Source organism: Papilio machaon, chromosome 3 (genome assembly GCF_912999745.1).
Source record: "Papilio machaon chromosome 3, ilPapMach1.1, whole genome shotgun sequence".
Classification (NCBI taxonomy): Eukaryota; Metazoa; Arthropoda; class Insecta; order Lepidoptera; family Papilionidae; genus Papilio; species Papilio machaon.
The window spans coordinates 2496836-2606483 of NC_059988.1; the positions used below are offsets into that span (position 1 = coordinate 2496836).

At 33.1% G+C, this 109648-nt stretch overlaps 15 protein-coding genes across 15 annotated transcripts; 7 read left to right on the forward strand and 8 right to left on the reverse strand.

Annotated features, from left to right (window-relative positions):
* Nucleotides 1-431: 431 nt before the first annotated feature.
* On the reverse strand, nt 432-8650 carry LOC106707787 (MFS-type transporter SLC18B1). The gene is made up of 10 exons (XM_045686374.1): nt 8395-8650; nt 4622-4791; nt 3754-3901; nt 2874-3060; nt 2570-2685; nt 2078-2271; nt 1707-1802; nt 1257-1425; nt 861-1015; nt 432-638 (listed from the first exon to the last, which is right to left on the reverse strand). Exons 1-10 carry the CDS (start codon nt 8503-8505, stop codon nt 467-469), a joined length of 1518 nt encoding a protein of 505 aa, XP_045542330.1. The 5' UTR covers nt 8506-8650; the 3' UTR covers nt 432-466.
* A 1321-nt stretch (nt 8651-9971) lies between these two features.
* On the forward strand, nt 9972-17515 carry LOC106707861. The gene is made up of 5 exons (XM_014499305.2): nt 9972-10462; nt 15870-16110; nt 16288-16421; nt 16741-16890; nt 17147-17515. The coding sequence occupies exons 1-5, from the start codon at nt 10363-10365 to the stop codon at nt 17296-17298; spliced, it is 777 nt and encodes a 258-aa protein (XP_014354791.1). The 5' UTR covers nt 9972-10362; the 3' UTR covers nt 17299-17515.
* Nucleotides 17516-17936: 421 nt separating this feature from the next.
* On the reverse strand, nt 17937-19053 carry LOC106707786 (protein takeout). The gene is made up of 4 exons (XM_014499222.2): nt 19034-19053; nt 18744-18877; nt 18441-18593; nt 17937-18088 (listed from the first exon to the last, which is right to left on the reverse strand). The coding sequence occupies exons 1-4, from the start codon at nt 19051-19053 to the stop codon at nt 17937-17939; spliced, it is 459 nt and encodes a 152-aa protein (XP_014354708.2).
* Nucleotides 19054-21170: 2117 nt separating this feature from the next.
* Nucleotides 21171-23406, reverse strand: LOC106716336. Its single transcript, XM_045686534.1, has 5 exons — nt 23268-23406; nt 22755-23001; nt 22022-22155; nt 21458-21598; nt 21171-21322 (listed from the first exon to the last, which is right to left on the reverse strand). Exons 1-5 carry the CDS (start codon nt 23371-23373, stop codon nt 21171-21173), a joined length of 780 nt encoding a protein of 259 aa, XP_045542490.1. The 5' UTR covers nt 23374-23406.
* An 808-nt stretch (nt 23407-24214) lies between these two features.
* Nucleotides 24215-29783, reverse strand: LOC106707611. Its single transcript, XM_045686535.1, has 5 exons — nt 29670-29783; nt 27554-27794; nt 25626-25765; nt 25141-25284; nt 24215-24616 (listed from the first exon to the last, which is right to left on the reverse strand). The coding sequence occupies exons 1-5, from the start codon at nt 29722-29724 to the stop codon at nt 24450-24452; spliced, it is 747 nt and encodes a 248-aa protein (XP_045542491.1). The 5' UTR covers nt 29725-29783; the 3' UTR covers nt 24215-24449.
* A 3454-nt stretch (nt 29784-33237) lies between these two features.
* LOC106707864 (protein takeout) lies at nt 33238-43752 on the reverse strand. The gene is made up of 5 exons (XM_014499307.2): nt 43592-43752; nt 40217-40308; nt 37021-37169; nt 35103-35236; nt 33238-33624 (listed from the first exon to the last, which is right to left on the reverse strand). The coding sequence occupies exons 1-5, from the start codon at nt 43641-43643 to the stop codon at nt 33326-33328; spliced, it is 726 nt and encodes a 241-aa protein (XP_014354793.1). The 5' UTR covers nt 43644-43752; the 3' UTR covers nt 33238-33325.
* LOC106707860 lies at nt 38844-40166 on the forward strand. Its single transcript, XM_014499304.2, has 2 exons — nt 38844-39000; nt 39203-40166. Exons 1-2 carry the CDS (start codon nt 38929-38931, stop codon nt 40043-40045), a joined length of 915 nt encoding a protein of 304 aa, XP_014354790.2. The 5' UTR covers nt 38844-38928; the 3' UTR covers nt 40046-40166.
* A 3509-nt stretch (nt 43753-47261) lies between the features above and the next one.
* LOC106707863 (putative beta-carotene-binding protein) lies at nt 47262-52027 on the reverse strand. The gene is made up of 6 exons (XM_014499306.2): nt 51884-52027; nt 50016-50158; nt 48937-49034; nt 48221-48354; nt 47742-47891; nt 47262-47479 (listed from the first exon to the last, which is right to left on the reverse strand). The coding sequence occupies exons 1-6, from the start codon at nt 51957-51959 to the stop codon at nt 47325-47327; spliced, it is 756 nt and encodes a 251-aa protein (XP_014354792.2). The 5' UTR covers nt 51960-52027; the 3' UTR covers nt 47262-47324.
* A 5413-nt stretch (nt 52028-57440) lies between these two features.
* On the forward strand, nt 57441-59670 carry LOC106707859. Its single transcript, XM_014499303.2, has 3 exons — nt 57441-57569; nt 58081-58340; nt 58593-59670. The coding sequence occupies exons 1-3, from the start codon at nt 57515-57517 to the stop codon at nt 59646-59648; spliced, it is 1371 nt and encodes a 456-aa protein (XP_014354789.2). The 5' UTR covers nt 57441-57514; the 3' UTR covers nt 59649-59670.
* A 792-nt stretch (nt 59671-60462) lies between these two features.
* Nucleotides 60463-68695, forward strand: LOC106707782. Its single transcript, XM_045686536.1, has 6 exons — nt 60463-60641; nt 64726-64844; nt 64930-65051; nt 67126-67259; nt 68013-68162; nt 68426-68695. The coding sequence occupies exons 1-6, from the start codon at nt 60578-60580 to the stop codon at nt 68575-68577; spliced, it is 741 nt and encodes a 246-aa protein (XP_045542492.1). The 5' UTR covers nt 60463-60577; the 3' UTR covers nt 68578-68695.
* Nucleotides 68696-70860: 2165 nt separating this feature from the next.
* LOC106707847 lies at nt 70861-76192 on the forward strand. Its single transcript, XM_045686476.1, has 6 exons — nt 70861-71442; nt 74271-74363; nt 74538-74685; nt 74799-74877; nt 75442-75622; nt 75874-76192. The coding sequence occupies exons 1-6, from the start codon at nt 71352-71354 to the stop codon at nt 76023-76025; spliced, it is 744 nt and encodes a 247-aa protein (XP_045542432.1). The 5' UTR covers nt 70861-71351; the 3' UTR covers nt 76026-76192.
* Nucleotides 76193-81527: 5335 nt separating this feature from the next.
* Nucleotides 81528-95916, reverse strand: LOC106707875 (transcription factor E2F4). Its single transcript, XM_014499322.2, has 10 exons — nt 95484-95916; nt 94921-95126; nt 89206-89369; nt 88737-88933; nt 87496-87737; nt 86034-86139; nt 85712-85820; nt 85315-85574; nt 84650-84760; nt 81528-82000 (listed from the first exon to the last, which is right to left on the reverse strand). Exons 2-10 carry the CDS (start codon nt 95122-95124, stop codon nt 81891-81893), a joined length of 1503 nt encoding a protein of 500 aa, XP_014354808.1. The 5' UTR covers nt 95125-95126; nt 95484-95916; the 3' UTR covers nt 81528-81890.
* A 3501-nt stretch (nt 95917-99417) lies between these two features.
* LOC106707781 (protein archease-like) lies at nt 99418-100476 on the reverse strand. The gene is made up of 3 exons (XM_045686479.1): nt 100359-100476; nt 100250-100274; nt 99418-99828 (listed from the first exon to the last, which is right to left on the reverse strand). The coding sequence occupies exons 1-3, from the start codon at nt 100420-100422 to the stop codon at nt 99438-99440; spliced, it is 480 nt and encodes a 159-aa protein (XP_045542435.1). The 5' UTR covers nt 100423-100476; the 3' UTR covers nt 99418-99437.
* Nucleotides 100477-101481: 1005 nt separating this feature from the next.
* Nucleotides 101482-102907, forward strand: LOC106707876. Its single transcript, XM_014499323.2, has 4 exons — nt 101482-101835; nt 101908-101997; nt 102113-102220; nt 102678-102907. Exons 1-4 carry the CDS (start codon nt 101608-101610, stop codon nt 102816-102818), a joined length of 567 nt encoding a protein of 188 aa, XP_014354809.1. The 5' UTR covers nt 101482-101607; the 3' UTR covers nt 102819-102907.
* An 887-nt stretch (nt 102908-103794) lies between these two features.
* LOC106707780 (pre-mRNA 3'-end-processing factor FIP1) lies at nt 103795-108083 on the forward strand. The gene is made up of 9 exons (XM_045686419.1): nt 103795-103991; nt 104355-104573; nt 105053-105236; nt 105496-105639; nt 106092-106165; nt 106280-106421; nt 107063-107301; nt 107600-107673; nt 107824-108083. Exons 1-9 carry the CDS (start codon nt 103842-103844, stop codon nt 108005-108007), a joined length of 1410 nt encoding a protein of 469 aa, XP_045542375.1. The 5' UTR covers nt 103795-103841; the 3' UTR covers nt 108008-108083.
* The last annotated feature ends 1565 nt before the right edge of the window (nt 108084-109648 follow it).

Sequence of the window (109648 nt, forward strand, 5' to 3'; positions counted from 1 at the left end):
TATTCTTTAATGTACTGTGAGATATACCAAAATAGGACATCATATAAGAAGTGTTCATTCAATTTGATTGAATATTTTAACCATTATTTTGACATATCAATGTAGTTTTCAATATTAACCGTGTATTTCTTAGACTAAAATCTCTGTATAAAACATATCGTCCCTGTCAATATCTTTGACAACACAGAGATAACAATACTATGTTTTGAACGGAGATTTTGGTCTCAGAACCCTACGGTTAATTGAACATACATAAGTATAGTATTAAACCTTAAACAAATTATTATTAGGAACTGAAAAACTTATTATTAATGATAGAAAATAGTCAAGTATATTCACAATTATAATTAATAAAGTAAAATTTATGATACATAATATTTAAACCCCGTAGGCAGGAACTGGTTAAAACTTAAAAATAAGTAATGAATGTTAATGTTACAAAATTATTTATAACAATAATATTTGTTTACGTGACAGAGAGGGCGCCACGGAAGCGGTGGTCGAGGCTGCCGTAGGAAGGCCGGTAGACGGGCGTGCGCTGGCTCCAAGGACTGCGCCGGTTCTTGCAGCTGGTACACGCTATAAGACTGTTCATAGCGGGCGGCCGGGAACGTTCCACGCTGATGCCACAGCGACGACTGAAATCATTATTAGTGATGTAATGAATCATAGAATACTTGTTTTTTCCTTTCCCAAAAGTAATTGAAATTAAACTTAGAACAATTATATAGATTTTATATTATAAATCGAAGGTGACTTCAGTAAGCAAAGCAAATTTGATGGTAGTTTTCTCTTCCTTCTAACTGTTCTACTACAATGTCCGAACGTATTAATTTTAATGTTGTTTTCCCGAATTTTACCTCTTAACCCTCGGCGGTGGCATAATGTATTTGTCGCCGATGAGTACACTCTCGTCTAGAGTTCCGTCCAGCTGCAGTAAGTCGCCGGCCGACACTGACACGTCCATCTTGGTGCTGCGGTCACACACCCACAGGTACAGCATTACTACCACCATCTGCAAAATAACGTACACATAAACTCCCTTGTCTTTGAAGCAACTTCTTACGTTTTCTTGCCTAAGCCAATCTCTTGACTTCTTGATATACCCTAAGTCTGCTTTCTATTTCACTTGTTTCACAAGTACCTAAATAAGATGTTATACATTATTTAAGGTTTAACAGAAAATAAAACCCCTTTTTTCAAATTTTAATCTCGGTTATCAACATTAATTTAATTTAATTGATGAATAAACTTACAACAATGAGATGCAGAATGAAAACGAACATGGTAGAGTTTCTGAAACCGACGGAATCGAAGAGTAACCCTGACACAGTGGGGCCCACGAATGCCCCCAGCGCGAACACCGACGTCCACATGCCCGAGACCAGACCGTAAGTCTCTATTGAGTTAGGTAAACCGTTTGCACTGTAAACAATACATAAGCTTAGATGTAGGTCATTTAGACCTAGAAATCAAATTGACAACCTATTTTATTGTTAAAATTATTTTAATTGTGAGACCGAACAGCAAAACCTTTCTTGAGTAAAATTAGTAGATTAAAAATGTGTCAGGCACTTAAAAGTTTGTAAAAATTGATTTACAATGTCGATAATAATGGTATACTTGAAAAAAAAATCTTATATGTTCAATTGTTCAAGTTCTATGATGAAAGTGTTTAAAATTAGTTTTGCAAATATATGACATACATTGCAGTGCCGAGAGCGTCCGAGAAAGATGCAACCAGCTGGCTTCCCATACCCAATCCATGGAGCACCAAGCCCATAATCGTAACCCACATTAACCTGAAAGTGATGAAAAATAAGACTTAAAATACCTAATTGATTTTGTATTAAATGTTTGTTTTAATTTTGAAAAAATTATAACCTTAAGTTTTTAAACTAAAAAAGTATTATTACGTATTATCCATTAATAAAGTTGAAGATGCACTGACCGTTACTAGTATAGTAGCCGGAAGACGATTATAAAATTCTTTAAACATCTGTTGGCAATCTAGACAATACAAAAATACTTAGTCTGCAAAGTATATACTAAAAGAAATAATTTAAAGTATACTTACGTAGGCATATCAATAAAAGGCGCAGGTCCGATAAGGAGGAAGCCACTCGCGACGAACATGCAGCCGATGACAGTGACGTATTTGGGCTTGATGGAAGGATGGTCGCACATCCAGCCCCACAGCGGCGCAGACACCGCGTACACCCCGCCGTTGATCACGAACATCAGACCCAGGATCACCGGAGAGAATTTGAACTGGAAAAAACCGGTTACATGATTACGTCATTTCTTTTATTTTCATATAGCATTCCTATATTTGAGACAGCCTCAAGCCAGGTGCCACATTGAATACAAGAGTATGTCAACAAGAACTTTAGATTCTTATTAAAAGGATTCATATTTTCTTACAATGTTTTCAGTTGTTATAGTTCGTAGATAAGCGAAAGTAGAAAATACTGGTTGCTACGATAAACAGGATTACTTTCACTCTCAAATGGCTACTACAGCTGCAGAATACTTTATTTAATGTTGATAATTAATTGATGTAGCTTACTTGTCTTAGGTGAGGCTCAAGCGTCGCCTGCAGAAAACCAATGCTCAAACTCGTCGACATTATGCTGATTGCCGAGAGCAAAACGCCAGGAATTTTGAGCAGTGTGAACATTGTCGCTGAAAACCATAATTAATTGTCTCTAGCTATGAAATTATGGTGTGATGACAAGTCTGTGAGGTTCCAATATATTAAACTTCGTATATTATTTTGCTTCAAAAAATCAAATAAGTGTGAAGAAATAACAGTTTTATGGAAACTATTTCGACCGCGTTGAATCATTTAGCAAGACTTTACATTAACTTACGTCCAGTTGGCTTTAAGTCTTCATCGTCATTGCATTTGGGCAGCACTGCGTAGCTCATGACAGCCGTGCAGAAAAGCGTGGCGCCGAGCACGGCGAAGGGAAGGTAGTAGCCGCCGAATCCATACAGAGCGCCTCCAAGAGTAGGACCGACTATTAGACCAAGCCCAAAGAAAGTCTCAAGGGAAGCCTGAAAAAGAAAAATAGGTAAAAAAATTCTATATAGATTGAAATTTCGTATCTTGAATTTTTTTGTAGCCAAAATGTCACCTTTAAAAACTGCGGCTTAAACATTGTAGGCGTTCGCAAACAAAGTTGTATTTAAAATTTCAACAAATACGGTAGTGAAATACAGTATTATTTTTTTGTGTTAATATTCATTTATTTACATATAATATTTTCTATATAATATTTTTTATAAAAAATAATAACGAAATATGTGTTATAAATAGTACTGGCCAGGGCTTTAGAGACGGGAACCTCTTCACTACGCGCAGGGTTTCTAAAATAACTGCCTTTTGTATCAAGTCCAACTACTTAGCGAGTGCTTCTTAAGATGTTGGTTGAAACTCTTTGCTTCAGTCCATTCACCGATATGACTATCGGAATAATGGTAGTCGATTTCATACGCCTCGCCTCGCCGCGTCGATAAGTAATATTATTGTTATCATTATTAGTACTACACAGCCTTTCAGGGTATTGCTTTGAAAACAGCGTCGAGGCCGTAGAATTAGTTAATTTGATATTAATTTATAACCATTGAGAAATCTCCCTAAGAACTTAGACTTCCTTACTACACGGGATTTTAAATAGAAGAAAACCAAACAGCAATATTTCAATTAGAAATTTTTGCGACAGGATAATCAATAGGCAGTATACTCACGAACATTGTTGCGACATTATTGGGGAACTCTTTGGCGATAATGGCGAAGGATGCGGTGAGAAATGCTGCATTGCCCATCGCCTCTACGATGCGGATGATGAAGCTCAGCGTTATAAACGGTATGTGACCCTCCACGTTGTCAAGTAACCTACCACATTACAACAATAAAGTATATAGAAAAATTTGAAACTATGTGAATGGGGCCCATCCAGTATCTGAAAATTTCCCAAGCACAAGTCTTGAAAACCATGTCGTACAAAATAGGAATCACAAACCGTACTTAAGGCTATGAGTATACTCAAGTTATATAGTTATATAGTAAACAGGGGTAAATAACTTTATTTAAAGAAGTTCAACATTCCTTTTGTTGTAGTTTTTTTTTTATATATCGTACGTTGGCAAACGAGCAAGCGGTCACCTGAATCCGCCTAAATAGCGAAGCGACCGCTGCCCATAGACATCCGCAATTGCAGATGCGTTGCCTACCTTTAATCGACAGAGGAGGGGATACACAGGAAGAGGATATATCCTCTTCCTGTGCGTCCACTCCTCCGTCAAAATTACTTCCACTTCCCATCCTTTCCAAGTTGTCGTAATCGCCTTGCATAGTACTTTCTTAAACAATAGTTAAAATTATACTTAAGTTAACTGTAAATACCTATTTTTAAGTAAGAATTAGTTTTAGGACTATCACTTTTGTCATTGAGTTATTTAAGTGCGGAAGTCAGTGCGGCCTCGCTAAATAGTTTATATAAAAATATATATTATTACAGCTACTTGTATATTCTGTAATTAATTTTTATTTAATATTGAACTGAGCAATTAATGCCACAGTTATATAAAGAATAGTAAAGTAAAGATTTTATACCCAAACAATATGGCGCAGGTGCCGGTAGTCTGAATGCCGGCGTTGAAGAGCAGTTTGGGTCCGATGCGGTTGAGGTGTGCGCCGTAAAGAGGGCTCACCAGAAACACCACCAGCTCGAACACGCCGAACACCAGCCCATACTCCGTCGCTGAACATCCTTTCTTCTCTGCCTGCGTGAATACAGATTACAATAAGCTGTAGCTGCATTGAAATTTCATTCCTAAACATATTATTTTATTTAATTATTCACTCTTAATAAATATGAGTTATCTCTTTTAATATTGATAAATATTGGAATAAAATTAAAGCATTTTAATTGCTTTTTTGTATGTTTTATTTACTTAAATTGATATGTTTTACCGGTGAAAGGTTATCACAATTAGCCGCGACAAAGATGTAACGCGTAGACTAAATTACGCACTAAGATGCGAGAGATGCGATGCAGTAATACAACAAGTGTACCAAAACATGACAATCATGAGTAACGTGAGACTCCTTTCTTAGTTGAACTACGAGCACATATGTATGTCGATGATGAGAATAAGTAGCTCTGAAGAAATTTTATCCTTTAGAGCAGAATTTTGTAATCTGTGGCAAATATTTCGGCACCCGCCCCAATCATTTCGCATAACAAAAAATTTAGTACTAAGTGCTCAAATAACATCAAAACATTGTAACAAATACTGCATCCTAGTTCTAATTATTAATAAATGAAACGTATAAATATAAAACGACAGCTTATCAAATTATATCTGATCTTTGAACTGAACAAACCGAATTCATATCAGTAGTTAGTTAGTTTTTTATACCGCATTAATTTGTAAGTTCAAGTGTCTCGTATGATTAAGTAATTTTACGACTGCGTATGTTTAAACATTGGAAAAAAAATTGATAACTCTCAAGTAAATGTTAATGACCTTGTTCATGCCAGTCTGATCACTTTGTCAGTATGTTACGCACTTATCGGGGATAGTCACATGCAAAATAGTAAGTTACTCGTCCCATTATGAGAGTACTTACTGATTTTATTAATTAACTAGCTGTTGCCCGCGATTCCATCCGCCCGGAATTTAAAAAAAACATAATAGATAGCATATGTATTCTTAGACTATGATCTACATCTTTACCAAATTTTATCGAGATCCGTTTAGCCGTTATGGAGATATCTTTAAACATCCATCCATTCATCCATCTAAACATTCGCATTCATGATATTAGTAAGATTACTAATTAGTACAAATTTTATGGAGACGCGCAATTTCGTAGGAAATGCTGCGCATAACGCAATCTTAATTATCGGCGATACGTGGAAACAACAACACAACTAACGCTCGTAACCAGCGTGGTAAGCAGAGACAACGGAAAACTGACTATGTAATGAAAAATCAAGATGTTTCATGTTCACATAAAGCAAGTGACATAATAATAATTAAATGTAATGATTAATACGAGTCGTTAAGAGCGCCTAGTAATTCTATTGTGAAGCTGTGATAAGAGGTGACTCTGTCGGCGGGTTATCACGTATTGTCGGCTGTTGTCGGCGCAGAGTGACTAAGGGCTAGGGCCCAATACATGTGTTACGACAGTTGAAATTCACAGTGTGACGGCTCTCTTACTTGTATAAGTAGTAACAAGTCAACCTCGGCTAACATCGAGTCCAAAGTAAAGACCCAAGGGAAAAGAGCCAATTCTATGCGTAATTACTTTGTTAAGTTTTAGTGCACTGCAATTACTTTAAGTTTTAGTGCATTTTTTAAAGATGGTTTTTTAAGTGTAGGGAAAGATGATATTAATCGCGTTAAAAATAGTCTTAAATTCTTTCTTTACGCAGTCTCAATATGTCTGAAATATCATATGTATATTATTATTCAATACAAAATGGATGTAATTCTTACAATAATCTTACTAATACTATAAATGAGAATGTTTAGATGTATGGATGGATGTTGGCACAAATGTAGAACATAGTCTGGAAGAACACATAGCCTACTTATTACGTTTTATTTAAATTCTGAGTGGTCAGAGTCGCGGGAAACAGCTAGTAAACATATATTTAATGTCACAAATGTATTTGTGGCTTAACTTGAGGTTAACAGATATAAATTTCAACATCGGCGTAGATATCTTGCGCGTTGCGTTTGCGCAGTCAAATAATATAATCACCATATCTTTTACAAGAAATAGTTTTAAAATATTTTACTTTTCGTTATTTACTTATAAATCTAATCTTATTTACTGTTTTTTTTTTTCACAATTGTTGTGTTAAAAAGTCCTATTAATATATTATATAGGGAATAACTTTATGTACAACTGTGAGCTGATCTTAAATTATAAAAAACTTGAAAAAAAAACTTTAAAACTTACTTGATAAATTGAAAACTAGGAAAAGATTTCTTTTGATCATTAAATAATTATAATAATTATTAATATTATTTATTATTCTAATACAATATAATTTTAAGGGATAAGTTTTTATATATTTAAAGTAATAATGAATATTAAAAAAATGAAATAATAATTTAATATGTATTTCATTAGATAATCGGTTAAGTAAAATTGTAAGCTGAATTGGTTAGTGAAATTGGAAAATTACGACTAGAGAAAACTGTTTGAAAACTATTCAGCAGAATTAAATGTCCCTATAGTATTCGGTTTCAGTTTTTAGTGGATGGCTAGATAAAGTAAGTATATAAATTACTACGCCGAATTGTTACATGATCACTTAAGCCGTTCCTTAGAGTTGATTTTTAAAATTAACTCTACAATAAAGGTCTCCTTTAAAGTATGTACCCATAAAAAGTCTAAGTACAGTAATAGATAAATATTATATTAATTGCAAGACGTGACAGACTCCGAGGCATCAGCACTTTATATATCTTATCTTATATGAGATACTTTCACTTTTAATATAATATATATATTTTATATTTTGTTTATATTAAATTAATTAAACAATTAGATAAGTTTTGATTTTAACCTTGGGCCACGTAGTTACTAGAATTCATAATTTTAAATATCGTTTTGTGTTCGCCCATTATTCGAAATTCGAACATAATTTGTAATCAAATATTTTTTTTATTTTAATTAACATAACTTTATGCACTTTTTCACCACATTATCCTAAAGTGTGTTATTCACGTTTATATGTTCGCGCAATTTATTTAAAAATATTTATTAGAATAAATTAAAAAAATATCTATTAAAAGCTAATTCCATACAATTTTTTAATTATACTAGTCTTCATACGGAGCGTGTCCTCGAATTAATTTTCAATATTCTGGTTATTCATTTCATTATGCCAATTTGGAACTATGAAATCGAATAAGTCATCGACAAAATATCAACATAATTTTAAGTTTAAATATTAAGTTATTTATTAAATGGATACGCTTATAGTAAAGAATCCCATAGAATTAAGTTGAAGTAATTCTGTATAAGTACGTATATATGTAGGTATAGTAGACGAGTAGACTAGACTAGACTAGATTATTGGCCTATCGATAAAAAGGTAAGAACTAAAATTCCTAAAGATTTTAGTCTCATTTCTAGTCACTTTATACTCATAACTGCGGAAGACTAAAATTCTGTAAATTTCTGACAAAATTCTATAACGTGTTCGCTCAAAAGTGTTACGATTTTTTAATTTTCATTTATGTTTATCGAGTTTTCATTTAAGTCATAAAATTTTACACGGAATTATTTTCACTTACAAGTTCTAGAATAGGATGTGATCAAATTATTAATAGTTGATATTTACATTTAATAATACATACCTCCTGTGGGTAAAATGGTGCCTGCAAAGCAACGCACAAAGCGTTACAGAAATCTGCTATTGAAATAACCACTATTATCAACCATTGCCTTCTAGAAAAATCGAAACCCATTCTTGTGAGTTGTCCACGACTCCAAAAGTATTTATAGATACAATTTAAAATGAGTAAATTAAAAGGAAACTCTCACACAATTATAATTGCGGATTCGTCATCGAAACTGGTGTTCTATTCCAGATGCGGGTGGGTATGTAACTGATGAGAAGCTTCGAGCAGAGGGTAAGTAATTACATTTTGTTTATAACAAACCTATTACACATAATTGTAAGAGATAAATACTGTTTTATCGAATAGCATGCAGTACATTAATGGTTGCTTACAATTTATATTTGTATAATGCGAATGTAGCCAGCAATGTAAATGAAAATGGAGTTCACTATTTCTGATTGACCTTTGTACCAGTCTCTCGTTAAATCAGTGACGTGTGAAGAAGTATTGACCGATTGAAAGATAAGGATGTTTTATAGTAAAACGACTTAAAAACGTACTCATTAAATTGCTAGTTTTTAATTGCTCGTATATGAAAACAATGAATGTTATTTATTAATATTATGATAGTTAATCATGTCCCTGATTGATGGAACGCTACGTATATGAAGATGTGTAATTTCACAATACTAGAAATTGTATTTAATTGTTACAATTTTGTATTGTACAGTTTATTTTAAGTGAACAGTTTGTTAAGATTTGAGAATCAGTTCTACAAACAGAAGTCTAGTTGCATTTGTAGACCAGTTTAAGACTAGGTATATTTTGATGTATACTATAAAAGAGAGCTGTCGGGTTCCACTGCAGAAATACATGTAGTCCTGCAGCATACATAACAATATTATTTTCCACGAGTCTTCCGACAGTGAGAGCCCACGAAAAGCTTTTAATTGCACTGCTGCTCTCGATTGAAAAACTTATGATAGAAATTTGTTAGCGAATCCAATAAAATAAACATGTGTTATTTACTTCAATAAAAAAAACATTTTTCAATATTTATAACATTTTTTCCCTAAACTAGATAAATTAGTTGACAGACAATTGCAAATAAAATACTATTATTAAATAATCCACACGTTTATAATTGTTAGATAAAAGAATGCAAGACACGGAAGTCGTGATGTGGATTCTATTGATATTGCATTTGTTTATGCCCCCATTGTTCAGAGAATCTTCATGGTATAAGGTGACATAAGGAAAATTAGTCGACGCGTAGAGCATGAAGCACTAACAACTACCCGCCTCTACGGACACGTGCTGTTTGTTTGTATGTCACCTGAAAATCATGAATACCGCTCCGTTGTATTTTGCCTAAGCAAATTTTAAAGACTTTGCAAATAGCATGTCGAATAAATACATTCAAAAATTAACGTGGAAAATTGGACGGATTATATAGGTGACATATCATTGGCTGTAATTGGTCTGCAGCCAGTCTTTACTCTTTAGTCGAGTGTTAGCGAGGTGATAGCATTGCAACTGCCAATGACATTCCCACCTTTACAAATTACTGGAACTTAACACGTAATTTTGTTAATTCGTTGGATATGCGAATAGCTGTTATTACAGTTTGTCTGGGCAAATTACAAACAGGCGGCGATCACAATTTTCCGGTGACAAATACACCGACTGCGAAGTGGGGTAACCGCACGGGGATGTCGAAAATCTCGCCCGAATATAACACATCGGTCACTTGCTTTCACTTCAAAGTACAGAGCGGGCCACGACGCCCAACGAACTGCGACGCGTCTATTCAAATCCGAGGTTGTACTACAACGGACGCGGGAATTTAAAAAAAATATATCGACTTTTAAAAGTATAAAAATTATATTATTCGATAACGAAAAATTGGTAAAAGTGACATTTGTGTTTGAAAATAATACACTATATATTGACATATATAATTAGCAATTTGTTTTAAAAAAAATGAAAATGGCTGACCGTTGCATTAAGTCACTTTTAATATTTTGTCTGGCGATTATTTGCCACAATGGAGAAGCTGCGGAAAATGAGAAGCCAAAGTTGCGTGAGTATCGCTTTCTTAAGTAAATAATACAACTAAGTTACTAAATTAGATTTATATTTTGGATACAATAAATGTAAAAATAATTCAAAATATTTTGTGAAAATAACTTCGCTAATTATTAAATGTAACTTCTCATTTCGTTTATTATAATACCACGAATAAATTACGATAAAGATATCAATCAATATTAAGAATTTTCATCTGACTGATGACATCTGGCTTATGATTTCTCGCAGAAGAAAATAAAAAAAATATCGGCTTCCGCATTAACAGAGGACACTAATTTTAATAATAATTGTAACCAGAAATATAAAGGTTTAAATTACTTAAATTTTTTACTCAAAATTCCGTAATTAAATTTAGGTCTAAAAAAGCTTACTAAAAACGGTTGTGCTGAACATTCACTAATGATATTTTATACTTTATTCTGATTGGTATCGATAACATTGATATTTGTTTACTGTCTCAGTTAGATACTATCTGTTGCCTACTGATGGCGAAACATTTCTCTCGGTTTAGCAACGCTTACAATAATGACGAAAATTCCTAACCTTTGGCTTATTACGCTGTAGCAAAATTAACATGTATTATATTTTAACATTACAATAGAAAGATTCTTGTTAAATTATTTGACATTTATAATTAGACAAAATATTCACAATTACAAGGTAACAGACATAATTTTATCTTCTCAATAGACGAGCTTTTTGTTACATTGTCAGTCAGTCTTTACATATTGTACGAAATGATTCAGTTTTTTTACATGATATATTGTGTTAATTCGTGTAAATCATCCAAGATTTTCCAAACGCTGCTTGATCTTTTTCCATCTTTATAGTTCCTTAGGGCAACAAAAAGTATTCGTAGTTTAAAAGTTTCTCAAGTCCGCCAAAATTGCAGCCCGAACCTATGATGTGATTAAAAAATTATTATGTCTGCATGTTTGTCTTATTTGTCTGCGTCAAGTCATTCATGCCAAGGCCGCTTTCAACTGTTACAAGTCTCTTCCGGCGTCGAAATCCCATAGCAAATAACTGAGAGAGTTTGAAAAACAAAATCATTATCTAGGCTTTTTATTTTATATTTATGTTAAAATATGTTAAAGTCTTAACATTCAAAGCTCGTTAGTATTTTACGAAGGTTATTATAGCTTGAATAAATAACTAAACTACGGTAGATATCCTTTTATTAACCAGTTAACATAAACTGATGCATCGGATCTACTTCGTATTATATTCACCTCATGTTTAGTGTACTTAAGTGATTTTGTTTCTCGTGGTCGTAAAGCCAGTCCACCTTCAGGTTTAACTTCACAGTAGGACTGTCCTATAAAAACGTACTTGTCTAGAAAAAACTAAGAATTGTACGGTTTAACTGACTATTTATAATGTTGCCTACGCATGTACTTTTAACTGAACAATCCGATTGTTGTTAAAACTGAAGATATGTTAGTCGGCATTAAATACGTAACTAATTTTTTGTCTACTGATCTTCTAAATTGAAAGACTACCAACACGATTGTGATGCCATTAAAATGTTGAATATTTATATAGATTTAACTCGACGTCTTTAAGACGTTATTTAAAAGCAGAACTAAAATTTTAAAGGTAATCAGCAAACAATATAATATTGATCTAAAGTTTTCCTTGTTTGGTGAAGAGGAAGGTTAAAAAGTTTTCAATGTCACGTTTTGTTTTAAGTGCATTCATGATTCCTAGTAAGCCTATTTATTTGGAATGTATTTGAATATTTTTTTTTAATAAAACATTATTTTTAATTTACATAAATTGTCCTATTTTTTATTCGTAGCCGACAAATCACTAGACAGTTTTTTCTGCATTAAAGTGTCTACAATAACTACAACTCTTTGTATTTTTTTTGCATAAGCAATATATGCTTATACAAATATACGAAGAATAATAAGCAAATATTATCTTATAAAATGTTTTTGGTTTTAAAATTGTCCACAATCAGGAAAACATTTTTAAACTGTGATGTAAAATTTTCATGTCAAACTATTTCTTGATGTATTATGATACTAAAAAAAAAACATTGATCTGCTTTAAAAGTAAGTTATAAATAAGTTATTAGTAGTTTTATTGCCGATCAACTTATCTTTTTTTTCTGTTTTTGTAACTGATTCACTAAAAGACAATAGTAACACATGTTCTGAGCCTATATTTTAAAATTGGCTTTCTTAAAATCCATCAGGAAAATATTACATTTTTAAACCGCAACTGTTGACTAACGTTTAACTTTAACAAAACAATCGCGTAGCAATAAGTCATCACTCAATTCACTTTAAATGAGCTTTTGTCTCTGACAAATCCTGGCTGGAAAACATTGAGGAAAACCGCCCAGTATGTTTCAGACCTAATGTCTCTTTGTCTTCTTATCTATACAGTTAAACAAAATTGCAGTTTCTATACGTAATCGAAACAGGTAAATACACACATAATGTATTTACGTTACTTACAACAAAAAACTGTTTTAGAAGTCTTGGTCTGTCTATCTGTATGTCTGTTTATCCACAAGTTCACATTTGTTCTGGATATTCACCAAAAGGGCTGGACCAATGTTGACAGAAGCGATAAGGCTCGAGCGGGTTCGACCGGCCGGCCGCCGCAGTTAACCGAGCTGCATAGTGCAAATTGTTTAAACGTGTGATTTATTTTCATTTTACGAACAACAATGGCATACAAAGTCTTCACGCCAATATTCAATTGAGTATTTTTTATCATAAAACCTCAGAAAGACACCGAAATTGATTAGATCACAAGCCTATCTCAACGAACTAAATTAAACACAATAACTAGATTAGTTTTCCATTATCCTCTTCAAGTATCCTTGTGGTTATTAAGGAATTAGTACGATAAAAACAATGGGTCGTGAATTTAATAGGCAAAGCTATGACTAGCTCCTCCTTGAAGTTCCGTAGCTGTTTAATTTACGAGCGGACTATGTTGCCTGTATTGAATAATATATTATGGGTGGGTGTTTGTTGACCGGTACAGCCTTAGCTGTCCTTATTCATAGCCTTATTGGCTTAATGGTCACCGAATACGTGACTTGAATGAAGTAGACCATAGACCTACGATTGGGACATCCAATGCCCAAACACAATCACGAAAACTCACAGTCGGCATTGACCCGTCAATTGGTCCAAGTGGGAAAACCGTTGTGTACAAAACAGCGCTGTTATGCTAGCATGCGTTATATAACGTTATTTAACACTGCAAATATTGATATAGTTCATAGTTACGATCATTTTAAATGCTAATAGCTTTTTAGTTATTGGTTATATTGTATTTAGTTATGAAACTTCAAAAGTAAAATGAATTCAAACTTAATGTAAAAACGAGTGTTCAGACACGTCAAAGCCAAACAAAGAAAATACAGTTAACAAAGTTTTATATTCGATGGCTTATCACCTATTAGATTAAAAGAAAGGGTGTAAGATAACTTGTACAAATAACAAAATCCTAGGATTTCGCTTTAGTTATTTTCAAAACAATCAAATTTTATTTGTTCGATAAAAACAAAGTAATTTTATGATATTTATATAAAAGATAAACAAATAACTATTATCATCCAAGCTATAATTAGGCGGTCTATCGCTATTTCCAAATCACCTTAAATTGTCAAAAGACTTGTCTGGCGAAGACGCAATCTCTTCCTCCGGAGCCTTGACATCGGCTCGCGTTGCGTCAGTGCTTTGCGAAATTGTTTTACGAAGTATCGTCACGCTTGCGATCCTACGCCCTTTTTTAGCGATAAATTCAAACGTTCATGTTGACATGATCTTATGGCGATTTTGACTTGCGGCCAAATTTAGTAACACCAGAGGAAGAAGGTTAACATTTTCTAAAAAATAAGTTATGACATAATAATCCAAATGAAACTCTTTATAATCTGTAGTCAGTCATAAAAGTGTTGGGTTGATGTTAACATTAGGTGAAATACTTTCACCAATCACTAACATAATGGTGAAAAATCACAAAGCGAAGACTAAATATTTTTATATCTGATATTTCAATTGGCGTCGCTTAATCTTAACATGTACCTCAATTACATAATTTTTATAATTTCTCCTCTAAAAATTTAGCACATAATAATTTCTTGAACTTGAACGAACATCGTAGCGAACGAGCGTTTCTCGTACAAGGTCATATCACATAACCAGCTTACATAATCCACAAAGTGGTCGCAACTTGTAGACCCACTTTAAAATTTGTTTTCTTATCAACGGAACAAAGTTTCGCGGTGACACTCGATTCTCGACCAAGATTTGAATTGTTAATCTAAAAACTACTATGTCGCAACATACAATTTTAATCTGTTATCTTTAACGTTCCTCATCTAAGTAATAAGACGATAAGCCCAACAACCAAAAAAATAAAACAATAAACCCAATATCCTAAGATACATAAGAAAAATACGTACATATCGGATACAACATTTTAATTGTAAAAATTGAACCATTAGAAGAGTACATAGTTACTTATAAACCTCAAAACTCATGAAGGCAGAAAAAAATACGAAAGCTTTTATAAAAGCTAAATAGTGTTGCAACTATTGTAATAATCCGACTTAACATTTCATATGTAATGTTTTGTTTTTGAAATGACCCTTTGCTTTTAAATTAAACAACAATAGATCACCCATGCAACATACATGTTTATTATGCAATGTAATGTTACATTAATCAATTTGACACGCAATGGACTTAAAGTGCGGTTACAAGATTATGTTAAGTTACATCAAGGAAAAATAGCTTTCAGAAGAAATTTCGCCATTCTAACTTGTTACAAAATTTTGTTATTCTATGAACAAATGAAAGGATTATTTATTTTAGAACATATTTTCTATTAGTTTTTAACAAATATCGTGAAATATGGTTTTTGTTATAGATAGATTTAAAGGTTAAATAATGTTAACAATCTTTACCATAATTTTATAAACACTATTTTGGCAATGATTAAAAAAAACGAAGGTAAAGATGAAGTACATATTCATATTTAAATGTTTGATATAATGACAATGACCTTAGAATAATGCAAACAAAGGTGAATTTAATTCAAACTATTTAACATATTGTGAGTATAGGTATAATAATTAAAATGCACAAATTTTTATTACACTCTTTTACCAAATACGAGCCATCACCTGTTCTTATCACACTCACGTAGGGACAGCACCAGCTCTTCGCCTTCCAGATCGATGTATTTTCCCTTATTTCAGTCTTAACCATTTAGTCTTTCACGCAATCCAACTATCTTTATTTTAAGTATACCAACAACATATTTGAAGTTTTCCTCGACACATAAAATTCTTCGAGTACATTGGTAAACGTATCAAGACTGAATTTAAATTATTCTGTGCTCAATATGTGCTTATCTTTTTACAGCGGACTATCTTCCATCGTGCAAACGAAGTGACCCCGAGCTGGACACGTGTATCAAAAACTCGTTCAATAGTCTACGACCGCACCTGGCCCGTGGTCTCACGGATCTTGGCGTGCCTCCTGTGGAGCCACTGCACATTGATCGTCTGGTTATGGAGAACTCCGCGGGACCCGTGAGGGTCACCGCTGCCTTCAGTAACATAACCGTCATCGGACCCAGTAACTACACAGTCACCAAGATCAGGTCGGTACAATTGTGTCTTCATATGTAATTCAGTTCTTCAGTATTCTAGTTTGTTAGGGGTCCTGTTTGTATCTAATTTCAATGAATACTTCACCGTGTTGTCAACGACAATGACGTTCACAATAAACATATCGCCTTTAAATACTTTTACATTAATCATTTTTTATTAAATTTCAGGTCTGATTTAAAAAAGATGCGAATCGACATGGGCTTGGCGTTGCCGCGCATTGAGGTGTCCGGCCACTACGAGGTGTCCGGTCAAGTTCTGCTGTTTCCAGTGCGATCACAAGGCAACTTCTGGGCTGCTTTCAGTTAGTCTTATATGTTTTTATTATACAATTAACAAATAAAGTCATTAATAATTAACAGGGTATAACTAAGAAGTAAATAACAAATTATTCGGCACTTCATAATTTTACGATTTTTAATTACTCTACGTGAGATGAGACAAGAGAAGGATTAAAAACTTTCGCCGATAAATTTGGAAATGTCTCGAAGACCGGATTTAAATTATGATGTTTTTTTAGTATGGCACATAAGCGTATGTCGATATCAAATGTGTTTAAAAAAAAAAACGATTAAAAAAATCATTTAAAATCCTTTTGCACTACAAATGCGTTTTTCTTTCAGTCGATGTAGCAGCGATTGCTAAAATATATGGAAAGGAAGTTGAACGCGACAACGAGAAATACATGTCTATCGAAAGATTACTAGTGGATTTCAAGCTTAAAAACTCTCGTTTCAAAGTAAGAGACACTGTCAACCATGGTAGTGTTATTGGTAAGTTTTGCTAAATTAATTTATTACAAAAGACATGGTAAATATTTGAAAAAAAGAAACTAGTAAAAAAAATTGATTCAATTTTCAAATTGACACAAAATTGTTAGATCAAAATTTTAATCAAAAATTTCAAATATGGAAAAACTGACAATAAAATCTTCCGTTTGCTAAATACAGTAAGCTGCGGAACTAAAGCAAGTAAAAACTAGACGTACAAAATAGTAAAGATTTTAAAAATGTAATGTTTAAATTTTAGGTGAGGCGATGAATCAATTCCTGAATAACAATGCGCCAGAAATTATAGAAGAAATGAGACCTGCCGCCTCTCTGGCAATCGCTAAACATTTTCAGACATTCCTCAATGCTGCTTTCAACAAGATCCCCATAAACCACTGGCTTAAGCCTTGAATAGTGTAATCATACGGATACATTTAATCAGTGATAGGTATTGTTAGAATAAGTAAGTTTTTTGGTGAAATGTTGCTAATCGTGGTTCAACCACTATTTAAGCTGTGATCGTTTACGTATTTCTCTTGTTTGTGTACTTTATTTCGTCAAACGATTTGTGTTCTCACTCCCGCATGCAGTTTTTATTTATTTTCAATTTTGTGCTTGTTTTTTTAGTTAATTATTATCCGTGTGGCATTTTAAATCTTTTGGTATGAAGTAATGTGAAATGTGTGTTAGTTGTAATTATTTATTTAAGTTCAAAGTGAATTTTTCACAAAGTAAATACTTTAATTTAGCTATTTAATATACTAATGAAAGGAAAAATGTGTTATTATTGTAAGTAAAAACAAAATTGATCTTAATAAAATAAAAAGTACAAAACTCATTTCGTTAATCTTAGTGTTAAGTGCAATAAAAGGAAAAGTACTACAATTATTAAAACACGAGGCAAGTAAATAAATATTTTAATTAATCTAAAAGCTAGAGAACTCTTATAACTTATTGTCATGCCTTACATTCTTAAAATAAAAAGGAAATAACAATATGTCTCTATACATGTGTATAGATACTTACTGTCAGAGAAAATCACATTTACACTATCTTAAGAATATATCATCTGCATTTAGTGTACCAAAAGCATGATCAGCTAACGGCTTCAAGAAATCTCGAAGTGCTTCCTCCATCGGCTCTTGAAATTCTTTCGCCAATTTTTGCCAGTTTTCATTGAGGAAAGTATTCATTGTATTACCTGAAACAAATGACTCCTAATGATTTAAAAATTCCGTATATCTCTATTTTAATTTAAAATACCTCGGTAAAGGACTGAAGAGAAAATGAACACATAAGCAGTATATATCGTATAGGTATGTCTAACATTAATGATGTTTAAAATTATGACGACACCTTGTTTGATCTGAGAATAGTGAAATCAATTCAGAGTATTACGTTTATCTTATTGAATTACCAAAAGCTTAATGGAAAAATATAAAAATACCGATCTGGCATTCGTTGATTCGATTTCAGCTATTCGACTATTGTCCTCGAAATCCTAGTACAATCTTCGTGCTTATTTTAATTAGTTACAAAAAACGGTTACTTACCCAATTCGTTATCACCATCGAATAGATTCTCCAAGTTTATAGAAGCGGATCCAACGTCAAATTTGACATCGAGTTTTTCACAGGCGAGTGCGTCAACATTGTTCTCACGATGTAACCTACCCAAAGCGATCGTCAGTACCGCATTGATGTCACCTGTGTATTATATTGAATAAGTTTATTTCGCGTGGTTCGTAACTAATTCATAAAGTACTCTGAGTGTCAAACTCAGCGTACACTAGACTAGAATGATTGGAACATATGAATAATAACTCAGAGATTGTTATTATGGGGAAATCATGTTACCATATTTAGCTGAAAATTTTCCATCTCCTTCAACAGGTAACAACAGAAGCTTGCCAGATAGATTATAATGTCCTTTCATTCTCAATTCGGGTATATACAGTTTGGCAATTACTTCGTGCTTTGATGAGTTGACCCTGTAAGTACAAATTAATAGTAGATATTTGTAACTACTGTAGATTAATTTAATGCATAATAAGATTTTACTGCAAATGTAAGTGATAATAAAACCTGGTCCTTGTTAACTCTTTAAAGAAAATGAATGATTATTATTTTGTTACAAAGATTCTTACTCGACTTTCGTGATTCGCATACTGGCTGGTCCTTTGACGGAAACATTGGTGTAAGTAGATGAAATAGAAATCGGCCCGGCTGCTTGCTGTATCGTTAATGTTGGAATCATCAACGGCTCGCATGGAGGAATACCATATTTTGGCAGACCTGGAAAATACAACTAAGTTACCTTTTTCATATATCACACATTCAAGGCGGCTTCAAGTACCTAGTATGGTCATTTCCGTGGATAGTGAAAGTCAATTGCTGATCAGTCCAAAGTCACCAAAAAGATATCCATTCTATCATTTTCAAAATGTGTTTTAATTTGTAATTTCAGCTTAGATTGTAGTAGCTTTGAAAACAATGTTTTTGGAATTTGATTATTGTCAATATTTTGTTTACTTGAAAGAAAATGCAATCAAACCTACCTGTAGCCAGTTCAGGTATGTAAACGTTTAGAGCGTCCTTTAAGCACTCTGATAATGCTTCTTCTTCTCGTGGACACATAAATCCGCCGACTACAAAATAAATTGTTAATATAAAGAAATTCAAAGATTGTGTAAAATAAACCAATCCGTACCGAGCAAGTATGGTTAGCTAAGGTCTAGTCACCCATTACTTAGGATAGACTCGTTTCCCTCGGAGTTTTTATCTAAATCTGATTGTATCTAAATACAAGGAAATTTAATCCTGTAAACGTCTATTATAAATTTTGAATGAATACTCACAATTAATATAAGATTCATCGCTACCAAAAGAAGTATTAAAAATAGCGAAAAAGCAAATAAACTTCCACATTATTTAAAACAACTGACTGTCATATATAAAAGTAAATCAAATGAAATATATAATAACATTTTTCTATTTAAATAGTGAATTCAAAACGTGCTAATGTTCATAAAGATATATTTATCTTGATCATTTATCTCACGTTCATTACACGCGATCAAAGTTAAAGATATTTAATTATGCAATACGAGATTATCAGAACGTTGCATTAGTTACTTTCTTCTTACTGTTACAGTTTGTTAAATAACATACCGCTTTGTAGCACTAAATGCAATCTCTGTATAAAAACTAACTACAAATTTTAGAGTAGGCCAGGAAATCTGTAAGGGTCCTACGAAAACTGTCTCTTAAGAGAAACTAGTAAGTATGCAGTGTATCATATTACGTGGCCAATGTCTCAAGAGGTATCGTATTTTTGGTCAATTGAAAACATTTCAGTAGAACTAATAAGTCTGACCGTAGTCCTAGGGCCTGTCCATAACTATTTGATTCAATTTACAGATTACTCCAGATTTAATCTGTACTTACTAAGGAAACAAAAGATTCTGTAAACTTTTGTTCCCTAAGTATGTACTCAGCTATCTAACTCTACCTAATAGAATCAATTTTACATCATCATCAATTTCGCGTTCATTGGGGATCAGAGCAAAGGCCCGTCATTTTACTAAAGATTGCAAAACCCAAGGGTTAATAAACTTATTGACAAACTAATGTTCAATATAAGCAAAGAAACTATAATGAAAGAAATAATGATATATTCTAACTATTGGTTAATCCAATATTTTCACACAATAATTTACATAATTAGATGGGTTCTTTTGTTAATAAAAAATGACTATGACAGTGCAATGTGCACCTTTTATAGTGTCGTCAGATATTCGACCTAGAAATGAATTATTTAAACGAAAATAAACTTTCTAGCAATGTGTTAAAGTTGTCAATTGATCGTGTGCATTAGTTGCAATGTTGTAAGTCGATGACGTAAGATAGGCCTGCAGGCATCGATGCGGGGCAGTCACCGCGGCACGTTGACATACTTTCGTGAAATGACAATCCATTGACATAGTCAGCTGTTGTGACAGTGTTTACATATTACGTTGGGCTTGATGATGTATGTCAACCTTTTTGGTGAAACGTCCTTGACCGTATATGACTGGGCTTTTGTAATTTACTTCTGTAGGAACCTATGAGAGCTTTTTTTTACTTTTATATTCGATATAGGAGAAGATTAAGAAGAGGCAATAGAAATTAATTATAGATCCTTTATTTTAAATATATCATACAACATATACAACATAATAAATTAATAAATAACATTAACTACATTTAAATAGTTGGATTAGATATTACGAATTAGATACTTTTTTAATTCGGGAAAACCATATTAGATGGGATATGTTTGAGGAATTTGTTGGCGATATCTTCTAGGACCATCGCGAGCGCTGTCTCAACAGCCGGCTGCACTTCTTTCGCTATTTCTGAAGAGTGCATTCCTATTAAATGATTGGTTATCATTTCTGAAAAATATAAAATAATTATCATTATAACTCCATGAGGTGACATCTGGCATTCATCCAGAATTTACAGGTTCGCTATAACCGACAGGTTAATATCAGATATCGTATCAGGCCGTGTCTATTGTATTTTCTTACCCATTTCATGTGTTGTGGAGTGTGCCTCCATGAGGTCAGCGCTCAGTTGTCCCCCACATTTTAGCTTAACGTTGGCGTCGCGGACCACTATTCTTTTGTGGACCTTAGCACCGACCGCTTCTAAAGCCGCTGTACACATACCTGCAAATTATACATAGTTATTACTATTATATTATACAGAAAATGTATTATTATATACTAGCTTTTACCCGCGACTCCGTCCGCGCGGAATAAAAAATAGAAAACGGGGTAAAAATTTTCCTATGTCCGTTTCCTGGTTCTAAGCTACCTGCCCACCAATTTTCAGTCAAATCGATTCAGCCGTTCTTGAGTTATAAATACTGTAACTAACACGACTTTCTTTTATATATATAGATTGCTAACACATATCTATAGTAGTAGGTAGGGAACTCATCTGCAACCTTTTAATTCATAGTAAATGTTAATGGGTAGTGGCCATTACTTTAATAGCGATATCAGTTAGCCACTTGTTCTATTATCACCTTAAACTAAAGAAAATAACTAACGTTAACTACTAATGTGAAGAAAAAACTATGATCTTACTGAAGTTAGCGGCCATTTTGCCCGTGGACTCAACGGGCAACATCTGGAACTGACCGATGACGACGTACTCCCCGCTCATGGCGAGGTGCGGCAGACTTATGTTCGTATTAACTTTCAATTCTTGTGGATAAACACTGAAATTATAATGTTTAATTCGAATTTCTTTATGATTTCGCACTTCAATATCTATTTGACACATTGAATACCACTAAGTCACTTAACAAGTGCACTTTTATGCAAAAAAAATCGTAGCGACATGCCTGTAAATTTCATATAACAGACATTTTTACACTGTTTATATTATGACTAGCTTTTTCCCGCGACTCCATCCGCGCGGAATTAAAAAAAAAATAAAAAGTAGCCTATGTGTTCTACATTTGTGCCAAATTTCATCAAGATCCGTTCAGTCGTTGCGGAGATACCTTCTAACAAACATCCTTTTATCCATCCATCTAAACATTCGCATTTATAATATTAGTAAGATTATTCTGAAGTATACTTCTGATTTGTTTCGTAAAATGTAATCTACCAATACTGTTACGTAAATTAAATATGCCATAATCTAAAGATGGTTGTTTGAAAGGAAGCTGTTAACTAAATCACTATCAAAATGCATTGCAACATAACTACATGAATTTTGATTAAAGGTTAATTTATTTAACGAAACTAAAATTTTCAAGCATTTATTTAGCTTGTACTACTAACTAGCTACTAATAGTAAAAAAATACTTACTCCAACTTATTGAATGTGTAATTAGTAAGACCCCGGAGTTCAACATCAGAAAACCACGCATCATATTTGAAGCTTGATTTAGGAGCATTGTGTTGCCTCAGTCTTATGTTGGGTATTTTGAGAGGCTCGAGGGGCTGTATGTTGAGAGAGGGTATGCCGTGGGCCAGCACTTGCCGCGCTTGCTCAGCCATACGCTTTATACAGTTCGCGATGTCCGGATCACTGTAGTGGCACATCTGTGTTTCATCTGTAATCAACAAAAATATATTTCGTCGTCATCTCATACATGATGTCCTCACTATAGACCCTCCCTTAGTTAGGGACGGGAATCGAACCCAGAATCACTATTGGAGTAACCGTGCTTAACCTTGACGCCACATACGCTACAAAATAAAATTTTATATCGAACAAAATATATACATTTCATTGCAAGATACTTAATTTTATGTCCATATCAAAACTAGTGTCAATAATAGTAATGTTCTTAATAATAAATTATGACCTAAAACTTACTGGTTTTTTTATGATCTGCATTGTGTACGTCCGTTGTGTTTGTTATCCTTCTTCCCGCAACAGTATATGCACAAAAAATGAAAGCACAAATTGCTAAGTATTTCATATTGGAACGAGGCGTCCGATTCGTTTGAATTAACGCTAAGATTACTTCCAATGATGTTAAACGCTTTTATAATAGATGAGAACTGGTCGAGTGTTTATACCATATGTGATATATGCGGCCTCGTGTCTAAGGTCTGCAGGACATTGCAGGTACCGCACGCAACTGGATATGTGATTAATTAGCCCGATCTGCGTACTTGTGTCATTTTCAAAGTCATTTCTTTTTCCGGAAACAAACACATATTTGCATTAATAATCTGGCTGTATTAATTAATGGCGTTTGCCTCTACTCATATTGAGTCTACAACTGGACTTTGGCAATGAACCCTCATATTTATATCTACTACTACTACTCTATAACGGTGACTATCCATAGTATAAAGGATTGATAGAAAACTGTAAACATTTCCAAGAAAATCATAAACCAGCATCATTGCTGCTATGCAAAAAGCTAAACAAAATATCGCGTTAAAGCTGCTCACTTAAGACTTAGTTGTAAGGACATAAACAAGAATAAATGTTTCTTTTATTCATCGTTTTTTTAACTATTAATAGATAGCCATGTATTTAAAACATTAACATGTAGCGGAAAAACTAAGATCACTATACAGTGATCTAAGTTTTTGTCATACGGCAATCATAACTACGTAGGTACTCGTAGGTACGTTTAAAATAAAACAACAAATTCAATAAATATCTTTTTACATTTTAATTTTATACTTAATTTAACAATAAATCACAAACGAAATACTTAAAACGTAATTGTATAAAATCATTTTATTTTAACTTAATAATAAACATAACTAAGATTAAACTTATATCAGGACACGAAACTGCAAAATTAGATTTTTATTTATCGGTTTTGTCCAATATGTTCATATTACATACACATTTTTAGGTCTTTTTAAGAGACGTATTGCTTGGTAACTACTATACTTATAAATAACTTAAATTATATTATTCGAAGTTATTTTCGTAATCTGATCTACACTTAACAGATCCATTGTAACCGACTCGCTCTAAGTCACTTAGCACGTGAAAATCGACGTAGCATTAAACGTGTTAAAGTTGAAAAAATTACGAGGCATTTGTTTCGTCAGTTAATATGTCCTTAACAGGTATGCTGCCCAGTATTTTGTTGAGGAATGCCTTCAGCACGGCGGCCGTTGTCTCCTCTATAAGGGGCGTCAGTATATCCAAAACGACACCCGGACTGGCGTTGAAGAAAGTCGCTGCAGATGTTGCTGAAAGAGTATTCATATTAAGTTAGTTATTATATTTTAAGAACACCTATACAAAAATATTGTTATACATTCTTGCAAACAAAAGCTTGACGTATTCATTAAAGAATAAAAATCTTATCTTACTATCTTACTAATATTATAAATGCGAATGTTTAGATCGATTCATGGATGGATGTTTGTTAGAAGGTATCTCCAGAACGGCTCAACGGATCTCGATGAAATTTGGTATAGATACAGAAAATAGTCTAGAAGAACACATAGGCTACACATTAAGTTTTTTTTTTATTTCGCGCGAATGAAGTCGTGGGCAAAAGCTAGTAATTCATAAAATAAATATCGAAAAATCTTCGTAAAGTGAAGAAAAGAAAAGTAAGCCAGTTGTTCCATAATTTTAGTCTAGATACATCAAATAATATAACAATTACTTGTGATTTGGAATTATTAAGAATTGCGATAGTTACAAACATTTTAATCAAAGTATATGCATTTTATTTAATTAACAGCAATGATTGTAGGTCACTCACCCGCAGCGGGACTATCAGAATCCTCTAGTGCTATTTGACCGTGACCAATCTTTACTTTTGTGATAATTTTATCAGCTTGGAGATACTCGACGTTGTCTTTTACAATTGGTTTCGCAAGTCCCTTTGCGACTACGTATATTCGACCTAAAATAACAAATATATTTTTATCAAAACAGATATTACCAGATTTTCGTTCTGCATTTTAGGGCAGTATGTATAGGAATTGCAGGAAATAATTACTCCATCCCCATTCTACTGCCGCGAACGTTTAGACATATGTCTCTATACTTTTGTACCGTATACATTAGAAGGAAAGTAAGGTGTTACAAGTTGCCGGCGTAAATGTTTTCTTCTAATGACCTTGAAGAGTTGGGTGAATTACTTTGTAAACTAGTGCGTATCACATTTCAACTACTGAACGTAGTCAAGCACAATTTAATTAATTAATAAAATTTATAAAAATCAAATATTAAAAATATCTTTACTGAAGTTGCCCCTGATCTTGCCCTTGCCGTTGATATCAACAGTCAGAATGCGGGAGCCGCGTACATCGTAGTCACCCGCCACGACGAGCTTAGGGATCGACAGCCGTACCTCGGCCAAGTACTTGTTGTTCAGATTTAACCTGGAAATAAAAGAAAAATAAAAATTAAATAGTGTATGCATCTATCGGAAGATGGCGCTATACTTAATTGTATTTTTTTTACTTAATTCTACCAATATAACTAATGGTGTGATTTTTTCGCAGTTTAGGCAATATACAATTCATATAACAAAACATTATATTTTTTGACAGCATGATGAAAAGAATGAACCTTAAGAAAAATAGAGAAAATATGACACTAATATTTATTATTTCGGTTAAAATCCAAATTTAAACCCTACAAAAAGATTCTTTTAAACTAATTAAACCTACTAAGGTATTTGGTAAATAAACGTGGATTGAATAGTTAATAACTTAAGTATGTATGAATGCCCTTAACTTTATTTGTGCCTAGTACGAGATTTCACGACTAAAAACGATGTCAAGGCGCAAATTTTCCACTTAACCTCTTGTTATAATATAAACTTTGGTTTTGTGTATTTAACGGATTTAAAATAGGCTTTCAAATATTTTACAAAACATGTTTTTTTTTATCGGATCAAATTTTCTTATTAATTGCTGAAATGGAACTAGTTTTTACAAAAAAGTTAATCGTTGATGCAAGAATGGAAAGTGAACTTGCCTAAATATCTTTGTTACAAAAGTTAAATGATATTTTAGTTAAGTTAAAGCAAGGATCAAAAAGACTTAGTCACATTATACCAAATGTTATATAGTTTAATATTCTGTACACCAAATGTACTCAGTCTTGGTGGTCCAAATGGAACACGACGCTCATACAAATGAGGTTAATTTAATTTTTATACCAGACGATACTTCATACAATAACAAGGAAGTGATATATTTTTAAAATTAGCGAACAATATTGTCGTTGGTAAATAAATAAGGCTCTGTTTAATTTTGTAATCGGAGTAGGTATTTTTAAAAGTCACAGTTAACCGTCAATGGATTGAATTATCGATAAAACTTCAGGTATAATAGCCAATGTTCTATATTTACTTAGACATATTGTACAACTTTTTTTTTATATAAGAGAAGGGGGCAAACGAGCAGCGGGAACACCAAGGTGTTCATCGACGCCCATGGACATCTGCAATACCAGAGGAATCGCAGATGCGTATGTTATCCAATTTAGTAAACTTAACCTATAATATAGACCAAAACCCTTTGCTTAATACCATATATTATGTTATTTAAACAACTCTGGACACCTTAAAGTTGTAATTTAAGCTTAAAATTAACTGACTCTAGCCTATATTGAAAAAGGCATTGAGTGATGTAACTGAATGAAATGCTAATAAGCATAATGTTGTTGTAACTTCTTTAACCAACGAGTTATTGACGCATAACCAAATGTATGTTAGGAAACTGTGAAAGTAAAACAAAAGATGACAGAATGCAGTAGACTTAATAAGAAATGCTAACAAGAACCTTCTCCTTTTTAAATTTGATTTAAAACAAATTTAGATTATAAAAATTTGAAAAAAAAAACTCCTTATTTTTCGTTCTTACGTGCTCTGCGTAGTTATACAAAAAAGCTAAAATTCTGGTCTCGCCAGGATAGACGAATTTATACCTTTTACGTTGTCGCTTTTAGCTAAAGGTGCTTAATTTCAAATCACGAGAACATATCAACATATTACAAAAATCATAAATTAATTAATTAAGAAACGGCTTAACTCACGTTTTGATCGTCCGGTGCCGCCACCGGACGATCAAAACGTGAGTTAAGCCGTTTCTTAATTAATTAATTATGATGTCTCACGAAAGTTTAAACAATTTAAAAATCATAAACTTATAAAAACTTACTTGAATTTTTCAATCTTGAAATTAGAACCACCGAAAGCCTTCATATTCCTGAGATTTGCTTTCAGTCGCAGGTTTGACGCGGTCCTATCTAACTTCAAAGTAGGGACTGTGAAGGGATCTAGGGCAGGAATGTTGACCTCTGGGATCCCGCCCTTTAGTTTCGGCCTCATAGTCTCCACGGCGTCCAGAAAACATTTCTCTATTTGTGGGTCACTCTTCTTGCAATGCGGGAAATAATCCGCTGTGGAACATAAACGTTAATTTTAAACTTTTCATAAATATTCTTATTAAAATTGAAACGTCCCTTCTAAAAGGAAGCCCTTTTTATCAGAGAATGAGATGGCTAAAAAAGGTAACTTTACAAAACGTGGAAAGGCCTTGGCTGTCAATTGACAGACATGCACGATCCTCGATGACTTGGTTGTTACAATATTAATCAGACATGCATAATAATTATTATTATTTAATATTTAACAGAAGAATAAAGTGATATTACTTGTTTCGACAATTATGTATGCAATGTTGACAAAATTATGTCGACTCACATTAAGTTTGAATAAAAAAATACACCCTATTCTTAGCTTGTCTTATACTTTAGTTCTGAACTTAAGACCTTAAACATTGTTGAAAATATACAGTAACTTTCTGTTATGAAACTGTACTCTAACAGTAGACTTAAAGCCGCTAAGGCACAATTTTTATAGTAAAGGTCATGCATTGAAATGTTTAGTCACAATCACAACTTAAAGTCAAACCTAATTATCATGTTTGGACAGGAAACATCAGATTAAACCTATTAATATTTAAATTTTCTCGAAACAAAAGTAATATGAAACAGTTATATTTTTTTATTAAACAAAAAGTATCAATTTACAATCACTTATTTTTAAGGCCAACTATATTTTTCCATTTTAATATTATGACCTTGAACTTAATTCTTTGTCATGTTTATTAATTTTAATGTTTAACTACACGGAAGCCAAGTAAAATATAATAAAGGGAATGACGTTGCATATATGTACGTATTTAATATATAAAATTCTCGTGTCACAGTTTACGTTGCCATACTCCTCCGAAACGGCTTGACCGATTCTCATGAAATTTTGTGAGCATATTCAGTAGATCTGAGAATCGGCCAACATCTATTTTTTATAACCTCCCCCCCCCATTTTTTAACTGCGCGCGGACGGAGTCACGGGCGACAGCTATACTATGTATAAGTAATACCATGTACTATCAGGGAATCTGGCGGTATTCCACCTTAAAAGCGACAGTCGTTTGATCGTTTACTATTAAGACGTAGTTTACACAATTCAATGCTACCTGGTTATTTTGTAAGGATAGGTTGAGTTTATGTCGTGGCAAGGAACATGGCAATTTTATTGTAAGTGGAACACCGCAAAATGCCATGACTGTATGTGAGTTTCGTCTACAGTGACACTTGTTTTAATACAAATTGTAGTCTGTTTTATTGAAAAGAGAAAGACACGACTGTGTTTTTTTATAAAATTGACTTGACAGTGAAAATCTACAATTAAGTTTACTTTTTTCCTACAGATTTCCTATAACCCTAGATTTTATTCTAAAGTTTAATACAAGGACGGATACTGTTATTTCTTTCTGATTTCTAGCGATTTCTATTACAACATTATGAAAGTACATTCAATCTATGTAACAGTTGTAACGAACGCATGAATATGATCAAAGCAGTCGGAGTCCTGAGAACTATTCGGTGCTCGTATTCACGTAATCTACAGGATGTTTTAACTGGTACAGAAGTTTCTTAGTATTAAATTTATCCATCTTTTAATGTTAATTCTATCTACGAATATTTTTCATTTAAAATTCAGCTGATCTACAAATTAATAATTAAACACAGGCAATGAAAATCTATTTCAAATCGCGTAATTTTCAGACAAAATTAAAGCTAACAACGAACTCTTCCAATTAGGCTGGCCTAGTTTGAGAAAACAATTATTTGTAACTAATTAAAGGTTGTAAAACAATAACTTCATACTAATGTAATAAGAAAAACTTTTAATAATAAGTTCTCGTAACAAGGTCAAATTTATTCCTTAAAATAATTCCACTCATAGAAACAAAAAAAGTAACTTACGGATCCCGTAAACATCGGACGCGATTACAACAAAAAGAAATATTAACACCTTCATTATTAAACAATTTTTAACTGAATTTAATCTGAAACAATTTTTTGAATAAATCGGAAAGTGAAACAAGCACGTATAGTTCGCGTACCGGTTGTCTGAAAGCGAATGTGCGCTCCCGCCCAAATAACCGATATTTGTAGTAAAAGAGACAGTGCGCTTGAACCGGGCCCAATATTACGCAATTACAGGAAAAAAAGGCTTATAAATTATGGGATTATACGAAAATTTACTTCCGTATTTAAGAATAATTAATAAGAATATTCCAAATGATGCGAACCTTGATTACTGCACTCTTTGTGATGTATGATAAAATATATACAATGCAAAAAATTGTCAAAATCAACCACGAAATATACCCACCTTCCTCAGTATAGTCGTAATTGTTGTCTTGTAAAACTTATTACTCCGCAAATCCAGCGATCCTTGCGTATTTTCAGATCAGACAATTTCTATTTTTAGCCGACTTCAAAAAGACGGAGGTTTCGCCTGTATTTTTTATGTGTGTTACCACGATGCTCCGCCCCTGATGGTCCGATTTTGATAAAAATGATTTTAATCGAAAGGAAGTGCTTGCAGATGGGTCCCATTTTTTTTTTTTTTTTAATATTCCTTCCTGGTTTAATTTGGGAACTTCTAGAAAATGTTTATATCATAAATTATTATTTTTTAACATACTTCGTAATGAATATTTTTTTTCCAAAATGACATGTTTTGATAATAGTATGTATGTACTTACATTTTAACTTTGTCTACTAATCTGCATATTAATAAAGTTGAACCCTAAAAGGATCATTATTGTTTATTCTAAAGCACAAGGTCATACAAAATTTATACGACCTTTACGGAACTTATAATAACAGAAAACAATTCTTAATAAAAAATAGTTTGGTTAATAAATGTAACACGTATAGAACATTGTTTTGTTTATTATATTTTAGCGCATTGTTATCGCAATATATTATGAATATTTATTTATATATGGAAAAACAAAATGAGGGTAATAAAAATTTGAAATCCATATATTTTCCAAAAGTTAAAAAAATCTTCCAACAAACTAGAGCTCAAGATTTTTGCTTAACAAACAAGCATTTTTAGTTATTAGATGATAATAAAGATACAATTCCGAGCAAACGCATCTGCGGTTCCTCTGGTCTCCTTGAGCTTCGGATCAATCAAAGTTAGGTGATCCGCTGTCCGTTTGCCCACTTATCCTACAAAAAATACGTAAACAGTAATTGAAAATCTTCCGAGGAACAAGATTATGAATGACCCAAGGTAATATAATTATACTTATAGTCTCGCTTAGCTAACTCAATTATCATGACTCCTTTATACCATTTTAACTCGTAAACTTACAAACTTAACCTTTGAAGTCAAAATAAAGCGTAATTGATGCCAGTGAGTAAATATTTTTCCATTGTTTTCATAGTAAACAAAATGCGACTTATAAGATCGAAAAAAACAGGTGACCGAAAAGATAAAAATAAAAAGGCAAGTAGTGCACCGAAGTGGACTTCCGTGACGTATTACATAAAAATGGAGGCGAACCTCGGCCGGGGCTGCGGCTCGATAGAGTTGCGTAAAATGCCGCACTATTATTTCACGGATAACAGAATTCGGAAGCGTTACGTCCATCGATGTGGACCAAATAATGATCGATTGTCGTTAACTCAATTTTCATAGTAAACAAGGTTATACTTACTTATTTCAGAATTTTTGACAGTTACTTCAATGTTCTTTCTAAATCAAAATGTTTTATTTTATTACTTCAAAGTAAATATTAAAGAGATATAGAAAGAATGAGGAATCTCAAACAAAAAACTGTCACTAACGCTCATGTTTCGTGAGGTCGTAATACTTTTCTCGTTAAAATCCAAACGAACCCAAAACAACAAATCGAACACATCGTAGATTAGCTTCGCTTGTTGTTTATGAATACTGTAAGGGTTTAAAGTAATCGAACAATAACTATTAGGTATTAACTATTTACTATATACTCAATCTAAATCACATATTAACTATCAGTATTAAATAATTATACCAACTTCTTTTGTATTAATAAATAATTATATTCCGTACATATCAGCCCTTTATGGCAAACATGGTAAACAAGATTTACCACTAAACAAACTTGACATTTAATTAAAGCACTAAAACTAAAAAGTATAAAGTTGGTATTATAAATACATATTGCTCAATTGGATAAAGTGTTTTTTTTTAATAGCCCGTTAATTGAAAAACAAGTTAACTACTTGCCCTTTAGTCGATATACATAAAAAACAATTACAATAAGCTTAATTTAAATGTTTTGGTTTAGGTTAGTATTTTACTCGGTTTATTTTTTACCTCTACAATAATCTGGGTTTTGCCCGTGACTTCGTTCGCGTTGAAATTTGCACTGTGTGCTGCTTGTTTAATTATTTTAATGTGAAGAATGACTATTAAAAAAATACCATTTGCTACTAAAATCTCATTTTTTTGGTAAATACTTTATCAGAGATACCTTATAGTTCGTCACTTAAAAGTAAATTTATAGTCAATCAGTATCACATGATAAAAATAAATCAGATTTTGATAAATTTTCAAAATATCTCTTTATTTAGTAAATCATTTAATACAATTTTTAAACCAAAAAAATTTTCTATAATGACAATATCAAACTGTTTTAAACGTAGCATTTTAAAAAAATAATAATTTGAAAAAGATAAAATAATTTTTTCCAAAAAAAAAGCAATTAACGAAAAATACAAAAAGTACAAAACCAATCGTGACATTTTTTTTTAATTTAAAATTAAAATAGAAAACATTCAAAACAATTACAGCTATAAAACACATCTATCTATATAGATGTGGTAGTCTATAATAAAACTATAAACAAAAAAATCAAACTAATTTGATATTAAATTAAACTTAATATTATTATTAAAGGGAATTTTTTTTAATCATAATTTACCATAACATGTTGATGGTCACTCTGTTCGTAACTATTACTATCACATTTAAAAATTAAAAATAAACTTATATTTATTTTCAAGACCAATATAAAAATAAATACAAAATAAAAGTATTATTACATAAAATGCTGGAATTGGAGTTCAGAGATGCTGTAATTTAATTAAAATTTTGTTAAAAAAACTAACAGAAGTTGTAAGAATGATTGATAAAAAATAACGGCAATATCAAATCTTTAATGTAACTATACTTTTCTCTTGGATACATTAAACTTTAATTATTTATAAAATATTGAATTGATTGCAATTGGGTCACCATTCCTAAACCTGATTAAACTGTAGGCACTTACCGTGGGTCTTATCTTAATCTTTGACAAAACAGAAATAGCATTATGTTTTAAACGCAGGTTTTGGTTTCACAAACCCACAGTTAAAGTCTCAAGGATTATAGATCAAACAAACATCTGTGACAATTGATTACAAATAAAAGAAATATGTAGTATATTACAACCAAAAATTAATCTTATAAAGCAGAGATAAAATGATGAAACTATGAAAGCAATATTTTACTTTTACAGTGTGTACTTCCAGCAATATACACGAAAAAAAGTATAATCACACATTATCTAAACTAAAAACATATCAAACTCGAATCAAGGAAACAGTTCTTTGTACGTGAACTTTGATGTTATTTTATTCGCCATTTCCGTGAAGAGTTCCCCAAGGCTGCGTTCTAAGACCGGACTTATTTCTTGTAGGAATACTTGAGAATTTTCGTTGATGACCCTGTTTGTGGCGGGTCCCAGGATCGGATCACCGTCGAAGAGATTCGTCAGGTATATTGAGGACTCTCCGACACGAAGCTTGACTTTGAAAGGATCAAATGTTAAATATTCGTCATCTCCGCGCTTTTCTTTGTGTCCTCTCATGGTCACATTGCAAGCGTAATCCTCTGGAATTAAAATAGATATACGGTTTTTAAAACTATTTACAAAAATAATTAATATTGTTGACGTTAATAAATACTTTTAGACAAAAACCAAGTTATTAAATAATTCCGACAATTTAAAGCATTTTTACATCAACGTTCAGTCAAGTTTCTATTCTGTTAGTTATCATACATTTTAATGTTTCTCTTAAAGACAATAACAGCGGCCTTTTCATCATTATAGAGGTCAAAAAAGGTACTGCCGATAATAATTTTATAATACACGCAGTAAACAAAAACAGAACGCTTATGTCGTAAAATACTAGAGTCGGTTACCTAGTGCGACGTAACAGCAGGCCGATTAACACACATTCCTTCACCTACTGAGCGCCAGTCGACTTCGACCCGACAACTTCGTAAATCATTCATATAATAATCAATTTTCAATTTAGTTATTTCTGTTTTGTATTATTATAACGTATTTTTTAATTATGCCTAGATAAAAATTAAAAGAGGTGTCATAGATTGTTGAGAAAAATATTTGTTTTTAATATTCAGCTAATTATATTAAGTTGATTCTTGATATGCGGAAATTTAGGGCGTTGTAAAGATTGGATACTGGCGCTGTTAACTGAAACTATAAAAACTATAGAGGTATTTAAAGTTTACTACTATACTGCCGACGGGGGAGCCGGACGGAAGACCCTTTTAGACTTCGCCCGTCATCCCTGCACGCTTCAGCTGCCGCGCTGAACTATATTATCATCTTTGCCTTATATTTTGTGCATCTTTTGCATTGTAAGTTTTCATTCAGCCAGAACACTCAACAGAGTTTTTTAATTGTACAATAAACTGAAGCTAACATTTCTAATATTTTTAAAGCAGAACTTATGTAATAATTTATCAATGCAAATGCAAATTATGCATGCAATCTATTGATACTTTGTAGTAATAGAAATAAGTTAAAGGCGAATCAGCGAGCGCAACAGAAGACAGGGAGATGCATGCGACCGGGATTACGAAACGGTGACGAAATAAAGCGCACGTCTCACTTCATAGCAAAACGTTGCACCATTCCTATTGAAATTGTTCACTAACAAATGTATTATATTTAATACCGATAGATAAATAAGACCGTAATACACAAACTTTTGTTAAATAATGATTATGGACGTAATATTTATCAGCTAGTAAGTAATTTCGATTCTTTCATACGCCTTATATTCCTAGACGAACTTACATTTGGTGGTATAAATCAAAGGGATATAAGAATTCATATCTAATAACCCAAAAAGCCCAAAACCAACCGACATGAAGGAATTTACTGGACCAGGCCCACCCGCGGCTGTAGTGCCTTTGATAATGATGGCGACTTTCGGACTATTGTCATGTTATGCACATGTTAAAGTTACAAGCCTAGAAATGATCAGAAATAACAAAAAGTATAGCAAATTAATCATTTATGGTTCATCATAATATGTTGTGTTAAACGTGGTACTTACTGAAGGAGCCAGTGATGTTGCCACGACCCTGTAGGCGGAGCAATAGCACTTGGATGTCCATCTTGTATTTGCCGTTGAAATCCAATCGCGGCAGTAGCAGCTTGAAATCGAACCGGTTGTTGTCAAGGTCTGACCTGGAATTATTATATCAAATACTGTTATTTTGCACTAAGCCAATTTTTTTAGCTTAAAGCTAAACACAAATTATACGAAATGGAAATTAAGGTTCATAACAAATGAAACAGCGTTACAATTTTTTTCTTAAATTACTATTGTTAATTAATAACTTGCTCTATATAAATTGTCTTCTAACTCTTTTCATCTTACACTTTCATATTTATTCCTCCCAAGTAGGGTTGGCGATAGGCAGGCGGCCGGCCGTAAAAAATTAAGCCAAAACATTAAGGTTTATAAAACCTTGAGCGCCGACCCCACGTGAGATAAAGCCAGGGAGGGGACGATGATGAGTTTTAAAAAATATTAAAATCTAAAGTATCGCATCGCATCGCATCGCATTGAAGTTTAAAATACAAACAACTTTAAATGCTGATCTGTTATAAAAGCACGCAACTAACATAATTCGTACAACTCTTGTTGAGTTGTTCTAACAATTGAAAATAAACTGATGACAATATTGTCTCAATCAGTATTCTCTTCATTACCAAAGTAACAATGACAGTTGCCTTTAAATGATCTTTTAATCTGTCGAGTACCATATAAATAATTTATCGTCAGCGAATTATACGCCTGCTAACACAACATACGTGTAACGAATCAGATAGAAGCAAGAAAAATGGAAGTTTTATAGATTTATTTCTTACTATAACAAAAAATCATGTAATATAACGTAACCCCAATCAAAGCCGGGATACTTTTTGCAGTCATCTTACTGATATTACTTCTTACTAATAAATATTATAAATGCAAATGTTTAGATGGATGAATGGATGGAAGTTAGTCGGAAACGGCTCAACAGATCTTGATGAAATTTGGCACAGATGTAGAACATAATCTGGAGGAACACATACGCTACTTATTATTATTTTTTTATTCCACCCGGACGGAGTCGCGACGACAGCTAATTGGTCTTTATAAACAGATATAGTACAAACCACAATTTGACTGTTTTGAATTATAAAATAAACTAAAATCAAAAATATGTTCTCTTTCATAATTTTTAGAGGTATATTCTAATCAAATAATAATTTCCTGCAAGTTTTTCAAAAATTTTTTGCAGCAGTAATTGTTTTTGTTTTACGTTAATTATGTTTTGGTGTTGTGTAATTGTAACAATTGACCAATACTCACGTAGCGCCCGCAAATTAGATATCGGAATTTGTCACACATATTTATAACACGTTTGTGCTTAATAAAAATAATACTCAGCGCACACCGAACAAAATATTTTTTTATCGGTAAAAAAATTATTTTCAAATTGCCATAAGTAACTGCATAATTAAGTAATTAAACCACGTGATAAATTTTATATCCCCCCACATTTTATTCTCCCAATTCCAAAATTCTTGTAAGATATACTATATACTACAATGACATGGTAATTAAGAAGTTTTTATTATGTTTCTATTTTCAATTTTTCACTTGTTACTGTTAACTATCAAATTGAATTTGATAGTTAACATTAACAAGTGAAAAATTTGACAAATTCATTATTTAAAACAATCTTACTTCTTACCACTCATACTCGTAATATTATAGATGCAAATTTTTAGATGGATGGATAGATGGATGTTTGTTTAAAGGTATCTCCGGAACGGCTCATCAGATCTTGATGAAATCTGGCACAGATGAAAAACGTAGCCTGGAAGTATACATAGGCTACTTATTAAGTTATTTTTAATTCCGCGCATACTCCGTATCCGCGGGCGACAGCTAGTGTTAAAATAAAAACCAAACTCACTTTAGCTCCTCAATGATGAAGTTACTAGGACCTCGCACTTTGACGTCATTAACGACCGCAGTGAGTTTGGCGCCCTGCGGCCCCCGCGCAAGAGCGATTTGTCCCAGGCTGAGCGGCTCTATACCTGGCACGTCCAATTCGGGTATACCCTGGAATTCATTAGAAATACGTGAAATCGGTGTATCAGCTCACGCTTCGTAGAATGGAGTTAATACTTTATATCCCAGGGTTTATATATTTAGGGATAATGAGGGCAAACGATCAGCGGGAACATCAATACAATTATCGCTTCTCAGGAACATCCGCAACACTAGAGGAACTGTTGATGCATTGCTGACCCTTGAGAAAAATTTACGCTTGCTAGAACTATACATATATAGAATACTTTAGAGAATTACTCTCAAAACCTATTCGCCGCAAAACCTTTCTCTGAAAACACAATTTCAAAAGTTATCTAGAACGTAAGCTCTTTGGTAACAAAACGGTCAGTGGGTCGATGAAGAAATTTTCATGCTTTAAGCTGCGTTTACAATATGCAGATCGTAAATACGAGACAAATGAGCGAAGGATATGTTTGACATACAGATTATTGTATACATATATGGATTGCAATGCATTAATACATATTTTATATCTGTTTTGTTAAAAAGAATAAAAGGCACGACTATATTATATCTATGTAATATACATATTAATAAAATTGTAGTGTCTGTAAATGATATCGAAAAAGAAATTCTAATTTCGCACACATTTTTTTTTTTATAAGAAAACTGGGCAAACTTGCAGCGGGAATACCGAGGTGAAATATGATCTAATTACGTTGCTTTTGCAATGCTGCTGCTTGCATGCTGCTTTTAATCTCCGGAAGGCGGGACCAATTTTGAGGGGACTTTGATGGGAAAGTAGCTGATACACACGGGAATATTAAAGATCCCTTTTTTAATTCTGCGCTGATGAATCTTGCCCACCGCTACATGCTTGTTTCTTTAATACTAGTGTCGGTGTAGTGGAGTTCTGGGTTTGTGAGATATCATCGCCTGTTGTTAACTTTTCTATCTTCAAGCAACTTGACATACAATGCCTCTCAGATCTTTACGAAACATCTTTGACACTGACATACATTTCTTACGATATGCCTACACAAAAAAAAATCGTACAAAATATGACTCGTCATTATTTACAGCTTTATAATGATAATTAATTATGTATTCATTATTTTAAACAATAATTCAAACAATGTCATAGCAAATAATTACATCAATGAATCAGAGACAGAAAACATAATTCAAACAGACCTTGGTTATAACCAAGCTTTAGAAATATTGGATATTATGTAAGGTCTAATAATACAAACTAATTATCTGTTTTTTGTAACAACGCCAATTGTAATTACAAATGAAAGGTATGAGGATATCCTATTATGGCAATATACGCGTAGAAACTAAACGCATGTTATATGAATTTAGTTTTGCAAGAACAGTATTATCCTCGGAAGTTTTGAAAGCACTGTAGCTTACAATAATTTTTTTTTTCAAATATTCTTTAGTTGAAAGGAATACAAAAGAATATTATTTAATATCAAACAGAGGGCAGGCGCAAAACATACATACAAATAGATAAGAAATGTGCGTCATTTGCCACACATCATATGTGACGACTTATTAAAAATAAATTTCTATCATCTGCCATGAAGATATTTATTCAACGGATTAACACCTTTATGTTATAGTACGTAACGCTTAAATTCTCTTGAACAACTTCAATGTTTTTATCTACAAGCTTTAAAATTAATAAAGCAATACGTGCCTTCACGGGTGTCGATAAAAAAATTAACAATGAATTGAAGAGCAATGACGAGGACCTGAGTACTTCAACTGCTTCGTATATAAGGAATGGAGTGCATTTTGTATGGGATTGTTAGCTCTAAATATGGGCCGGCATCAAGTGGCACTGTGTGTTACCTTGGCGCTTTTCTTGCAGGTAAGATTTACTTGTAGATTTTTTTTTATAAATTATTGATTTCTATTTCACGATAATTTTCTTTTTTGGAATACTATTTGAAAATAAAATAACAGTATTTTGAACTGTATTATTTTTCTACTTTATCCGCTGAAAAAACAGTCCATACCTAGTTGTAAGTCTACATATTACGTTACCATACTTAATTCTTGTACTTTTCCAGATTTTCGAGCTTCATGCGAGCGAATGTAATAAAAGAACAACTTTTATACAAATAAGAATACCACAGAAAACAAATGTAGCCGTAAAGTATCCAAAAGAAATAGATCCTGTACAATTCGTACCATTCCCTTATAATCCTTCGGGATCTGGATGTATGAAATGTCAGGGAACGACGTGCACGAAATGTGTTTACACCAAAAGCTCTCAAACAACTACAAATGTTCATGCACGAAAAACAAACATCATCATTGATATAAAGGGAACAAAGAGATTCAATGAAAGTATTGCTGAAGCAGACAGTTCGAATGTTGATAGTTCGTCTGCTAAAGTAGATGGAACAATTGTTGGGATATATGACAAAACATCGGCTGCTAGCGTGAGTGGTGCTACAGCAAAGTCAAGTGATAATGGTAATTCATCAGCTGCAGTTGCCTCCGGTACCGCACTATCACAAAGCGATATTCTAGCTGCTATTGATGAGGAAGAGATCAATAAAATTGATGGAAGTAAATCTCATGTGGAAGATGTATACGTTTTAAGCGAAGACATTTCTACAGCTAATGCGAATAGCACATCGGCGAGTGAAGGTGAGGTTAAAAACGAAAATGACACCTCATCAGCGCTTTCAAAAACAGATGAAACTCAATCGTCTACAACAATTATTGAAAAGGATTCAGGCAATACGGTAACAGTTCCTGCGGACACTGCAAGCGGTGTGACGACCAACGATTCGAGTCAACCAAGCTCTGGCAATGATAGTGCACCACCGGTACCTGATACAAGCGCTATTCCTGAAAGCGATGCCTCAGCCGTTGATAAAAAACCAGATAATACTGGCACATAAAACACAAACACACAAGTCTCTAAAACTTTCTAAACAGCTCTATGGAAATGTTTGTAAATAAGAAGATAACCAACAAAACCACGTAGGTATATTTCATAGCCTTGTAACTTAACGAACAAACTAAAATAAAATATTATTATAGTAATCTCCAATAATCGTAGTGTAATTTACCTTAATCATCTTTGGCCGCAACTCTTCCACGGAATTCATGATGCATTTATCAACATTAGGATCATTTCGCTGGCATACTTTGATGTAGGAAGCTGAAATAAGAAATTAATTCGTAAGTGTCATTACTGAATAACAATTTAGTATCGAAAACTGAAATAATTATTATTTAATTAAATTAATTAAGAACGACTTAACTACGATTGATGGTCCGGTGTCGGCACCGATTAGTTTCGGGCCCGTCGAGGGTCCATCTTCAGGGCGAGTGTTTGTTTTGAGAACTTCGCGGTCGCGTCGCGTCTCGCACAGTTAAGCCGTTCTTAATTTATTAATTATTGTCTCTCACGAAAGTTTAAATAATTATTTAATTATTAATGAAATTATGTTTTCAATGTTAATTAATAAACTATAAGTACCAGAAAGTTTAAATTTGCACAGGATAATATGCCTAATCATCAGTTCACAGTTCACATACATCAAAGTTTCACCGTGTACTGTAATCACCAGCTCATTGATAATGAATAGTTTTACTCTCTAATCAAACCACTTGCTTCAATATTATCTATTCATCACAACTTTAGTAACCTTCAAAGCAAGCCTTACCCAACAACAAATAAATTAAATTCGATCAACTTGTTATGTTTACATAATACTAGTAGAATACAAGCAAACCAGTCGTAGGGTTCCCACTTTCGCTGAATGAGAACAAGACCAGTCGGGTATTGATTATATCATAGATTTACATTAACGTAATCACGATTCACGTTGTAAATAGAAACAACAGCTGGAAGACACCTAAATAGAGTTGTTTTGGACTATTTGTAGCAATATGAAAACTGTTATGGTTGTTATAATAAAAGAAAAGGTTCAATCCCGACTGACATTAAATGTTTACGTGAATAAAAGAATGTTGAATTATCATATTTACTCAGATTTGGAAAATACACAACAAGCGAACAGAAACAGAATTGAATTGCTGAATTATTTCCAACCCTTTCTAGGATAAAGAACGATTCAAATCTTATAGGTCAAATGTGAGATATGTAAACAAAAAAAGATAGAAAATATCCGTTTAACCTTCTTGGATGAAAGATTGATTGGTATTTTTAACACATAATTGCTGAATCATGTGTCCATTTAAAATTGCGTTAAAAGGTTAAACATAAAAAGATAAACACAATTGACCTCAACTAAGCTAAGCTTACATTAAAAAATAATGACAAACATCTAGAAAATTTAGACCAAGGTTAAAGATTTAACACAGCTAACACAAACATATATTTATACATTTATTTTATTTTTTACTTAGCACTTACACTACTACGATTACGACTTTTTACTTGCGCTTGTCTTTATTAAATAATCTTACACTTTCGTTCTTTTCATACTTTTAATGTTCAAGAAATATTTGGAAAATTAGAAATTTTTCAAGTATTTCCAAAGCAGATTTATATTCAATGTCATAATTTGTGTCAATCGCCTTCTTATCGTCATCGTCATATAATCAAAATTAGCATGACATGTTTGGTGTACTTTACGCCAGATAGGGCTTTACTTTACGCTCAACAAGATTTTATACGAATTTTCTCGATGAGCTAAGATGAGATACGATGGCGATGATCACAAATATTCATGCGAAGCCCGCAGACCACAATACTGATATTTGTACATAAATTATTGTATAGTTTTAAACTACATTAATCTTAATTTAATAACCTTATCAAACTACAGTTAATTTACTATGCCGCACTTAGTGTCTTTTAATAGTTGGAATGCTCAACATCGGTACCAACAACAATCGTCAGTTCCAAAATGGCGTATTTCAAATATGCATAAAATACTACGGTTTAAAGCCTGTCCATATATATACAGATCAGTGTTATTTAGATAAAAATTGTCCATTAGCGACCAAATAATGAATGATTGCGGCAGTAAACGAAAATCCCAAAGTAAACTATTTAAACTTCCGGATAGAAAAAACGTTGCACGTGGAAGAGATGTTATCTATAGAGTTTCACGCACATATCGGGATTCATATCATTGGCTTCCGACATTAAGTCTCACGTAATTGGATCCTATTAACAAGATCTCCATGAATGTCGTCGAGAATAGAAATTTTAAATGAAATCGTATCTTATACCGAGTTATATACCAGCTATGTACAATCATATACATAAAAACAGACTAATAGGTCATCTGGACTGTAAAAGGGAGTGTTTTCATTATGGTATCGCAGGGTCGGAGAACAGCTATATTATAAAAATAAATTAATTAAGAAAGACTTAATTCAGGTGTGATCGTCCGGTGACGGCACCGACTAGTTTCGCCGACTAGTTAAGCCGTTCTTAATTAATTTATTATTATGTGTCACGAAAGTTTCAACAATTTAATTATGTTATAAAATATAATAAAATAAAACGATGAAATGCTCTAACTGATTGCTCCATGATTTTTGATTTGATGAAACAAATCGCTTTCCATAATGGTATAATAAAGGCGAGCGAAGTCTGATACGTAACTCCTTATTAGGTCTGGAATTAGCAAAAGAATCCAGCCCATGGGCGTTATATTTCCAATGAATACTAGTGATTAGTAAATATTCCATTAAGTTGTATATTGGAATATATTTGTTAACACGACCTCTGCAGTTATTTAGGGACTTCATACTGAACACTAATTAGAGGAGCAAAACTAAGTTACAATTTTGTATTTCATGTAGTTACTTAAATGTCCCGATAGTCACCTGCTTGTCGCAACTATTTGTCAATATTTTGCTACTTGCCGATTCTGGTTTGGACAATCTCTTCCATAGTGTAGTCATAACGTTTTATCTAATTTCTAATCAGTCGCAGTACTATGACAAAAATTTGAAACATCTCTTTAAATACTGTCGGAAAATTTGAAGTAATTTATTTTATTTTTAAATGGGCCGATTCAAGCAATGAAAAAAATATTCGAAATTATTTCTTTGTATGCTTTGAAAAATAATATTTGCCATTAAACAATTACAATCGTCACTAAACATTGAAATTTGCATTTAATAATAAATTATGTATTGTAAGTATTATTTATATACATAATACTTACTTAATTTTCATGATATTTATGTTACACAAGATATTTTTTTAACAAATCAGCAAATAGTATTATGTAGTTTACGAGGTAAAATTGTCGTGACGCGTTGAAATCTAATACTCTATCAAAGAAGTATCCAAAATATCGTATTTTTATTTTTTAATTTACGATCATTTTTCTATCAGTTACTCGTACATGGTCGTAGTATTAAAAGAACTCTAATTATATTATTAGATTTTTGTGAAATAATAGTTTAAATATAAACATACAAACGTGCATAATACTCATACATATATAACTTACGTATTTCAGCGGTAACCAAAGGTAAAGCGATGAGTAGCACTGTCGATAACATGTTTAAAGTTGCACAAACGCGTGAGTACGATGTTGTGAGGGACCGGCCAGCCGGGGCGCGATGTCGGCTGCCACTGATACAAGAGCCAGCCACGACCTGCCGCGGGCTCCAACACGCTCTTCGCGCCTGCGCTAAGGACGCGCGTGAGTGGTCGTCAGCCCTTCTATTCTGGATCGCTCCTTGAATCGATTGCGATATCGATATTTGTGATTCGGTTCATTGGCACCTCAATGACTTAAGATTTAGGGCAGTGACGGTATAATTTCGTTCATACGTATATGCGCTGATTTACGGAGTAATGCTTTACTGAAACCAAACTGAGATTACTTCTACATATTTATATGTTCAGGAACAAAGATCTAATATATAAAATTCTCGTGTCACAGTTTTCGTTGCCATACTCCTCCGAAACCGCTTGACCGATTTTGATGAAATTTTGTGAGCATATTCAATAGGTCTGAGAATCGGCCAACATCTATTTTTCATAACCCCCCCCCCATTTAGTTTTTTTTTAACTGTGCGCGGACGGAGTCGCGGGCGACAGCTAGTAATTATATAATAATTAATCTTGAATGTCAAAATTAAAAATTTGCACCCAAATCGTTTTAATCGTTTTAAAATCAATTAATAAAATTAAGAACAGTAAATAAATAAAATGAAATAAAATTAATAATTGTAACTGCGAATGATTCTGCGTTTACTCATGGCAAAGACATTGATACTGTACTGTCTGACTTTTACTAAACCTTTAATCAAATATGCAATGACATTAAATTCGAATATATTATTAAAATTGTTTCCTTCACTTTCACTTTTATTTTTAAATGGCATATTTTATTAATTAATCTATTGCTTTAGTCCTAAGTCATCAATAATTTATCAGATATCCTGATTACTGAGATCCGCACATTGCAGTGTGTGGAAGGAACCGACATGTCCTGGAAACGTGCCCACACCAACGCCGGTGCAATGCCGGTATAGATCACGTGCTGCGCTTCCGCTCTGTGCCAATCTCCTTTGCTTCATGAAACTTGGAACGTACATTACAAACTCTTAATTATGTGTTTTGTATGTTAAATACTTATTTTGCGCCTGTAGATGAAATAGCAATTACTTTGTACTGCAACTTAAAATAGGGTAATTTAAAAGTTAAGTAAACTTTTCAATTGCGTTTTTTTTTTCATTATATATCTTTATTGTTGTTTCATAATTTACATTTTTTTCCTAATATTATTCAAAAATCTGGATATTTTATATTTTTTTTAAATTGTGTTTTAAATAACGAAACGTTTTAAGAGAAATTATTTATTTATTGAAAGTATGCACAAAGTATATATTTACTTCTTTCAACCCATATTTTATTCTATGTTATTTTTGTAATAAACCTTTTATGATAACTTTATAGTTTTAAAAATAAAAGAAAAGAGATTTAACGATGATTTAACTTTTTTATTTTATACTTTGAATTTAAGATAAAACATCTGTCAGGTAAAAATTAACAAGCTATCTCTCTTGTTTCCTCATCGTGATAAAAAAGCACTCTCTCGGTCTAAACATCCCTGACCTGAAATTAACGATGGCCTTTACGTAAAATGTTTTCGCAAATACTAAGCTCGGATTTAAAAACTAACAATAGTATATTTCCTGATAAATGTTACAGAAGTAAAACAAATTGGATAATCAACAAAATTATCTAATTTATTTAAAAGGAAAATACAATTTGAAATTAAAATTTTATTAGAATTAATGGTTAAGTAAAGGAATAAGCGAAGTACCTCGTAATATTTGTATATAAATATATATATTTAGTAAATCAGATTGTGTAGCATTATTTACCTGTTTACCGGATATAATGAGAATAAAGCATATTCCAGTTTTCAACTTTTTCAATATTTATACTGTACCTATACAATGTCTCTTGACGTTGTTTGGGTCGTTAAAGAGCACATGGTTATTGACGTATGTATACATATTCTCGTGTACGTGGTACATATATCGTGCTGAAAGTGAAAAACATGGATACATAAGATTTGATCTCAGCAAAACTTCTCAGTGACCAGCCTCGAATGCAAGGGAAAGTATTTTAATATCTCCAAAGGACCACAACAGAACTCTTCAGCTCCGAGGTTTAGCGTGATGCATTGGCGGCGTAGCAGTGTTTTGGCTTATCGGCATGGCGGTGTGTCGGCAACGTGGGTCGCCTTGACCAGCCGGTTGCTTCACCGTCGCCGCTCGCCACCGCCTGTTCCGTAGGAAACTCACCTAACGTCAACATTCCAACCGCTATTACCACATTTTCGCCAATTACTCTCATCGAATACGTTAATTCAACAAAACAGCACGTTGATGGCAAATAACGTTATACTGTGACGAAGAATTGATTAATAATATTAAATACTGTAGTTCTCTTACATGTTGAATCTCTAGGTATGGCTGAAACCTTCAGGTAGCTCTAGATCAGGGATTCCAAAAGGGGTCTTAAACTTAAAGTATTGCTAATTCTCACTCTGTCTTCTTCTATTGACCTAAGTCAGAATGAATAATAATAATTGATCTTAAAAGTAGGTAATTTAGCCATGGGGGCCTGTGGTAACAGTTGATTTTGGAAAAGGGGGTCACTTGTCCAAAATAGTTTGAGGATCCCTGCTCTAGAGGATTGTAAAAGTGCAAATCCTTAGAATATTTCCTTAGCTTGTTAAACTCAATATCTCAGGTCATGGTTTACTTTATCATGTTAGCGAGGTTTTTCTGTTGTTGTTGTTTGAGACATCTATGGAGTCCCTTATCATTGTATAAACCGATTTCTCGTTTGGAGATTCCTACTACAGGTAAAACTAAAAGTCTACTGTGATACTCCGACTAATAGAAATGCAACACCAATATTACATCTATATAAATAATAATTGTACAACAATATCTTAGCAATATAATGAAACTGCAAACATTGTTGCAATATGTCTTACAATCAGCAAGTAACCATTAACAAAATTGCCCAATATTTTTACCTTGAATGTTATATTAGCTTTCAGTGAACGAACTATAAAGTAATTCCAGTATGAGCGTACAGAGAATTTTAATTTAAAAGAAAAATTGCAATAAGCTTTTATATGACCTCGGAAAAAATGACGCCAGCATTTAATTCAGAAAGACTCATTTAGTTACCATCATCATTTAGTAGCATAATAAAATAAAACAAACAAGTATTAAAAAACTGTATTTTATCAAAAAAAAAACCAGAACAAATTTTTTATTGATCTGTCACGATAGCAAATAATTTAATATTTAGTTCAATTGACCTAAGGCTATAAGAAATTGATGTACATATTTGTAATTTATTTTAAATGCTTTTTAATACTCAGTATAACTTCAAACAAAATTACAAGTAAATCATTCGAATTATATGTTAAGTATTTTATTGTATTTTATTTTGTGTATTTTATTTTATTGTATTTTTTTTATATAATTTTAGTAAGTATTTTATGTTTGGTAAAGGACGAATTCCTTTTAAAAATTACCTTTTATCTCTTTATCTTTCAACAATAATTTGAAACTATGTCATCTTTAAGTACATTGGCAAAAATATCAAAAAACTTTTTTTATTAGTATACGAATATTAGTCATAAATATAAATATGAGGTAAAAAATTTATATTACAAACAAACATAACAATTACAAATAAAGTTACGGTTTAGGGAACAACTCATCATAAGGTATGTTCTTTGTTATTTTATTAGCTGCGTCCAGGATAATAGTTGATACGCCTTTCTCAGCGAATGGTTTAGCCGCTTTCAGAAGTTCAGCTTTGTTTTCATTCAGTGCCATATTTGTTGCATCTTCTGTGGAAAAAATATAAAAAATTTGTTCCATTAATAACGTTAAAACATTTTTAAATATTGTTTAACAACTTCCCGCACTATAATTTATTAAAATAAATAAATATTTGCCTACGTACGAAATAATTTATTACTTACAAAGTAATCATTGCAAAGTCAAAAGATTCTTTCTGTTGTCTTATAATTTTCTGGTTATTTTTTTTAATTAACTACACAAAGTTTTCTTTGTTGTTTAAAAATAAATGCTTCTGAACAAAACTCTTACCCAAAGCTTTATCTCCATTGAAAAGACCCTCGAGTTTGATCTTGTAGTCCCTTATAGTAATGTCTGTGTCGATGCCCGTAAACTCAATGTATTCGACGCCATCTCTCTCCACTATTTTAATTCTCATAACCGCATCAACGTTGCATTTAACTAAAAACATAAATTATGTTAAAAAAGATGAGTACATGAATCAATATAACTAAATTCCGTACTATTTAAATCTTAATATTAAAGTTTTGCTACTAAATGCATTTTAGGCTTCTATGAAATATCTTTAAGAACAAATGACAGACAGCCTTTGAGTAATGGTCACTTAACATCAAGTAATTCGCTTGCTCATTTGACATGGTTTTCCATTTAAAAAACGAAACTCTGGAATAAGGGAACACTTTGAACATTTTAACCTACGTTTACTGCTCACTCCTTTAATGTTTAGGGTCGTGAAAGAATTTGAACAAGAGTATATAATAGTAACTAACTTGCATCTGCGACTAGTGTTCCTTCTCCGCGGATGGGCAGCAGCAAAAATTGTACGTCCACTTTGTATTTCCCTTCGAAATGCAACCGTGGGAATCGAACACGGGTACGGAACGTTAAATTTTCTAGATCAACCCTGGAAAAAGAATGCAATACGGTTGTTACGAAAAATCCATAATAAATAATTATAGACACCTCTCGTGTAATATCCTATACCGAGTTTAACAGGAAAGCAAAAATATTATAAAGCATACATTTTACAATAGATGGCGCTAATTTTTATAATTTAACGTACTATGAATTTCCACCGTTGAACCACCTGTGTCACCTCCTTTTTTTCAAAGAAAATGAGTGTACGATTTAATACTTCTTACTAAAATTATAAATGCGATAGTTTAGATGTATGGCTGGATGTATGTTTTTTTGAAGTTTTCTCCAGAACAGCTCAACGGATTTTAATGAAATTCGACATGAATGTAGAACATAATCAGGAATAACATATAGGCTACTGGTTAAGTTTTTTTTTTTAATTTAGCGCAGACTTAGTTACGGGCGACATCTCGTGACAAGATAATTTTAAGCAAATTGCCTTGATGACTATGAATTATATTAATTTAAAAATTATGAAATAACATCATGCAATTACAGACTTAAAGAAAAGACGGCAATAACATGATATGCGTAAAAATGGTGAAAACATCGATTGTTTTGCACTTACTCGACAAGTTTTATGCTAAAGTTGCCAGCTCCAGAAACCTTGATGTCCCTGCCCACAGCCTGGAATGCTCGGCTGTTGCTTCCCACTGGTGGGGTTATCTACGGAAAAGATATTTTTTTCACTTTTATATTAATTTTATCTATTTCAATATTGTACTACATTTATAATATATGGACATGATATACAAGAAACACCTGTAAGTATTTTCCTCTTTCGTACAATTCGAAAGAAATTACATGATTTCGTTCCAAGATGAATAGAAATATGAATAACTAGCTTTTACCCGCGACTCCGTCCGCGCGGAATAAAAAATAGAAAACGGGGTAAAAATTATCCTATGTCCGTTTCCTGGTTCTAAGCTACCTGCCCACCAATTTTCAGTCAAATCTATTCAGCCGTTGTTGAGTTACAAATAGTGTAACTAACACAACTTTCTTTTATATATATAGATTTGTTAATTACATCGTTTACATAATTAAATGGAAGGTTGTGAATCTAACATGCGAAATTAGAGTGATGCCAAGGATGCGGTAATCAATTCAAAACCAGATATTAAATATTCAATGTTTCAAATGACTTATAAATAATTATTTGTATAAACACAACAGAGTCACGCCATTTTGCTTACAACCACTTAATCATTGTATCCATATGTTTACCATTCGTGCGGAATTTTTTAAATTATTTATTAAGAGTAGCAAGTTTTAAAACTAATGGAAAAATATTTTTCTCCAATAAGTAATATTTAGTATCAATTAAAAGTACATTAAGATAAAATCTAATTATAGATTTATTTATTAGAAATTTTTAATAATCAACTGTCGCATAAGAACCATGTAAAATGTGACAATCCTTAACACATTTAAAACTTCACATTTTGTTTTTCCATCAAATTTTTCATGTCACTAATCCAACAAACCTCTACTAGGCTTTGTGATATGGTTATTGACAGTAATCGATTTGCGGGAATCGAACCTGCAACCAATGTCCGCGTATTTTAACCATTGGTTCTCGAACCTTAAATTACACTATTACCTAAATGTAGAATTATTATTTCAAATGTTACTATTTATAAATACCTCCTTAATATAGAATGGATCAAGACTAGGCACGTTGAGCTCGGGAATGCCCTCCACCAGCTTTGGTCGCAGCTTCTCAATGGAGTCGCGCACGCACTCGTTTACCGTATCCTGATCGCGCTTGCACACTTGGATGTACTCCGCTATAACAATAAGAGATTTAGTTACGAATAAGATTTAGTTTTAGTATAGGGGACAATAAGGAAAAAAGGTTTATATTTTGGTATTAATAATTTTTATGATAACGAGGCGTAGAAATCTTAAATACTCGTGATTAAATGCATTTCCGTAGACCAGTGCTTACGTACCGAATAATAAGGCATGTACAGCTAATCGTTCACTACGGATCCTATAACATTACCGCTCCCGCAATCAAGTAGATAATGAACCATTGCTTACACAACAATTACCAAGTACCAGTACTTGTTACTGCGGTTATATATCATTTTCACTAGATATAGAAAGGTAGAATCTGACACTTCATAGTTGATTTCCTTTATTTGCATCGTAAAATATGTATAAGTCATAACTGATATATTGACAACATTTGGAGACTGGAATACTGCGTAGGACGAAGCCAATTTAGCAACAAATTATCAATTATATTCATATAGAAACAAGTTGAAACGATATTAAAAATGGCGTTAGACTCAAGACTCATCGGACCACAGTGGAAGAAGTCATACTTTTAAATTACATGTGATTTGACGACCCTGACCTGAGTACTCAGTGCTCTGTGATGTACATATGTATGTATGTACATATCTATAACGGTTAGTACTGTAGCCTTTATTTACCTAGGAAATACACGTCTCCAGGTATTTAGCTTGCTGTCAATATGCTGCTGCTTTATATGACAATATAAAGATGTACGTACACGTATAATATATATAAAACTGCCATGTTTTTTTTAGTATATTCGCCGGTTATAATGGTAATAATTATCACTTCTTTCAACAACTTACGGAAGATGCAATTTTATTTAATTTAAATATTATGATATATTTTTATGCAAATTTAGTAACAACGGAAAAATTTCAGAACTGCATCATCTTGAAATTGCAGTACAAAAAAGTTTTATATACTTTTCTTTTTTCATTTTATATGAATGAGTTTAAAATATCGACGTTGTAATTTTTGTAATATATTAACGTAAGTGTAGGGGTTTATGGCTCCCACAATTTCACTTAGCTGTATGTGCTCAATTTTATTGCCAAAAAATATTGAAGTAGAGATAATTTCTAGTTAAAAAAATCTTTAATGTACTTAATTAAAGATATACTTAGTGAAGTTATGTCATAAAACTCATACGATTCATGTTAAAAATCTTCAAATTATTTGATTTAGTATTGAATTGTTATATAAAAGTTATGTTTTAATCATATATTTTCCATTTAAAGAAATGCGGACTTGCGAATAGAGAGATTTTTTTGTGAAATAAATTATAAATTAATTTTTTTCTTAATTCAATTTTTTTACACTTTTGACAGTATCAAAAATAAGGTTTATTTTAAATTATCTAATTTCTTTAAACATACATATAAAACATAAGCCAAAACTTTAAGGTTTACAAAACCTTGTGTACCTGCCCTACGTGAGTGGTAAAAGGCCAGGGAGATAATGATACGTACAAAATATGATATTCATATCATTTAAAAAACGGTGTGCCAGGACGTCGCAATCGTAGTCCGTGGTCTCTGTCTACTCCTCTCGGTTATGTGTATGAGTTGTTGTTGTTGATCATTTAAAGATAAATATAAAATTGATATTTCATTAAGAATATAATTAAATTAAATTAATTATTATATTATTAATTATTAGGGTAAATTATTAATAGTGTAAACGAATTAAAACAAAAAAAAACTTACGTATTGTCGAATAACATAGCTCATGACAAGTCAACATAACAAATAGAAAAACTATAAATTTACAACCGGACAGCATTTTAAAACAAATTATATGCAGAAAGATAAAATTGAACCGACTTTGACAAAGGCTAAATAAGCACTATGCGGTCGTGTACGATGTACGATTATTATATATATATGTAAGCATATGAAATAGGTTATTATTAACAAGTTCAAGGCAACTGCATCGTGCACAAATAGCATACATCATCAAAACTTTATTGTTAATAATAATCATTTTTATTTTGATTAAAGCGATGTTAAATAACACATTTAACACGAAAGACTAGTTCTAGCTTTTTTACGTCAGATTTTTTTTTTTATATACGGAACAATATTCAAGCAAGTCAAACAGATTGTGAACAAATTAAAGAGCTATTAGAATCCAAAGAAGCAATTATTTAATTACTTTTAAAACCTAACTTTTTAAAAATTTGTATATTGACCTGTAATAAATGAGTTTATATTTATTTTTGAGTATATTGATATTTGTGAAAATATAAGCAACATTAAGATCGGCACAGGACATCTTAAAAACTAAATAACAATGAATTTTAATCTTTTACACAAACCAATACAAGCAACCACAAGATGTATCCGACATCAACATTCATAATGAAAAGCAGAATAAACAAGCAGAAAGAAGGTATTTGAGGTACATTCGAAGATATATAGGTATAGCTATATAGGTATAGCTATATAGGTATAGGTATATAAGATGTGCCTAGGGATCTATGGTGGGTCTCCAAGTAGAAACTTATTGGAAATTTTTGTGTTCATTCGTGCTATTTCGACTACACCGAAAAGTAATGTGCATAGGGTTACAACCTACTAGCTGTCGTCCACGACTCCGTCCACAAGGAAATAAAAAAAAAACGTAATAGTAGCCTATGTGTTCTTCCAGACTATATTCTACATCTGTACCAAATTTCATCAAGATCCGTTGAGCCGTTTCTTAGATATTTTCTAACATCCATCCATCCATCTAAACTTTTGCATTTATAATATTAGAAGATAGGGAGGTCATACGCAGCACGAAAGTGAGGCGAAAATGTAATCCTAAGGAGGCCTTATGTTGGGATAAATTTCCTTAATGTTGCCATTTACAATATGACATAATATCTATGGTAATGTGTATCAATAAAATAATTACTACCTAGCAGTAAAAGTCAATTCTACTTTTAATGAAAACAACTTCCTTATCACATATCTACTTCATTACATTGTTACATCAAGATGTCTGTTATTTTCGAACTAGATGTTCAAGGTAACTTTGTAATAACCCAACAAGGAAAAACATCAACTGTGGAATTATATTATTTCTTATTTGGGCATCGCAAAAAAGGGAAAATTGTTATCTAAATGACCTTGTATTAATATTTGATACTAACGATTGCCCGCGACTTTGTCAGCGCAGATTTATAAAAGTAGCGTATGTTACTCCCGCATACATAAGCTATCTATTATCCAGTAAAAATCCCCTCACAATCGGTCCAGTCTTTCCGTAGACCCGGAACAAACGCGGGCTTGTGAACGGACAGACAGACATACTAATTTTAAAAATTGCATTTTCTTTATATGCAAAGCAAATACTTTGTATTCGCGATTTTTTTTACACACAGACACACCATTTTATGAATTGTATAGTTTTACTAATTAATAACTACGTAGGTTAGTCTTAATTATCTGAATTTATCGAGAACAGAAAAGAATGGAGAAGTATGCACTCTATTATCTTTTTAAAAATATAACAATGTATTTAAAATTGTACTACAATTTGATACTGATTTTCTATCACATATCAGACGTCGAAAATTTTTACTAAATTAAAATTAACAAAAAAAAATCATAATGTCTTGAAAAGATCGCAAAATTTAAAGGTCAGACGAAGGTAAACTATTGTAAATTATAATGAAATGAAGGTTATTTTGTGTATATCCTACTATTGTTTAATATTGCAATATTTATAACTGAGACGATGGCCTTCGTTATTATGGCGACGTACGTTTTAATTACGATCCGGTGACTATAGGTTCAAAGCAGATTAAGAAAAAGATCAAAAGGGTTCTGAAGTAATAAGGAAATTCTCATGTAACATGACGAACGAATTAAATAAATAAATAAAAAAAGTTTAAACTCGTAATCTAAAATGAGTACAATCTTAAAACAAATCTAGTCTAAGATTCCTGTCGCTGTAAATGTAATTTATCACTGCGGTCAAAAATGGTATAATTTGTTTTTTATATAAGATTTGAAGCGGTAACACAACTTATTATGCATTTTAAAATATAATATTGTATACGCCTTTGAAAATAATATAGCAAAATTACTTACGTATATCCAAAATCAAATGACAACAAAATGATCCAGCGATAAAAAAATGTAGAATTATATTAAAATAAATTAAGTTACCAAACATTTTGTTATAAAACAAACAGATTAAAAACAATTAGAAATTTTAAACTTATAACTGGTCTTTAAAACATAATAGCTTGATAATCATTACGCGACCAAGATCAGATGTTGGGTATTATATAGAGTGGCATTAGAAGCACTTCATTGTTAACAAGATCAAGGTATAGGCCGAGGCGAAATGGAGGCTTCAGATACTTATTAAAGAAAAATTAATTACAAAGTCGCATCGGAAATATGAAGGAAATTCATTGACCTAATTTCTTCTAGAAGAAAATACTTTGGATTTTCCTGCATAATCCTCAATCCATAAAAATACAACAATGTTTTTTAAGTTCTTAAACAAATAAAAAACTCCACACAGATCAAACTACATAAAACTTTTAATAAATGGTAAACAAAAAAAAAACATTTAAGTTTTGAGGTCTTCATTTATTACGTTCTAACGGATAGTGACGTCAATGATGGAAAAAACAATTTTCCAGACGTGGCAGAAACACCTTGTAATTAAAAAAAAAAGATGATTTAATAGTCGCAATATATAATTAGACGAGAGAATCATTTCCTCAAAATATTAAATTACTTTATGTTTTTTGTAAGACTTATTCTGTTTACCTTAAATATTACAAGATATTTCAATGGCTAAGCGCCTCTATGCTTTACATTATTTACCCTTTAACTACTTAAGTCTTTGTGTGTTTGGCCTACAGCGAGTTAACTAGTTAAAAGATAACTTAACTGGAAATGTATTTTATAATGCTATTAACCTATAAATCATCTTTTCATTGATACAAACGTGGGTTCACACAGCAAAAACATAAATGAATAAAATCAATGTTATCTCTGTTTTTTCCGAGATAAGGATAGAGATGCTAAATATGTTTATTGTGAATGTTTATACAATGGAAACCTTCGTGTACCAACACATCATGTCTTGTAGCAAACGAAGTCGTACAAGTAAAGTAACAAAACAAACAGAAATCTCAATCAGTTGAACGTCATTGAGATGAGATATAATTACGTAAGTAACAAGTCATCAGCTTACTTAAGAGCTTAACAAAAACTTCAAAGGAACGAAGGTTTATACTAAATAACTAACGAGCTGGTATTCTTTACCACAATAAATTTAGCAAAATTTCTTTAACAGAATTTTAATTCTAGTATTAACTACTTATTTAGTAATACAAGAGTTTACAAATTTGTATCTTAACTAAAAGTAACTCGACCAAAAGAATTTATGCTCAAACTGATTACTTTTAAGTGATATATCCGATTTTATCAACTTAATATATAATAAACCAACGTATCCGGGTAACATTTTCCTAGTAATATTTAAAACAATTTACATAACGTCCATAAATCACATGCAATGCTGGGTTGTCACATCTGCGTTTATACTCCAACCGTCATTAAGTACAAGGTAGTAATAATACACAAATTGATATTTATCATAGTATATATTTAATTTATATACTTATTTATAAAACAAACGAACTACCTAATCTAAGTCTTGAAATGTTTCCGCCATCAGAAATACTTTCTTTAAAAATGACAAAAACAATGCAAACAAATGAATATTTATTTCATTAATCCTTCACGCCAAAGTCGCCAACCACCAACACAATTTTTTTTTTGTTTTGTTAACAATCACTGGAACCAAGTGAGGTTTAGGCTAAGCGCCATCTGCGCCCGGCCACCTCAAGCCCGGTGACACTGTAAATGCCTCCTCAAGGCAAACAAAACAAAAAAAAAATGGAACCAAGCTCAAACTAATATCGTTAGGTACATTCGTCGTTAGAGTAAGTAGAGTAGAGCGCAGCGGAGTGGTGAAAAAATAACGTCCCTAATAATAGCGGCGTGGTAAAAATGATCCAGACAATTGTGATAAGCGCCATCTGTCGCGTAACATAAAAATTATTCAATTAACCTGATACGATGATAAAATCTTTGTTGTTTTTAAAGCTAATTTTAAAGCATAATAACAGATGTCGCTGTAGTTTTAATAAACCAATAAAAATTTACCTATCGTTTATCATTTATGTAACAAACTAGCTTTTACCCGCGACTCCGTCCGCGCGGAATAAAAAAAATGCACACAAGATAAAAAAGTTCCTATGTCCGTCTTCTAGTTCTAAGCTACCTCCCCATCAATTTTCAGTTCGACCGTTCTTGAGTTATAAATAGTGTAACTAACACGACTTTCTTTTATATATATAGATAGCTACAAATTTAATTAACATTCGTTTGGAAGTTTCAAAGTTTATCCTGCAAATACATCATCAAAATTTTTAGTCACTATTATCTATCCAACCAAAAGAATATCGATCTCCATCCATTTCTTATGGATGTAAGTTTTCGTCGCATTAGTCCTTAAGATAAATAGCTTATGTTTAATCTGAAATATTATTATACAATTGTAACTTATATAAATTTTTGATGTGATCTTATGGGAGTTATTAAAACTAAACTTTTCATAATACGATACCTAAAAAACAGTATTTATTTTGTACAATTTTCAGTGTATTGCATCTAAACAATATTGTCACTGAACCGCTAAAAGTTTTGTGTGGTCACATCACAGTAAAGGTGTAACTTTAAATATTCAAGGCTACGTTGAGTAAAACACGATAACAACGAGACCGTAAAAAATATTCACAGAACAATGATAAATGTTAAATATTGACATTTATTAACAGAAATTTTTGCAAGATCGTCTAATTTTAAATTATATCTAGATTTAAGAACTAAATTAGAAAAGTAATATGGAAATTTTAGGAGCAAAAAGTATTTATAACATCTAATAATACAACAGTAATCAACCAAAAAATAATGATTTAACAATTTATTATTTTCTTCCTATTCAATAATCATTACACAAAAAATGCATAACAAATATCAACGAAAATAAATCAATCGTAAACAATAATTGCTAAAAAGTAAACAGAATGACGATGAAAATCTTAAGTAATTTGTAGTAATTATTAAAATACCCTTCTTTTTATAAACATGTTTACATCTACAGTAAATACTCAACGGAAACTGAATTTGATTCATTTTGATTGTGTACTTTGACGAAAGTGACGTAGACAGATAAGCCGCGAACTATGACCCCTGTACGATCGGGAATACGGTCCAGTTGATATTATTGTGCTCCAGCGGTACGTCAATTCTTTACGCATTATGTGGAAGTGCTGTGCGATTTTATCTGTTCTATTAATTCTTGCATTTGGACAAGGTATGTTACTTAAATACAATGTAAATCCTAATCACTTAGGTAGCTTTATTCAGGTTTATTTTACCTTCTTCTAACCATTTTACGCCTATGTCTTGTCATAGTGTAACCATTTTTTGTCTGACATTTATGCCTGGCTTACACTATGCCAGTAGAACAATAGGGCTGGCCTGACATGAGCTGTATTGGACCACTTATGCTATTTAGTGTTTATATTAAGTAAGTATGCCAGCGATAATTTTAAGTGCCGCTTTTCTGCTGTACTGGTATAATGTAACCCAGGCAATACTATAATATTCCGTATAAACTCGTACATAATTAATGGTAAAATTAATTCAAAGTCTATCACTTGATCAATATGATTTTGGTAAAGCAAAATATTGTTTGAATTGTTTATGCATAAAAATATTTAAAGTATGACTCAAATAAGATAGCCAATATGACAACAGCATTCTTTCAAATTGAAATATAAATAACACAGTGTATTTTTATTGGCACTGAACGATGCTTACAGATGACATTGAGGACACGACAACTGATTCAAAACTGGTAGAAGGAGAGAAAAAAATGAGCGATCAGATACTGATTATCCTTGAGCACTTCAAGCAACCCAACCCAGTTGGGATTCCTGGAGCTGAAGTACCCGACCCATACCCGGTGCCCGATATGAAGCAATCTCTGTCACTTGGCACTTTATATTTTAAAAACACTGCCGTATATGGAATAAGTAAATTCAGAATTTTGTACGTAAACGCAGAAATAGGAGCTATGGAGGTAAGTTTTAAATAATCTCTTATAATTGTGACAGACAGTTATTGCTATTATATTTATACAGGCTCCACTTAGCCCATTTACGCATAAAATGAAAATATTTCAATACTAAGGGTTTTCATGCCACTGACCTTTTTAAAGATTTCAAGAGTTTTGCTATTACTTATATACCATACGGATTCAGTTATAAAAACTTTACATAATACAAATCCTGAACTAGATTCAAATCTTCTAAAACCTGTTTCTAAATTACAGGTTAACGCAGCATTAGCAATAGACAAACTACAAGCTCGAGGTAACTATACTCTATCTACGTGGCTAAACAGGGCACAAGGACCATTCACTGTTGACATTTCTGGTCTTAAAATAATGGCTAAAGCCACATTGGGCGTCGAGAGAGATGGAAAACTCCAAGCCCAAGGTATAACTATAGATCTAGGCTTCAGCAACATTGCTGTAAATTTTGAAAATTTGGGTTTCTTCGGCAGTATGTTCCAAGGAATCGTAAACTCAGTGGGCACATTCCTATTTGATTCTATCAAACCCTATGTACTTAAGGAAGCCTACACTAAGGCGCGCGCTGCTATCAATGAGAAATTGGATGAAGTCGCTGGAGATATGCAATTCCCTAATTCCATATCCCCATTGGATATGGTAATAGCCGACGCAAGAAAAAAGGTGAGGCAAATGGATCTTGATCCTTATAAAGTTAAGGATTATAACACGACAGTCAGTGTGTTTACGATCACCTTAGATCATACTTGGATTATGGGTATATCCTCTTTTCAACGTGTGGGCAACATAACTCTAAAATTAGAGAACAACACAGTCATAGCTGACTTTGAAATTGGAACACAAAAATTACAAGGCGTTACGCAATGGGAGATATCAGCAATCAGTGGTCTGATGTCAAGAGCGGGCACGGCCTCTTTCTCAGTTGAATACATAAGTGGCAGATTAGTACTCGCTCAGCCACTGGACACGAGGAAACAACCTCAATTCAGAGATTTAGATCTCGAAGTAGGTAACATTCAAGTTCGTTTCGACGGCGCTGGTACGTTAGATTACATTGTCGAGTTCGCAGTAAACGTGCTTCCAAATCTGCTAAGATATCAAATAATGGACGCAATAGAGGGTCCTCTCAAAGAGAGACTTCAACAAGAACTAAATAAAGTCAATGTGGAGGAAATGATAAAACAAGAATTACCTAAGATAGATGATATGCAAGAGAAAGGGTTCAAGCTGTCGGCGCTGCGTGTTGCAGAAGCTCAAGACGAACCTTACGATGAAGATGATTTCTTTAATTTTTAATATACAAATAAAAAAAAATTAAACCGCTATAGCTAATTTTATAGTTACTATAAAAATTTGTTGTTTTTAAATGATTGTAAATACATAATTAAAACTCAAACATTAAACGTCTTTGATTACCTATAATGTTTCCTATTATATTGTCACTAACTACATTTTTAAATTGTGGAACTATTAGCTGAATTAAATCAGACAAATTTCTATATCGAATCATAACTATATAGATGATCATCGAGCGATAAAAAAGTACAAAACGGTTGTGAGCATAAAAACCGGTAGGTAACGGTTTAATCGAGATTCGAATCCGAAGAAGAGACACGATTGTAACTGCACCTTGCAACTTGACATTGCGATTCAGTTCGATGTATTGTAATTTATTTATACACTTTTGTTGTAATTTAATAATTATTATTTATGGTCACCCATTGTCTTAGGGTAGGCTCAGAGCTCCTCGATGTGGGCATGTATCAGCAGACGACGAATTTATGGTTAGAATTATATTTATTATTTTAAACTTTAATAGTCGTTAATTATTCGCCATCTTATAACATTTAAAATATGATTTTTATAATTTTTTAGGATTTTCTTTTTTGTATGGATAGTAGACAAATATTTCGTTCCTTTCACTATTTTATAGTTGTGGCAAACAACCTTTACTAATCAATGTCACACAAAGTGCATGTTAAAAACAAAATAAAATAAATACTTACAATAAAATAAAAACAATCAAAAACAGGCTTCGTTGTCGCATCCCGCTCGTTGGAAAGTCTGCAGAGCCTGCAAACCGTCACATTGCTCCCGCTGTGGCAGTAAGCGTCGCTCGTGCGGCAGACTTTAAAAAAAACTGTATATAGTTATATTTCTATAATTTTTTTTTTTCGTAAAAGTTCTTAAATTAATTTTTTTTAGGCCAGTGCTATTTAAAAAAAATGAAGAGGTTTCAAGCCTTACTAGTTTTCGCGGCAGTGATAACAACGGGAACGTCGAACACAAGTAAGTGACTTTAGAAGAAAGTAGACGGACCAGTACGAGGGATATTTGTGTCAAATTTATAGCCTGTTAACAACATTTTTATCGTCCACTCTGCTAGTACCGTTATATATATTTTTTATTCTTGGTCCATTTACGTTGTAACGTACGCGCAGCACGGAAACATTTTTATTTCAATGAAATACTTTCTTAAAACAACAATAAAATCCACTCTATTTCACACTAAAACTGAAGTATTCCTTCTATAATCCTTCATTCGAAGTCATAATAATTAATAATATACCCGGAAACAAATAAACTTGATATCTAAAGTTTTTTAATACTTTTACTACTCACCTTGAGTAAACTTTCAAATATATTTTTTTTTCAAAAACAATTGTAAGGCCATATTAACAACACAATTAATAAATTTAAAATAAATAATTTCCGTCACGCTCTCAAAAGGGCTTTTTAATTCTAACCAGTGAACTGCCTGTAACACCCATATAAAATGTAAAAAGTAAAATCAAGAAATTATTAAAAAAAAATGTTTGTTTGCCTCTTGCATATTTCAGTTATTTCAATTTATTATTTATTTTCTGTGTTTGTTTTTTTTTATTAGAGAATTATTTTATTGCCATGAAATTTATGTTAGTATTTTTTATTAACGTCGGAAGTGGTCGGAAGCTATTAAAAACAATTTTTTCCTTAAAGAAAGCGATGTGTGAAAGCATACATGAGTCATTCTGTAAATTTTTTACACTTTCTAGAGGTATATTTGTGTAACCAACATTCTGACATCGAGAGTAAGGAGCTATTAATACTCGAAATTTGAAGTTCTTTAATTAGCTTTAATTTTTAGCCGACTTCATATACATTAAGCTTATGCCCGCGAATTCTGCGCGGAAATAAAAAATGTCTATCCCTTTATAGAGATTAGTGCACTGTGCGGATTATTTGTCTTCATACACGTCTTTCAACTTCTTCGAAGATATAAGAAGGTTTCCTCGCGATATTTTCCTTCACCGTAAGAATTACCTAATTGTCAAATATTTGCTAGCTTATGCATGTCAACGGAAGTCAAAAGTATATTGATGTTGACAAAAATTAACCTTGATACATTATTGATATAACCTTCGTTTTATTTAAAATTAAACTTCATATTGAATAAATATCGCACATTGAAGTATAAGCTAAATATTTATTCATTTAATATTTATTAACAAAAATTAAAAAACACTCATTTCCTGACACGATTAATACCAGGAAATATTGAAAAAGTTTATTTAACTTAAATTTTTTAATTTAATTTAAACTGCTGAAGTAAAAAAAAATCCGATTAAATATGTCAAATTCATACCAACATTCATTGTATTATCTCGCGTTACAAAACAGCAATCGAGCCATAAATAATTTCTTACATAATTGCTTAGACGAAAGAAAGCGCAAAAATGTAGAAATGAGAAAATACATACATATATTGTTAAATAATGCAGAATGTAGATCACTTAACTAGCAATAGAGAGAAAAAAAAAGTTTTTACAATTTATTTACAGCCAGTGTTAATCCCTATTATTAATTATTAAACAACGTAAGTGTCTATTGAATTATAATATTTAGATGGACATAAGAAGCTGAAAAGTTGGTATGTACATATGTATGTACATACAGTTTTTCAGTGCCAGTAGTAAAGTTCTGTAATATTGTATAAACTACGTAATAAACATGCACATGCAAGAACCTACTTAAACTATATATTATACCTATGACTTAATATTTATATAACATGTTATGTATAACGATTACTATTGAAAACTTGGCTATGTAGTAAACATGAGTACATAATATGTATGTTCAATTTATTGTCAAATAATAATCACGTATTAGAATTCAATACACATTGATATTCTTGTAAGCAACTAACATCCAGCACAAGACGTGCATCACTATATGGTTCATTATCGCCTACTCTTACCCGTTAATTTATGCTTTCTTACGATTACCGAGGAATTGAATTTGAACGAATTTGAATTTACGTCATAGAATTTCTGAGATCAAGACGTGGACGACGTCATTGCTACGTGGGTATACTATCAGCTATTTAGCTTAGCTCTAATGTCTTACATAAAAATTCACAAGAAGATTTTTGGATTGATAGTGTCATTTATACGAAGTTACGTAATGTCATTATTGTAGACGTTAAATTGTTAAATACGAAATACTAACTGTCGTCTGCGACACTGTCCGCTCGGCAAAAAACTATACAAGTAGCATATGCGTTCTTCCAGACTATGTCCTACATCTGTGCCAAATTTCATTAACATGCGTTGAGCCGTTCCGGAGGTACCTTTAAACAAACATCCATCCATCCATCTAGTTAAGCTATGATAAGCATATCACACTTTGAAATTCACAGAAAAAATTAAGTGCAGATTAAGTCCAAATTAAATGTGAAAGCAAACATACCTCATTTACGAAACGGTTAATTTAATGTAAGCCATATTCTCTTCCATTTAGGATCTGAGCTTTTACGACTAAAAATATATGTACAACTATTTATTTCGAAAGTATTAATTTGTTTTAACACAATAAAGATATGGAATAGACTTTTTTACGATGTAATTATTATTTCCGGGTAGTTAATAAAACGTTGTTAGGTTAATGAGAGTTATAGTTATTTGGAAAACATTTTTCTGTGTTTCAAATCAGTTACCTAGATCATCTTTTGATCACATCTTTAGATCATTCACGTTCATCAGCTTACCTTTTCTGAGTACTTGATTGCATTCAAATAATCTCTTGTACGGGTCGTTAATTCACATAATCAAAGATAATTGCAAAGCTTTTTGTATCGGCTTGTGTTGACCGCGGTTGTCCTTCGTTAGCGGTGAACGGTATCTGATAGCTCGGAGTTTCGCGGACGAAGCTCCTGCACATCGGTCAATGACCCTTTATACTTTTTATTATAAAACGTGCTTGTTTGTGTTTAACGGGAAAATTAATTTAAAAAAAATATTGAGATTCAAGAGTTCGGATGACTGTCCAATAAAATTATTGAATTGTGACACCTAAGAGTAAGTTTGGCAAATTTGTAAAAATTATGTCAAATGCAGCCCTAAACAGGGTTATTTCCTAAATAATTTGTCTAAAATTTCTCAAACTTAGACATGTACTATAGAAAGAACAAAGCGTCTAATAAAGACATAGATATAGACATACTTTAGCGTTGCTAACATTCTTAATTACTTATTGTTTATCACAGGAAATAGTTCCCAGACAATAGCATGTTCAATACTTCCCCATAGTCATTGTCAGCCTATCAGAAAATCTTTTATTGTTTCGGCAATCAATGCGACTTGAGGAGCGCGTTTCTACCGTTAGTCGTAGGCTGCCCGCATACTAATGTCTGATGAGTGTCAATGAAAGCTATACAGTCAGCTGACCGAATATTAGATCCCATCAATGTGTTACGATGACCTTCCTTATTCTTTTAATTCGTTCTAAACTATGCTATCCTGTTACTATCTAACTTTTTCGTTTACTTCGATTACGATTATCGTATTACATATTGTGGTCTCTTTTTTGATAAATAGAATAAAAAGGATGACCATATTGTTACCATTGTCAAAGTACTGGAATTCCATGATTAAGTTTTGACAGACACTACGGTGTGCCGTATCAAAATTGTTCAGTAAAATCACACAAAGTGTCATAAAAAATCACATTTGATTTAACAATCAACACTCTGACCAGAGAAAGTGACAATTTCTATTTCTACAATATGATTCATCATTTTCTCATATAACTTATAACGTTAGCTTTCAAATCGATTACTTGCATATTTTATTTCCTAATATTAGTTGCATCACTATAACCTCTCACAAGAAAAATATTAAAAAAGGTACATTTATTCTATCAATAAAGCACATCACTATTTATTGTGCTTTACATACTATTATGAGTTTCCATTGTCAAAATACTTGTATAAATACATATTGTCATCCCTCTAATTCAATTTAAAGAAACAAAGATAACGATATGTTTTAATACTAATGTTTCTGCGATAAAATAACGTTTATCAGTAAATTTAACTTATGAATTCCTTCAGGTATGTTCGGCGAGCGCTGCTCGCGGCAGGACCCCGATGTCGACGAATGTCTCCTACGCAGTTTCAACTCTCTAGTGGAATATCTTAAAGGCGGAGCACCAGAACTCGGCATTGAAGAGGTACGACATCTCATAATTATAACACTAACACTTCAAAAGATAGTTACTATTAATAAAATTTATATAATAATAATTGCATTTACAGTCGGACAGCATATTAATCGATGAGCTGTCTATCGCGCTGGGCGGCGGGCCGGACGGCTACCGCGCAACATTCAAAGACATCCAAGCCAGCGGCGTTAACAACATGACCATAACCAACGTTAGGTAACAATAGTCTATTATCCTTGAAAATAAAAATATTGCTTGTGTCATACTATCTGTTTACACTGCAGAAACATCTGTAAAAAAAAACATAGTTACTTCTGTTCTTTCAAAACGAGTAAATTAACTAATTAATTAATTTAATTAATTAATCAGTAACTTTAAAACTGTAAGATCATATTTGTTTACTGCTTGTGTTTACTGTTATCAAAACACTATTGTTACTATCAAATAGTTTCTATGTACGCGTGGTATGCGAATGTTGTAACAATGCAGCGATTCGCTATTATCTGCTAGCCATCGACTTTCTGGAAAACATCTTAAGCATGTATATTGTAACTATTGCATGCATACGTAGCTGTAGCTACTTTCTATTTATTCTACTTGTTCAGGAAACTACGTTATGTTTTTTTTTCTACTTTTCTATCCATCCATATTATCCTCAGTGCGACTCCGTCTGCGTGGAAAAAAAATTACTTGGTAGCCAAATTTAAGCAAGATCAATGCAGCCGTTTTGGAGATACCTTCTAATAAACATCCATCGATCCAAAAATTTACATCTATCTATATATACCTATATAAAAGAAAGTTGTGTTAGTTACACCATTTATAACTCAAGAACGGCTGAATCGATTTGACTGAAAATTGGTGGGCAGGTAGCTTAGAACCAGGAAACGGACATAGGATAATTTTTACCCCGTTTTCTATTTTTTATTCCGCGCGGACGGAGTCGCGGGTAATAGCTAGTTTATAATATTACTAAAAATTTACATCAATGTATTCAACAATTACATACAAAAAATAGATAAACCGTACAATGTTAAGAAATTGATGCAGTGGATTTAAGAAGAAAAGTATTTTAAATCTAAACAAACAATCTCAATTAACTTAAATTTAAAAGACATCATAACAGAACATTGTGATTGATGTAAACCATAGATAATCAAAGAATTTAACCACGAGGTAGGAAAAGAATTTATCGGTAAATCAAAAGAATTCTAAACAAAGCAAACACAATATCTCTTTGTAAAATTAACAATAAACATGACTGAATCAATTGGAATCTTTAATTTTCTTTCTTAAGGTAATATATTCTAGGCACGTAGCCGACGACTCACGGGTAGAATGTCCAAACAAATCGTCATCATCCTTTCACGGACGATGTCAACGGACAAAGCTGCAACTCATAATTATTGGCAGACATATCATATTTGCATTGGACATAGAAAACATTTAAAAAGACAACACATAATAACATTATTTATACATACTTCAACTTATGCATTTTTCAACAGCATTTATTTATTTACAAAGCCTTGGTAATTGTATCTTATTGTCTTGTAACGAGTAATTTTTGTATAATTTAATCATGTTTTGGGTTCTATTACACGAAAACCACTATCATCTACTTATGTTGATTAGGTCTTTTCTCTGTGGTTTTCACTTATTTCGTCTTAAAAAACTATTCATAAAAACTTTAATGTGTAATAATGATTGTCCTAAATCATATCTAATATTTTAACCTAAATATCAAATGTCAATGACAAAATACTTTGTAAATGGTTATTGCAAATGCAACCGACGACTTGATTATCAGACGGATTTAATAATAGTACTGGCAAATATTAAACAAATATTCTATGTTAATTGCACTCAATATGCATCAAATAACATGGAAAACTTAGTTAGTACATTTTAGCAACTCAATATTAGACAATATATTACTCAAATAATTTTTTTGTCGTAAATTAATTTTTGTGAAAAATGAATAATCACTATTTTCAAAATTTATTTACAAAATTGTTAACATAATCTTTATACTTAAGTATTAGGGTGTAAACTCAAAAGGCGACCAGCGGAGGACAGTACATGACAGAAGACGATAACGTTTTCTATAGTGCCGGAAGCATAGACTCACTTTGGTTCCTGTCTCGTGTAGCAGTAAACTTAAAAGAACGATGCTAATGGTCCTTTGATGTCAATACACTGAACTATTCTGTATTTGTCATCAGTCTACCCCTAGTTAGAAGTAATTTCTTCTATTTTTATGTTATATTTAAATACATTTTTTTAATAGGTCGGACCTGGAGACGCATCAGTTCCAGCTGACGCTGTACGGGCCGCACATCAGCGCGCGCGCCCGCTACCGCTCCTCAGGAGTGTTGTTGCTGGTGCGTGCATCTGGAGGGGGTGACTACTGGGGTGAATATGGTACGTAATAAATTATACTAATCGTAAATAGCTCGTTGTTTTGAGTAGCCGTGAGTTTTTCACTGCCGCCATTTGTACAATTTTTTATAGTATTTATGAAAATATTTTCTTTCGTCATCTCCCCTGTCCCTATCCCAATTAGGTGGGTCGACACATATGGTTTTGTTACGGCTAAGCCGGCCACCCCATACTTGAATGAAAATAAACTCTGTTCGAACTTAATCTGTTTTATTATTTGTATGTATGAGACTTTTGTATTAATTAGCGTTTAAAGGTTATTTTAACAAGAAATATAAACATACGGTATTGACAGTCATCGACGTGGGTTTAAAAATGACCGAGATGTCATCAAAATAAATATTTTTCAAGGAAACTTTAAACTGGTGATAATACTTCTCGGTACCGATGATATTGTGTATTCTTTAATTAAATATTGCAGGTAAAAAATGACGGATTTCAAAAGTTTCTTGTAACTATGAACTTACCATGTTATATATACATTATGTTATATACATGTTATATTATACATATCTTAATATTTTTTATAAATTATTTTTTTTATAAAGTTACGTGTCTAATGTAAAAAATTAGTGGAAAACAGAAAGTAACTTTAGTTTTTTGTAAAGTAGGCCCGGATTATTTTCCTACGCATTCATTACAGTTTGATGCCTTTCATCCTATCTATATTTTTTCTATGAACTAAATTAGATGATCAAAGAAAGACAAACAAAAATGTAAAATTTTCTTTTCCAGACGGTGTGAAGGCAAAGGTGTACTTCCGCGGAACGCCGTACACAAGAAACAAGCGCACTTACCTCAAACTGCAGCAACTCAAACTGGACTTCTCCGTCAAGGACATACAGATGGGCGTCGAGAACTTGCAAAACAGTAACGCTGTGCTGCGTAAGTCTTCATTATTCGATTGTGCTTATTTACTTTGAATTAGCATTTTTATTTTTATACTTTTTAACTAGCACAGAAAATACCTTTTGCAAATGAATAGCTTTAACGTCGTATTTCAAGTGCTTATTCCTGCTTACGTTATTCATTATTTGTAAATTATGATTCGAATTTTATTTTTAAAATATTTTTTTATGGTTTAAACAAAATTAACTATTAATCATATTTTGACAAGTACCTTTTTAATTTTATTTTTACATCAACAGAAGCAGCATTAAACCTATTCATCAACACGAACGCACAAGAGCTGCTCAAGGAGATGAAGCCAGAGCTTAGGCGCGACCTAGCAGCTAAGATGTCGCACTTCCTTGAACGCATTCTCGACCAGATCCCCTACGACGACTGGGTCAAAGACTAAATCTTATCATTATATTAAAATTCCGTTCCAAAAGAACACCATAAATATTGTGAAGAACCACATCACGTCACTTTCCAAACAAGGCGATCATTATATTACTTCATATCTTCATTGGAAACATTGTGATTTTATTGAAATTGTACGGAAGTTAAGTGAAATTTTATCATAGAAATTATAAACTGCGATATCATATCACTTTTGTAAAAAAAAAAAAAACAAAATAAGAAATATATACTTAAGTGAAAAAGGTACCCCTTTATAATGCAACTAGCCGTTGCCCGCGACTTTGTCCACGCGAAATTAAAGTAATAAATATAGCCAATGTCAACTAATTTTACAAATTGCTTCAGTTAGTTTCGGAGCCTATTCAATGCAATCAAACAATCAAATCTTTTTAATATTAGTATAGATGTCTTTTATATTAAATTGCTTTGTCCCAGTGTACAAATATATATAAAATTAAACACATTTCAAGATAAGCTTATTTTATAACGTAGACAAGTTGTGGTTACTTTTAAGTTATTTATTTTTACAAAATCGATTAGATACATAAGTTACTATCATAAATTTGGTTTTAGGCGATTTATAATATAACATCAATAAATCCTTAATTTTAAAGTGCATTTTTTATTTATTTACCACATTTACTTAAACTAAAAACTAATTGCCCCAAAAATTATTTGTAAAGTATGTATAGTTTGCTGTTACAAAGTTATAAAAATCGTAACAGTAGTCTTAATTGCTCTTGCACAAAAGTTTTTTTGCCCGATATCATCTAGTTCTCTTGTAATAATAATAGGTAGCAGCTTACATAATCAGATGGTACGAGTACAAGGTATTCGAATAAAATCGTGATTTTTATCATTCACAAAATCTTCAAAGGTCTTTATCCTGTTTTAATAAACCAACATTATTTCTTCAGTTTCCTAAAAAAACGCTGTAAGCATGTCCTTTTGTATATGATGTATTTTCTATTAAACATTATTGCTATTGAGCCTTTTCAGGCGCAAGTAATCCAAAGGTGGAAATTGACGGAGACACGTAAGATCAACGAAGTCGATCCAATATTATTTTTTAAGAGTAAGTAATGTCAATGTCAAGTCAAGTTTCATCTTGGTAACTAATTATATTTCTCGGAGACGAGAATAACTTCCAAACAATATGTAGCTCCTACCATAACCTTAACTATTAAAGGTCATCATTGTGCAACTGTAGCGTATGGTACTTGAAAGTAAAATCCCATGCAATTACAAAGCTTATGAAACTCCGTTCACAATTTTAATGACATTGAAATTCAAAAGTCCATACGTTTGTTATTCGCTTCTCGAATCATCTGTTTGAAAATTAAATAAATATAAGTATATATTTTACATAAAAAAACAAAGTCTCCGCAAGTTTTTGAACACAAATTATCTTATGAGATTGATGTTTCGATACTACTTATTAATTGGTTTTTTAGCTCGAAAAAAAATGCGCAAAAGTTGACAATAGCAATTAACAAAGTAGTTCAAATGACAATGTTATTCTTATTATGTTACCGTCGGTTTACTTTGTAGAAACATTGACATAACATTTGACATCTTTCTCATTATCTATGAAAAAAACTACGAAAAAAACAAGGACCACTATATGTTTTTATTAAGCGCATACTCAGTTAAGTTACGTGCAGTAAACTTGTTCCCGATGCACGTTGATTATGACGCGTTATGTCACCGGTAGCGCTGTAACAGAATCATCTTGCACTTACTTTTGTATTGAACACAGTTATGAAATTATTACCAATACCAACACGTGTAGAATAAGTTCGTTTTAGTAAATTAAATTAAATAAAATGACACATAAAAATACATAAATTATTTAAAGTTATTTGCAATTATAAGTAACTAGCTATCGCCCGCGTCTCCAGTTCGCGCAAATTTAAAATAACTTACTTAGTAGCCTATGTGTTCTTCCAGACTATGTTCTATATGCATGACAAATTTCATCCAGATCCGTTGAGACGTTCTGGAGATACCTTTAAACAAACATCCATCCATCGCATTCGCATTTATAATATTAATAAGAAGTAAAATAAACCTTATTATTACTTTTTAATCTATATTTAAAACCAAATCATTGTATATTATTATCATAAAGCTAATTAACAAAACTTGAAAAGTTACTCAACTCAATTAGTAATTAATAAGAAAGACTTGATTGTTTGAATACTCAATTAAACTTGGTATTTAAATAAAAATTTTCACGTAATAATTCCCAAAACTAAATTAAAAGACTTTGGTTTGGTTGGTTGAAATGCAAAAAAAAGAAAACTAATCCAAACTCACTGGACATATCGAACTTTGGAGTAGTAACTAGCCACTGAGACACAATACATTACGTATATTATTATTTTCTTAACACTGTATAGTTGCATTAAATATTATCAAGTCATCTCGATTCGATATACACATTTCATTATGAAATTCGACAAACTCGAATTAAACGTCGGTGTCAAGAGATTTGGTAAGGCAATCGGTCTGTCGCAACTACTTCGCAAAACCATGGTAGGGGAAGTTTCGCATGCCCACAATATTGACTAACAAAACGATCTCAGAACGAAGTGTCCATTCAACAGCGTTCACATTCGTTATTTTAGTTTTTTATAACTTTATTACTTATCTAAACTGTGTCAAGTTGCCAGTATTTTTTACTATTTTTTTATTATTACTAGACATTATTTTCTCTCAAATACAGATTTTAAAAAATAAATATAAAGCACTTGTAAAATACTAAACATGCACACGTTTAAAATTTTGATATGTGTTTGTGTTATTATTTTGAACAATATACAAAGGACAAGGACTGCGGGAGAAATGGAGGATATACGTAAGTTTTTACTGATATATTAAAACTAGTACATGCATGTGATTTATTTTTAAGTTCCTAAGGTTTCAAACGAAAAAAAAAAATTATCAGCTACTTGGCACATTAACAAATCATCGTCAATTTTAAACGTAAACAGTCACAATGTTGTATTGTAATTTAATACGACATGATCACCGAATTGTTTAAACAACAAAACGTATATATCTCTATACGTAAACCGTATAATACGATATTATACTTTATTATATATATTATATAAAATAAATATTAATATATATCTATATATATCTGTCATTCTTTGAAAAAAAAAATTGACTTAATATAATACAAATAATGGCTATACTTACAGATATTTCGCCAGTGGAATCATAAGGCCTGTGTTACATTGTAGGATGTTAAAGCTGAGAAAAAATTGCGAAATGAAAATGTCACTGTAGTAGACTTTAAACTCTTGAATTTTTATTGCACCATTTAGCCATCTTATGTGAAGATTTATAACAGTTACTTAATCATAGTTACTTAACTACATTTTGGTAACGAACATTAATTAATAATCTCTATGCAAAGCGTAGCATTCATAAAGCTATATTCGTATTGTTATAACATTGACCTGGGCGTTCTAAGTCGTAATACCTGAAATGTAGATCGTGACCCGATTTTTGTTAATGGCTTGCTCGCGGTGACAAATACGTGAGTTCCTTAAAATAACATTTTGAAAACTTATCATTAAAGACATTTGTATATTTTTCATTTATGTATTACGATATCTTTTTTGATATTCACAGAAAGAGAATATTTCCCCTCACTAAACTTCGCCTCCTACCTCAAATCTACTTCCCCTTCCCATCCTTTCCTCATAAGAAGTAAAAGAGACTAAAATTAAGCCTCCAGAACGCACACTCAACAGACCAAACGCGGAATTACGTCCACTTGACACATGTCTTCAGTGTGATTGTGGTATTTCACTTGGTCCATTCGTGTAACAGATGTTGTTTTGGCGTCTAACACCGTTAAGTAATATCTTGATAGAAATATATAACGAAATCTTTTACGAATAAAACTGTGATTATCAATTTACATATACCACAAGCACATCGAAGTTAAAATAGTACTGTAATATAATTTGTATAATATTATTAACTTACTATAATATAACAAATGCCAATGTTTAGATGGATGGATGTTTGTTACAAGGTATCTCCAGAACGATTACATGAATCTCGCTGAAATTTGGCATGGATACTCGTATAGAACATAGTCTGGAAGAAGACATAGGCGACAAAATATTTTTTTTTTAATCAGCGCGGACGGATTCGCAGACGACCGCTAGTTTGTAATAACAAGGAAAATTAAACACAATCGTGCTGGAAATTTAGCACGAAATACTTGTAATGGAAAACTACATTACGTATACTTTGTTTCGAAGATTTATAACGTTATATTTTATATACAACTAGTTGTCGCCCGCGACTCCGTCCGCGCGCAGTTAAAAAAAATGGGGGGGGGTTATGAAAAATAGATGTTGGCCGATTCTCAGACCTACTGAATATGCTCACAAAATTTCATGAGAATCGGTCAAGCCGTTTCGGAGGAGTACGGTGACGAAAACTGTGACACGAGAATTTTATATATTAGATAGAAACATGCGCTGCATTTAAAATAAGACTATATCAAGCACCTAATTAGACAATGCTAAAAAAACCCTGTAACTAAGAAAGTTTTAAATTTTATCGAATTTATTTACAACTAGCGATCGCTCTCGACTTCGTCAGCGCAGAATTTAAAAAAATAAATAGCCAATATCATGCCCGAATGTACCAGCTACCTTCCCTTCAAAGTTCTGTCAAAAACGGTGCAGCCAGCTGTTACGGCGATTACCCGGAACAAACGAAGCCTTGCGGACAGATATACAGGCAAAAATTTAAAAAATATGTTTTTCGTTGTCAGCAACGCGAATACATCATGTGTACGAAAATTGTTTTTTTTTATATTACCGATATTATTTAATAGTTATATAAATTATTTAGAAAAGTTGGTCATTTTCTACTGAGTACCTAAAAAAGCTAAAAATGAATATAACACTTTTTGTAGCTACACCATACTTCAACGTAAACGCATACCTAAGTAGAAAAAAACATGCAGGTACTTAAAGTACATAAAAGGTGAATAGACATCCAAATAAATTAGAAGATAAAATTCGATAGTTTCATATCAATGGAAATAACATTAGATATTGTTATTAAAAATTTCGAAAAACTAACATGTTAGGCAATGGTAGAGTTGATCAACTCATGGCAATAACTATGTTACACCATCACATCAATATGAATACGATAACCAATCATTACAAATGTAGCCATTAAATCTTACTAATATTATAAATGGGAATGTTTGGATGGATGGATGGATGTTTGTTGAAGGTATCACCGGAACAGCTCAACAGATCTTGGTAAAATTTGGCATAGATGTAGAGCATAGTCTGGAAGAAACACATAACCTACTAAAAAAAGTTTTTTTAATTCCGTGCGAACGGAGTCGACAGCTAGTATGCCATAAATATTATTTTGGAAGTTTAGTTTTAAGTTAGTGTCTTATATTTTATGACATAAGCTAACGGCCGTACCACACCGGATTTTATTTTCGCTGTGTTTTCAACCATCACATCTTTTTTTGTATGTTTTTGCACATTGTATCTATTTCTTAAACATTATTACATGGGATGTATATTGCCGCGACAGATATAACCACAATATTTTTATTGTCTGCTAAGAAACTAAATGATCAAACGACAAAAATCGGGCATTGTAATACTCAAATTTGTATTTCAGAAAGAATATTTTCGCCGTGCCATAAATCAGCTCCCGATTTCGATCAATGCATAAAGCGGGCATTCAACAAACTAAAGCCGTACTTCAAACGAGGTAAGAAATCTCACGGCAACATAAAATGCACTAAAGAACTAGCAAGTGCACTGTTTCCCAAAGTAGCACTATAACCTCCTACCTAATGTAGGTCACGTTAGGTTTTCCATGAGATTGATGAATTTTTCAACAAGTCAAGTATACGTCTCTCAACTGGGAAATTTATAATTCCAGGTATACCGGCGATGGGTGTTGCGCCGTTCGATCCGCACTTTGCTGAGGAAGTGCGCCAGACGCGCTCAGTCGGCGGCCTCGGGTACAAGCTCACGCTGCGCAACGTCTACGAGAGAGGATGGTCCCAGTCTACAGTCACTAAATACAAGTTAATATTTCTTTATAAATTCGTTCGAATTCAATGCATAATGTCGCTATTGTTAATAGTATAAAGTATATTTCTGTACAAAGATATTGTATTGTTAATTTCTTGTTTTTCAGAACAGACTGGGTGAACGAACGTATTATCTACTCTCAGTATTTCCCTGAGAAATGGTTAGCTGGAGACTACGAATTTCAAGTATGTTAATGTTAAATTATGGTTACACTAGATTCACTAGATCAATACAAAAGTAAATAATTACAAGGTACTCAGCAAAAGTTGAAAATCTAATTTACAAAATGAAAACCTAAAAACAAAACCTCGACAGAACGAGAGCTTGTTAACACAAAAACACAAAAAACACCACATAAAACAGTCAAAGTTTGAGTGGTATTGTATCGCGTATACCATTGAATCGCGAAAATTTTATAACCTAGTACTATCTAGATCACCATGCCTCCGACCATTATCTACCATCAATGTGATTTAAATATGTAACTTCATATCTTAAAGTAAATATTTCAATATAATGATAATCTTAAGAAAGTTACACAAACTATAAAACTCCGAAAAATCTGATGTACATGTTGCAACTATCATCTGTTGAAAGTTGAATCCATACTCTTACTGTTACGACCACCGGAAACAGTGTCAAGGTAAACACCTGTATGAAGTTAAACATAATTCTCGTCTAAGCTTATAGTTTACTTTTAATATTAAAAAAGCATACAAAGTATTATACTTTATTATTGCTTCTCGTAGGGCGATGCCTTCGGATTGGGAGTGATGCGGTCGGGGCGGTGGAACCTCACGCTACGCGACTACTCGCAGACGACGCGCATCAAACGCGATGGCAGCCGAGTCGATGTACATGTTGAGGTCGACCACATCGGCGACATGGACATACACGTTGGCAACCTGCTCCTCGGCAGAAGTATTCTTGGTAACGTTATCCATGTATAATTCTAGTTTTAAAGTTTAGTTTTTTATTCCATCTCTGTTCGACATCCGAGTTATTGGAGCGTCCTTCTTTATTGTAAACAACACACAAATAACTAGAACTGCACACCAATAAATATTGCTTACTTATTAGTTATGATTATCCTTCGTCTTTCAGCATTTTATAATTGAAAGACAATAGTCTTTGATTGTATTAGTGAATGTGAAAATAGACAATATATTTTGTAATTTCAGAACAAATGCTTGACCGCATGATAAATCTGACCTGGAAGCCGGGCTTCGCGGTGATCAGGCCGCTGATCAACGATCTCGTGAGCACCGCTTTCACAGACATTTGGAGCAAATCCTTCAAAAACTTTCCTATCGACGCCTTCGTACAAGATTGATACTTGTTTTGTTTTGTAATTTTGTATAGTAGTAATAAGGTGGGTTATTATATCATTAAGTCAGATCTGCTATGATGGATGCAAGTCAATTTCAGATTATTGGGGATCTAGATAACATAAAATTATTTAAATCCCAAGATAATCAGACAACGACCAAAAATTTTACTTATTATCAGCAGTTGAACGCCACTGCAGTCTATATCTATGATCTTTATAAACTAAGAAATAACGAAACATTCCCATAATAATTTTGCGTGTATTGTTACTTATATTTAAGATAACTTTAATTGTTGTTATATAAAAGTTTACATATAAAATGTACTTATTTTAATGTCTTCAGTTGACATAATAAACTAGTCCCGGATATTTTATAAGCACAATTTGTTTTAATTTACGACGGTATAAAAATATAACCAACTCCATATTTTTACCGCATCCATTGAAAAATTAAGACGTCGTAGGCGCAACATTTTGCAGATGCCATCAGCCAAGTGCTACAAAATCTACCTACCTGCTTGTGCTATTAAATGAAATATCGTAAAGTAAGGAAATAAAAGACAGTAGTATATTACATATCTCAATATTATATTTATTAAAAAATATAACCTAACTATATATATGACTTTATATTTAAATTCAATCAACAAATAACTCGCACGTTCATCGAATGTGGAATAATCAACCTCAGTCTTCCAACACAAATCAATACTAACCGAACAGTTCCAGCGCCAACAACAACTGGCGCAACATCCGCAGCAGACCATCACTCACCTCATAAATACATTATATCATAACATTGCACCTTCACTTTATATTCACATTAAAATAAACCAGAAAACTTATTACATAAAAAAAAAACAGCTTCTTATAAATTTCTCATTTACGTATCCGATTAGTGCTTTTTATTTTCGAACCGAAACAAAAAAATATATTTACAATGTTTTTAAGCGAATTGAATTGAAAATAAGTACATGGACATGAATTATGAATTGATGTAATAATAAACGATTGAAAATATCCCGCGTCAGACTTCAAGCGAGGCGAAACAACGACTAAAAGTTTGTGCTGAAGCAAACAGCATTAGACCCGCACACGACACAACCCGTCGAGTCGACCAACTAGGACATATTGTCTGAACCGTGCACTACATTAGGACCCTGTGGACCATCGGGGCGACGTGTGTCACTGCACCGACTAAAATCGTTGTAAATTTTATTTATACCATAACTCGGCTCTGGCAGCTCACTTCAAATTCATAATGTGTTAAAATCGTACCGAAAAGCTTTGCTGAAATCACTCAAAACTGAAAATCATTAACACGTTTATGCTTGCAACTGACGCTCTTGTGAATGGAGTAACCTCAGCAATAGCACTGGTTGAAGTGAACTGTGGTATTAAAATTACATGCTATGAATAAGCGTAACAATATGAGGCTTTAACATTTTACATAGTATTCGCCTTAGGATCCGATTTACATTTATATTTGTCATTAGTAAAAAAGAGCAGTCAAGTATTGTAATAAGTGCAGCTTCTGTGTCATAATATGTGGGCTCTATTTATGCTCACCGTTTGGTATTACGAGAGCCCAAAGTAGTCATATAAATAAGCGTAACCGTTTTCTATGACCTAAATCCAACGTAAACAGTTGAATTTTAAGGTTTTACTTTGGACTATGTTTCTGAACATGTTTTTTGAGTCGAAAGATAAAACAAGGTAGAAGAGATTGCGATGACTACTTTGAACTCTTAAGAAGTTGCAACTAATTTCAAAAGTTTATATACACTGGCTTGATAATGTACCACAAGTGTGAGGAGTCGCAAGTAATTTACAATATCACGGAAAAATACAGAAAGAAAAGAATATAAACTAAAATACAATTGCATCTGATAGTAATACAATAAATATCCTAAAACTAAATTACGAGAATTTTTTTCTTTAATTTGTACTCCCTTCTCTCGTACGTTTGGCCCCAGACATAGTGTTATTAAACAATATAATTTAAAATTAATCATTTGAAGAGCGCATGCGCAAAAATAATAATACGTACATCAATATAGAAAACATTACAAGGTACGAAACAACGTTGTCGCCATAACACTTCCATTTGGAGATGAAACCAAAAAAAAAAAAATAGAAATCATCTAACGCCACAAAAATTAGTTCCCAACAAGAGCTAAACTCAAACAAAATTTGACTACCTACAGTTTGCATTACAAAAAACAAAATCAAAAAAATAACATAAGATTAAGAAGCTCAAAATAACACTTCTGATATTCAAGTAAAATTTCTCATAAAATTCATTGTATCAAAATTTCATTTCATAGGAAATACTTTTAGCATTAATGCAAAGTTGATAAAATACTCAGTGATTTTAATACTTGCAGAGCGTCTGACGGGATTATTTATCTTTACAAAAGTACAAACAGTACACATTCGTGAGTCGATTAAACACTAAGATTGCGCGTAACTAAAGTAAATACAAAAAAATAGTAAAATGAGTCCAGTGTTTAAAAAACATGTACAAATTAATGGGCACGTTGTAACCGGTTCCGTCTAAACACACCCGCGCCTGACCCGTATCTATATCAAACTGCTCCCACGTACTTTTAAATTAAAACTATCACTATATTTATTTTGATATGCTCTTATTTATAATGTTCTTTTTACAATGAAATTTGTGCTGTACAATGTGAGAAGTGAGGCGCGCGGGGGCGAGGCGGCGGCGCGCGGGGCCTCGGGGCACGGACATACTGCGAGACGGTTTCTCTTTGCATTTTGTACTTCAACACGTTATCTACTGAAATATTGTTAAAATAGAGGCCGCCGGGACGCCGCATCCTTGCGTCCCGAATCCCCTCCTCGCTACATGTTATTTACAATGTCGAAACGAACTAATAAAAGCCTAGATCAACACCAAATTAGGGATAATCATGTTTAACAATCACACATCAAAGGCGTGTTCGATCAAACATCACAATATCGACAACAACCAGTCACTAGCAAATAACAAAATAAGTTTATTCAATTCAACCTCAATATTTTCAATCAAATAATCCAATAAGAGTTTCCTTGCGCCAGTGTACCTTAAAACATAGATAATACCAACAGTATCGATCGATCGCTAATATTTGGCAAACGATTAAATTTACAGGTCAAGCGTAATGTGGCCACGTCGTATAAATCTGAACAAATATAATAACTTTATTGAAAGTCTCAACCAGAGGTTCTATTGGAGAAAAAAAATACGCCTTGATTTGAACACACTTTTGCAACGAACTGTAAGGAATTTCTTACGTTTTGAAACTCTAATATTTACCAAGATCTACAACTCTAATAAAACTAAATAACATCAAAGCCACAATGCGCTTGGCACTTAATCTGGACAATTGAAAGGAAATAGGTACCATGTACTGCTGAGGCGCTTCTCAGTACCAGAACAGTATACAAGATTTAAGGTACGTAAGATAGGTAGGGTAGAACGTCGCTAGCGTCAATGGGAGCGTACAGAAAACTGAGGAGCACTATCAGCTAGGCTTTACAAGTAAAATCGAAGGCCGCTAAGATATCACCGTTCATTACTTCGTAGTATATACACTTGGCGGCCGCGCCCGGCCTTTGAGCTGACTATCTACAATGGGCGCGACCGCACAACTCACGCCTCCAAATACTTCGGCCGACAGAAACAGATCTAGCCAACAACACATAGTTCAACCTTATTTACCTTTACGATGGTGAAAAAATAATAACTTTACACTTGCATTATTTTTGTTTAATACACAACAATTTATTTCAATTGCTACCATTTTTAGTAATTTGTTGAAGATTTTATTAGTTTTTAATCTTTCATAGCTATGTCAGTTTCTGTCAGCCCATCATGCAAAAATATATGTGAATAGTTACACCCTTCAAAATGCAAATTTCGAAAATGTCGGATTCTTCTGTATTTTCAACTACTTACATAGGAATCATGTTTTCTTATAAAATTATACATTTTTATACATCATAAATTTTCCTGAGCAAACCCCTTGTTCCAGATTTCATGAACAATTAACGAAAATATCAAGTAAGGCTGATAAGAGGCAGTACAAAGGAAAAATACACCGTAAGCCTTGCTTCTGGAATCTAGACGGTAGTAACATAAAACTTTATATTTACAATCCTAATTTATCGTTTAGACTAAAAAAAATGTATCAGAAAAGGACTCGATAGGACGCGGTTTCCAAGCGTAAGGAAATAAAATAGAGAATGATATACAAAATGAGTTATGAGAAGAATGAAAAAAAAAATTTAAAAAATTCTAGACATTAATAATTTTCAAATGGAAAATATTTGGGAATCTCAGAGATAATTAACTGGCAATACTTGCCAAATTAAAAGTGTAGGTCATCGAATATGTGGTGCATTTTATGACCAATATTAATGCATCATTTTTACACTATGAGGTGTCAAATAATACAATTCTTATAAATATTTACTACTAATTCGTAAAAAATACATATTTCCCATCGTCTGAATATACAAAATCGTATAAAACTCTATTATTGTATTTCTCCATATAAATATACAAAACTTATTGTTTTTCTCTATTGATAGTTGCTATCTGCTGTCTTTTTTGAAATATCATAAGTAAAGAATGTTTCAAATTTATGTATTTTGCGCGAAACAGTACAAAAGTGGACGAACTACAAATTTAATTTTATTCTTATGCATTTACAAGTTACTTTCTTCATTGTTTTCAAGCATACAAAAATTTATGACGTAAAAATGTATCTCTAATAGGGACTCTACTAATGGAGCTAGAGGTCGACCAAGATCGAGATGAAACCAAAATATTATTAAAAATACACATAACCGAGCGTCTTCTTAGATATTTCGATTACATCTGCAATCTGTCTAAATCATTTCGTTGTTTTTTCATCAAGTTATTCATATGTGCTTATTTTAAATAAACGTCATTACCAAGTTAAAATATGTTAAAATAGCACATCTCATGTCACTACTTTCCTGTGTTTACCAGATTGTATACAAATACCAAAAAAAACTAATAAACTAATTTTTCATGTATCAAAACATAGTTGATTTATCGTACGTTTGCGACAATTTACAATTGTAATGTCCGGTTTACATTATTCCAGTACTGTAGGACAGTAGTGCTTAAAATTAATTCTGGCATACAACTGGCATAGTTTAAATACCATATGGTACCAGTGAGCCAAAACAGTCCATACCAAGCCAGTGCTATTTTACTGTACTGGCATAATGTAAATCTAACCTAGTTATACTTAACTATGACATCACGCATCAGATCATGCAATTTTTACATTCGAATAATGTAATTTGAAGTCTATACAAAGGCAAATAACCAATCTGTCTTGCTACTGTACTGTACCGCGTATAAGTCAGTTTAGTTACAATAATAATCAAGACAACAAATTAGGATTGAAATAAAATAGTTTTAAAAAAGAAAAAAAAACATTAAACATTTGTTAGATTTCTGTGCGGTTATGATATTGAATATGTAATGATAATATCATTCAAAATTGTCTCAATTCAGACATCAAATTAAATTAGAATATTTCTCAGTCGGACAAAATGAAAAGTGGACAAAGATGAGTGATAATTTAAATGATTCCTACACGACACGACATCGGTTGCGCGTTTCAAACGCCGTACCTTTTTCATACTGCTATTACTTCACGTTCATATCAAGGTCCCGCCATTTTCAAACGAGCAGTCCACACAGCACCATACTACCGATGACACAAGACTCAAAGTCGAACAGTTCCGAATACGAGCTAGAACTCCAAAACGATCAGTTCTGTGAGTGAAGAACTCGAAATCGTAACAGTTCCATGAGTATCAGAACTAGAACTCGAAGTCGAACAGTTCCGAGAGTCCCTCGTCGTGGTCGAGACAGAAACCGTAGTCGGTGCCAGACATCGGCGGCTCCAGCGCCAGGAACGGCTCCAAGGGCTCTGAAAACCAAGTGGTTAACATTTCATTATCTTATTTTGCACTTTGTACCTTCACTGTGAGAAAAACATATTATCCGAAAATTAATAAAAATATTTTCTAAAATGTAAAGATGTGACTTCATTTTAAATTTAATATTTCACATTAATTTTACGGTAGCATGATTTAACAATAATAAGACAAGTTATACAAGAATTACAAGATTTATATGTACATAAAAAATAAAACTGCACGATACTGTAACTTACAATAAGTAATGAATAAACAAGCACCTTTTTAGAACATGTCACAAAGAAATCTCTTAAGTATAAATTATAACTAAAAGTTAAACGTCAAATAAACACACGATTTAGAATTATAAGTTATTTCCAAATTGTTGTCGTAAAATTAACTATCATTTATACATAAATAAAAGCGCTCAATGTCAAGCGACTTTATAGGCAAAGCATTATGTTACATCACAATAAGCGACATTTGGCAGCAAAACCACAATATAACCAAATAAATTGTGATTTATTAAGTTATTTGATACACAAATTAAATTAAAATTTCCTCTAAATATCGTATCTTAAAACATCGATAAGTTAAAAATACTACAACTTTCTACAACATAGAAAATGTGATACTAATATTATCAATTATTGTGATACAATATCGAGAAGATATTTTGAGGTGAACAACAAGAAGACAGAACTCTGTCAATAGTGCGGACGCTGTTAGAATGAGGGCGTTGTTACGTTGTCGATGGCTTGTTACGGTGGTATTAGTAGATGAGTTGGCTGTTAGTGGAACCGGCCGTGAGCTGAATCCCATGGTGCTACATGCGCGCACTGGAGCCGCACGGGAGACAGCTCGCGACACGGCCCCTACCCCGCTCCCCCCACTGCCCCACTCCCCCACACCCCCCACTGCCCGCCCCCCACACACCCGCACCACGCTCACACCAAACGGTCCCGGTAAATATGAAGGTGAAAGTGAATGACATTTGATGAGTGAAAGAACGTTTTGGACACAACTCAAGAGCGATAGCCCGATTCATAGATTGTAGAAATGTTAGGCAATAATGACTTTAAATAAAATATTACGCATGTTTAATTTTAAGTGCAAAGTAGAATTTAATTTTAAGTGGTTATGAAATATTATGTAAAAATAACGGTAGATAATAACAAAGTGATCAAATTTTAAAGAAAATAGTTTTTGAGTTCATGTAATGTTACTAAAAAAAAAAATTTAAAGACACATTACTGTTTTAAAAATCGACATTCAATGCACATAAAATGAGATGAGTTTCGCTTGAGAGTGATGCTAGAGATTGCTAGAGAGACTCACTTTAGGTAATGGATTTCTTCAGTGTGTTTCATTATAAAAGAAAAATTACAAAGACACTGTACACTTTACAGTAAGTTAATCCTGATCAAACAAATTTAATCTTCAATAGAAAGACACACTCATGCTTCAATCCATCTTTATATTTAAATAACTTACTAACATTCTTCATTCTTTTTTCAACCTATTGCTAAATTATAATATTTAATAAATATTAATTTTCAATCCAAACGTTTTCTTTACTACTTTGCATATAACTCTAGCATCACTGACAATAACCAGGGGACAGTTAACAAGTTAGTATGACAAAGCCGGGATGAGAATGAGGTACGGGTATGATATGACACAAAAGCATGCAAACGCGAGTGTTCCGGCACATCTTCTGTCAGCCGGCGTCAGGCGAGCGCTCGCGCCGTGGAGCTAGAACTCTGACTGTGATGTGACACACTGACACACAAGTCACAGGCCGAGTCCTAGCCACAAGACGCGACAATCCCCCATACAATCTTCCATCATCATGATACTACTTTCAAAACCTGTTGGAAAACATTGTCTTTGATGACAATGATTACAAATTATCAATAAATATTTACATTATTGATCAAAAAATATTACAATATAACTAAATCATCAGTCGACAGAAGTGTTAGAATAATTATTTAATAACCACAAAATATGATGAAATATAATGAACATCCCTTCACCTATGATTAATATGTAGACCCTTTAAAACCAATGAAAAGTTGGCATTGAAAGAAGCCCCTACGGCTTATCAAATGAAATTGTTTCCTCCACCAAAACTATTGCAATTAGTGCGCAAATTTTTTAATTAGATATTGAATGATATAAATAGATAGTAGATCATTAGCGTTGAATAGAAAAGAAATAACTAATAATTAAATATTTAATTAAAATTACAATAATAATAATTACAAGCTTTTTGACATGGTAAGTTCTGACACTATTTCCATGCAAAATGCTAATTTCATACAGAATAATAGTTAAGAAAAAATTTAAAAATATTTAAATAATTTACTAATATTTATCACTAACAGTCATGCTCCACTAAGAACACCACTGATATAATTCATATAATGTACACGTGTTACCAATCTGTGCAATTTAAAAAGCCTAAAAAGTATACATACATTGTGTTACAGTAATATTAGGTTACGACTGCAGTTTTATTTGTATTACTACATATTGTAGTCATTATTTTGTCAAAGGGAACGAAAGAGATGACAAAATGTATTTTATACATGTTTCACTACAGTCAAAACCCAGTGAAGTTTTGTTGTTTGTATGTTTGGCGAGTTAGTGATTACCTGACTCCTGGTCCTCGGTCTGCATCTGAAAGCGGCCGCCGCCCATGATGGGGGCGAAGTCATCGCTGTCTGCTATCAACGCGTTACGTAGACGTCCCCGCGCACCGCCCACTGCAATTACATTCATTATCATAAGCGATTTTATTGATAATACTAGCTGTCGCCCGCGACTCCGTCCGCGCGCAGTTAAAAAATAGGGGGGGGGGTTATGAAAAATAGATGTTGGCCGATTCTCAGACCTACTGAATATGCTAACAAAATTTCATGAGAATCGGTCAAGCCGTTTCGGAGGAGTTCAAGTTCGAACCCCGTGACACGAGAATTTTATATATTAGATTATTTGTTTGTTAGTAGAAGAAGACCGAAGAAAGTATGGATGGTTCGTGTGAAAGAGGATATGCGTAAGAAGAGAATTGAGATATGACGGCTAATAGAGATGTATGGAAGAGTATATACTGTGTTGACTCTCCGTATTTAAAAGGAAAGGCTAATGATTGACAATTTGTTAAAAACTTTATACCACCATGGTCCAAAGAAATCAGATTATTGTTAAGCTATTAAGATAAAAGTTTATATACCTTATATCGTTAAAATATTTAATTTTTAATACTACTTCATATGTTCTGTGATGTGACAGTACTTTCAATATGCAGTGGTATACTCACTATCGGGTGTGGAGAGCAACGTGGGCGACTGAGTGGGTGAGGTGGGCGGATGCCGCACGGGCGTGGACAGCCCCGCGATGAGCGTGGCACCTAACGTGGTGCCAAGTGAGGAGCCGATCGAGGCCATCGAGGTGCCGAGCGTGGTGCTGAGTGAGGCACCAAGTGACGCGGCCAGCGGTAGCGTGGGGTCGGTAACACAGGGCGTGCGCACCACCAGGCTGCGCGACCCTTGCTCCTCGCACTCCCGCTTTATTGGTGTTCTAGATAAACAAAATTAAACATTCTTCATTGACCTCGTGTGCTTTTTGTAATACCTAGCGCATGTTCTTGAGGTTTCTTGAAAATTTATGTTAAGTAAACTAATTGATTGCATTAAATAAATGTAATGTTTGCTTACGTAAAATCAGCTATAATAGAACTAGAGGGACGAGACTGCATTTGCGCTATGAGCGGCGCCAGAAGCGCCTTGTTGTCTTCCAAAAGTGGATCGGATGGTAGGAGGCCAGCTGTTGAAAAAAATAATTAAATATAATATGTCTATTTATACAATGATTTTACTATGTACAGTACACAATATAATATAAATAATATACAAATATATATTTCATATATTTGCGACAGTGACTTTTTTTTTAATATCCTCATCCTTTGTCTCAAGTTATATTTTAATTCTTTCAACTTTTTGATGCAACTTTTAGATACATGGATATGAAACATACATGATGGAGGTGACGCAGGCGGGTCCTTGGGACAGAGGTAGACTTCGATTTCTCCCGACATTGACTTCAAATGAATCATGTAGCCTTTCTCGTCAGGATGGGGTACCTGTAATTGAAATAGACAATATGTTCTACTTGTATAAGATCCATTATTTTTTAAATGTACTCATATCAAAAGTTCCAATCCTAAAAAAAGTATTGTATTATAAAAGCGAATTTTTAGATGGATGGATGGATATTTGTTACCATATCTCCAGAATGGCTGCATGGATCTTGCTGAAATTTGGCATAGATGTAGAACATACTCTGGAAGAACACATAGGCTACCAATTAAAGTTATTTTTAATTGCACACGGACGGATTCGCGGGCGACAGCTCTCTCTCTGTGTCGGTCCCTCATTTCTGAGGATCGTGGTCAGCATGTGCAGGGTCGTATCTGGAGCGGATGATATGCCTCCACCGGCTCCTGTCCAGCGCGTCTCTCACGACGGTATAAAATTTTGTGGACGACAACTCCTTCATTTGGTCAGTCCATCTTGTTGGTGAGCGGCCGCGTGGTCTTTTTCCTTGAGTGTTGCCAACGACAATAAGTTTTTCTAGACTTTCGTCTCCTCTGCGTATTGTGTGGCCGAAGTATGATAGAATTCGTTGTTGGCATATAGTGGAGAGGCGTGTTTTTATACGGAGCTTGGTCAGGATTGATGCATTGGTGCGTTTCGCAGTCCACGGTACCCTTAACAGGCGTCTCCAGCACCACATCTCAAATGCATCAATCCTTTGTCTCTCACGGGCTGGGATTGTCCACGTCTCCACTCCATACAGAAAGATAGGGAATACCAGAGCTCGTATCAGTCTGATTTTGGTTTTTATGCCGATTCCTCTTTTCTTCCATATGTTGGTTAACCGGGTCATCGCATCTTTAGCCATACCAATCCTCCTTTTTATCTCGGGAGCACACTTGCCTTCATTGTCAATTTGGGATCCTAGGTATATGTAGCGATCAACGACATTTATGCCAGGAATGTTGCAGGTTAAATTTGTTAAGTTTCCGGCTCGATCCACTATCATCACCTTTGTCTTTGCTCTGTTTACGACGAGGCCGACGTTGCCGCTTTCTGACTCAAGTCTTTGAAACAATTCCGTCATTTCTTCCATTGATGTTGCCAGGAGAATGGTGTCATCGGCATATCTGAGGTTCGATAATCTTTTTCCGCCTATGGGGAATCCCTTTTCCCAGTTATCGATTGTCCTCCTCATGATATATTCTCCATATAAGTTAAAGAGTGCAGGCGATAAGATGCAACCCTGTCTTACTCCTCTTTTGGTTTGAAACATATTGGAAAATTCAGACCCTATCTTGACGAAGGAACGGTTTTCATTATACAAATTCTGTATAAGAGCGACGAGGTGCTTCGGAACTCCAACTCGGGCGACAGCTAGCGAGGACAAAATTGAAACTTACACTAAGCCTAGTATCGGGCGGCGCTTTGATTGGTATGACGGTTTGATTTCTAAAGTCATCTATGGAGCGCAGGTCGGCGTAGGTGATGTAGGCGAGGGCGCCGTGCTCTGCCGAGAGGCGGGACAGGGCGTGCTCGGCCACCGCCACAGCGCGCGCCGCCCTCGCCTCCCGCAGCCCCAGCGCGCGCACCTCGCGCCGCAGTCGCCGCGCGCGCACCTCCTCGCCCGCGCCGCCGCCCACTCCTACAACCAACCACCGCATTCTTGCCACTAATGCATCTCACCACAATATCTAAAAACTCCCTACGTTAAATTAAACTTTTACATAAATCAAGAATTTTTAAGTTTTAAATCAAATTTTGCCATTTTAATTAGATTTGTATCTTTAAAGTTTGAAGTAAAGGTTCTAGTTCAAACTTTTTCTACCGACACGAATGGTAGATATCTTACTAATATTATAAATACGAAAGTTTAGATGGATGTATGTTTGTTAGAGGGTATCTATAGGAATCTTGATGAAATTTGGCATAGATGTAAAACATAATCTGGAAGAACAAATAGAGTACTAATTATGTTTTTTGTAATACTGCGCGGTCGGAGTCTTGGGGCGAAAGCTAATAAAAATGAAAAGTTGACAAGGAGTTCTGCCTAAGTAATTTTTAAAGCATTGAAAACATGAACTCTTTGAAGCTGTACTGTTCTTATTTAAAGTAAAATAGAAAAAAATTAAAAGCCATTCTCTGGAAAAATTAGGGCGTTGCTCCATTAGCCAAACCTGTTTACATTACAATAAACTAAACATTAACGTGGGAAAGTAGAAAAAAGTACAGCGCAGCAGTTCAACTATTATTTAAAGTGAAAAGCAGATGTCGCCAGTTATCTCACGACGTTTAAACCGTGGTACAAACGATAAAGAATAAATTACATGTGGTAAATAGTACATGTACCATAGGAGCGAGAAAATACCAATATAAATAAATAAGTTTCTTCATAATAACAATCGAGTAGTAGAGCTTTTATCTCATAGTAAATAATCGTGTATCTGGTATGATGATGTTCACATTAACCATTTAACTAAGCTAAAAAGTGAGGCGAAAACTCGGTCTTTTCTACAAACTGTCATCAGATAAGATGTTTTACCTACGGTTAATTCTTCAGTATTATTTTGAACTACAATAGTGTGAATACTAAGTCAGGTGGTTTTAAAGATTACAGACAGATTATGAAAGAAAGCGAACTTACCACATTTCCATTGTATATTATTTTTCGATCTCTTCTCTAATATTCCTATACCCTCTAATACGTTAGTGATATCGTATATGCGACGCTTCTGTACTGAAAGCTGCTCTGCAGCAATGTTCAGGTCAAGCACACCGTTCGGCGAAGACTTGAGGAGCGCGACGAACTTTTTCGTAAGTAAACCTAATGACGTGTCAAACCTGAAACAATTATCAGAAACTACATTAAAATTAACCATTAATTCTTCATTCATTTGCGTTGGTTCCTTATGCTAACATACCTTATGCTAATATGACCTGTGCTCAGCAGTGGATTTCTTAAACTATCAAACTCAGCGACCGTCCAAGTACCATATTATCCGCATCTTGTTATTTCGCCACTTTGATACCCATACTATCCCTCGTATTTAAAAACTAACTTTACCTATACATTTATGAAATAAATTTACCTACCTCGATGAAAAATATTGTACCTGGAGCGTTCTGTGTACTTTTTCATAGAACTGGACGGTCGGCTGTAGGGCGTGAGCACTTTGACGCGCTTCTGCTTTGGAGTTTTAAAGTCTGCCTTCATCGGCACCACGTGCCCCTGACTGCCTGAACTGCTCTCACTCAGGTTCAGTCTTCTTTTCACCGCCTGTGCACAAGTTTTGTGGTCGTATAGTCAGAGCTGACGACGACTGTCCAAATCCGGTAGGGTAACCGGTTCGATTACCACAACCGTAAATTTTATCATCGAATAAAGATTTCAAATACGACTATGGTTCTGAATACGAATCCTAAATGGAAAAATGAGAAGGCATACCTTATGCATAAGTATATTAGATACATTATAAAATTGGCTTGCACCTGATAAACTCATAAATCTTATCACGTATCAGTTATTATATGAAAATGTAATATGCCGTGGAACTAGGAAGCAGACAGCATTAAATGGAATTATTATTCGAGGCATCAATCTACACTCTACATAACAAGTAATTGCCTTTATTGGTGATATCCGTTGTCAAAATCTAGATGGAAATCTTTCATCATCTCTTTTCACTTTTATCACCAAAAGGTTTCCTTTTATTAAATGTAAACAACGGACTAAGCTAAATCTTCCATTATAAAAATCATGTCATTACCGCACTTGAAAACACATAAATCTTCTTACAGTGGCGTGACGTAACATCTTATTGCGGACACTGGTGATTTTAAGTTTAAATGGATTGCTGTTAGCAATAGGTCATAACGCAGCATCAGCAAAAGAGACTCGCGCCTCGTGACTGACGGAACTAATACTATTATAGGGCAAGGCAAGTAAATATAATTTTTATACAACATAGATGCACCTGAATGAACCGATAGTAGTAAGTCGGTCAAACCATTTAGAACACGTCATAACTTAAACACAGCATTTTAAATGGTACACAATATAATAAACAGAGAGGTCTAGTTTGGTTACAAGGTAAAGTTGAGGCAAAGGAGACCTAATTAATATCAAAAAATATTTACAAATTCAATTAAGTATCAAAGCTCATACTTTAGTATGACAATGATTTATTTACGTATGCAGCATTCTTGGTTGCAACAGTATTAACACTTTTCTATTTGGGTCACAAGTATGCAAAAGTTTCTAAACTAAATCATACTTAGAAATATGGAGGTTATGGCAGAAAACTCAGTGTGTATAAAAGGTAAAAGGATTCCGTAAATGAAAAACATTCACACAACAGAGGAAAGGAACATGCATTGGTTTTAAAGATTCAACACTCTGTTTCGATAACGCAGACACTAGTACAAAGTGCAACCACGTGGCGCGCAGCTATACGATTATATGACAGTATGCGAGATGTTTCTCATATTAGGATACAGCAGAATAAAAATGCTATTGCAAGAGGAAGGACTCTTGTTTTTTTTTATCAAAAATGCATTAACTTACTATTTGTTAAAGATTAGCAGCATTATGAGACAAATTAATTTTCGGCGTATTTTAAGATTCATAGTAAGAAACATACGCTTGCTAAATTTCACGCAAAATGTACAGGGAAAGCCGCACCCTATCTCGTTCGGGGGGGAACGGAAGCTATCCCCGTCTCTGTCTATTGCGTGTCCCGATTGGAAGATGATGTTGCCTATATTTTGTAATCATTTAATTACCATCAAATGTACTACTTCTCTATAATTTCCTTCTACGAAATTGCATAAGTAAAACAATAAAATAAAATCAACTCCGTATGTTGCTATCAAACTTTCTGTTGTATCCCTTGTAATATAATTTTGTAAGTTATTCGACCTCGCAATTTAGTTATGACTATTTCGCTTGTCAAGTACCTATACATAAAACTTCAACGGATAACAATGTCAGGCTTGGAAGCGACGTATGCTTCTAGAAAGTAGACCTTGACCGAATTAGCTACAAAGAAATGCAGGTACAGCTATAAAAATAACGATAGGTACAATTTGTGTATGCTTCAGTAACGTTCGCCTTTTCCTACAGCGAGAATAAGATAAATCTGAAGAACGTAGGATATAGCAGGTAGAGGATAACGGTATAATGTTTGCCAGGTTTTTGTTACATCCTTTAAACCCTTTCCATTCCCTAAAAGTAAAAAATTCTTGAAATCAAACACACAAACCTAACATCGAACAAACGAGGTATGAAACAGACTTAAAAATTATCGTGAATATTTATGGCCCAAAAATCTAAAAATAAAAAATAAAAACGCAACGAATAAAGTGAACGAGTAATATTTAACTGATAATGAATTTATATTAAAATTGCGAAACGCACAAAATGCACAAAACTATTTAACTTAATTACAAGGGCAGAGAGTTAAATGAATGTCACACAACAGCTGAATATCAACGCGTTATAAAGCCGGTGAGAACAATAATGTGCCGACTCCGTCGGGAACACGCACATGTCTGTCTGGTGAAAAACAGGCCCAAGCATTGGAAAGTGTCAAATATTTATTTTTCATACCATAGTGCACATTTCAAGTCATAAACTGCGTCACAAAAATAAGGATTACTTACATTTATAATGAGGCCAGTACCAACATAAAAAGAATCTTCCAATATCACTCGTACAACTCGATTAGCAAAGATCATGACGATTCAAAACGATTAAATTCAATATAATAGTCTTATCACTGTACAATTTACTGATCGCGAAAACATCGTGGAAATAGCAACTCAATTGTATGTTAATTAAAATAATTTGGCAAAAGAATTAAAAATGAAATGGAATGTGCGCGATAGATGCAAGATATATTTTCAATGATTCGATGCAACAAATTAAATTCGAAACGTCAGGGCCAAAGCCCCCCGCGTAAGGAAGTGTGTGGGGAGGGTACCTACCGGCACAATGCACGACATAAATTAGAATCTACACAAAAGCTGCCGAGCTCTCGGAAGGGACCTCCAGCAAAAGAATGCCAATTTCTTATCTTAAAATTTTTGTTATTATTAATAGTGAACGAGCCGCTCTATTGTTAATTCGCTGAATTGCGGGTCTCACAAGTCTTTGTGCCCATGTGTGCCACCGTCAGTAAATCGGAGCAGATGTGCTAACGGGCCCGCGGCAAGAACGTCGACCCCTGCCTTAAACAAAATTCTCGATTAACATAATCAATTTAGCCCTTTCTGTGATCTTACGTTAATAATTGATAGGCGAATTATATAGTGACGAATATCCTATCTGTACCAATGATGAGCGAAATCTTTCCAAGGATCGATTTAATGGAGAGAGGTTGTGTTACTCGTTATATTGTAGTCCAAGGGGTAAGTCACCCCTGGGTTATAGGGATTAGTCGCAGGGAGAGGGCATTGACTGATTTGCGCATACATGTACCTGGGCCACGTGTCCGCATGGGTTACCCACATGGCGTCGCGCAGCTCGTCATCCCGCCGGCGACTCACTGCCGACATGTGTCACACTACACTTGTCCAACGCTATTTTTAAATTCATTTACACGAAAACGACAAGTTTAAGGTTAGACCTCCAGCTGATTTCATAATTAGTTTTACCCTTCGTAACATTTTGACGATAGCTTGAATTTTCCATAATAAATGTACCTACTTCATGTCACGGAAACTGTCCCTTCACTGGCCACTAAGCCCACTCATCAAGAGATAACAAATTTGACTGCTGTTAGAAATTACATTAGAAGAAAGTATGATGTCATGTGACCTCCATTTATAGGTACTACATGCACAAGGAACTATAAATTACTTGTTCAGGAAGGCATTAATTAAAAGATGTATCACATCAACCATTGTAGAAATAATAAAATTTAATTCTGTTCTTTGAAAATCAGGAAATGTCTCTCTTTTAGATTAAGTAAGAATTAAAAGTTCAAGAATATTTTTCAACTTCAAGTATAATATACAAAATGTCACTATAAGCAACAAATGGCATAATTCATTTACAAATTAGCCAATGTTTTACCTTAAAGGGAGAAAACCAAGGTTACTGTGTAAAATTATTTCATGTAAACATGTTTATTTGTAGAATATATAAGTATTAAGAAACAATAACCAATTAATACTACTGCAATACTTATCACATATACAGAGAACAGATATAAAATTACCATAAAAGTCTTTAAAATAGTTTTGTAATCTATAAAACGTTTTTATCAGGCTATGATAAAACAAAAAACCCACATCTTTCACTAAACTTCATATCCCTTACATTTCCACTGGAACTAAGGGGAAGAGATAATGTAAAATATAGAATATTGTGGCAATAAGCAAGTAGTACTACTAAAAAATGTTTCATATATCTCTTAATAAGGACTTAAACATCAAAGATCACTACCATACCCTGAATCAAATCATTCCAAAACCTAAAAATTCGAATGATTTTGTCAGCTTTTTCAGCATGCTGGGTATTACTATTACATTGTGGTGACAGTACATGATGATGCCTTTGTCTTGTTTCTAATGCACTATTATCAAGTTAAGAAAAGTCACAATAGGAACAGAACTTATTTTTAAAGTAAAGCATTTTAAATCTTTAACCAAATAATAATAGAGGATATGAAGTTAAGATGGAAACCGAACAACTGTTGATTTTTTCTACAATATTAAGTTTAAAAAGTTTTTATACTTCCTCATAAATAAATATTAAAATATGTACAATTATTTCATTATGATGTAACTTTATACATGAGTAGCCATTGAAATCTTTTTAAAATTTGATATTAATGTAAAATCTCAATTCCACTTGTCAGTTCATTGCCCTCCAATGGGTCTTTGACCTTAAATGTGACCAAAATGTTTCTAAAACTATGACCATTTTAATTTACAATAAAAGATTTGACTTTCATAATTATATGGTATATTAAATAACCTAAAACATTTTGAAACCAAACAAATTGATTAATATTAAAAGATTTTTTAAATGTCAATTAAAATTAATTGATAATATGCGTTAAATTATATGCAAAATGGTCAAGAAAACAATAACTTAGAACCAATTATTCAACATTTCACTAAAAGACTAAGATCTGTTTAATTTGTGTATGTCACTTCATGTTACTGGTAACATGATAATTTACAAAATGATTGATGAAAGGGGATTATAGAATTGAAGTAGTTTGTTTCCTGAATTCCACAAAATTCTTTTTTTTTTTTACATCTGTGCGACCTGCTTCTCATTAGAGTTGATAGTGTACACTTCATTTGTAATAAGATATTACATAGGAGGCAAAGTATGGATGAGGTGAGGTGAGGGTCAATAGCTTGCAAGTAAATTGGTTACCTAAAACTATCTTTGATATAGTAGTAGTATTGTAAAGACCTAAATCACAGTGAAATCAAGATGACTCTCGCTGGGCCCTAAACTTGAAAATACTGAATTTGAAATATTTTTGTTTGAGAACAAATTCAGATATCAGCTTGAAATATAAAATTTGGCTTCCTTGATTTACATTTCTTGTTGAAGTTGTGTTTTAAGTTGGATTAAATAAGCATGTTACAAGGATAGCCATTATTCTAATATTGCTGATTAATACAGTCAAAACTTGTGATAAAGAATGCGTTACCTTATGGACCATATTAGGAGAAAAATATAGCAAAATTAGATGGTGAAATGTATCACCAAGTGCAGCTGAAACGGTCAAATTTTTATTTAACTTGTAAGGTCATGGTTATGACTTTAGTAAATATGGAAACTGAGGAAAGTTTTAATAACTTACTTCAGACGTCTTTGGCGGTGCCGAGGGCGCCTCGCGCCTGATTTGGTGCTGTGGCGTAGCTCCATAACCATGGTCGAGAAGGTGGTAGCTGATGGGCTGACTGGGGCTGTCTTCCAGTAGCGTGGTGTGCGACGGAGACGCCCCGACGCGTACCACCACCTCTGCTTCGCCCTCCGCCTGCCCTCGCTTCACCCCCCTCGGCATCGCTGTTCACAAAAACTAGACATGACCATCTTTTCAATATGATAATAGCAAAAAGATAAAACGTAAGTATCACAATTAAATTAGTGAAGAGGTTAGGGGCGCCGTGCGCGCGGAAATCACAGGTGAGAAGCCTCCAAAGCGGAGCGGGTCGATATAAATTATAATAAGTTTTATGTAATATATGAAGGCTATAGCAGTACCTGCATGTGCCCAATTTTGCTTACGTCACTTTTTCAAACGACATTTTCCCCAAAATATCGACGACCTAGCGGTAACTCCTGCTTTCAACCGCTCCAAAATGATACGTACACACATCAGATAAATGAGTAAAAAAAACGTTTAATAATTGTAATACTTACGAAAGGTGTAAGCGAACGATATCCGAATTGAGAACCATAAAACGACATTTAATGTTTTCGACGCAAACGCTACATTATCGAGTACTCAAAATAAAATGTCCGCCGCTTTGTTGGTCTCGAGTGAACTCGTGGACATCGAGGCCGATAAATTTAGTTAAATATCACAAATTATCGTACACATATTAATTAACTCACTGAGAACTTCACTAAAAACAAAATACAAAAAAGAGTAGTCTATTCCACATTTTATATTTATAAGATAAAATGAAGAGCAACGTAACGACGACAGGAAGCTTTTCAGAACATCTGGCTTGCAAGCGACGTAGCAGTGGCGCGAACTACGTGCGCAGGCGCGAAGCGGCCGACCAAGCTACCCCTAGCCGACGCCGATCTTCAAATCCTCCCCTCGTTTGAGAAGCCATAAAAAATATAATAACGAATTTTGAATTTTCGTTAGGCGACCGGTTTTACCGCCACGAACGTTTATAAAATATGAATTTAAAGCACCTAGTAGTAGTAGTAGTATGCTTAAACCTTTTAAGTAGTTTATATTTTTTTTTACAATGTATACTATTTTTCTTGATATCTAAATAAGTTTGCAATATAATAAATAACTCGGAGAAACTTTCTATTTCTTCGAAACATAAACATTTCTATTTTATTTCACTTTAACAAATTAACAAATAAAAACATACAATAAGTCCGGTTGGTTTGTTTAAATTTTACATATATTTTAAATTTAGTATGGTGTAGTAGTGCCTTTTTCTGATGAGGATAACAGAAAGACACTGACCTTAAAACAGGAATCGTTATCGTAAATATTTTATCTTACCTTTGATAAATATTATATTTTAAATTTTAACATATATCTATTATATTTATAAAAGAATCAGTTCTCCATAATCAGAAATATTAATTTTTCTGCTTGTCCATGCAAACGATCCTTTATGTAATTTTGAGTATAAAAGCAACAAACTTTAATTTGAGACATATACGAACTAGTATAAATATAGTCTTACAATAACTAAAAATAAATATGTTACTATTTGTTTTAATTGTTGTTTACCTTTGCAAAATTGGATTAAAATTATCGCTCGCATAATATAATTCACAAACTCTAATTATAATTACCGATTTCAAATATTTCGTATGTACAGGAAGTCATGATTATGAACGCGCGAATATAACGGAAATGATTATAGAAAATAGAAGTTTTCATAGACAAAGGGGAGTTCTGAGTTCTATCTATGACCGATCCATAGATTAATTGTGTCGGCCTTGTTAAAATGACCAGTATTTTCAAAACATTTAAAATTGATGATAAAAAAGCGTTCTTTTGTAATTTGAATAGTCTACGGTAGTGGTCATTTATTTAAAAAATAAATCTGCTTAAATCTAATTTTCGGAAAAACATAATGGATTTCGGACGTCGAACGGAACACAACGGAATATTTGCGACTTCGCGGTTTGTTTGATTTTTTGGATACAGGCTTTTTTGAGACAAAGATAATAAAGAAAAATATCAAGAGTTTAAAATATTTTACAGTATTTGTCGTCCGCAACTCCGTCCTAACTTGTAAGAGTTTTTTTTTTAATACCGCGCGAATTCTAAAAATCTAAACTAACTTTTTATTCCTCCAAACTGTGTTTCTACATCTATACCAAATTTCAGCGAGATCCTTGCAGCCGTTCTGGAGATACCTCCTAACAAACATACATCCATCCATACAAATACTCATCATCATCATCATCATCATCAACAGCCTTTATCTGCCCACTGCTGGGCATAGGCCTTACAAACATATACAAATACTCACATTTATAATATTAGTAAGATTCATCTAATATCCAAACCACGGGTCTTCTATAAAACGTGCCATTGGTAAATAATTAACGGGTTTCTAAAAAACCAATACCAAGGCGCCATGACAACAAGTAAACATACTTTTTTAACCGACCACTGTAACATCAATTTGATTCTTTATAATAGTTGAAAAAAAATAATTCACACTTACTTTTTATTTCATCATTAAAGTCACGCCAAACAATAACTTGGGATAACTAAAGAATACGACACATCTTAAATTCAATAAACACATATTATAAAAAAGGACTTAGATCTAGTCACTTGCCACCCTTAGGAAGATTTTATCACTGAGGTTTTATCCCCCTATGCTGGGATTTTTATCCCCCCAGGTCATAGGCAACCAGGGCGAACCGCTCCACCATCTTTATCGCTAATAATTTTATAAAATCTAAGAGTGGTAGAGCCAACAGCAGCTATTGCATGAATGTGAGGGCTCGAAAATTTAAGTAGCCTTGTGCTGATGCCCTTGCTGTAAGGAAAAAGGCAGAGTAGGAGGGCACAATAACTGCGTAGCGTAGAAAGGTACCGGGAATTTAAACCCCTCTAACTCTAGGACTTTGTCACTCTTTAATACTACTATAGCAAACAATGAATAGAACACTGCGTTGTCATGCTTTAAGGAACCCGGTGAAGAAAAGACTAATTGTGTTTCCTTCTAATTTGTATTCCGTAAGGAGGGTGGCTGTGTAGATTTATGATTTTCAGTCCAATTAAGCATTCAAACTATTGCCGTGGGTTGAATGCGGGGGTCTATGAAATATAATGATCAATGTCTTTTAAGTGACTATTTTAAAGTAACAATAAAAACATGTGCCTAGATCACAAGAAAACTGGAGAATCTAAAAGTGTTTGCGTCCTTCCGAGTTCCGTTTTTTACTCCAAACCGAAGTGCACAAGTTCAAACCAAAGAGCGATTTTTTTTATCGTCGTCCAAATTGTGTCGGTGGTCATCAGTATGTTTTTTTCGTCGTTAAGTTTTCTGAATACATTTTTATCTATATTCATAACCATACAAACCAATTATCAATCGCAGACTAACGAATAAAATAATGTGGTATGGCAGTGATCACTTAAAATCAGAAGTTCATCTGAGAAAACAGCAGCAATTAGGTAGGGTTGACTAAAATCAAGATTTAAATACAAATGCATCGCGTACATTGTACTGATACAAAAACAGAACGCCACTTATTCGGAACTCGCGATGCAGAGAAAACAAGTTGTGAAATATTAGTTGGTAGTAGCTACGTTAACATTGTCTTTTCATTTAAGTCTGTTTGTGTATGTAAGTATAATGTTACAGAACTAACATAATGAAGCTTATAGAGCATTCCATGCAAAGCGGACATTAAAAAAAGTCGATGTTTCTGATTGCAGAAATATAATATTTCTACCTATGCATGTCTTTGATAAATTTATCAAATGTTTTTTTAAATATAGTGACTTGTTTGACTTTTGACCAAATGGTGGATCTGCAGTACCTCGAAATCGATTATCTGGTCATCACATTGTAGATTTAAATAATTAAACAACTGGATTTTTTGCTTCATTTAATGAGCTTTTCAATTGCATTTTTGAATACGAAAAAAAAATATTATTTCAACCTTGATTTTCTCAAGTTTAGACCATTTCGATTTCTTTTATTATGAAAATATCTTTTTTTTTTTTAATAATAAAATGTAATATTATTAGAATCTATAATTTATCTAATATTATAAAGAACATCCTTGCTAGGTTTTTTATGTGCTAGACTGGAAATACTGCTTAAGAGTTACTGCACCACATTTAACGTCTAAATAACAAGATTCGAGCCCACAATCCTTTATACAAAACTAGCTTTTACCCGCGACTCCGTCCGTGCGGAAGAAAAATGCCATCAAGATAAAAAAGTTCCTATGTCCGTCTCCTAGTTCTAAGCTACCTCCCCATCAATTTTCAGCTAAATCAGTTCGACTGAACTTGAGTTAATAATAGTGTAACTAACACAACTTTCTTTTATATATATAGATAAATAACGATAAAAAGGGTAAATTGAAATACCACAAATGTGAAACGTTAATCATATAAAAAAATAGTATATTATGATAATCTCAAATATCAATAATAACAAAAACTTCAAACTTATGATCTTTGGGTTCATCAATTATTTGCATTGCTGAATATGTAATTGCTTTGACTTCAGTCCCTTGAGGATGTGTGCCGATTTTAAACTCTTCACCATAGCATTTGCATACTATCCGAAATTCTTCCGTATTGAACTCGGTTATGACTAACTTCTTACAAATCAGAAACGGTTCAGCTGAGAAGAGAAATAACAGTTCATCTAGAAAATGATAGAGAAGTCCCATCATGTCATCTGCATTTGCCTCTATGGTGTGCACTTCTCTGATTTGAACATACTCCATCTCTGTCATATAGGCAAACATTGCCATACCACATTGTTCAAATGCTTCTTTAAGACTATCACCCCAAGCATGTAGCCTAGAAAGAAACAAATAAAATATGGACAAAGCGACATAAACAAATAATTTTATCAATTAATATGAAAATTTAATAACTGTATTATTTTATTATGAAAACTAACTAGTTTTGTTTGTTTATAATTAAGTACTAAGTCTTACTTCAATAAAAAAAAACATTACCCTTCTACACATATGGCAAAAATTTTATATTTTTTCACTCACATAAACAAAGAAGTAAAATAAAATAGTTGGTTCTCTTCTTCCAATTTATTACAAGATTTATGATGAGTCATAAGTTTATTATAAATTTGTCACAATATTTTAACAGTATTATACAAACCCAGCAGTCATTTTCTTTAACTTATTTAATTTATTGGATAAAAAATATAGTTTTTCAACATAAACTAACAATATTAATTTTTTAAACATTTGTAACTTACTGAACATCAGCAGTATGATCCAAATCTGAAAAGTTTAAATTTAAAGGTGAATATAGGAGATATTTTAAGAGGTAACAAAATCAATTGCACAATATTACAATTCACTTACATTCATATTTTATGGGTGGAACAATGAAATCATTTTCAGTTAGTTCACCCAATTCTTCATCCATTATATTAGACTAATTAAATATTTGTTTATATACCTAATAATTAAATTAACTCTTAAATTTTTCTTACTAATTATTGTTTAATTTGAAATTATTGGAAATAGGAATCATTTATCGTTGCCTAAAATATTATACGTTAATGTGAGTCCTTTTAGTTTCTTATATTAATATTTAATATTAGAATTATTAAAATAACATCATGGAAAAATGACATTTGACACAAAATAACACGGATGACATTGACTTATAAACACCAGTTGCCAGGTATACAAACATACACTAAAAATAAAACACGAAGAAACCATAACCAAGAAATACAAAATTGAAGAAAAAACAACTAATGTTCACCGTTCTGTGCACTAAAATGACGAATAAATTCCTATTTCTGAATTACAATATAAGTAAATTATTAAATTATTTTAAAGAGAGAGTCAAATCAAAGAACGTGTGTCAAACAATAATTACTGTAATTAGCAGCATTAAATCTTATATAATTTACTAATTTTACATAGGCCAACATTTTTATTTATTTATTTATAACTGTTTTTAATAATATGTTTCACAATTAGTATAATTTTACAAGTAAATTAAAGATATGTAATAAATTAATAATTTTTATATTATATAAATAATAGTTTCGTCAACGTTTTCCCTTCGCTGTTTCGTTTATACACGACGTGACGACGATTCATTCACATGACGTAATTGGAACGAAATCATGGGAAACTCAAATAAAATGGAATACCTGCAGATCAGTTCACATATATGAAGCAGATCAGTTCAGCGGTTCATCAGTGGTCAGCTCCATTGTACCTACATAGAGTTATAAATTGCGTTTCGAGTAATTTCGAGCTGCTAAATGCGAGTCACTAGGCATCTCACGGTTCGTTTCGTCAGCTCACATAGTTATAGTACATCGAGATGAGATTTTAATATTAACTGCCAATTTGCTTGTGAGTTGCCACTCAACGATTCAAGCCTATGTGACATGAACTGGTTAAGGATCATCTGATTTACACAAGTCTACTTGGACGTCACGGTACTTAACTGTCAAGTTTGGAGTTCTTTTCTTATTTTAAAAACAAATTCTTATTCGATTTTTGAATAGTTTTCTTTCGGATAGTTCTCATTCCGATTCTTTTCACTACATTTCTAACTCTTGTTCTTTACTTTTTTTAAATAACCATAATGGATCCTATTGCAATTTTACAAAATAGAATCGAACAGTTAGAAGCGAAATTGGGTTTTGCGCTAAATAACCCAGCTGATGGTCAACAAGAGGATTCGGCCACAGCTAATTTACTGAACACAGCTCAGTCCATAAATAATGCCACAGCTGGTCACGAAAAACTTTCCGAAGGTATGCAAAGAGCCACCGAATTAAACAACTACACTGATCCTAACTTCGTTGAAAATGTAAGTATCACTTGGTAATGATTCCATTGTTGAGTTCATTATAAAAATGAACTAACACTTTTGGTTTTGTAGATGCAGCAGAATAATTTGAAAATGCAAGAAGTTGCAGCAGCAGAATCTGTAATTAAACATCATTGTCACTGTATGCATCGCTGTAAACAGGTATTTCATTACTAGTCTTATATCTATGGGGTAATTATAAACACTATTAGTGTGAAATTATTATTTCCACTTTTCTATTTCATTTAAAATGAAAAATAACTTGAATTAATTGCAGGCTACCCCTATATTGGAATCTGAGGCTATTCAGCAAGTACCTCAATTGCAAAAAACTGTAGACAAGATGCATGCTGAAGCTGCAGAAGTAAAGGCTGAATCTGATGTGGTAACACCTCTTAAATATTCCTCTCGGTTTAACTTGCTCAGTATTTTTTATATTTTATTTTAATGTAACATATATTAAACAGAAAACATTATTTTAAATCTTATGTTAAATAAAATATAAATGTAAAATATTCTGTGTAGAAAAATTAAAATAGAATAAGTTGTTGCTTAATCACATGAAAACTATGTACTTTGATCAACTGACAGGAATTGTCTTTAAAGTGGTATTTAAATTTTTTGATAATTGGTTTTTTTCCTTTACGATATTATTAACTGCAGTAACATATATATTTCAACAATAGCTTTTATTTGTTAATATGTTATCCTATTTAGGAATTTTTATGAATATAAACTAAGTGAAGAAAATAGCAAAAAATGTGGAACAGTGGGCAAACAGCAACTCTAGTATTCTATAAAGAGTATCAAGGACTTGGCTCTTAAGATGTTTGTTTTTGTAGGTGTCACATGGTATTCAGGAGGTTGCAGAGACCTGCGGCACTGCAGCTTCCAAGGCTGCTGAAGGCTTAGCTGAAGTTGCCCAAAAGGTGGAGGATGTCGAAGTTAAAACATTCCCTAAACGAAGAAATGGATTAGATTAATATTGATTCATATTTAATCGCTTATTACAGTTGTGATATTCTTCATTATTTCTTGCATTGTAAATTGTAAAGTATTATTTATATTTATACCATCATAATTGTTGTTTTTTTGCTCTTTATATCTCCTTTACTATGTAAAATATTTATCTCTTGTTGGATAATAAAAAAGCAACATAAAATCACTTAGTCATCTCTGAGAAGGTTAATCCTAAAATTAAATATTTGTCCACTTTGAGTGAATGAAAATGAGATCAAAACACGGCTCAACATTTCAGGCCAAGAAATTAGACAATCAACGCCCTGCGGCCGCAACCCTATGGCTAAAGCGAGTTCTAAGGCTATTCAATAATATTCAAAAATTAATAGTTTTTTTTTAGTATTCGACTTCCTTTCTAGATTGTGAATACAATTTCGAACAAAAGTTGTGCTTTTTATAAAATAAAGAAGGTCTATTATATACAAACATTTGAATAATATTAAAAACGTTAAAACAGCGCAATTTGGCCTTTTTGAATTTGTTTTCCCCTTTTAAGTAGTGCTACGACTAGCGTTGCCAGGCGTCCGGATAAAACCGGACATAGGTAGGCTTTTTGATTGCGTGTCCGGCCAAAATAAACGGTGTCCGGTTTGTCCGACTTAACAAAAGCTTAAGGCTTTTTACATTTCGCAAACGAGAGTGGCCAAGGGCCGGCGACGAGAGTCGACTGACGATCGTGTCCGGCCTTTCTACCCAAATGTCCGGCCAATCTGGCTGGTCTGTCCGGCTATTAGGTTTCTCACCGGTGATCTTGTTTCATACAAACAGCAACAGCAAAGAGTATATAAAAGAGGCTGAGTATATAAAAGAGACGAGGAGGCTGAGTATATAGAGGAGTATATTTTTTTACAAAATATTCACGGCCGGATAAAAATTTTCATTTGCAACACTTCTTGAGAGATTTGTCAAAGTATTAATTTGCTCTTTGAACCCAACTGTCAACGGACTTTTTGGATTTGTCATTTTTTTGATTGTGTCAAACAAAAATGGCAGAGACTGCAATGGAAACTGCGCCCACTGATGAAAATGATGATAATTGGTTATATGGTGAATCCAATAATGATCAAGTTGAAAGCGAGACAGCAAAAAATGGCGATAAAACGGAACCCCCCAAGGAATCAGCAGAAGTAGCCGCGGTGCGTATACTTTATAACCTATAATACCCTATTGTTGTTTTATGAATTTTAGAAAATATATATGAATAGTGATAGTTTCACAGTGTATATAAATTTATTGTCATTTTAATGTGAGAGATAACGATATTTTTATTTTAAAAAATATATAGGACAATATTTACATATCTGCTACCAAAAGAGAAATTTGGTCAACACAAAATATATCAATTTTTATGCTTTGTAATTTATATCTTTAAAAAATCATATCATCGGTCTCTTTATTACCTTTTCTCTACAACTCAATTACTTTTATTAATCTAGTAATTCTGATTGAGTCTTAATAAGTAGCACAATTTAAATCCTTATAATTTTTTATTTTTACAGGATAATGAAGAAAAGGAACCTGATGAAAATGATGGAAATAATGAAGATTCTCAATTCAATGATGAGCATTTTGCGGATGTGGGTAGAGATGACCAAGATCAAGGGAATGATGCGGACAGTCAGGATAATGGAGACTCAGATTCAGATGACAGTGATGATGTGAAAGTTACTATTGGTGAAATTAAATCTGGCCCTCAGTATGGAAGTTTAAATATTAAAGTAAGTAGTTTAAAAGATTTTATTTCTAAAATAGTGATAACTTATTCTATTATTGAATATTGTTAATTATATCCGGTGAATCTGTGTATGAAATATGTTAATAGTTGTCAGTTTATGTATAAAATGGTGTATTGTACCTCAATTTTATGAGTTATCTTTCCTAAAACTTGTTTTAGCCTAATTTCTGTTATCATCATCATCTCCCTAGCCTTATTCCACTCACTGTTAGATTGTTAGTATTGGACCTCTTGATGACATTCTTTCTTCTACTTAATAACTTGAATAACATATTAAACTCTAAGTGTCGCCCGTGACTCCATCCACGCGAAAATAAAAAAAAACATAATATGTAGACCATGTGTTCTTCCAGACCGTGTTTTAAATCTATGCCAAATTTCATTGAGATCCATTGAGACATTCTGCAGATATCTTCAAACATCCATCCATCCATCCAAACATTCACATTTATAATATTGTAGCGTGGTGTGGGTCTGGTGGCATCAGGAGTGAGTGAGAAGCCACGCGGGGGCACCACTACTGGCAACAAAGTGACTCTAGAAGATCTCGAAGGACCTGGCAGTATTAATGGAGTACCCGCTTTGGAGTTCAACATTGACACTATTGAAGACAAACCGTGGAACAAACCTGGTGCTGATATATCTGGTAAGTCAGAAATTTTTTCTTTTTTTAATCTAGATCATTGTTTAATATACTTTATGTATTGTCTTCAAAAAAATAATTCTGATGAAAAAATGATATAATTTTAGGTTTTTTATACCTTACTTACTTACTTACTTACTACCTTAATAACTGACATTTTCCTTTTCTAACCTAAACTTCTAAGTCACTTTTAGTCTAATAAGGCCTTTTAACCTAATAGAAGTTATTTTTATTGTCCTAATTTTAACTTTGTGTTATTCAGATTATTTCAATTACGGGTTCAATGAGGTTACGTGGAGCGCGTACTGCGAGCGGCAGCGGCGACTGCGCGTGAGTGAGGCGGGCGTGGGCCTGCACGCACCTCCGCCCCAGCGTCCACCGCCGCAGGAACGCGGCCGTAACCTCGGTAAGTGTTCGCTACAACTACACTTGTTACATAAATGTTTCGACACAAATGAGGACTGTTGCTTTCAAATTATATACTGGAGTAATTTAATCTTCCTTGATCTATCTGGTATCTGACCTGTTGTCGGCCTGAGATAGGTCCCATATAATTATAGAATTATTGTAAATGTTGGTGTAAATTATTAATTTAACAATATGTGAACTGTGTTCTTTATTTTGTCAGAATTATTGATAAACTAACTGTCGCCCATAACTCAGTCCGCGCGGAATTAAAAAAAAAAACGTAATAAGTAGCATATGTGTTCTTCCAGACTATGTTCTACATCTGTGCCAAATTTAATCAAGATCCGTCAAGGTGTTCCGGAGATACCTTCAAACAAACATCCATCCATTCGCATTTATAATATTAGTAAGGTATCAATATTTACATCTAAAGAAAGTTTAAATTTGCAGGTCCAATGAGAACTGATGATGCTATGCAACCACCGATGCAGAATAACTATCAAGTTAGGGAGAACACTATTCAAGTAAGATTTTTATAATTTATGTTTGTTTCACTCACAATTTTTTTTTTTATATTTACACACAGTGATAGAGTTCAACAGTTGTTGTGTAACAGTGCTTTGTGTTGTGATTATCAGGTGATGACGGCGGAGCGGCGTGAGTACGGGCGAGGTGGACATGTACGTGATGCACCGCCCGACTACTTCGGCGCGCCGCCACCAGAACACTACTACCCTCCCGCACACGCGCCCGCGCACCCGCCATACGATGAGCCCTGGGGTACGTATACTGTGTCTAGTGGCGCTGAAGCATTTTCATATTTTAACCCATTGTTGACCGGCAATTTTACTGTAAATCAATCAGATAAAGAATCCGCGTATTATTCATTGAAAGATTCTTTATTACGTTCCGTCATCGTTTTTTTAAAACTTTTTTAATTATTAAATACTAGCTTATACCCGCGACTCCGTCCGCGCGGAATAAAAAATAGAAAACGGGGTAAAAATTATCCTATGTCCGTTTCCTGGTTCTAAGCTACCTGCCCACCAATTTTCAGTGAAATCGATTCAGTCGTTCTTGAGTTATAAATAGTGTAACTAACACGACTTTCTTTTATATATATAGATTTTTTTACAACAAAAGATTTGGCGGGTTTTAAAAGCGAGAGAAACAGCTTGTGTTATACTAACAATTGCAATGTATGGTCGCCAACAGAGACAACAACAGCGATGCGAAAAAAAGGCGCATCACGAGTTTTTTTATGGCTGGTCAACAAAGTGTTAATAAAAAATTAAATCCATGAACTGTCAAAGATTTATTAAAGTTTTTGAGTCGGTCGTATATTTATTTCTATTCAACTGACAAATTATCAGGCGATATTTTACAAATTCTTAAGTGCGCCCTCTTAATGTCTGTCGCAGGGCATCCCGAGCCCGGGGGCTGGGCGCCGACCGAGATAAAGGAGTTGACACCGGGCCCGCTGGCGATGGGCCCGCCGCCCAGCGCGCCCGCGCCTCCGCCCGCCGGCTTCCCGCCGCCCTACCGCGGACATCCGCACGCGCCGCACCCGCACGCGCACCCGCACCCCGGCTATGATCGCGACCGGGACAGAGACCGCGACAGGGATCGAGACCGCAGAGACCGCGACAGGCGCGACGAGGTTCCTTCACTATAACTACTTCTTAACACTCTGTAAACCTATTGTTTGTTCATTTCATTCATGGTAATGTTTTTAAAACCGGAACCAAGTGCAATAACATTTTCTGTATTTTTTCTTCTTTATAATTATTTATCTATTTATTTATTTATAATATGAAAAACTTTACAGCTATATTAATATTATAAATAACTTTACTTATAGCAATTTTATATCTGAGATGAGCAAACAAACAAATACCGCAACTATTAAACTAAAATAATAGTTAACAATGTTAAATTATGTTTGTTTTTTTTTGTAGGATGAGAGGGAAAGAGACAGAGAGCGCGATCGCGAGCGCTCGCGCTCCATAAAACCTGACAGAGTGCGGGAAAAGTAAGTATATTATTACTTTCATTATATTATGTCAGTTATTAGGAATTTGAAATTTCTTCAAGAGGAATATCTGTCAAGTTTAAAGTGCATAATATTAAGTTTAAAATATACATATAGTCCTCAATTTAATGTTTTTAAATGGTAACGCAGATCGTACAGACGGGAGCGGTCGAGGTCGCGGTCGCACCGCCACAAGTCGCGGTCGCGGTCGCCGCGACCACGCGAGCGCTCGCGAGACCGAGACCGCTCCAGAGACCGCGACCGAGACCGAGACCGCGAGCGAAGCAATAAGTCCAAGACTAAGGAGACTAAAGAGAAAGAAGACGAGAAATGACATCAGCATCGATACTGGAGCATTCCCAGTCCATGAAGCATCCGCGTGCGGCTCCACTCTAATACATAATTAAATATGTTTAAGATTAACGTTAAAATTTTTTTTTTGCCTATCCATCCATTCCTAATACCTTGAGGCCCAAATTTTTTAGTATATCTGTGCAGTTGATTGATTTCACCAATACCAATTGAGGAGTGTCGCAACAAAAACCGTTAAATCACTTTTTTTAAAAAGTGTAAAAATATAGCTAACAACATGGTTCACAACCGATTTTTTTTGTTGTTTTTGTTCCGACGCTCCTCAATTTATCTATTGAGCAAATTTTATTAAAAACAAAAGCAGCAGCAACACAACATAGCAGTCGAAGTTTCAAATAGTAGACGAGGCGAAGCGGGGATTTTAGGATTTACTCGAGCATTGCAGTTAAACAGTGAATTACAAGTCTACAATAGAATTATCCGGCAATTTGCACATTGACATAACGAAATGGAATAGTTACACAGTTTCAAGAAAAAAACGTCAACTTGAAATTGCCGAAATTTAATTTTTAAATTGAAATTTTACTACGAAGTTGTTACATACTCTTTGTTGCCGGGCGCGTTAGTGGACCTTTCTATCGATGGTTATTCTCATAGAACTTGGAATTGATAATTTCGTGATTATTGTTTTTGAATTACAATACTAATGAAATTTTCTTTCTATTCTTCCTTTGTTTTTCAAAACCAAATAAAGAATAAAATTTTAAACCAAAGATAAAAGCGTTGACAAAAAAAAAAAAAATTCAGTCGAATTGATAACCTCCTTCTTTTTGAAGTCGGCTAACAAAAAAATTATAATTAAGGTATGTAATGGTTTAATTTACTTTGTGCTACTACCTCACCTGGCGAGTTTATTTTGATGTGAAAAATATCGTAGTGGCATGGAATGTGTTAATAAATTAACCAACATGTAAACATTATGCGTGATATTTTTATGGAATTCCAAAATTATGAAAATGCCCAACATTAAACTGTGCAAATGCTACTACCTTATTGGTCGAAATATGACTTTCAAGACGACATCGTTAGTTTACATATTTGATATTTGTGTTGAATGTTGATAATTCCCTTTAATGAAGTTAGTCCCTTCACTACATTTTTTCATGCAAATCGTTCGAAAGAGAATATCGTTCTATACTTTCTCCGTAAAAACAATTTTAATTTTTAGTGTGAATTTGGCCCCTTCACTTTATTTTTTACTTTCGTTCGAGAGAATCGTTTGAGTGATTCAGAGAAAAGAGAAATCGATTGAGTTTACTTTTTCTGTGATAAATATTTAACTTTTTGAATCAAGTTTTTAATCGATTTTCCTTTTCTCGGCAAGAAATATTTGAAACAACCTCTTTTTTTTATAACAGACAACTTCTGCCATGAATGCGAATTTTACATGTCTGGCGTCAATAATATCCAATGTTATACTTAATTCTTATACCCCAAACTGTAGTCATCTTTCCCAAACGGTGTCTTACTAATGGATGCGCACGGCATTTCATAGTTATTGTATTGACACCAAGTACCAGCTTAGGATAAGAGGTGAGGGGATTTGTGTAAATAAAAAACGGCTTTGTAATATTATTACAGAAATGCTTTATTAATTAATGTC

Bases quoted from the DNA above. Each gene is read 5' to 3' on its own strand.
- LOC106707787 (XM_045686374.1), bottom strand. From the start codon at position 8,505: ATGGGTTTCGATTTTTCTAGAAGGCAATGGTTGATAATAGTGGTTATT. The intron at 1,426-1,706 runs GTATGTCATATA...TATTGTTTACAG, and splicing joins GACGCTCTCGGCACTGCAAT to TGCAAACGGTTTACCTAACT. The intron at 639-860 runs GTAAAATTCGGG...TAATGATTTCAG, and splicing joins CCACCGCCGAGGGTTAAGAG to TCGTCGCTGTGGCATCAGCG.
- LOC106707861 (XM_014499305.2), top strand. From the start codon at position 10,363: ATGAAAATGGCTGACCGTTGCATTAAGTCACTTTTAATATTTTGTCTG. The intron at 16,422-16,740 runs GTTAGTCTTATA...TTTTTCTTTCAG, and splicing joins CAACTTCTGGGCTGCTTTCA to TCGATGTAGCAGCGATTGCT. The intron at 16,891-17,146 runs GTAAGTTTTGCT...TTTAAATTTTAG, and splicing joins CAACCATGGTAGTGTTATTG to GTGAGGCGATGAATCAATTC.
- LOC106707786 (XM_014499222.2), bottom strand. From the start codon at position 19,053: ATGCGAATCACGAAAGTCGA. The intron at 18,878-19,033 runs GTAAGAATCTTT...TTGTACTTACAG, and splicing joins ATGCGAATCACGAAAGTCGA to GGTCAACTCATCAAAGCACG. The intron at 18,089-18,440 runs GTAAGTAACCGT...CATTTGTTTCAG, and splicing joins CGATGGTGATAACGAATTGG to GTAATACAATGAATACTTTC.
- LOC106716336 (XM_045686534.1), bottom strand. From the start codon at position 23,373: ATGAAATACTTAGCAATTTGTGCTTTCATTTTTTGTGCATATACTGTT. The intron at 22,156-22,754 runs GTAAGTATTTTT...TTATAATTTCAG, and splicing joins TACACATTCAATAAGTTGGA to TGTTTATCCACAAGAATTGA. The intron at 21,599-22,021 runs GTAAGATCATAG...TATAATTTGCAG, and splicing joins CAAAATGGCCGCTAACTTCA to GTATGTGTACAGCGGCTTTA.
- LOC106707611 (XM_045686535.1), bottom strand. From the start codon at position 29,724: ATGAAGGTGTTAATATTTCTTTTTGTTGTAATCGCGTCCGATGTTTAC. The intron at 27,795-29,669 runs GTAAGTTACTTT...TATGTTCCACAG, and splicing joins GTCCGATGTTTACGGGATCC to CGGATTATTTCCCGCATTGC. The intron at 25,285-25,625 runs GTAAAGATATTT...TTGTTATTTTAG, and splicing joins CAAGATCAGGGGCAACTTCA to GTCGAATATACGTAGTCGCA.
- LOC106707860 (XM_014499304.2), top strand. From the start codon at position 38,929: ATGGGATTGTTAGCTCTAAATATGGGCCGGCATCAAGTGGCACTGTGT. The intron at 39,001-39,202 runs GTAAGATTTACT...GTACTTTTCCAG, and splicing joins CCTTGGCGCTTTTCTTGCAG to ATTTTCGAGCTTCATGCGAG.
- LOC106707864 (XM_014499307.2), bottom strand. From the start codon at position 43,643: ATGTTATCGACAGTGCTACTCATCGCTTTACCTTTGGTTACCGCTGAA. The intron at 37,170-40,216 runs GTAAATTACACT...AATGAATTCCAG, and splicing joins TGCGGCCAAAGATGATTAAG to GGTATACCCGAATTGGACGT. The intron at 33,625-35,102 runs GTAAGTACCACG...TTTTAATTCCAG, and splicing joins CAACATCACTGGCTCCTTCA to AGGATTACGCTTGCAATGTG.
- LOC106707863 (XM_014499306.2), bottom strand. From the start codon at position 51,959: ATGCTGTCCGGTTGTAAATTTATAGTTTTTCTATTTGTTATGTTGACT. The intron at 50,159-51,883 runs GTAAGTTTTTTT...TTATTGTTATAG, and splicing joins GCTATGTTATTCGACAATAC to CGGAGTACATCCAAGTGTGC. The intron at 47,480-47,741 runs GTAAGAGTTTTG...TTTTTTCCACAG, and splicing joins CAATGGAGATAAAGCTTTGG to AAGATGCAACAAATATGGCA.
- LOC106707859 (XM_014499303.2), top strand. From the start codon at position 57,515: ATGTGGAAGTGCTGTGCGATTTTATCTGTTCTATTAATTCTTGCATTT. The intron at 57,570-58,080 runs GTATGTTACTTA...CGATGCTTACAG, and splicing joins AATTCTTGCATTTGGACAAG to ATGACATTGAGGACACGACA. The intron at 58,341-58,592 runs GTAAGTTTTAAA...TCTAAATTACAG, and splicing joins CAGAAATAGGAGCTATGGAG to GTTAACGCAGCATTAGCAAT.
- LOC106707782 (XM_045686536.1), top strand. From the start codon at position 60,578: ATGAAGAGGTTTCAAGCCTTACTAGTTTTCGCGGCAGTGATAACAACG. The intron at 65,052-67,125 runs GTAACAATAGTC...TTTTTTTAATAG, and splicing joins ATGACCATAACCAACGTTAG to GTCGGACCTGGAGACGCATC. The intron at 67,260-68,012 runs GTACGTAATAAA...TTTCTTTTCCAG, and splicing joins TGACTACTGGGGTGAATATG to ACGGTGTGAAGGCAAAGGTG.
- LOC106707847 (XM_045686476.1), top strand. From the start codon at position 71,352: ATGCACACGTTTAAAATTTTGATATGTGTTTGTGTTATTATTTTGAAC. The intron at 71,443-74,270 runs GTAAGTTTTTAC...TTTGTATTTCAG, and splicing joins GGGAGAAATGGAGGATATAC to AAAGAATATTTTCGCCGTGC. The intron at 74,878-75,441 runs GTATGTTAATGT...TGCTTCTCGTAG, and splicing joins CTGGAGACTACGAATTTCAA to GGCGATGCCTTCGGATTGGG.
- LOC106707875 (XM_014499322.2), bottom strand. From the start codon at position 95,124: ATGCCGAGGGGGGTGAAGCGAGGGCAGGCGGAGGGCGAAGCAGAGGTG. The intron at 86,140-87,495 runs GTAAGTTTCAAT...TTTCAATTACAG, and splicing joins CGCCCGATACTAGGCTTAGT to GTACCCCATCCTGACGAGAA. The intron at 84,761-85,314 runs GTGAGTATACCA...ATGTAATTGCAG, and splicing joins GTTGCTCTCCACACCCGATA to TGGGCGGTGCGCGGGGACGT.
- LOC106707781 (XM_045686479.1), bottom strand. From the start codon at position 100,422: ATGGATGAAGAATTGGGTGAACTAACTGAAAATGATTTCATTGTTCCA. The intron at 100,275-100,358 runs GTAAGTGAATTG...TAAACTTTTCAG, and splicing joins TCCACCCATAAAATATGAAT to ATTTGGATCATACTGCTGAT. The intron at 99,829-100,249 runs GTAAGTTACAAA...GTTTCTTTCTAG, and splicing joins GATCATACTGCTGATGTTCA to GCTACATGCTTGGGGTGATA.
- LOC106707876 (XM_014499323.2), top strand. From the start codon at position 101,608: ATGGATCCTATTGCAATTTTACAAAATAGAATCGAACAGTTAGAAGCG. The intron at 101,998-102,112 runs GTATTTCATTAC...AATTAATTGCAG, and splicing joins GTATGCATCGCTGTAAACAG to GCTACCCCTATATTGGAATC. The intron at 102,221-102,677 runs GTAACACCTCTT...TTGTTTTTGTAG, and splicing joins TAAAGGCTGAATCTGATGTG to GTGTCACATGGTATTCAGGA.
- LOC106707780 (XM_045686419.1), top strand. From the start codon at position 103,842: ATGGCAGAGACTGCAATGGAAACTGCGCCCACTGATGAAAATGATGAT. The intron at 104,574-105,052 runs GTAAGTAGTTTA...ATAATATTGTAG, and splicing joins ATGGAAGTTTAAATATTAAA to CGTGGTGTGGGTCTGGTGGC. The intron at 106,422-107,062 runs GTACGTATACTG...TGTCTGTCGCAG, and splicing joins GCCATACGATGAGCCCTGGG to GGCATCCCGAGCCCGGGGGC.